At 39.3% G+C, this 141,981-nt stretch overlaps 6 protein-coding genes across 12 annotated transcripts in view; 4 read left to right on the top strand and 2 right to left on the bottom strand.

Annotated features, from left to right (window-relative positions):
* Positions 1-52,100, top strand: part of SMURF2 (SMAD specific E3 ubiquitin protein ligase 2) — a 65,531-nt gene extending 13,431 nt beyond the window's left edge. Inside the window, exons 2-19 of the mRNA XM_059828397.1 lie at positions 15,080-15,118; positions 16,759-16,867; positions 25,158-25,291; positions 26,485-26,550; positions 30,423-30,507; positions 31,805-31,888; positions 33,266-33,468; positions 33,644-33,728; positions 36,493-36,651; positions 40,878-41,088; positions 42,599-42,702; positions 44,242-44,356; positions 44,788-44,966; positions 45,423-45,560; positions 45,790-45,910; positions 47,358-47,559; positions 49,426-49,501; positions 49,803-52,100. Of these exons, the coding sequence (XP_059684380.1) occupies positions 15,080-15,118; positions 16,759-16,867; positions 25,158-25,291; positions 26,485-26,550; positions 30,423-30,507; positions 31,805-31,888; positions 33,266-33,468; positions 33,644-33,728; positions 36,493-36,651; positions 40,878-41,088; positions 42,599-42,702; positions 44,242-44,356; positions 44,788-44,966; positions 45,423-45,560; positions 45,790-45,910; positions 47,358-47,559; positions 49,426-49,501; positions 49,803-49,902 (2,210 nt within the window). The 3' untranslated portion in view covers positions 49,903-52,100. The remainder of the gene's footprint in view (positions 1-15,079; positions 15,119-16,758; positions 16,868-25,157; positions 25,292-26,484; positions 26,551-30,422; positions 30,508-31,804; positions 31,889-33,265; positions 33,469-33,643; positions 33,729-36,492; positions 36,652-40,877; positions 41,089-42,598; positions 42,703-44,241; positions 44,357-44,787; positions 44,967-45,422; positions 45,561-45,789; positions 45,911-47,357; positions 47,560-49,425; positions 49,502-49,802) is intronic.
* Positions 52,101-55,707: 3,607 nt separating this feature from the next.
* On the bottom strand, positions 55,708-72,735 carry CEP95 (centrosomal protein 95). The gene is made up of 22 exons (XM_059828147.1): positions 72,714-72,735; positions 70,840-70,968; positions 69,736-69,843; positions 68,735-68,848; positions 67,342-67,450; positions 66,768-66,877; positions 66,031-66,165; positions 65,554-65,768; positions 65,081-65,150; positions 64,365-64,411; positions 63,034-63,155; positions 62,582-62,714; positions 62,289-62,403; positions 61,289-61,467; positions 60,919-61,011; positions 59,880-60,030; positions 58,577-58,737; positions 57,998-58,072; positions 57,333-57,485; positions 56,132-56,278; positions 55,967-56,038; positions 55,708-55,894 (listed from the first exon to the last, which is right to left on the bottom strand). The coding sequence occupies exons 1-22, from the start codon at positions 72,733-72,735 to the stop codon at positions 55,718-55,720; spliced, it is 2,637 nt and encodes an 878-aa protein (XP_059684130.1). The 3' UTR covers positions 55,708-55,717.
* A 3,828-nt stretch (positions 72,736-76,563) lies between these two features.
* On the top strand, positions 76,564-83,717 carry DDX5 (DEAD-box helicase 5). 2 transcript variants are annotated; one of them, XM_059828137.1, is made up of 13 exons: positions 76,564-76,664; positions 78,182-78,347; positions 78,483-78,579; positions 78,665-78,798; positions 78,920-78,985; positions 79,424-79,565; positions 79,644-79,804; positions 79,978-80,150; positions 80,351-80,461; positions 80,687-80,748; positions 80,827-80,886; positions 82,136-82,360; positions 82,955-83,717. In XM_059828137.1, the coding sequence occupies exons 1-13, from the start codon at positions 76,657-76,659 to the stop codon at positions 83,335-83,337; spliced, it is 1,788 nt and encodes a 595-aa protein (XP_059684120.1). In that variant the 5' UTR covers positions 76,564-76,656; the 3' UTR covers positions 83,338-83,717. The 2 variants fall into 2 exon arrangements, with proteins under 2 accessions (XP_059684120.1, XP_059684119.1); XM_059828136.1 differs by having other exon boundaries at positions 76,564-76,688.
* A 2,794-nt stretch (positions 83,718-86,511) lies between these two features.
* Positions 86,512-94,187, top strand: POLG2 (DNA polymerase gamma 2, accessory subunit). Its single transcript, XM_009822271.2, has 9 exons — positions 86,512-87,058; positions 87,482-87,608; positions 87,757-87,862; positions 88,251-88,424; positions 89,464-89,604; positions 90,466-90,546; positions 91,152-91,252; positions 92,174-92,289; positions 94,162-94,187. Exons 1-9 carry the CDS (start codon positions 86,512-86,514, stop codon positions 94,185-94,187), a joined length of 1,419 nt encoding a protein of 472 aa, XP_009820573.2.
* Positions 94,188-94,445: 258 nt separating this feature from the next.
* MILR1 (mast cell immunoglobulin like receptor 1) lies at positions 94,446-98,724 on the bottom strand. Its single transcript, XM_009822270.2, has 7 exons — positions 98,691-98,724; positions 98,557-98,601; positions 97,415-97,702; positions 96,801-97,085; positions 96,165-96,278; positions 95,619-95,708; positions 94,446-94,528 (listed from the first exon to the last, which is right to left on the bottom strand). The coding sequence occupies exons 1-7, from the start codon at positions 98,722-98,724 to the stop codon at positions 94,446-94,448; spliced, it is 939 nt and encodes a 312-aa protein (XP_009820572.2).
* A 6,911-nt stretch (positions 98,725-105,635) lies between these two features.
* Positions 105,636-140,958, top strand: PECAM1 (platelet and endothelial cell adhesion molecule 1). 6 transcript variants are annotated; one of them, XM_059828240.1, is made up of 16 exons: positions 105,636-105,675; positions 108,825-108,851; positions 110,693-110,986; positions 111,955-112,254; positions 112,341-112,610; positions 113,000-113,260; positions 114,264-114,545; positions 118,123-118,404; positions 118,816-118,923; positions 119,778-119,805; positions 120,275-120,345; positions 121,036-121,092; positions 123,474-123,542; positions 128,657-128,713; positions 135,469-135,491; positions 140,883-140,958. In XM_059828240.1, exons 1-16 carry the CDS (start codon positions 105,636-105,638, stop codon positions 140,910-140,912), a joined length of 2,199 nt encoding a protein of 732 aa, XP_059684223.1. In that variant the 3' UTR covers positions 140,913-140,958. The 6 variants fall into 6 exon arrangements, with proteins under 6 accessions (XP_059684223.1, XP_009805700.1, XP_059684225.1 ...); XM_009807398.2 differs by lacking the exon at positions 105,636-105,675 and adding an exon at positions 108,448-108,684; XM_059828242.1 differs by lacking the exons at positions 105,636-105,675; positions 123,474-123,542 and adding an exon at positions 108,448-108,684.
* Positions 140,959-141,981: the final 1,023 nt, after the last annotated feature.

Here is a 141,981-nt window from a genome sequence, read left to right as displayed (position 1 = left end):
TAGGGTGGTGTGGAACCTCCTCACAGTAAATGGGCTTTGCAAGTTGATCGCAGTTTCTGACTGGCCTTCCAGGTCAGTCCCAGGTGGAAGAGTCCAGGTGTGCTTCCTCGACTGCTCGGCACGAATTAACAAAGCCAGATTTGAATGCTAGAGATGAGTAAGTAACTCCACAGCCCCCTGAAAATGGAAAAGGTGAGGGGAATGTAAATACTCTGTATTTTTTGTTAGTGGAGTGGACGCATTCTCATATTGTTGTTGATTATACTGAGTTTTAAAAAACTTGGAAAAGTAAAAGTATCAAAAGAGCATCTACTGTGTGGGGGTGTGTTTCTGTGAACACAGTGAGCTTTTTAAAGAGCCGTAGGAGTTCTGGGCAGTGCATAAAACCTGAGAAGAGTGAGTCTACTTTTTTGCATTCGTAGAACTGATTTATGTAATCTAGAATGTAAAGACTTAAGTTCTGGTAGATTTTGTTTAGGAGTAAGAATGACATACACAAATTGTTTTTTCATATGTTTCCCAGATTGTCTGTAGGTAGGTTTAAAAAAACCAACAAACAAACCCCACATATTTTCTCTGTTGCCCCTACCCTTTTAAGCTGCTGTCCAGACAAATATTTATAAACAGAAATTAATGCAGTTTCTTTTGCGTACACAAAGCCCTGGGGAAAATGAGGAAATGTTTTAGTGTGTGTGAGGTGTTTAATACTTTGTTTTGCTCTGATTTATCTTTCAAAGAGCTGTGGAGGCCTGCCTAAAAAACTAGAATAACTCCCTGTGAGCTTATATTACCTTTGTTTAAAATAGTCAAACCTCTACTGCTGAAACTCAGGAATTCATGGACAGAATGACTAGAACAGCAAATATGACTTTAAAAAAAATGTGGTTATTGGATAAACTGGTATGAGCCCAGCTGCTGTGGAGAAATTGATTTTGCTGTTGCTTTAAATCTATGATGTGTTGGTATTTTGGCAGAGTAAGAAAAACAAGGATATTAGAAAGTAATTTACTGCACTGGGATTAGTAAAGAGTGTTCTGTTTCTATGACTGGGGCAGAACAGGATGGTTTAGATGTGTCTGATAAACAGGACGAGGTCTAGTCTGACAGCTGGCAACAATAGGTTTTGCTCAAAGTCAGGTGTACTAAATTAGCAAATCTATTACAAGGATACAGGAGAAATCTCACAGAAGACAGCCTTGTAGGCAGAAGTGTTGCCAAATGGGAAATGATTCATCGTCTCTGAATGGGATGAGCACTGAGCAGAAGCAGTTTAAACCTCAGACTGCTTTGGCTCATAAACCACCAAATATGCGATTAACACTTTATCTTCTCCAATCCTGTGTGTTTTATTGTCTCCTGAACAGCAGTCTGTATTTAGGGTCAAAAACTACGAGACTCGCTTGCTTGTTCTAATTTATCTTTTGTAAGTTTGAATGTGTTCAGGTACTTTTTTGACTTTAGCTAAATCACAAAACGTTTGTCTGCATCCTAAAAGCACTCCCATCTTGTGTTGGCAATATCACCTTTTAGTGAGGACTGTTACGTGTCTGGAATGCAAGCACGACACGAGTGACGCTGGCAGAACTTGGTGAACTGACTTAGTATAGTTTATGTGCTTATATGTAGTGAAAATACATGCTTAGCTGGAGATGTAGCTTAATGTAGCATGCCAGTTCCAAGGCGGTCACTGCATTTTAATTTTTAGTATTGTAAAAACCTGTGTCTATTTAACATTGACAATACCATTTGTAGTCTACAATGCACAAAGATAAACAGGAAATATGTTCGAGAATTCTTAAATTTAGTTAATAATCCATGCAGAAAGGAGATACAGTTTTAAAGCTAGTTGAAGGAATGTAAAAGGGGAAAAGGCTTGTGCCCTCCTTGTTCCTTCATTGTTCATATAGCTGATCAGAGTTTTAGCATGTCTCTGGTCTTGTTTTATTTAATATAAATCGTCATATTGGCTCTAAGATACATAGATGATAGAGAAACAAAAGGAATTAGGTCATTGGAAGGTGTTTAGTATTAAATAACTGATATGGAAGAAGATAGTTGTGAGAGGAAAAATTATTTTACTTGGTAAATTAATATATTGTTTAGCAAATAATTATATTGGGGGGAGCGAGGCTGGGATAGCACTCAGCAGTTGAGATATCCAAGGAGCAGCGTGCCTAGGAAATGAATGTGAAGATTCCTCTGGAGAACTGGGTCTGGCACCCTTGTTCTTACCTTGCATGTGTGACCATATAAGAAATGGTAGAAATCAGGAGAGTGATATTTAGTATAATATTTTGTGAGTGGAACTGCCAGAGGCTGAGGGTTTCTAGAGTGAAAGGCACCAGAGTAAATGAGGGCTTTCCATTTCTGTGTCCCCTTCGCATCCACTCAGACTTTCTGAAGCTCGTAACTGCTGTCTGAGATCAATGCGAATACCTGTCTGCTCATTAGGTTTGAAAGCTGTTCTGCCTTTGTAGATGCCCGGCAATAAAATATCCTCTAGCTTCTTGGAAATACCTTCTTGGATTTCTATTCATCTGCTATACTGCTAAGAATGTTGATTCATGGTGTTAAACTTTTTACATTAATGTAAAATCAGCTTTCTACTCCTCCTCCTTTCAGTTTCACCTGCTTCCCATTATGTTTTGTACTCTTCTTTCTCTACAGCTTATTATCTTCTACCATGTGCTCCTCTTTCTCAAAAAAATTCTTGTATTTTCACCACTGAAACATTGCATCTTCCCAAAATATTTCTGAAATTGTAGTTTGAATTGCATGGTAAGCATTTTGGGGCAAGATTCTTTATTTTCATATACTGGTGACCTATTTAATCTGAATCACTTGGCGGTCTGTTTCTTTAAAATCCCTTTTATATTATTTCTTACAGTAGTATATAAATTGTATGGCTTTGACTAAATAATTTAAGCAACTTGTGTAAAAACAAAGCAAAACATTAAAAACAGGGCTTTAATATAAGTTGCTTTACATTTGTTGAAATAAATAGGATTGCTCATCTCTGTTTAACAACAGCAGCTTCTTAAATTGTTTGGATTTGATTTGTAGAACACATCTGTTTACACAGAGAAACTAAACTGATCTGTTCATATTAAAGGACTACAATAATTTAACTAAATCAGTTTATAAATTGTGTAGTCTATTGATATAACTATCTCCTGCAGATGAGGCTTCATGGTTATCCGATGGGGGAAAAAGACTGGAGTGAGGTACACAAGAATTTTAACAATGTATGAATGGGTGACTTCTTGCTTTTCCATATGCACTTTATTTAAGCTGGTGTATTCCCCACTTATATGTTATTGCATTTCTGTAGGTCAAGGCAGAATTACGTAGTCAGAGGCATAAGCTCAGTAACCAGGTAAAGGTGTATATATGTAGTCCACACATCTTTCTGCTGAACTTTTTTTTTGGGGGGAGTGGCCAAACTGTGAATTCCAGAGAGAGAGAGGCAGTTTCCAGAGTTGAAAGCACTCCACTAAAACCAATTTTCCCCAAGCATTAAATATAGGGACATTGTGCTTAAATATTTCAACTGCATTAAAGGAGGAGGATGCAGGATCCACATATTATCAGGGAGACAGATCAGAATCCATGTCTGAAGTTGTGGATATTGGTCACAATGCAGGAGGATGTAAAGAGTGCATCACTCATCTGTATTGCCTTGTATAACAGGATTTCAGTACATCAGGTGTAGTGGTGAACCAAAATTGTGCTGAACTAGAAGTTTTGATTTGTAAAATACATAAGGCAGATCCTTAATTAGTGATTTTTTACTAGTCACAGTATTGAAATCATGATCCTCATGAACCATTCAACATAAAATCATTCCCTAATAAATAAAATTTATAAAAAATTACTAAAATATTTCAAGTTATGTCTTTGAAATGCCGGAATTGACTTTTTTCCCCTCCTAACCAAAGTTGTCACCTTAGCTGTTGTCATGTTTTAGGAATTGTTTCTTATAAAGCAGCTGATAATCCTTTTGTTAGTGTTGATAAAATTAATATTTATGGCATTTTGCTGGAGAGTGGCATGAGAATTACTCATGATGCGCATGCTTTTGGTGTCTTCCTTCCCTCCCCCCCGCCCCCTTTTTTTTTTTTGGTGGTTCTTTTCCTTTCGCCTCTTCCGAGAAAAGCCCCAGCAGTAGCACTATTCCCCTAGGATCATGTCTGTAGCGGAGACAGAATTTGGAGACTTCCTGTTTAAATCCAGTGTGTGGCTGTGTCCCGACAGGGATGGCAGCGGTCCTGCAGTCTGGAAAGCTGCTGGTATCTACAATTCCTGATACCCAGGAGTCTGGGTTAGTTGTAGGTGCCTCTTGTCTGAAGCCCTTTTCAAAATTCAGGGCATTTTTGTCTGGTTGGTAATTAGATCATGAATTTCTTTTGTTGTTGCCTCTACTATAGATCATTCAGAGGGTGGAGAGTTTTACTGCAGTGAAACAAATCCGAGGGCTCTGCTTCTTGTTAGCGTGTTTTTCCCCCAGCACATTTTCAGAGGTGCATGAAATACATCAGACAGAACAGAGCTATAATTTGTTTCTTGTGTTAGCTTTTCCCCCCCCACCCCTCTTCCTATCAAAACAAGCTGACAAATATATAGGCAAATTTCCGTGTTACCTTTTTTATTTACCCAATCCTCAGAGGAAGAATCTTGTGCTCTCTAAGTATTTTGCAACTTGATAATTTTGGACTAATCACTTCTGTGTAAATTGAGTTTTCGTTAAAAACTAGCTGCTGGGATTTCAAACAAGTCTTTAAGGATTGAGGTAAGATTTTAGCACAATGATTCTTAAGAGTTTGAGATAGAAGTACCCCCTTTTCTTTGCCTGAGCTCTTAAATACTATTTTATTTCTGTATTTCTAGGATAATTAAGTTAATGCTCGTAATAGTTTACTTCACTCACACTTGCACGTAATAATCACCTCTGCAGGTTTGCGTTTAGTTAATCTTGGTAATGTTACATTAAATTAAAAGGGTTTTTTTAATAGGAATTATGTTTTTAATACTGCAGGAAGATAAAATAATAAAAAATAATTGATAGGCTCATACAGCAAATATAACAGCAAAGCTGGTGCATTAACTTATCTTTAATGGATTTCTGTTTCCCACTCTGATTTTGTTCACTGGAATACAATTTTGTACTTGCTACGAACCTGAGAAACAGGAGAGAGAACTTTGAAATTGGTCTGAAAATTGATCTTTGCTGACTTTCTTTTTAAGTATTCCAATAGCTATTAATTTAAAGCTATGTTGTTTCCCCCTTGCCCCAACTGACCAGCATAGTATTCAGTCTTTGTAAGTGGTGTATTTATGATGACTTCATGGTACAGTAGTGTTTTTTCAGATGTTGAAAAATGGATGAGATGTGAGGGTTAGGCCATTTTGGAGTAGGGTGGAGAAGTGAAGTGGAATTTCTAGTGTATGAAAGTTATGCATTAGAAACATCCTGGCTGGTCTGAGAGGCTCCATCCCCACTGAACCAGGAAATGCAAATATTCGCAATAGCCTTTGTTTTCTTAAAGTTTCCCACGTGTTACTTCTGCTTCTTTCGTACTGTTTGAGGTTGTGACCGAAGCCCTAGCGTACACAGAGCCCTGATGGGGATGGTTTAATCCGGTATCATTCAAATTTAATTTGCATGTTTGGTATATAGCTAAAAAAAGGCAAAACAAAAACAAGTTAAGGTTTTGCATCTACATATTCAGTTTCACTGGTTCAAACATGAATCTCCTTAAAAGAGACTTGTAAACCTTCACGGTAAGATTTGAAATGCTTGGGGAGGGTTGCTGCCTTCATTGCAAAAGTGCCAGCATAATTTCTTTCCTTTACCTCCTGACAGGCGTATCAAATAAACTGGACACATGAATAGAGCGGGTGACGTGTGTGGCAGTAAGCCCATCACTGAATGGTCCTAGGAAATGTGAATGCATTAGCTGCTTGAAGGAAGAATTCAATGGTGTAGGGGGTTTTGTGTTTTGCTTTACTTTTGGCTTGGAGTGGAATAAGGGAGGAGAAGTGGAAAAGGAAGCCTTTTGTTTACAGTAAAACAATACTGTGAAGTAGACATCATGATGTTAAAACAGGAGTCTAAACATGGCAAATCTAGGCAGACTCCATCTGGCCGTGTCCACAAGTCATTCAGACATCTCCGGCACAGACTGCTGGAGTCTTGAGTCGCTGTCGTGTCATCCTCCCTTACGGGAATTTAAAATAGCCTTGGAGACTCTGTCCCAGAATTTTATTATTGCATGAGATGAATGATTGATAGGCTTAACTGTTTATATTCAGTGATGCAATGTATCTGTATTAATGATTCTTCCATGACAAATGCGTGATGTTTTCATTTTGAATTTTAATCTCCATGAGTTATATTACATGCAAGTAATATGGGTCTAGAATTCTAAATCCAGTCAAAGCACAACCTACTCTTACAGGCAGAATTTAATACAGTGAATCTGTTGGAAAGAAACATGTACTGTTACTATGTTAGTTTCTGGCATACATTGCAGTGATTTAAAGTAGGACATTTTTCACTTCTAGATAATCCATATTGCTGTTTGGTGTTTGAATGCAGGTTATTGTGCTTTTGTTGGTTTAGTCCCAGAGGAATAATTCTGATTTGTTGAGACACAGATTTCTAACTGACAATGCTGATAAGCAGGTGCATCTGATCCTTTGAAATGGGTTTCATTTTACATGCAGTATATTAAAGATTTAGCATCTGGCTTGTGTTTAAGTTGAACTTGTAGAAATGTGTTTATTGGACAATTTAGAATTTTAACAATTATTAAAGGAAATTCTTGTTAAAAGTACTTTTCTACTACTAAGGTTATCCCAATACGTATTTTAAAAGAGTTTATTTTAAAGCTGTCTTGTCTACCTTGTGTTTGGCTATCAGCCCAGCAATAATGTTTTTATATGTCACTTAGAACTAGTGTTGAATTTTCGGTTTTTTTTCAGCCTGACAGGTTAGTATTTAATAGCACTTTAAAAATTCATCAGAACTTCTGAATCCTTCTAATGCATATTCCTAGTAAGACAGTTAGAGTTGGGACATGATTCTAAATTTGCATTAGATTTAAACTAGGTTTATAATTCCGAAAGAGAATTGGAAGGTACTTTCCTACCAGTAGGAACTGTAAGTGTATGTGGTAAGATAGCTGTGCCTGTTGAAGAAGTTCCCATCCCTTCCAAGCTGTCCTGGCTCCCATAGCTCTGGGGGTGGAAGGGATCATGTTGTGCATTTCCTAATTCACATCAGAAAAAGATCTCTAGATGAAACAGCCGCTGATGGTGGTTTGAGGTTTACCTGGCTGCTCCAGAAGGCAGTGCTCACACTGCTCTGTCCTGCTGCAGAGCCATGGGTCTAGTGGGTGGTGGAGAGTGTTTACGTTTAATCTAATCCAGTGGAGTATGTCTGAAATCAGCATCAGTTTGTCCGGTGTCCTTGGGTGAACTGGGCTTCCCTGTGCATGTCATATGGCACCTTCATCTCGGTGTGTGCTGCCTCTATACTGGTCCCAGAAAAGAAGAGGCGTGGGGGTGACCAGTGACCCTTTCAGCTCACGCACATCTCGGGGGATGGAGTTTTAATCTGGGTAGCACTGAAATTCGAATAAGGTGGTTTAATTATTTTCCCCAATGCTTTAAGAGGGGCATGCCAGCCTCTGTGTTTGTACATGTTTTGTACTAACTCTAGTTTAGAGCTCGTTAGGTTATTCTAAATTTCTAGTGCTTTGTGAGACTTGGAAAGAGCAGCTGTCAAGAAGTAAAATAGAGCAGCCTGAAAGCAGTTGTGTGTACGCCTGCAAGAGAAATGCTTGTTTCGATGTTTTGATTCTGTGCTTCTCAGTGTGCTTTGGGAAATAGAAAATAAAACTCTATCCAAATGTTTAAGGTTAAGATTGCATCTCTGAAAACCTGAAGGGTGTTAGGTTGTTATTTTAGTATCCTGATGGCAAAAATACGCTTTTTAATTTTTTTTTTCTTTTTTTAAAATAAATATCTAGAACTGCAAAACAGAGAGGAGGGAAAACTAGCAGTCTGCATTAAAATGAAAATATTGGAGGGTGTATTTTGTCTTTAGAGCTGAAAAACTCACTGGCGTGAAGTGCACTTTTACAGTGCAACTTGCAGTTGCCATCAGAAAGGTAGTCCGGCTAATCCTTCCTCCTTTGCAGCCATGTGCTTCTGCCACTTCATTTGCATTAGATCTATGGATGGTGGATGGCGTGACTGCAGGATAAGTTAACGCAGCTCTTGGAGCCAATGGCAAACTAATCCGTCTCCCCAGAAGGTTAATTTTCTGTTAAGCCAGTTCAGCTTCCTGATCTACCTTGCACCCGTATGATTGCTAGACCTGATTTGAGGGAGGAACAGCTGCAGCCCTCTTTATTGTTAGGTGCAATATGAAACCTTCCAGCTCCTGTTGATCAGTGATCATGTTCCAATAATGGTCAGCTGCTGCATTCTTACCCATTTCATGTTTCAATATCTTCTTTACTCAAAACCCCTGCGCACCTGTAAAACATGTATTTGTTAGGTTTACCTATCCTTGTGTGTCCCTTCTTGATGATAATTGATTGCAGTCTTATAAGATGCATGGATTTGATTAACTGAGAGTAAATTCTTAGTTTATGATCATGTTCTGTCACTTAAGTTTGTTCATCTGCAGAAAAAACACCTTTCAAAGGAAATGAAAATTGAAAGGAAATGAAAGCTAAAAAATCCCCAACCCTCAGAGAGATTAATTGTAAAATAAAATTTAATGTGAGTAGTTGGGATAAACAATTTTATTTCAAAACCTTAATTGAGAAGGTTATTACTTCAACAGCTGTATTTGCAAAACTGTATGGCGTTACTTACAGCTCTTTGTTCCATGAATAGTTGAAGACCTCCTGTTTTATATCTTCCTATGTGGGAATTTAGGCAGGTCCAAGAGGGAGTGCAAGCAGAAAAATACAAGTTTCTCAGTAGTGTGCCAACAATAGAAGAAAACGGTAGGAATTTGTTAGAAACGTTTAAAGTATCGAGCTATCCTGCTGGAACCTGTGCATGGTGTGCTGTTTGTCCGTCGTTTTTCTAAAATAAATAAGTTTATGAAGAGTTTTATTCAACGTGGAGAAAAGTACGTTGTGTCAGCCATAGGTTCAAAACACCCCAAACAATTTCTGGGTCCCAGGGGCAGCCATCGGAAGGCGAGGAGGGGGGTGTGTGCGCACGCATTCATTTGTCTCCCTCCCTCTCCCTCCCCCAAGCAGGCTCATTCCAATCAGCAGTGTAATTGGAATGCAACCACAGTCTGGAGGAGGAAGGGGAATTTTTGGCAAGGAGAGACAGAGCAGTTGGGAGCTTTATTCAGATTAAAGCATAGACGACCATTCATTATCAGTACAACACACATTAGCAACAGCATAGCATTGTGTTTCTACAGCTGGGACTTATTTTAGTGATTGTATTGCACTGTGTATTACATGCAAACAACTGGGATCTGATCACAAAAAGCAATGTTAATGGCTTTCATTAAAAGATGGTGTTTCTGTAGGGGGAAGAAAGACTTGTCTTCAAAATGAACCACTGTGGTAAAAATTGATAGGCAGCCTGTCCTTCTCTTTGCTATCCCATGTGTTACATATGTTCTGGAACAAGCACTTTTTCTGGGAGAAAAACCCTTGGGGAAAGAAAAATCCCAACAGGAATTACAATGTTAAAACTGTTGGTTGGATTCAGAAGGCTGAACTAGTTCTTCCATGGTGATGACACGTGAAAAGCCAGAAGATTAGTGAACATAATCTTAGCTTTGGCCTCAGTCCTTTTCTTCCCCCTCTAAACTCGGGGCTGTCTGTGGACACAGTATTGGTTGCTTATGGATGTCTGACATGAGATGGGGGGTGTTTTCTTACGAAGTCACGTACCGAGTTTTGAATGTGTTGATTATGTGTTTCCTTCTGCTTCTTCAGCTGGTGGGCTCACTTCCATGGACACTTATGATTACTTTTTATTTTCTTACCTGTCTTCCCATATCTTTCACTGATAGTATTGATTTCTCTCCAATACACACATTTAAAAATTATTTACTTAAGAAGATAGCTTAAGCAATATTATTTTTAATATAGAAATTTTAAAACCAATATATTTCTATCATGATCATCTACAGCTGTAGCCCAGAGGTACTTATACCTCATGTTGCTGGGTACAAACACATTTAAAGCTTGTAATCTGTCATAAATCAAGAGACACATTATAACAGATAGATGAGAGTGTACAAACATACAGGTAACATAAACGTACCTGTGAGGTAAAGTAGTATTATTCCTGTTTTACAGGTATGAAGGAATGTGGTGAACAAATTGGCTATAAACAGTTTGATAGAGGTTGGAAATACCTGTGAGGGTTGAATACAAGATCACTACCCTTAAATATCCAAGTTCCTTAAATTGAAATAACATTTTCTTTCTTAATGTTGCCTTCCTCAACACTCTTCTAGATCTGTTATCCAACCACTGAAGGTGAATAGGATCATTGAAGACTCTTAGATCTTATCTAAGATGTGGTGATTCTGTGAAATCTTGTAGATCTCCACCACTTTTTACTTGTCTTCGTTGCAAGCTTCCTACAATGGCACTCTCCCTTCCATTTCATGTTTTTCATGTTCTTCTTCCTTTAAGTATGGAGACCTTGTGTTATAGATATACTTACTATTCTGAAATAAACAACTTTTAAATACTTTTATAAAATAGTGGTAATGTATAACATAGGATACCTTCCATAACAACAGTTTGATGTCATAAAAAGTCTGATCTTTCTGTAAAAATGATTCCAAAGTAAAAAGCAGTCGTAACAAGAGTTCTTCAGTAGCTAGCAAAAAAGAGCAAGAAGAGCTCAGAAAATGGGAGAAATCTCTATATTTCTGTAAAATTCGCATTTTCAATAATCATGGTTCCTTTCAAATTTTTTGTGGGTTCAACCAATTATTTCATCCCTCTCTATAATTGCGTGTAAATTTTAATAGCTAACATATAAATGAGATTACAGGAGTTTGGGGATATTAAATATTTTGCATTTACTTGCAATAGTTAAATTATTTTTCAGTAAACCATTCTTTGTAGGTCACTGGAGTAATAAATCAGAAAAAGGAAATTGGCAAACGTGATTCATTTAATTTCTATTTTTGAGTATTTGAGAACTATGTGTAGCAAAGCAGTCATGGAAGGAGACTAGGTAGCTTATAATATTATGCTCTTTCCATGTTTCTGTGAACTAACCTGAGTAGCATATGTTAGAGTGAGATCATAAGGCATGATTAAAAGATATTTAATGAACATATAGTATGTAAAACTGATGTGCATGTTTGTCTTGGCACGTATATATTGTTCCTTCATATTGGAATATTAACGTTCTCTTTTCTGTAGACTACCCAGGAAGTCTGTAATAAATACAAAACATAGCAATCCACTGACTCATTGGTACTTTGTAATAAATACTTTATCTACATATGTGTACTAGAAGCCATTAATGCACTTACGGTACAATGCTTCCCCCCCCCCCTTTTTTCCCTCCAACCCAATGTCACTATATACAGGCATTGGTTTGTCTTCTAGTTTCTGAAGACCTTCAGTGCAAGTTTAAATAGTTTAACTTTTTTTTATTTAAAAATAATTTTAATAAAGAATGTTTTAAAACAAGCATGTACAAATAACCTTCTTCAGTGCCCTTGTGCTGCCTCAAGAGGATCTATTACTGGTGCGACTGCGTAGATCTGATAACGATGTGGGTTTGCATCCAGAACCATCAGCATTTTAACTTGGCTTTATCGTGAAAAATAAATCTCGCCATGGTTCTTTCTGTTTTTTGAATATTTGGCTCAAATTTGACATAGGATAGAGGTCTCAAAGATAATTAAGTCCCATGAGTTTTATGAGAATCGTTGCCTGGATGAAGAGGAGACCCTAGCAGTGACCTGAAGTGAGAGGAAAAAGCTGCAGTGAGAGATCCCGTGTTGCGAGACCACTGGAGAGTCTGCGTGGGAGAGTGTCTGTGTAAATGCCCTACCAGTGGGAAAAGCCTCAGCTATGGCTTTCAGTCAACCATAAAACATAAATCCATAGGAAACCCAACTTCCTTAGTTTTTATTCTCAAGGAACTATTAATCAGTTGGTTATCAGAATATTCAGAATAGGTTTTAATACAGTGTTGAAACTGTTAGAAAAGTGGAGCATAAACTCTGGTACTTTTCCCACCAGTGGGAAAAGTTTTGTCCAAAAAAAGTCCTGAGATAGATTAGAGCTCTGTGCATGGAAAAAGATTGTTTCACTTAGAATTGAGCTGATGCTCCTGGGACCTGGGCTTTTTCACCTAGAAATACCTGGCAGAGAGGGTGTTGTTAATGGAAGATTTTTCAGCGTCTCTCCTGTTTTGTTAACCTGACAAAGCCAGAGTGGGTTGACATCTGACTTCCCTTAAATGTGGTTACTAGAGAGGGAAATCTTGAGCCAAAAATATTAGTCTGTTCACTCATGGCTAATTGCTGGGGAAACGGTTATTAGTCTGTATGTTGTGCATGTGCCCAATTTTATAAAAATGAGACTTTGGTTAAATTGCGCTGGCAGGCCTGCTTAATATTTTGAAAAGTAGTGTTTATAATTAGTTAAGCTTGCAATTTGTCTCTCAAAAGATTAGTAGTCAAACCTCTTTTATTTTGGACCTTATACAATTTCAGTAACATACTGTATGGCTTACTGCTATAGATGAATTTTGACTTAACTATTGGATTTAAAGCCTTCAGCTTCACTTGACACTTCCTGTTGCTTCTAATGGGTGGAACTGTGCAAATCTTTTTGAGATATTTAAAAAAGTGGCCATCGATATAAGCATCTATTTTACTTGGCATTTTTCACTGCTAGATGAAAGATGGCTGGTGAGCAGTAACCTCTTTTAGTTCTTGGGCGAATGGTGTCTTCACAACTCGGGCTGAGGATATTCTTGGTGTAATAAAATCTTAAGGCACTGCAGAAGCATTTTTCTAAGTTTGTCTTATTATCTGTTTCTTTAAACGTCTTTTAAGTTGTTATCAGTTGTATGGATAGAGTAGACTTTAAATTGCTAGGCACATGGAAGTCTTTAGTAACTGTGGATTTTTATTACACTATCCTAAGGACTTTATTTGAATGTTTTGTGGAGTAGACGGTGATGTGACAGTCTGTTCCTATACGTGCTTGAACTCCGGATATCAGAAATACCTAAATGTTTGGCTCTCTATTAGTATTTTACTACTGTTGGCTGTTTACAGTGGAATTATTGGGTGAAAATCACTTAAATAGAGCTCTGCTGTAGGATTACCATTATGTCTTTAAATGGAGAGAAATGATTTGTATTTTACCTGATGATAATCTTTTAAAAAAACCCAACTATTAACAACCTGGAACCAGGTAAATTTTTTTTTTAACAGTGTTGGTACCCCTTGCATCAAACTAATATGCTGAAACTTTCCTGGGAGCTTATACATACCTTTCCTATGGCACATGTCAATGTGCAGGGGATTGTTTTATGACTACCTGTGGTCATTAATAGGTGTACCCTTCTGTTTTATGGAGGACCAAAACTCCTTAGACTCGAGTAGAGTTTTAGCTAGATTTTACAGTGCTGAATTCCCATGGAAAGCATTTTCACTAAAATCAACATCTTTATGAATATAAAAATCGGGGAAACATTAATTCCATTGATTTAGAATAATATGTAACTTTGACTGTGCTAGCATGCACAACTATTCAGGGTGGTGCTCCCCTGCCCTGACCATGGAAATCTGCGTGAGAGTGCTCGTGGACTACCTCCGCTTACTTTTATTTGGGCAGATACGGTGAAAGAAATCGGAGAATCAGTAGCCCTGCAGGACCAGTTTGAGGATATTCTATGGGGGAAAGCATGACCAATTTTGTTCGGTTTTAGGTGGTGTCTGCGGGATGTGATTATTGGAGGCACTTTTCTGTCTTTGCATTTCCTGGTAGTAATAAATATTGGCGATCTCATGGAAAAAATACCCAAGGGAATCATATACCACAGAGTCTTCTGCAACATTGATTCCAACCAAATACCTCTTTCCCCCTCCCCTTCTTTCTTTTTTGTACTAGCTGCGGGAATTCATGCTTTCACTCAATACCCAAGAATCCTTTTGTGTTATCAGTAAAGATTTTAATGTTTCACAGGGGAATCTAATATTTCCTGCTTACTAAACCTGTGATAATAGATAATCATATGTAATTAAACAGTGGTGCATTTTGTGAGGAGAAGTCTTCTGTGTGTACCTTGGCATCTTTATATGAAAGTTGTCCCCTTTGACCTTTTATTTATTTACTTATTTTATTTACTCTGCTCTCATATGAGATTGTTTTCGCCTTGGTATTTTTAGTTGATAAATGCAAATGTTTCTCCCTTTTAATTTAAACAAAAAAGCCTGAAACAATTACCAGCTTCTACAAATAAAACATATCTTTGGAGCCATCAAAACACTGGTGTTAGAAGTTAGTCTACTCCACCCAAATGTTTTTCAGGCAAAAACTTTTATTTAATTTCCACGCAGAATAACAGAAGCCTAGACTGCCTAATGCACTATTTCTTATGGTCAAGGAAGCTTTCGTTGGTCTGTAGAACTGAACATAAGACCCTGCTTGTGAAACACCACTAATTTTACTGGCACAATTGTTGGTGCCACCGTATGGTGATCTAGTTAGAAATGGTCCAGTTCCCTCACTAGGTAAACATGGAGTTGGCAAAATCATTGAGGAAAAAAAAAATGCATGTGAAACTATTGCCTGAGGAAAGAACTATCATATCACTTCCACTGTAATCTACCTAAAGGTAAATTGCCAAAACATGACACTTCTGGCTCAGCTTTCAGGAATTATTTTACATGACAATATAAATTATGTAGGAGCACAGTTCGTTTATGTTCATTCATTTTATTCTGAGCAGGATTTTCTGGAATGCTGGACAGGTAAAGTAACTTTTTTTTTAGGTTGGGAATCAGTAACTTAATTTTGTATTTCTGTTTTTCTTACAGTACTGTGTGCAAAAAACTTGGTGAAAAAGGATTTTTTCCGTAAGTATCTGTTAAAGTTTTACATGTTTATAGATGGGATAAATATTATGCAGGTTCTTTACATCAGTGTTTGCACATGTATTAAGATACTTGCATTAAAGGGGCTGGGGGCTTTGTTTTCACACCGTTTTATTTCAGGGCTTCTAATTTTTTCTTGGGTGATACTCGTCACAGATACATAATAATAATTAAAACACTGACACACTCTGTTTTTGATGGGAGTGGGAAACAAATTTACTCTCTCAGGCAAATTACAAGTTTTTCAATTAGTGCGACGTATTTATTAAAATGTTTTTCATATAAGAACTTTTGGTCCAGCAGACAGATGTACATCTTAATTATTAATAATAATGTCATAATACTTACCTACTCTGAAATTATATTTTAATTAATTTTAATAATGTTTTGAAAGAAGTGCTAAGAGGTGGATGAAGGAGGCAGAAAGGAATGTTATTGGCTGCGTAGGCATGCACGCACAGATCACCTGCCTGCCACCTCCCGGATGGGAGCAGGAAGAAGTCAAAAGATCAGACCTGAGCTTTGAAAAGAACTTGAAGAAGGGATGATGCAGAATTATGTTGTAATTTGTGATACTTCTAAAACTTGCTCTACATCCGGGTTTTTGTATAGATTGCAAGTTTTCAGGTGTCTAACAGTTTAATAATGCCTAAAAACTCCTCCCAAGATTTGAAAGCTGTGATGCACTTCTGTATGGAAGCACAAGTCTCACAGGGTCCCGTTCCTCCCCTTCCCCATGTCCTTTGCCTTTATCCCCACATGCTTTGTCTGACGCTTGTCTTGAGCCACTCTGCTGCTTGCTTGGCTCCGTTCTGAGTCACCTGAGGAAGCGGGACTGGTACAAAAGTTGCGCTACAGAAAACATGAATAATGTTTCACCACCTTAGTTCCTTCAGCTGACTCACTGAGCACTCAGATGAGGGGAGGAATTAGTATGAGGGGAAAAAGGGATAGGACTGCATGACTTTAGGGGCATTAGTGGTGGGACCGTCCCTTTTGGTGTCAGTTAATAGGTCGGTTAGAATAGCAGTTGAGTAGAGCTAATTGTAGGCTGCACTGGTCCTGCTTCTTTCAGCTGTGTAGCCTGGCACCATCTTTGTACTGATTTTTGTTGATCAGCTGAGCCTATATTGAGTGTTCTTGAGGTACTGAGCTAGCAGAAAATGAAGTAGAAAGCTAGCAGAAAACAAAGTGGAGGACAAAAGCGAGAATAATCTGCTGTAGGTGGTTTCCTGTAATACCAATAACAACCGAAATCATGGTTATAATTAATCTTAAAAATAGGAAGAATGTAAATCTGTTTTCTCTGCCTTTTGCTGAATTCTTTATGTTTAGAATTTACTCAGTCCTGAATTAGGAAGATTAAAGTGTTCAAATTTTTTTTCCCCCCAAACTGTTTGACTTACACAACTTTTTCTTGGTCTGTATCAGTGAAATAAATGGCTAATTTAGCTATTTCCTGTGCTTAATATGTCATGTTATTCCCAATCATTAAATATGGCTCTCATTTATGGGAAAAAAGGCAACTTCAAATATAGTACTAAAAAAGAAATGTGCAATGATATAGGACTTTAAAGCATCCTGATCCATTTGCTAGGTTTTTTTTCTTTTCCTCCTCTTAGGACTTCCTGATCCATTTGCTAAGGTTGTGGTGGACGGATCTGGCCAATGCCATTCTACAGATACTGTGAAGAATACACTTGATCCAAAATGGAATCAGCATTATGACCTGTAGGTGGTAACAGTGATAACCAAAGGTTTGAAGTGAAATCCTCTAAAGTACCCAGACATTGTCAGATGTTCATAATACTGTCCTATTTACAGCTTGGAAAATATCCCAGAGTTTATTAGTTTGCATAAAAAATACATGTGTCAAAATACCACTTTCTCATTTCCCTCAAAATATAAACACTATATTTGGTTTTCTAGTGATGATGTCTGCCACATGCTTTACATGTACTATAGCATTGTTTTATTGTAATATTTTAATGTTAACACTTCTGTAAAATGAAGCAAATAATTGACAATATTTCCTTCAAACTGCTCTTCTCTTCAGGCTATTTTTGTCTGTTGCAGTGCTAAAGTGTTTTTTCTTCTGTGTGCCCCTTGTTAAGTTTTCTCTCCTTTATGTCATTTTCTGTCCCAAATATTCTTCTCATTATAAATAGTTATGTTATCATCGCTTGAGCATCTTTTAGTGCTTTTGAGCAATATAATCGGTATGGCATGCATAGGTCATGTTTTTCCTCTGTCTTTTTAAAGCATAGAATATTCTGTAGAATATAAGTTGTTACAGCTTTTTTTTTTTATATATAGGTTTCTCTGTGCTTGTGCATGCTTTATTTTCCCTGTCTTTTATCCTTTTATTCTTTTTCCTTGGGATGGAAGATGAGGAAGAGAAGCAAACAGTTTTGCCTCATTGTATTCTCCTTTCTTTCTAAGGCATTGTTCTGATCTCTAACTTTTTTTTCCCCATGGCTCCATTCCCTATCTATATTATTAGAAATTGTTTGAGCATATTTACATTAGCTTTGGACGTCATCAAACCTAGAGCAAATCAAGTATTAGTACACAGAGAATTTCTTGCCCCCTTTTTCCCAGTGAAGAAAAGCAGCTTGATAGGTCTTTCAGCAGAATGTGGAAGGCCTGGTTTAAAGTGATGTCTTGACCTACTCTTTACTTGAATATCCAAGACTAAATATGTGAAGTCATTGTTCATAATGTTTTAGTGCAGTATACAAAACATTTCCATTGCTGCTTAACAAAATATCATTGGCAGTTTAGTGAAATAATAGCACTTTCACTGAGGACAGTTATAGTATTGTAGCTTTATTATTCAAACTTAGTCCAAGCTTAGAATTGTGCATGTGAGGCTGTAATTCACATTCATTAGAAAAATGGATATAAACCAAGTTTAAGTTCATGTAGAAGGAGTGGCTCTTTTTCATATTTAAAGAATACTAAGTTAATTTGATTTTTTTATGTTGTTAAACCTATCAAAATGTTGATTTGTATAGAATGCAGATTTCGGTCCTCTGCCCTTCTGTGCCCTCTCCAAGATTGACCATCTGTTTGTGAAGATCTAGCTTGAGCATTTTTTTTTCAACCGCAATTAACACTCCATGCAGTGTCCTAATGGTGAAATTCGAGAGTAGATTGCACTGATCATGCAGCTTGCAACCACCAAAAATGGAAGGCCCCCTTTCTTTCCTGTTTCACCCCCTTTCCCAGTTTACTGCCCGTGTTCATGCTGCTTCCCTTGCACTGGCTCTGTCTGGCTTCGGCATAAATGGATTCAATTCACTTAACCCACAGGAAGGTAGCTGGATAGGGGAAAAAAAAAAGTGTGTAATTCTTTGTCGATCAAATGAGTTCCATTGGGCCAGTAACGGTGTGCCTGCATTAGCGTGTTAGCTTGCATCAGCAGTGAGCTTTTGTAGGGAGTCTCTCGATCATCCCCACTTGCTGCGTTTTGCCTTCCTTCGAGAAGTGGTCTTACAGTGCATGAGCCCCGCTGCATTGGGTGAAGGTGAACCACAAGGTGCATCCCCTGAGTACCACCGATGGATGCTCTCCTGCTGACAGGAACTGGAGTTGTCAGGATCAGACTAGAGCTAAAGAAAAAGCCCTGAAATGCAAGCACAGACTTTTACATTTTTTTATCTAGGTGGGTCCATCAATAGGTGTTAATTCATAGCTTTACAGGGATTAAAAGAGAGTAAGGTGGAAAGTGCTGCCAGCATGACTGAGTGTAAAGCCTTCCTGTAACTAGGGAAGGAATACTCTTGAAGAAGGAAGGGTGGGCCATCATTTGGCATTTATCTGCTACTAAATTCTGTGTTGAAAATGTCAACAACTCCCTGCCTCTTCCCCAGTATCTGCCAGTCCTGTCTTGGTGTTTGAAGTGCTGTGGTGACAATGCGAATAAGCAGTTGACAGGAATGGGTTATAAGGGATGGTAAGTGCTCCATGGGCTAATAACTTGGAGACTTGGTTCCCTTCTGGAGAAAAGAAGGAGCAGAGGACATGGGAAGTGAGGGAGGATGTTGATATGCAAGGAAAGTAATGGAAAAAAAATAGTAAGATCTTTAGAAAAATATGCTTTCTGGTTATAATTTTCAAGGAAGGATGAAGAGAAGGTATTTTTATGTTGCTTTATAGAACAAGTCATGGTTGTATTTGGATACTGTAGTTGTCTTAGCTTTGAAGCAAGACTGTGATTGCAGTCCACAACATATAATAAAAAGCAGAGGTAAAACGGGGTTTATGGCAGAATATTTTGCTCGGGCAGATTTGGGGCATCTCTTGCTGGATTGTCCTAAGGAATTTAGACCTGCGTGAAATATTTTTTGGTTTTTTTTTCTTTTTTTGGAAGAAGATCCCTAAAAAAACCCCTAGGTTTTGTTTAGTTAGGATCTTATTTTCAACATAAATTACTTGTCCTGTAGGGAAAACTACTTTGCTAGATTCTGGCAGTTGAATTACCTGATGACGGAAGTATACACAGCATTTCTAAAACAAAGTAAAATCTAGTGTTACATTTGTAATTTGAAAATAATCCCCTCTCTCTCAAAATTTTCTTCATAATCATATAACTCCTTTTATTGTCTTGCCTGTTATTCCTTGCTCTATGGAAATTTATTTCCATTTATTAAACATGAGTCACCTAGTCTTCAATTCCTATTTAAAACATCAGTAAAAGATTAGATCTCTTTGATACAACAACTTACTGCCTGGCTTTTATCTTAAGGTAACTTTTAACTGTAATATACCTGGTGTCAGGTCTCAGCTTTTCATCTGCACCAGATAGTAAAGTAATTAACTTTTACTTTTGGGAAAAAAAAAAAGAAAAATAGTAGGAATGGTAACCATCCTACTGCTTAGCACCTGATGGCAAACCTCATAGATAACAGAACTTAATCTTTCTTCTCATCCTTTGAAAATAATAGGGTTTTTAAACTTCCTAATGTTTACCCTAACAACACGCCATCGCATGGGAACACTAGTCTCTGCCTTATGACACTTCCACTGTTACAGGAAATGCTTTGCACACCAAGCATAACAGATGGAGTCTCGGTGGCAGCTTGCCTGCTGCTGCCACCACGCAGCGTTGGAAATCAACCAGAGGAAGGTGCAGTTATGTAGAATTTTTAAGAAGAAAAATCCTGCTTTTTTTCCTACATGAAGATTTTTGTTGGTTTTTAAATTACTGTAATAGGCTTATGTGCAGTAAAACTGTCTCTTGGCTGTGTTGGGTTGATTGAAGTGTCCCCAGCCTGGGATTTGTGTAACAGGTTAACACTGCTGCTAATTAACAGTCTCATTTATCATGTGATGGCATATGCAAATGGCACAGTAAGATGCATCTGTTGTGATATATTTATGCAATAATGTCTGAATTAAGTTGCTAATTCCAAGGGAATTTTGTGGCTTGCTAACCTGATTCAGCATAATAGATATTCAGTTGTATAAGATTTTTTTTTTTAAAAGACTTCTGCAGTGTTATAAAGAACAAAAAAGGTTTTGCTTTTGCCTTACGTGGTTCTTAATTCAGATCCTAGTGTGAAAGGAAGCAGTTGAATTAGTTAGTTGCTTAGATTCCTCAGCCTAGATGGGTGTGTGTAGCGGGGCAGGGGGGGAATCTGGGAGGCTTTCCAGAAAGAAATTGCCAAATAGTTGCTGTCTGGATGCAGTTTAATGTCAGTGAAATACCATGCTTGCCCTGGACGTATTCCCCTTCCTTATTTTCAGTCTTGTTTGTGTTTTTCCTATTGTTCAGGCCTGTCCTCAAAGCTTTGAATAACCAGACTTAACACATTTACAGACCTTCTCACATTCAAAGCATTTAAACAGTACCTAAACCAGCAGTTCTGAAACTGAACAAATCCCCTTTTTCTCTTCCTTCCCCTTTCTTCCATTCTGTGATAGCCTAGATCTCTCCTACAGCCTTCCCACGCTCACCTGTGCCCTCTAGACTACTCCAGCCCTCCCCAGCAGCCTCTGCCCTTAAGGCATAGCAAGTCATATGGTCTATTTATCTCTAAAAGATATTTATACCATGATCTCCACCAAAACCTAGTCCTGGTCCCATCTTTACTCTGTGCCCTTCAAATCTGGACCCTCAGGCTCTGGTATGGACTCCTTTGTTATGCCTTTCAGATGTAACTTCACCCAACTTCTACAACTCCTCTTCCCAAAATCTCCTCACTGCAGGTTCTAGTGCTGTTTGGTGCCTTCACATTCACAAGCCCCTGTGCTGCTCCGGCAGAATCGCCTTTCTTCTCCAACTCTACTTTGCCTAGTTATTGCTAATGATCCTGGATTTTTCTTGGGGAGAGAAGGCAACAGCTCTGCTTAGTGCTGGTTTAGACAATCCCATCCTAGATTAGACTCCTAAAGAGCAATCGAGCACCTCCTTGCAACAGCTTTGCCTTCTTGACATGGTTGTTTAGACCAGTTTGCATTTAGGGTGAAAGTATTGCTGGGTCGTGTTTGGTCCATATTGGCAGATCTGGCCATTCCAGCTCAAGCACATCAAGAGTACAAGTCTTTGCTGAACTTCTTAGCTGGGTCTGCCAGGAACATCTGGAGTAGAAGCCCACGTTGCTTGCTGTTTGCTTGGTGTGGCTGCTTTTACAGTGTCTTGTAGGCTCAGCTCTACAGGCTGGGTCAGTCAGTGCCACGTGTCTATGGTGTGTTCCAGCCAAAGCTGCAGCTTCTGGCTGGTTCTCTTCTGACCATCCCAGAGGCTCAAATACCCTTCAGTTGCTACCAGAGATGAGAGCAATGTCAGGGTGAAGGAAGAGAGGAGAAAAAATTGGGATGATATTTTTCATTATGTCTTTTCGCACCCTCTTCTCCCCCGATCTGAAACCAGCTGATATCTCAAAGCATAATGCTGCCATTATATTAAAAAAATTTCAGAAATGGGAAAATGGGGAAACGAACGAAGTCATTTGTCCAGGTCATAAAAAGAGTCTGTGTGACAGCATGGATTAGAAATAGGGAATTCCTGGCTTCCAAGCCTGAGTTCATACCTCTTGATGTTGCATTTTTCTCTTTTTCTGGAGGGAGTACATCTGGCTTGTGATCAGGAGGAGGTGTGTTTTTTCAGGAATTTTTTTTTTTTCCTCCACTTTCTTCATTCTGCTTTTCTCTACCAAGCTGAACTCTTCAGGGAAAGTGTATATAATGCTATGGGGATGAAAAGTCACTTGATACCAAACCTTCCTGAGTGGTATATTGGCTCAGAAGGAAATACCACCTTGGCAAAGATAATTTTATTTAGACAAAGTAACAATTGTCCCTGTGTTTTAGAATTTGATTAAAATATTTTGGGGGTTTCTAGTATGACATGTACTTGATTTTTGTTTAGAAATGGAAGTGCTAAGAGTAGGCATTTTTCTTAAAATTTCCCAACACGCAGTTCTTATCCAGAGCCCCAATTTTACAGATTCAGGAAATATGGGAATTAACAAAGTGTATATGGAAATTGAATTTCTAGGTTTCCACTTCACTAATACTAATCCTGTTATCTCTGTTGAAGGTACTGAAGCTGTGAAATAAATATTGCTGATAGGGTAGAGTTTAAAAAAAAAAAAAAGCTACAAGAACTTTAATTATGAGGAGGAAGAGAGAGGCATCCAGTAAAATGGGGGGTGTGTGTGTGTGTTTGTTGTTTCTGGGTGTTTTTTTCTTAAACTTACTTTTTTTTGAACATTCCTTTTTAATAACAAATAAAATTCCTAGCTCAGGCTTTTATGTTGGAACTTTATTGCCAGATGATGTAAAACAAATGTAACTTATCCACCAAATGAATTGAAAATGTCAACTTGTCCTACCGTCACTCTCTAAATGCAACCATGTATTTTCATGCCTGAAATTACGCAGAAATATAGATGAAACATTTTGCTATAAAGCCAACTAGCAGTTACTGAACTATTTCTTTTCTTCCTTTGGAGAAAAAAAGAAGACATTTTTATTTGGAAAATGCAGCTTGTCTGACTTCCTTTAAATGTGTGAATCAGCCAGGTTTTGTGGTGCAAAAATCAGAGTAGGTTATAGTAGTAATATAGAAGTCCTCACCTGTTTGGTATGGATGGCTTAATGTCTGCATCTCAACCATGAGAACCTCACCCTGAAATGTTACAGTAATTCTTGGAAACTGTGTTGTATATTCAGCTGTTCTACATATTATACAAACTGTTCTGTTATGAAATTGTGTTTAACCATATACCTCTGACTTTTTTAAAGCAACAAGGAAAACTGGAAAATTCAAGACAGGTCATGATAAGTCTTTATTTTTAAGTGCACCTAACCTTTTCTCATAAGAATTTATTTTAAGTACATGAAACATTGTAGACTGCAACTGTGCACGTGAATACCCATCTTCATCTCTCGTTTCTTTATGCAAAATTGGCATTGTCAAGGTTGTAAGGCCAAAAATCTGACCTATATTATGCAATCGGTTTACTATTCAAAAAACTTTTGGGGTTTTTTTGTGTGAAGTTTGTTTTGTTTGGTGGGTTTTTGTTGGTGTGGTTTTTTTTTTTTTTTAAATGTGCACTGGTTATTTTAAACCATGCTCGTGGGTATGTGCCTACAGTTAGGCTTTTCTGTCTTCTACTTCTTGGGTCAGTCCCTGTCTGCAGGTGGGAAAAAGAAGTTGTCAAAGTTCTGCTTTTTGAAAAGGAAAAACGGGAGGAAGTGTTAATTGAGAACTTAGCTGATCACAGCTGCAATTTTAAGCCATGACAGTTAGTTTAATTGTTTGGTTTGCCAACCTTGACAGTATCATTTCTATCTTTATGAAAATATTAAGATGTTTTAAAGCTGATAAAGTCTCAGTCAATGGGGGACATGTATTTAGACTGGTTGAATTTGTTTGATCAGTTTTCCTTCAAAAACAAACAAAAAGGCACTTGGAACTAAACTGCAGAAGGCCAGAATTTGTGGTCTGGAAAGGGATAACTAGAAGCAGTTCTTGGGATCTAAGCCATAGTTACAAATTCATTTTCCTCAGCTTGAAATAACTATAATAATTCAGTATTGGCAATAGCTGATTTATCTTAGGTGTTTTGAAATTGTCCTCTGAAAGTTTTGAAAACAAAAAATAGCTCACAAAGTAATTGCTTCTGAAGAACAAAGCTTCAAACAAAAAAGCAAAAATAAAATAGCCTGTAGTGTCCAGGTTTCCCCAAGTCGGTGAAATGCAGATTTAGGTTTTGCAAAGCATTTCCACAGTAATGCTGCGAGGAGGCAGTCCGCCTGCAGGTGGGCAGGAGGGGAATGTGGCACATCTCAACTAAAATACTGTATGAACTTTTTGTAATGGGTCACATTCATAATATTAATGTATGTTATAAACAGAGCCTTTCTGAAGCTTTCTTAATAGTGAATTAGCTTCCCAAAGATTTGTTAACTGCAGATGTGTAACTAGGTTTGCCTTATATTTTCCCTGAGTGCTCGGAAGAGCTCTAAGCAAGGGTGACTTGCATTGCTGGTGGTTGGAAGAGTAGCCTGAAAAGCAGCAGCGGATGAAGTGCTGCAAAAGGATGCTAAACTGATCGTTTCTGTCCTGGCATTTGAACCGCTCTGCCTGCTAGTGCTGCTTACAAACACATGCTGCTATGAGCATTGCCATCCTCTTTGGTTAGGCTGGGCATAGGCATGAATCTAAGCATGTTTGTAGCTGCTTGAAGAGATGTGGTCACCGGGCCAGCCCACAGCCTGGTCGTGTTACTGTTTTAAACAGATTTCGGTAGACTTTGGGTTCACATGAATGCCTTCGTCCAGAATCAGGATTTTAGATGAGTTTGTATTCAAGTAAACTCCTTCATAAGACATGCTTTCATTAAAGTGTACATCTTCTCTGAAGATGACTTACTCTCTCTTGCCGATACAGTGTGTGTTAAACTTTTAATGTAATGGTTGATAATCTTTTTCCTCAAGGTGATTTCTGGAACATCTTCAAAGTATTCAGTAAGTGCCATTCACAATACTGTTTTTCCACATTTTTCAGATATATTGGGAAGTCAGATTCAATAACAATCAGTGTGTGGAATCACAAGAAAATTCATAAAAAGCAGGGAGCTGGTTTTCTGGGTTGTGTGAGACTTCTTTCAAACGCAATCAACCGCCTTAAAGACACTGGTTGTAAGTAAGCTAAAGACTAGAGTTTCTTCTCTTTCAGACCAAACTTTCATGCATAGACTTTTGAAGAGTGACAGTTGATTGTGTTTTTGTTGATTTTTGTAAAGCCTGTATATTCCAATTAGTTTGGTAGTTTGTAATGGTGTTTTTTGGCTGAGGATAGCACGAGTAGGTTAGAGAATGTAACTTACCTTTGGCATTTCAACTCCTTTGCCCCGTTACCATAGACAGTGGTAACTTCAGAGCTGCAGTCTGGTTGTGAATTGTCAAGACTGAACTTACTGTGTTGGAAAGGAAGACAGGTTCTAACTACCTTCAAATCATCTTTTTTACTACCTTCAAAAATGCAAGTCTTAAGGGGTAAATGAAAGGGTAAATCTGTCTTGAAACCAAATTTGTAGTTTAAAAATTAATGGGCCTTCAAAATTAAATACTAAATTTTGTCGTAAGATACGAAGTTCTTCATAATACTTCGAGCAATTCTTATTTACTTTTTCAAAAGTTAATTAACATGTAAGAGGCTGTTTTACCATTATCTTAATGGGTGCCATTTACTTCTGAACAAAATTTGGCGCACAGTTTGTGATGGAAAAGTAGTTCTTGGCTGTACAGATAATTTAAAGAAGAAAAAAGTGACATGCTGGTAGAGAAGTGTTGTGATTTTACCTTCAATAACAGGTTCTTTGGCAATAAAGGCATAACTGAAGTTCTCATTTTTAAATACTTGTCACTAGATCAGTGCTTCAGTACGTTGTGCTTTGCTCAGTTTTACGAAGTTCTACCTATTTAGTGCAGAACACGTGGACTGCTGCAGGTTAGCTCTGTGCTGTACTAATGAGTGTTGAACTGGGAGTGCATTACAACCATGGCTGGTCTTCACGAGGGAAGAGAGTTCAAAATACTTCTTACCATCACTTTAGACATCCAATCTAGGATAATGTCACTTCCTATTCATCAAAAGAGCTTTGTGAAGTAGGAATAATGTTAAAGCAGAAGTACTCTAGTCTTGTTTTTGGATTTAAAATTATGAAAAATGAAGTCTTGGCTGAATATTTTTAGTTTTGCTTCCCTTCCCCCATCTCTTGAAGTCTTAACTATCTTACACTAGGCTGAATTTTGTTCTGATGGTACTTCGATGTGCCTTTCAAAGGCAGCAAAATATTGTATGACTTACGCTTTGTGTCCTTGTTTTGTAGATCAGAGATTGGATCTGTGCAAGCTTGGGCCAAATGACAATGATACTGTTAGAGGACAGATAGTAGGTAAGTAAAGGTTTTTATCTTTTTGTTGTCTTGGAGCTTAACAGTAGCTATAGAAATAACCTTCCGAGATGTCAGTTTTCTGTATGGAATTTTTTTTTTCAAAGTCAGTGTCTAGTGCCAGAGCCATTTGGACCTCAAGCTAGAAGTGTGTATGTAGAGAATTAAAAAAAACCCCACTAAACAACAAAACAGAACACCCAAACCACCCCAGAAAAACCCAAAACACGCCCCCCCCCCTCCCCCAAATATTATTATAAATGTTGGGACAGATAAGACCATAGATAATATAAAATTTATTTAGAAAGTTTTTAATTTCACTGTAAAGAATGGTGACAGTTTGAGCCTGAACTCCCTGTGAAAAACTGGCTACAAATTTCTTGGCCATTGAGAGTTCCAGCAAAGCTGTGCTTCCTGCAGGTTTTGCAAAAGGGTAAAGCATCTTGCTGTAACAGGCGTGAGTTGCCATCTGGGATGACTTGATCAATTCGGTTTTGTGTTTTCACGGGTTATTAACAAGTCTGTCACCAATCCTGGTAACTGTGTTTTGTCATTCTGCTGACTCATAAACCTTAAATAACTTAAGAATTAAAAAGAAGCTGGAAAATTGAAAATCAAGTATCCACAAACAACTTGATAAACACTCTCTTTTTGGTGCACTGTAAGTTGTTTCAGAAGGCAAGGTTTCTAGTAGGTCACTTAAGTCAAAAAAAAAAAAAAAAGGTGGTCAGGATAAGGAGGTCTTTATTTTTTATGGCACGATGTTAATGAGACTATTTGGACAAGGGGAAAGAAAAGTGAATTTGCATGCTTGCTCAGTTTTATGTTCAATTCCTAGTTCAAATAATATCCAAGCAGCATTCTTGTTTTGTCAGCCAGGGAAAACTATTGAAATATCAGTCAGCAAATAAGGGCCTCAGTGCATTTGTTTGCTTTCCTCAAAGCGCTCTGTTGAATAATACCTATGCCTTTACCGCCCTTTATGTTGCTTTAACCATCTGTCTAGCATCTGATCTGCAAGTGTTTGCACAGTATTAAGATAAGAGTGAGGTGGCACAGGAGAGTCAAATGATGGTAGAAATGTGGAGTCGTAAGTGCGTGGCCGACACTTCAGACCATTTATGAATATTAAATTTTTCATGTGAGCTTGCACAGAAGAGTAGAGGATAAAACAGTCATTTTTCCAGGGTGTCTTATGTTGTCAGTTTGGTTTGCTTTTTGGTTTTGCTCCAGTACACTGGTCCCCGATCATCCGTGCTGTATGCATGCGATTTTGTTTGTGGGCCTCTTTTTAAGAGGAAGCTGAGCTCAGCTGACAGGAGAGCTTGTTCAGGGTCTGCTTCAGGCAGCAGAGATCCACTCAGCCCACAGCAGTCCTTCAGACATGACACTAGCAGGGACTGTACCCCCACACCGTGCCGTGCTCTCATGCTGCCCTCCAGAGTATGCTCCTTGTCATCATAACTTGAGAATGCTAGCATTAATTAAACAAGCAAAAACAAACCCAAAACCCCATCCCAAAGCAGAAAGGTCTCAAGGCTGTTGGGATGCCAGATGGGAAGCCTGGGGCAAATACCATGCGGTGTGGGCATGGCAAATACACTTCAGAGAGAACTAGTTGTCAGAGATAACTAGTCAGCAGTGTGGGCATAAACTAGACTGACCAGTTGGCTTAACCTGATACGATAATGAAAACTGGTATAGCCAAAGCAGCATTAACTCTTTTGGCATGCTGCTGGGGCTGTCCTTAATTAGCAGGAGCTGCTGGATCGTGCCTTGAACATAGAAGAAACACAGCTTGTCATGCTAGAGCAGAGACTGAGAACAAATCTGTATGTTCTGCTTTGCACTGTTAAAAGGTCAGGGTTCCTCAGTCACAGCTGTGTTATAATTTAATGCATCCTTGGTAAGATTCCAGAGACTCCTGTCTTTTTTTTTTTTTTTTACTTGAAATTGTCATTATTAATCTCCTTGTATTTTAACCTTTCTTCACTAATGCAATTTTGTTGAATGGGTGAATGAGCCTGAGTAAAACTAGGTAATTCCACTGCAGTAGTTACCTGGTGGAGTAATCTTGATTAAAAATAAGATGGTAGAATAAGTTGTAAATATATTCTCAGTCCTTCTAATGATAAACTGGCTTAAATTAGGAGGCTATGCAAGATTGGAAAACAATATTAAAATGTAATTGATACCTTCAGCAGATGATAACCTTACAAATCAAGTGCACAGTGGGTTTGCCTTTATAATTTGGGATAGGGAGCAAGGGGATCATCTTTATCTTAAATACATGGGGTTATCTTCAAAGGGGGGAAGAAAAGGGGACGCTTGTGAGTAGTGGATGCAAAGGGCACCTGAACTGTGTCTTAATCTTGCAGCTCTCTTCTGTGCCACCATTTTATTTCTGATGTGGCGGTGCAGAAAAAATGAGTCCTTACTCATTACAAAATGAAGCCGTGCACAAATTTTGGTCCTCACATAGGCAAAAAGGAGGTAATTGCCTTTGTTTAGTTTCATTTTTGTCTGTGTGTATTGCTTGCCAAACCTTGCCTAGATGCAACAATGTGAACTTGTAATGTGTGGGTTTGTTGCAGAATAAATAGATCATCTATGATTTTGTTTTGGTTGAAATTAACTTTAAGGCGTCTTTCGCTGTAAGAAGTTGCTTTGCAACGTTAGTGTTCATGGAAGACTAGGAGTTAATAATGATTAGGAATAAAGCAGGCAGGTACTGCAGGGTTCCCTGGGCTGGTCTGTTGAAGGGCCAAAATTCTAAGCTTCAAAACCTGTTGTTGTTGCTGAAAACTTGGACTCTCTGGCAAAAACTGCCAGTACTACTACATCTTTTTGTAACTTCATGATGTTGACAAAAGTTTGGCTGTGTCTAGATTAAGGTCTGTAAGTTCATTTCACTTCATAGAACTTGAAGACAATTGTCCAGAGGTACAGTAGTGCCACCTCAAGAAATGTGTGCCACAGCACGTATCTAGCTTTTTAAGTAATCATTTTATTGTTAAAGGCAAAACAAAACATCAAAAAAACCCCCAACCCCACAGGAACACAAGTGTCATAAATTATCAGATTGGACACTTACAAATTATGATACTGGGAACAAAAGCTGCCCAAAAAATCTTTGTTTTCATAATTGTAGTACAAAAGCTTCAGGCATAAATATCCATTACAATGAAACATGTAAAACAAAAATTAAATAAAAAAAAAAGTTATACAGTTTTGCTGAGGGCTGTAAGGGCTTTTCAGGGTGCTGAGCACTGCCTTGTGAGAGAGTTGCATTTAACTTCTTACCACTGGTGTTTGAAAGCAGCCAATAAACCAAACGGGTAGCACTTCCAGCAGTTAAGTTTTACCTGGTTTTGTGTGTGTACCTATGTGTGTTGAATCCCGCGCACACACAAAATACATAAGGAGGAGTCAAAAACATACAGGATTTTCTTATTTCAGGTCTTTATTAGCAGTTCTCCCATAACCGCGCAAGCCTGGCGCTAGCACTGTCCCGCTTGCTCTCCCAGCCCTGTGTGAGGTTAGCCACCCTGCCGCCACCAGACGGGCCACGCAGCTCCACTGTGTCAGACTCTGTCTCACATGGAGAAAAGTTAATGACAGCTTCAGTGTTAACTACTTCTTCTGCCTTAACTTGTATTTGTATTCTTCAAGCTAGCTTTTTTGAAGTAATATGTAGAGTGTTATATGTATGAAAACATATACTGTTTCTGTATAACTTTCTTTTATTTGTGGGGAGGAAAAAATATCCAGAACATTCAGCTTAGTCCTCCAAGTTGTACCATTTCTCTTTCAAATATAACTGTAATTTGCATTCAGATGTCATATCTTCAATAATTCTTTTATTATCTTAATAGTAAGTCTTCAGTCCAGAGACCGAATAGGCACAGGAGGACAAGTTGTGGATTGCAGTCGGTTATTTGATAATGATTTACCAGATGGGTAAGCTGACATAACTGTGATGTAAATACATATATGGCTCATACAACAGACTTTTGCAGTAATGAGAAGTCGGTGTACAAATAGGTTAATTTATTTTTATTTTCGCATTCGAATTTAGAAGCAGGAGATAAGCCAGCCAGGCTACACAGAATAGATAATAGTTTGACGCTTGTCTTGTTTCTTCTTGGAAAATGGGAGGTGGCATATGTGAGTAAATACATTAAAAAATATACTTATCTAAGAAAACATAAGTCATTCAAATTTTAAAACTGATAATATAATGTTAAATCACAACCAGCAAACTGACTTCATCCCTATAGTAGTTTTGTAGCAAAGTAGTGAACGTGCGGGCCTGGCTGTCTTCTGCAGCACTGTGCAGAAGTATACATTGTTATGAAAATGGATCGCTTTTTCTTCCACGTAAATCATAGTGAAGAAAACGTGACTGGAAAAGGTAATGGAGCCTGAGTTCTTGCTGTATTTACCTGCCAAAGGCTGGGTTTAGGATTTTGATTTGTCCCTGTGAGAGTCAATGACATCATTAACACCTAAAACAGTTTTGCGAATACAGAAAAATGCTCTGTTTTAGGTTCTGGTGCTGTCATCAACTTTTTCAGAGCAAACACAGACCTTCTGAACATGATTCTTGGCAGGTAAAGACAGGAGAAACTGATTTTTCAGATGATGAATTTTAAAACGTATATTATCATCTAAGTCCTAAATAGCATTCTTTTGTTAATTTGGAGTCTTCAGAAGTCGCAAACATTTTTGAAAATGCTTTTCATTTTTCACTTCAAAATATTCCTTGTATAAATATTGCTTACTTAATTGTGTAACTGCAAAGCTATCTGTATAGCCTCATGTATTTTTGGAGTGCAAAAGTAATAATAATTAAAAAGTCATGTTATATGAAGGTGACTTTTTTAATGAAAGCAAGTAGTGCTTGAAGAATCTATGAAAGCACTTACTAGGATCAGTGGTCAAAAAAAGTTAAATACATTATTAAACATGACATTTTAAAGAAGTTTCTTTACATGGCTGTTTGGAGTTAATTAGAATTCAAATAATTATTGAACATGAAGGTGTGATATTGTTAATGATATGCCTGCTTCCAAGGGAAGAATATGTAAAATCAATTTTGAGTTGAACTTTCAGTTGTTTCCTGTTACCTTGTTCAGCTAACATGATTCATAATAGTGTAAGTCTTCCTGAGTTGGCATTTATGCTGGAAACATTTTGTGCCCTGGTTTCCTGGAAATACCACTCATTGCCTTATCTCTCAATGTCTGAATTCTAGGTGGGAGGAGCGGAGAACTGCTTCTGGAAGGATCCAGTATTTAAATCATATTACACGAACAACTCAGTGGGAGCGACCAACACGGTAAGAAATTATTTAAGAGACTGTGCATATCATGAGGTTTGCTTACTGACCAGGGGTGCTGAGCACAAGCACTTCTAAGTGGTTCTGACAGGGGATATTCAGCATTCCTCCAAGTCACTCTACAAACACTGTATGCTTTTCTTCTCTAACATCTTACTCCTTCAGTCTGCCTAATATTCAACTCAGAAGAATCATTCTGACTAGATCATTTTCCTCCCCTAATACTAGCATCTTTGTTTTCTTGTAGAGCTGCTACGATAGAACTCTATAAATACAGCCATAACAATGTGCAGACATCGTAAGAGATGGAGAAAAGAGATCATGAATAGCTGACAGACATTGTCTATGAACATGCTATGACCATGTAATCCAGAACTTTTAAAGCTGATCATTACAGAGCATGTTTTGAAATCATTACAATCACCTTTTCTAATAACCGTAGATGTGTGTTGTGAAGCTGTTCCTCAAACCAGTTTTGCTGTTACCTGAATTGTAGACAGTATCAGTGCATATTTTTCAGACTGTTCTCCAGACAGTCTGTGCCTGCAGACTGTCTCTTCCATCCTCAATAAATACTATTCCAGTCTCTGTATGGATATATTTGACTTAAAATAATCTGTACTGTTAGCACTGCCAGCTCCGATATATATTTGTGGTTTTCAAGTGAGTGAAGGTACTGAAAAACTTTTTAATTTATCTATCTGTATTTTTCCTGGTATGTTAGAATACCTATTCTAAGCTCTAGATACATTTACAGTAGAAAAACAAATGTGAAATATATAATTTGTTTCAGGGATTTCCTGCATCCTTATCAATCCCCCTTTAGCCCATTTTAAATCCTTTTGAAAGCAGCATTGAGATACGAAACCACATAATTCAATGTTTCCTCTTGCAGTTAAGCTCTCAAGAGCTGTTTTTTATCTTACTTAGCTCCTTTTCACCATCCTTGCCTAACAGCCTTCCTTAAAAATTAAAAGGACTAACAAGGCCTGATCACCTCCTTAGCCATATGAAGACAAGTTAAGAAAGTTTGGGCTGTATGCTACTCATTGAAAAAAAAAAAAAAAAAAAAAAAAATTTGCTCTCAGCACTGTTTAAGGTAGGAACTGCTCATGTGAGCATTTGGTATGATCTTGATCCTGCAGCATCATATACTGAGTGTCAGGTCAGACCCTAAGACAGGTGAGGAGGTTTACTAATTACTCTGGGATGACCCCAGTGAGTGCAGAACAGAAGCTTTCTGCCCATTGTCAAGTCAACTGCTCAGTTCTGCCATCCGCAAAGATTTCCCGAGAGCCCCTAGATGAAGCTTCCGTAAAGCGCGTTGCGTAGCCCTGCGTCCAGTCACCAATGCAATCTTTATGTATTTCCCCACAGGCCAGCATCTGAATACTCTAGTCCAGGCAGACCACTGAGCTGTTTCGTGGATGAGAACACTCCAATTACAGGAACGAACGGTGCGACCTGCGGGCAGTCGTCGGATCCCCGGCTGGCAGAGAGGAGAGTCAGGTCACAGAGGCACAGAAACTACATGAGCAGGACACACTTGCACACTCCTCCCGATTTACCTGAAGGATACGGTATGCAAATTAAAATTTTTTAACTGTAGGTCTCTCAAGAAACTGGGAAAATGGGTTTTGTCTTCTCCTCGTATGTAAGATCCTTTTGATTCCTTAATTTGGGGAAATGGGTCTTTGTGAGTTTTTGTATTGCATTTTTTGTTCTTACAGTTATTAATTTATGTTGATTTCACAGAGCAAAGGACGACTCAGCAAGGTCAGGTCTATTTTCTGCATACTCAGACTGGTGTCAGCACGTGGCACGATCCAAGAGTACCCAGGTAAGAAACGATGGAAGTATCCTTAAGGTGTCAAAACAGTTCAAGCAGTACTCTCAGCAGTTTTCTCTGTCTAACATTATATTTCTGACTCCTGGCCCCTAATATATAATTTTAACAAGTCATTCATCAAAATAAATTAGTCTCTCTTCCTCAGTTCTTCAAATTGTTATTTTAATGCAAAGATGGAGAATCAAGAAATAAGTTACAGTTTTGTTTTGAAAACAGGTGTTAACTAATTCTAGATCTTGCATATGAATTATAGCAAGTCCAGGTTTTAATACTGTGCAAAATAATGAAACAAAAAGTGGGATATGAGCACTTCCAAAAATTTAGATTTATTGAGATACTTCAGTGAAAACTGGGTTGGTTTTGGTTTTTAATTCAGGCTCTGAAAGTTAAAAAGACCTGAGAAATTGGCAGCATATATTTATGAAGAACAAACTTCGTGACAAATAGGCTGGACAAATGTGATGATTTTTGATGGACGAGCAGACAAAGGGGAAAACCTAGAAAATCTAGTGGATGCCCCTTGTATGTTTAGAAACACTATTTGTAGTGAACTACCATCTCATCATGGAGTTAGCTTAAATTTACTTGTCTGTGAGAATTATTGTCCCATGTTCAGACTACCAAACGTAATTTGCTCAACAAATGGGAAACTGGGTACATTTTGAAGAAACTCATTGTGGAGACACTGGGTTGTTTCAGCTTCCAGGCTTTTTATGGTGAGCTGTGTTTGAAGTGCCAGGGTGTTGGGTTTTTGTAAATAAAGGGGTGAAAAAAAGTTTTTTCCATTTGAGTATAGGAGCAAACATCTAAAAATGCACAAGCTTTTTTACAGCAGGTTTCCTGTTACAGAGCAGGAATGAATATTTATTTTCTTTATAATGCTCTGACACAGATATTCCTAGACCAATCATATATGCTTTCAAGCATCTCATTAGCAGCATATAAATGGGAAGGAATCTGGGGGTGAGGGGCAAATGGGTAGAGAAGCTGAGAGAGACTGACCTGTGAGTAAAATACTCAAACTGCTGTTTCTGCTGCAGCTATCTCAACATTTAGGAGAAAATAAATCTGAATTGTCCTTCTAGTTTAGTGTCCTTATTAACATGATACATGTACATGTTGTACATGGTTGTACACATGATTATTTCTGATGTCTTTGAAAGGAAAGAAGGATAATAGAGAAATTCTTGTTAGCTTCTGATTGTTCTTTAAAAAAACAAGAAATCCTGTTGAAAATAATTGCCTCCTAAAGTCTGTGGATGGTGTTGTAAAATAGTGTGTGTAGTCTGAAATTGGCAGTCAGTATTGGCATTTATGAGAACTGTAGCAACTTTGTCAGTTGCTGCTGGTGTTCATTCCAATGGAAATGGATTTTGGATATCCCGGGAAGGATAAAGTGCCTCATGGCCATAACTTCACTGCGTTTTCAAATTATTCTTTTGTTTTTATTACTACTTTTTTGTTACAAGATTATCCTTTGCTTTGATGCATTATCTGTATGCTTCAGAGTGGGATACAGCTGGCAGTTGTGCATTACGAAGTCTTTGCTCCCATGACTTATGTCTTATACAAAACTAGAAACAAGACCTCTCTAAAAAAAATTATATTGAGATCTAATCCTTAAGTTTGCAGTGTAACAGTTTTGTACAAAATCTAAGTTAGCACTGCTCGTAGGTGTGGCAACAGAAACTGCACGAGTGTCTCTGAGAACAGAAATTGGCTGTTTGCATGAGGATAGAGTTTATGTCATTTCTAAGGAATATTGTATTTTTATGCTGATATGCTGCAGTCATTTAGTTAATAAAAATAAGCCCTACAGTTCAGCAGCGGTGTGTATATGGGCAATATCAGCAGAAGTTGAATCCAGAGCCTTGTATTTCTATTAGCGGCTTCTCAGGCTTTTGAGTCCCTGCAGATGTCATCTTTTTAGCCATTCTGCCCCTCGGCTCTTTCCTTCCTTCTACTCACATCATACTGGGAGATCTGAAGACTTGCACCTTTAAAAAGAGCTGCACCTGACAGTGAGGGATCTGAGGTGTGAATTATATACGTGAAAAATCATAAGCATACTTTTTTGAAGACTAGTATTTGTTTTCAGCGAACCTCTGGAATGAATTTACATCTTCCTAATTTCAGCAGAATTTTCTTGAGACCCATTAAGTTATCTCTGCATTGCTCAGTGCAGAGCTGAGTCATTGTTCATGTAATACTTAATTTGAAATACTTTATTAGAGAGCTGTTTGCTTCCCACTAGCACTTGGGGTTTTGGGACAAAACCGCCTGTGGCATACGCACATATCCCATGCGTAATTCTTCATGGAAAGTATAACTCTTCAGAAATATAGTTTTGTTTTGTAGGAGTTTTTAAAGTGTGATTCAGAGTTCCTTACATGACTAATGTTGTTTTAAAAATGTTTTCTGTCAGACTTGGTGTAGAACTGCAATTCCATTTTGGCAAATGTGGCAACAGTCTTTATTTTTCTTTTAAGCCTGTATTAATTTAACATCTGAACTTAGTTTGTAAAAATGAAGGTTATTTGATAAGAATTTTTTTCCCCAGGGCATGTGTTCTGGGGTGTGTGTTTTTTTTCTTTGGTGGGCTTGCACCTTGGGAGTAGAGATTCCAGCTGAACAGATCAAGTTTCTGAAACAATACATTTTCTCAGACTTCATGGAATTGTTCTGTTACATTTACGCTTGTTTGGCTCAGAGGCCAAATGCTGAGGTATTTTTCATTTTATATTTGTTTTCACAGGGATCTTAGCAACATCAATTGTGAAGAGCTTGGTCCACTGCCTCCTGGATGGGAGATCCGAAATACAGCAACAGGCAGAGTTTATTTTGTTGACCATAACAACAGGACAACACAGTTTACAGATCCACGGCTATCTGCTAACTTGCATTTAGTCTTAAAGTAAGTTTCCGGCACGTGTTGAGTGTAATAGAGGAAAGAAAGTGACTCTTGAGGGGTGCTAGATTTTATATCAAGATGTATTCTGCCATTCAGTAGTATTTAAAGTATAGTAGCGGTGTTCTTTAACACACTACCAACTTACCCTGTTACATAGCAAAGAAGACAGGTTTGATTGTTCTTGAAAAAAAGAAATCTCTAGCAGCGTTTAGGCAGGAATGTGGCTATTGTGATGCCGGGAGTTGGGGGCAGGGGGAAGCCAGTGCTGTCCGGTGGAAAAGATTGGCCCATAGAATATTTTCGAAGAGAAAGAGAGACACTTTCTTTCCTTTTCTTTATACGTTGTACTAATTTCAGTAATGGAGAACCTGTTTTAAAATACGAAGTTGCATTCAGTAGCCGGTGGTGTAAAATACCGATGAGGATGAGTTAGGCAAGAGTACACAAGTGCCCAACTATTCTCCTGGAATAAAGGAGAAATAATTCAGCTCCTACCTTCAGTTTTAGAGTAAGACTAGTTGAGATGCTCTCAAAATAAGACCCCAATAATTTAAGTCAGATTTTTTTACAAAAAGAATAAAATAGGAACTGTATTTTTTCTGCCTTAGTGTTTTGATACCACAATTTCATATTGCACGTTTTAAAAGAGAAGGGAAAACTCAGAAGAATTCTCTCGTTTTTATTCCCTACGCACTCATTTCACAGTGAGGGATTTTCTACTAAAAACGGAAACGAAAAAGCAAACAAACATTTCTTTTTTTTGTGTAGACGTGGCTATCAGTTTGTCCAAGCTATTTGGGAATTTGACTCTATTGTTTCTCCTACTAACACCTTTTAATACTCTTGGGAAACACCTGTAAAGTATTGAGTAGGTGTTAAGTGGAAGAAACAATGAAGAGTTGGTTAGATAGAAGGCCATGCAGCCCTGGGCAAGGAGTAAGTAGGAGGAATAGTCCTTTTAAGGAAGTGAATCATTGGGAAGAAAAGCTGAAGGAAAGAATAATGGGAACAAGGACTGAAAAGATAAAACCGAGGAATGGGAAGTAATATCCAGGAGGCTCAACATAATCTTTTGTGTAATACATAGAAGCTGGCTAGCCTTTGCCCAATATACATTTGAACTTAACACCCCAAGAGGGAGAAGAGTCTAGTGACAAATAGGTATTTTGTTTAGAGAAATCATTGGTTATATACATGTATATCACATAACTTTAGTAAGCTCCCATCATTCTTTTTTTTAATTTAAAACAAAGAAATCACTACTAATTTTAGCAGAATTTAGGTTGTTAGTTTCAAATGAACATGATTTTGAAAAAAAACTTACCAGTGGAGGAGCATGTTTGCATTTGGTGCACAGAAAAGTTCATTAAATTAATTCAGATTTAGATATTTTACCTGAAGAAAAACTTTAGAAAAACTCTTAGCTACAGCAGTGCAATTCTTAAACTGTAGAAAATTCAGTCACCTGGACTATATTTGAAAAATTGTACTTCACAGGTAGGTTTATTTTAAATAGCAGTGGGGTCATAGTGTTTAGTTCTACATATATTGTGGAGGACAAATACATAGCTAGCTTTTCATCTGGAAAATCCAATCTGGCTTTCAAGTTCCAGAATCACAGAACCATTTTGCTTTTCTTTAACCTTAAAGTACTACTACAGTGTGCTTAAGTTTTTCATTTGTACATCTGTCTTTCATTAGGGAAGGATTTCAGAAATTCAACCAACAGTGTCATCAGCAAAGTCTGCTGCCTGATAAATCTTTTCTGGTGTTTATTCTTTTATTGCACCAAACAAGATATGTGAAAGCTTCCTCCCTCCGTCCCCCCTTAAACCCACCTCCTTATTTGTTCTTTTTTTAAACAAAAAAAAAGTAGTTTGCCTTAGGCCTGTCATTTTGTAAACTATCTGAGAAATAAGTTTAGTATTTGGGTGGGATGGGTGTGATAGTTTTAGGTTCAAAGGCATAATAAAAAATTTACTCTCAGTGATACTGACTTTTCTGTCAAGCTGAGTAAAGCAGTTTGTTCTTCCAGTGATGACATTATAAGTTACGAAAATAATCAAACTTGTTACCCCAGTTCTGTTTTAAAATATTGGCCAAGAGTTCGCGATAGGTTTTTATAGTTATGGCACTTGAAAAGTACTTAGCTATATCCTTAAAGTAGTGCACAGCATCAAGTGCAGTCATTCAGCTGTGAAAACATACTGAGAAATTAGATTTAATTACTTTAAGCACTGCAGATTGTTTAGCTAATACTGCTGTGATTATTTTTAGTCTAATATGGAGGACGGCATTTTATTTTTCTCCTCCTAGTACTGCCCTATTTTATATCTTAAGTTCATGCTCATTTTAGAGATTACATTTTCTTCAAGACTGACATTGACGAGCTTTGTGTTTGGGGGCCTGTGTCTTTTGTACTATTAAAGGTAGTATGAACGTGTGCTCACTTTAGTATATAATGATGACCTTTTCTTGTAGGCATATACAGGGAATATTTTCACATGCTCGTCCTTATGGAATTAGAAAGTTCAGAAGACAGAGCAATGATTTTGCTTTAATTTGTATTTCAAGTAAATACAGTTTAAGTGAGATTCATATTTAAAACTAATCACAAGCGAAACGAAAGTATCGTGTATGTAGCACAAATGACATAGAGCCATATTCTGGAACCACATCGCGTGTGTGTCTAAATTCTTGTAATGAGTTGGTTTCTCAGGAATTACTTAAAATAACTGTAGTTTATTGGAAGACCAATGTGATCAGCTTGAGAATAAAGTTGAAAAAAACAACAGAGGCAAACAACAAAACACAGTGAAACTAACAAAATTGATTAAGCTAACATCTGAAGTTCTGCAGCCTAGGGCACAGCAACAAAGTAGAATTTCTGTGCGTTATTCCCTCCTTAAGAGCCCAGGAGTAAAGAGGTATTACTATTAATATGAAGCTTTGAGTTATTGCTGAAGTGATCTACAATGTGTGCCGTTGCAGGGGTTTCTGAACGTTAGGCTTGTAAGAGTACTGATAAAGATTTCCTGGTCACCTGGTGTTAGTTTCCCTTGAGGGTGGTTTGTGCAAAATTACTTTAAATAGAAGGTTTGCAAGTAATAGAATAGCTGTCAGGACCACAAGGCAAACTGGGAACACCCCCACCCCTTTTTTAATTGCCAATTCTGAATGTTCCTGTGGTGAAAGCCTGCTGGCAGTGAATTTTGGTCAGCCAGGAGAGCCTTCTCATAGACCTTGTTTCAAAACAGACAACCGGCTGAAATTTTAAAATATATTAAAACTGTGTTTGGTTCCACCTAATATTTTTTTGGCCTTTGATGTAGAAAAACCCCAATTTATTTACATTCCATTGGAAAACATTCTGAATTATAACCTTTCTTATTTATCCAGTAAATTTAGGGTATTCTCACCTGTTCCCTACAAAGATACTCTTCTCATGGCTTAGGTAAAATATAACTTTTATCCTCTGTTGTTTGGAAACACCATACTAAAAAGCTGTAAAAATATCCACTTACGCTGTACAAGAAATGACACAAGAGAGGACATCTCTGCAACACAATTAATTTACTTTTCCTAGTAAGAAGTTAGATTTACAAAATCTCTTAGAATTGCTAGTAAAAATACTTGTTTATCCGTGCCAGTTAGTTACATGTGAACTCCCACATTCCTGTGGTCCAGACTAGGCCAGGTACAAGGGACAAGGTCCTTGCCAAGCTGCCAGTACAAACATCTTTTTGTAAGCTTACTCTTTTTCAGACAAGCCATTTAAAACAGACTATGGTATTGACTGTAGATTAGAGGCATAGTGTTTGGCAGATCCCTGAATTTTAAAATGGAGGAAGGCAAAACACGCAAAGGAAATATGGAAACGGTATCTGAGAAATTCAGTGTCAGCAGCTTAGTAGTAAAATTGTATGGATAATACCTTATTATATAGTGCTATAACCTTTTACATACTTTGTAGAGAAGTACTAATAGAAATAGCAAACCCTAAAAACTAGTGACAGTTGCCAAGAAAGACAGAAGCATATGTCTTTAGTCAGCATAAACTCTCTCTGAATTTATGTTTTACTGGACCTGGACATTTTTACCATAATCACAGTAATAATCATAGTAAATTGAAAGTAGTTTAGTTGCTAAGACTTAACCTTTAAGAAACATCTGAAGAAAATAGGGGACGTATGACTTGAATATCTGCAAACAGCTGTGTTTGTTTCTAGCCGCCAGAATCAACTTAAAGATCAGCAACACCAGCAGCAGCAGCAGGTAGTGTCCCTGTGTCAGCTTCCAGATGAGGCAGAGTGTCTGACTGTGCCAAGGTACAAGCGAGACCTAGTGCAGAAACTCAAGATCCTGAGGCAAGAGCTGTCACAGCAGCAACCTCAAGCTGGCCATTGTCGTATTGAGGTCTCCAGGGAAGAGATTTTTGAGGTAACTTGAGAATTTGACCCATTTCTTAACATTGAGGGAAGGGGAGGAGGGTTGTTCATAACTGTCTAACGAAGTCATTCAGTTAGATGAAATCTTGGAAGTCCAGAGGTAAAGCTGGAATTTCACGGGTGGCAAATGGGAAGAGGAGGCATTTCAAGGGGATGATAAGAACAGTTGTGTACCTAAAGTAGATGTATTTACCCTGTAGAGAAGAAGAAAAACGAGGAGAGCTTTCTCTGTGGCTGGAGTTGTACAGACTGTGTCAGGGACTGAGGAAGGAGTCCCAAGCACTTCATGTGTTTGAAGATACTGTCTCACTTCCTTGAAAATAAGAACACTAATGTCTGTTATAGAGGCAATGTTACAAATTGAAAAGCAAGCAATTATTAATTATTTTTGACCTATTGTAACTTAAGTAAAATGACTATTGAATAGCATTCATCTTTGGAGTTTGGATTACTTAGCATCTATCTCAGTTATGGTTGATTTTTTTAATTTTTTTTTTCCCCAGAATCAGACCAATTTTATGAATCGTCTAGGTTTCTGAATGACCAGAGATGCCCACAGTGGGATATCTGCATTTTATTTTGTGACATTATTCAGCAGAATAATTCTGCTGGATTGATTAAACAGTTATAATTCATTGGAGAACAGTCTGTCTTCTTGAGAACTTTGTCACCCCATCCCACCCATCCCTGTTGCATTTTTACCCCACCCACAAACTTGATAGCCCCATTGTGTTGTCATAGTTTTTCCCAGCCAAAAAAGATTTGCGTTCGTCTTCCCTTTGGAGACAATCAAATCAGTTCATCATCAACTCAAAAAGAAAGGGAGGAAAGGCTGCTGTACAGCAGTGAAAATTACTTTGTTCTTGTTATGAAAACTGAATATGTTGGGTCTCAGACACACCTACCTCTTCTGTTCTGCAAAGCCAAAGATTGGGGCACTTATACCAGCCATAAATAAAAACTAGAGTTTTTTGGTATAATTCCTTCTTAAAAATTAGCATTTGTTTTGCCTCTTTCAGCTTTCTTTTTGTGTTTTCTTGGTAAAGTCTTACCAATAGAGGAATAATTCTGTAGATTTAGTGGACTGGCATTTATGCTTCTTGAAAGTTTGCACCTGTGTTATACCCAGAGCAGAAGCTCCACTGTTGGCTTTTCAGACTGTAAAAATTGTGAGCCTTTATGCAAAACAAAAGGAGTTTACTGACACAGATTTTAATTTTTTGTAAGTTATGTGGGAATGAGAGAGAGAATGTTCTGATCGCTGTACACCTTTGGAAATTTAACAGAAGGTGGTTCTTCTCACGGATCTCTTTTATTTGACAAGTGTTATCACATTTGTAGAAAACTAAGTAACAGTCTGTGATTTGAGAAACTGGTTACTAGCTAGGAAAATAATATCCCCTTCAGACACGGAGTCTGAGGCTCCCTTAATTTCTAATAAACAGTAGTAGCTTCTTGTCTGTGAATAGCAGTTAATAAAAGAAAGTGTTACGTGTTTACAGGAATCCTACAGGCAAGTCATGAAGATGAGGCCAAAAGACCTGTGGAAACGATTGATGATAAAATTTCGTGGGGAGGAAGGCCTTGATTATGGAGGTGTTGCCAGGTAAACACCCCATCCTCTGTCTCTTCCCCCGCACCCCAACCCCACCAACTACACCTGTGCTTTGAATCCTAAACCAGCCTTGTATCAGCTCTGTTTCTTTATGTAATTCTTATTTATATTTATTTCTGTAACAGATTGTATGTCAGAAAACTATATATATTTTTTCAGATAGTCTTTTAGAGGAAAAACTTCATCAAAAAAGAACTACTTTATTGCAAATAAATCAAAATGCATGTTAGAGATGCCATCAGACGTCTATCATATGTGCAAGACAGGCTTTTGGTATCTATTGAAATGACCGTATTTTCCTTTGGTCAGTAAAGCTTGGGTACCTGAGAATTTATACCACTAAATGCTCAGCTTTGTGGCAGAACTTTGATCAAAAATATGCTTTATTGCAAATTGTCACTACTGTTAGAAGCAAAATGTTAAAAACTAGCAGTTAGTAGGCAGCTAAAGTCTGTCGGGAGTCTATGAGGTTCTTTTTCACTTGCTTATAAAAAGTGACATTTATGGATTATATGAAGATACTCTTCACATGTTAGAACAGTGTTAGGAATCGTATTGGCCAATTGCACAGGTGCTGGTTTACTTCACTGAAAATAGTCCCCACCTTTGGCCTGTGGATCTACTCTCTCTAAATGAGCGTTGGCTCATTTGGGAGTGTTCATTGTTGGCACTGCATTCCATTTTTTTATCGTTAGCATTCATTTCAAAGTACAGACGATGCTCCCAAACAGCCCATCTTCTGCATCTGTAGTTGGTGCACAGCAAGTAACCTCTGGGACCTGGGCTGTTACGCTGCGTGGGTCTTCGTGAGTTTGCAAATGGCCAATAGTTTTCACTTCATCCATCCTACATATTTTAACGTGCTAATTAGCATAACTAGGAAAACAGTCTTGTTGAATCAATTACTACTAATTGTTTGATGATGATAATAATGTTTAAAACAAAGAAGTTACAGATGTGATTGTGCACTATTTTCCCAAGTATCTGCTAGTATTTTTCGGCACGGGTTTTGTTTCTGGTCTGTATGCCGTGGAGCCTTTGCCATCTTCCATACATGAACACAGAAGGACCAAGCTAGAAAGTGTTACAGTTTTCCCAGTTCTTAGACTACTATTTACTGATTTGTGAACATGTCATTAAAACTTTAATTAAATATGTCCATTACCTGAAGATGGTTTATATTAAAAGCTTTGGCTCTAACATCTCTGTAGTATAGTCAATAGAATACATAGTGTCCTGTCTTAGTGTGTAAAAGATGGAGGAGTATCACAGTCAGAAACTCTCTTGGAAATAATTAACCTCAAGAAAAATCTTGGAAAGCTGAGAAATAAGTCAGCTGTCAGGGGCTGTGTAGTTACTGAGCCAGTAAAAATAATTCTGATTTCAGCCTTATCTAAGCATGTTCAGAGATAACTTTCTTCACATTTATGTTTAACAGTAAGATTAAAAAACCCGTACTATTTTGAAAAGATTATCCTTGTAGGAATGCATTTGTCTAAAGTACACAATAAATTATTTTATTTTCTTCAGGGAGTGGCTCTACCTGTTGTCACATGAAATGTTGAATCCATATTATGGTCTCTTCCAATATTCCCGCGATGATATCTATACACTGCAAATCAACCCAGACTCTGCAGTCAACCCGGTATGACTGGTAACATGAGTTCTGTAAATGATCATTTTGTGACTAGAAATTAAATACATCTGGAGAGCGTTCTAGACTTAGGAACCTAATTCTCACATTAGTATTGCTAGAGACAGAATTTGTGCAATAATATGATAATTTCTTTTTAGTACTGATCAAAGAAACTTCTGAAATGTGTTCTTAATTTTCTGTAAGATGTCGATTTATGTTTCCTTTGGGAGAAATTAAGTTTATTTTGATTCTTAGTAGTAAGACTTCTGGACTGGAAGCAATATACTCAATGTGCTGTGTAAAAAACCAAACAAAACAAAATCTCTGGATATGTTTTTTTTCTTTTCTTTCCTTTGTATTGAAATTTTATTTCATATTCAGCAGATATAACCTGGAGGTCTTATTTAGCTGAATGGCTTAATCTCTTCTTTCAATTCTAGGAACACTTATCATATTTCCATTTTGTCGGACGGATAATGGGAATGGCTGTGTTTCATGGACACTATATTGATGGGGGCTTCACGTTGCCTTTCTATAAGCAGTTGCTAGGGAAGCCAATTACTTTGGATGATATGGAATTGGTTGACCCTGATCTTCATAACAGCTTAGTCTGGATACTGTATGTACTGTGTATTGTATCTCACAATGTTAGAATTCTCTCTCGGTTAACGTGTGATAATGTTCCTAAATCCAGTTGAAAGAAATCCCCTGCTCAGGCAGTTTTAAGAATCATCTTTCTTGCACAATTCAGCTTCCTTAAAGGCTTAGCATGCTCAGATTTGGGGGGTGCAGGGGGATAAATGATTACTGAGCTGTGAAGTGCTCAGTTAATAAATTTTAATTTATTAATTTTGCCTATTATTAACAGTAACACGTTATTAAAATGTAACATTGAAACTCTGAGAATGGTTTTAAAATATAACATAGTAAAAATGTATGTTTGCCTTTTGCTTCCAAGCAGTAATTTGAAATGCTATTGAAAAACTAAATTGTGATGTCTGTCAGATGTATTGTGGCTGTAGTATACTTGCAGAATATGTTTTCACTGAGTCAGTTGCTTATTTCTTTCCGCCAGTGAGAATGATATCACAGGAGTCTTGGACCATACGTTTTGTGTAGAACACAATGCATATGGGGAAATTATTCAACATGAACTGAAACCCAATGGCAAAAGCATCCCCGTGACAGAGGAAAACAAAAAGGAATATGTCAGGTACATCAACATCTATTCCAGAGTTTTTTTATTTCCCATGTTGGGGAAGAACTTTTACTTATTTGAAGTAATTGACACTGTTATGTTGTTGTTTTCTTTCTAAGTGGTAGTGCAATGCTGGTGTTGTGTGTATATTCCGGTCAGTGAGGCCATTTTTTTTGCCGGATAAATTGCAGGTTTATTGTATTTGAATACATCTTTCACAAAACCAATTTGCACTTGCTTGCAGACTTTATGTAAACTGGCGATTTTTACGAGGAATTGAAGCTCAGTTTCTGGCTCTACAGAAGGGGTTTAATGAAGTAATCCCACAACATCTGCTGAAGACATTTGATGAGAAAGAGTTAGAGGTCAGTCCACTAATGTTACGTTATGTCGTCAAGTGTAACAATAAAAGCCTGAGGCATTCTTCTGAGACCGAGTAACATGCAAAGTCATGTCCCTAGTGCTTTAGGGGTTTGCAGGTGCGCTGTTACAAGAAATACAGTTAGCACAGGAGGTTACCAGGTCACACAGTCACTGAGACTGCGTGTGCCTTCCACTGAGAGCTGTGAGAGTGTTTCTCAAGGCGACATTTCGTAGCAGCTGCAGAAGTGGTAGGAGACCCTCTCCTGTACCTGAAAACCCACCTGAACCTACAGAGAAGTAACTGCAGTCACCTCAGATTGTTTGAGTGCTACTCCAGCAGAGGTGGTGGCACATATTTCTCACGGTGCAGTTTCACGGTATTAAATTCAGTGCTGCCAGGAAAATAGTCTGTCACTCCCTTCCACCTTCCAGCACTTGCTCCCAGCCCTCCCAGTGCGCTGCGCTGACTTTGGTGTCAGGCAGCTATGTGGTTTTGCAGAGCTGAGTTATGCCAGACTAAACGGGCCCTGTAAATACAGCATAAGGAAAGGTGCTCTCTGGTGCTGTCACCGACAAATGTGCTACAAAATGTCAAGATCGGCATCCAAACAATATCCTCGCAAGGCAAATTCCATAGATCCCAAGCTTGTTTTAAAACTGAAATCTAATATACAGTCTGTTAGCTGTGGAGCTGAGGTTTTTGCCATATAATATGGCCACAAGGTAAATTATTCATGCTTTTTTCTGTTCACTGTACTAGAATGTCAGCGATTGCTCTTCTTTTGTCCTGAATATTCTCATTGAACAGCCGTGAGCCAGCCATACTGTTAACCCAGAATTATTTTGCAGATGAAGAATAAGAAAGGGGAAGGTCCAATGTTATTAATCACTAGAAAATGTCTTCATAATCACGTGCCTGTTGAGCTTGAACTCATCCATTGTGGATCTCCATTTTAGAAGTGCCAAAAGCTCTTTGTCCGGAGACAAGTCTGATTTGTATCACATCTGTGTTATGACAAGAACAGGATTACTTTTGAGGGTCCAGAGTTGGACCAGCCAAACTATACCCTCAGCTACACTCCAGAAAGAACTGTTGAGTTCAAATGTGAATTACGCATGCACTTCCACACATGGGTACAATCTGTGCTTCTGTTATTTAATTGACAGGTCAAGACACTTTCATATAAGCTTATGAAATGGTTGATTTTACTTTTTTTTTCAATTCGAACTGAGGCCATGTAAAAAAATGAATTGTGTACAAAGGTAAGATGAAAAAAAAAAAAGAAAAGTTATATTTCTGCATTGCTTAAGATTAGTGAGAGGTTATAATTAGCCTTCGGTATAAAATCTGTCGATTTTTCAATATCGGTTATTCATTATTTGGCTAGCTCCAAAACCGTGTTTATATTGATCAATGATGAAATATTTAATTAGATTTTAAATTTACAGCTCATCATTTGTGGACTGGGAAAAATTGATGTTAATGACTGGAAGGCAAATACTAGGTTAAAACACTGTACCCCAGACAGCAACATTGTGAAATGGTTCTGGAAAGCTGTGGAGTTTTTTGATGAAGAGAGGAGAGCGCGACTTCTCCAGTTCGTGACTGGCTCATCCAGAGTGCCTCTGCAGGGCTTCAAGGCATTACAAGGTAACGATTTTCCAGAAGGAACTGCAAATGCCTGTTCTCGGAGGAAGCAGTAGGACACATCACAGGAATATTAGCTGAAAATGAGGCTGGTTGGCTGCAAGGCGACTTTTTACGAGCGATTTTTAATGGTCTGATGAGTAGCAATTACAAATAGTCTTTTTTGTGTGTTTGTTTATTACCTTGATATTCAGCTGTAAATGGCTCTTTTGTTTCAGTTATGCACTTCCTTCTCTGGCAAGTTCTCATCAGCAGAGATCTTAGTGGAGCTCTCCTTATGTTTTTTCTGGAAGCCTGCTTTTTAATTTCTGTCTGTTACAAGCCCTCATCACCTGTACAGCTCTGGGACCAAAAACACCAACATGCAGTGTTCTTGCAGTTCTGACAGCAGGGGCAGTTCGTAATGCTGACTGCTTTTATTGTAAGAGTAACATAATCTCAGGCAGCCCAGGCGTCCGAAACCATCACCTTAATTACCGACCTGTCTTCTGAACTGCAGTCGAAGCTCCAGGTCTGCTGCAGCAGCTCTGGCTGCAACCCATGCTGCTCTGTTGACATAGTAGTTATCATATTTTACCCTCTCACAAGAGGAGAGAAAACTGCTTGGAGGAAACATTGAGCATAAACCATTTTAACAGGTAGAAGATTCCAACAGAACACAAATACTGTGGTAACAACTGCCCCATACAAAAGCCAGTTGCTCTAGAAATATATTTCTTCATTATCCCTTCGTTATCAGATAGAAGCTCTTGTTTTCTTTTTCCTCTGTTCTTGAGCTCTAAAACGTTCAGGTGCATTTGAATGTCAGGAATATTGAGTTTTTAAGACCCTAGTGACTTTAAGCAAGCAGCGTATGGTACTTGAAGTGGTAAGTGTTTAAATAACATTTGCAGAGGGCGGAAGGACTTGTTTAGGCAAACTGTGTAACTGTTAACCACCTCAGAACAGTCACAAGTAATTATTAACCCTACTATTGATGTGTACACTGTTAATGTAGTGGAGTGAGCTGTTTGGAGAATGGTGATGGAAGTAATACCAGTTGAACTTCATCTGTGCTGCAAGTTTTAGTATGACTATACTAGTAAAAGAAGCATTTCTGTGAGCAAACGAGGCCTGCGTTCCTACAGATTTGAACATGAAGGTTGTCAGGTTTTAGACGGAGTTGTACTAACAGAGCACAACAAGCTCACATTCTTACTTGACAGCAAAGAGTCCCCATGAGAAGGACTGACCCTGTGGGTTATATTCTTTGACGTCTGCCTACTCAGGCAAGAATTCCAGTTTTATTAAGGTTAGGGCATTTGTAACCTCTTCTGTCCTCTGTGAAATCTTCAAGGTACACTAAGTCTAAAAGACCGCTGTGCTGCAGTCTTTTTTTCTTTAGCAGAGAGATTAGGGAGATCTCTGTATAGTCAGATTAATTTAACAGAGTTATAAGAAGTTGGTATTGTGACTCTTCTATCAAATTTGGATGGAATTGGCCACTACTTAAGGGCAGTTGTAAAATGGGGACAGATACAGCTGCGTAAGTTTTGTTCTCTAGGAAGGGTGAGAGCAGTTACATTAAAAACTGTTAGAATTATATAGTGCACTGTGTAAAAAAAACAGGTATCTTACTCTTCCTTATCAATGCTTTGTTCTTGTTTATCTTTCAATGGTGTAAACAACTGCATAGTTATCGTGTGTGGGTGGAGGGGAGGAATCTGTCCGATAGGCACTGTGAGTTTAAGTTTTTTCCTGTTTATGATTTCAACTGTCTTTGTGCATAGCTACTTTTTTGTGGTTTTAGTTACTTTGTTGTTGCAGTGCAACAAAGAAATTTTATGTTATGCAATACAGTAGTAGTAGAGGTCTTTTCTGGATTTTCAGGTGCTGCAGGCCCACGACTATTTACAATACACCAGATTGATGCCAGCACTAATAATTTGCCGAAAGCTCATACCTGGTAAGACTTCTTTAGCTCTCTGTTGTGATATACAGATTAGGACCAATTTGCTGTCTCTATATTTTCAGCAGTCCTTTCTTTTCCTTTTTCCCCCCTCCTTTTCTGACATGATAAATGCTATCTGTTACAGAGTAGTAAAGGTGTGAAAACTAGAGATTGCTTTTATTTATATGAAGTTCTGTTGGCTTGCTAAGTATTGCTTTGTCATTGTTTCAAGTATGTTAAATGAAGCGTAAGAGAGCTTCACAAGGTGATGCTTGAAGTTGCAGGCGGTTGAAACTTCTCTGCCTTCTATCCACAGCTTTAACAGAATAGACATTCCTCCTTACGAAAGCTATGACAAGCTATACGAGAAGCTGCTAACTGCCATTGAAGAAACGTGTGGGTTTGCTGTGGAATGACCCTTCACAGGCTTACCTGAGACTCTATTTATACTCCTGTCAGCCAGAAAGCCCTTCCCTCAGCCAAGACTCAAGAAATGCTTGAAATACAGGAAACTTTCCCTTTTCTACACTAGGACACTGGGAGGGAAAGGACAACTTTGGAATTTTTTTTATATTTTTTTTTATTTCAAGAAAATAGGTTCTGTGGTTCCTGCCATAGGATCATTCAGCTGCTATTAAAAAACTAATATCTTGAACATACAGAATGCTGACTTTTCCTACATTTCAACAGTTAAGCAGTATTCTATACGTAAAGACTACTACTATTTTTGTAAAAGGTAATCTATTGTATTTGCCTACCTGATTTCTATTCTCAGATACCAAGACACAACTTCAGCAGTCGGTACAAGTCACGTTTCAGCCTGTTTTAAATGTATGATACTGAACAGCATCTATACCTGCTATTTTTGGAAAAAGTATTTTGGATTATTCTAACTTTGCATAAAATTGGCTGAAAGAATCATTAATCTTTTTAATTAAAGCCACTTACATGTTAACTGCATTTTCTTATAGTAAAACATTATATTCTGCAATGTAAATTCAACTTAAATGTTACCACAGGGGGCTTTTTTATATTTTTCAAGCATGAATTACAAATACGATGTTTCGGGGTCCTATTTATATCACTTGTCAGATTCCTTAAACAAAATTTCTAGTGTGAGTGGCACATACTGTATTTGGTACAGTACTTGTGTTAACATGTGGAATAGACCTTTTTTTAATGAATAGTAGACATTGTGATTTTTTTAAAACAGCATTTTTCTAACAAGTCTGTCAAGAGTATTTTTTGTTGCTTTTGACTTTAAACACTGCATTTTTCAACTTTAAGCATGCTGATGAGGTGATATTTGACAGCAGAAGCCTGTCAGCAGTTCGTTTCAGAACCCATCCTGTCCAGTCAACCAAAGTTTGTTTGAATGCAGCCAAATCACATTATATATTTGTTGATGCTAAAGATTTATCAGGTAAAACATGTTGTAATCTTTTGTCTAGCTGCTCATGACATGTGGGTTTAAGTTACAGCTAAGGAAAAATGGTGTATTAACTGAAATATGTGTAATGTGCTTGGAAAATGAGGTTTTAAGAGCACATAATTTATTGATTGTAGGGATGGAAGTAAGTATATATATGAATTATAACATGGGTTGATCTCTTCAAAGGGGAATAAAATGCACTACCAGTAGAGGGAACTGAACTTTGAAGTTAGTTTGGGAATTCTCAGTTAAGATCTGTATGATCTGCTCGTGGTGTGTAGATGAATCAGTCTGCTTAAGAGATGGTGGCATTTTCCTCTCAGCGCAGTGAATATTTGGAAAAAGTAGGCTTTTTTTTCCAATTTTTTAACTTAGGTTACAATTAATTATCAAATCTGCACTATTTTTACACTGCCAATGAGAAGAAAGTCAAGGGTATTGAAAATGCTAAAAGAATGGGATGTAAACAGCTGTTCCATTTTTGCCGTGTAAGTCCCCCGGTGAACTAGCTAATTTTCTGTCTGTTCTGTGGAGTTTAAACTTAACTTTGTTCTGCCAAATCTGACTGCCACAGTGAGTAAACTACTACTGGATGTTGTGTATTAGAATAGTGGGCAATGGACTGCTTTTGTAGAATTGTGGTAAGAATCTGGTGAGCCAAATCCACATGTTCATTTGATTATTTTTTTTGTACAGCTGTTGCTGGAAGGTTTGTTCTAAGAGACTTGCTTCCTGTTCTGGGCTGGCTGCGGAGATGAGGCTACTTAGGGATGTAAACATAAAGCCAAGAAACTTGCTTTGACAGCCAGGTTTGAAATAGATCAGACCCTTTTTTTCTTCATTTCAAGGGACTATTGCACTCATGTAAAATGGCTGGTACCTTTGCATCTACAGTTGGGATCCCTAATTCACGGCTTTCAGGCAATACTGTTACCAGAGAAGCTACCACTACATCTGTCGAGGTTGCCTGGGAGAGCTAAGTAGGCTGTTGCCCAGTGTGTTTCTTACTCAGTTCTGCTGCCTGTGGTTGGGACCACTGCTTTAGACACTCCCAAAGACCTCTTCTCACCCCTGCGAGTTCTGAGGTATGATGTGAATTACTATTTACAGAGACTTTACAGAGACAGGTTCTTTCGACCGCTGTTCACAGGATAGATACTCCAGTGTTGTATAAGTGATTGATTTTTTTTCCGCCCCCCCCCCCCCCCTTCTCTTCCCCCCCCGGCCTCTTGCTCAGGCTATGGCTGCAGCCTCCCTGGTCATGAAACGTGAAAAATTTAAAGTCCAATTTGATCCAGCTTTTGGGAGAAGTCAGGACTCTGCCAGGTGATTCAGAGGGGAAGGTATGCTGCTGCTCCTCCCTTTGTACCAGACAGCTCTCCTCAGCACCATTTAAAGACTGTCTCTGTAGTGTCTCCTGACCACATCTTCTATACCCACCTCCCAGGAACCTTCTCCCTGTCAGCCTACTTAGGCTGGTAGATTTTGGAATGCATAGTTATGACCACCCTTATGTCATAAAAGCTTTTTTGAGGAGGGAGGAGATGAGCTCTGCAGAATACACATTCTAGATCAGCTGATAAATACCATTCATTCTCACAGCAGCCTTAGCAGTACATCTGTTTGTTCTACCAAACATTTTGGTATGGCATAGAGAATTTTTTAACTGCCACAGATAAATATTGTAAGTTTAATATATTATAGGCAAAACTAGACATAGACAAATCTACATTTGACTTTCCATAGCTGACAGATGAGGATGAATATACCAAGTATTTTGAGTGCCTTTCTACCTTCGTAATGACTGAGAGCTTTAACTAAAGCACCTCATCACCTAGTCAGATGTTTATCTGAAAATGTTAAAGGGTTGATTCCTTTGCAAAATTTTGTTTCAAGATCATGTCAGCTACTTTCCCCTCAAAAAGGTGCTAAGCCTAATATTGCATTTTAACCTTGGACTTTCACCCCATGATTAATGTGAATATTTATTTCAATGTGTCCCTCTTACTGGGTTTTACTTTATCCAGTCTTTAGTTGTTTTAGAGAGATGTCACATCATGGTTTTATGCTGTTGCTTTTCATTATGAATGTTTAATTATGAACAGTGACTTTTGTAGATTTCAAATATACAGTACACAGTTGAGTTTCAGAGGATTTAATTTCTCGGTGTAAAGAGTTTTGTAATGGTGCTTTGTACAGTATGTATTCTAATTTTTTTTTGCACATAGTTTCAGTTTCCCTAAACTGATTTATTTGTACCAAATCTTTGTGTTGTACTAAAGTCCAGAGCACACAAGCCGTTTTTAAATTCTTGTTCTACAACACTACATCTGTATTGAACTTCTGGTGCGTTTAAACTGGCTGCATTGATGGAAGTAAAAGCTTTGCTTCTATATCATAAGTATGCATCATACAGCTTAATGTAGCATGCTCCAATTGCTTCAGATTTTAAACAGCACCACATAGTTAACAGGTGCCATTCGTTGTACTTTACACTATGTAGTAGGTTTCTGGCTCTGCCACATCCTCAGAGCTTTGTCTGTAGTTGTAATTAGTTTATACAAGTGTAATTACTCCTCCACAAACTGACAGTTTAGTTTATAATTTCCATTGTATTTATTACAGAGTGTTTTAGCATTGGTATCATTGTATTTTCACCCAGCTGTTACATGAGCTTTAACAAAAAAAAATCTGTATAAAATGGTTTTTAAGTACTTAATGTATGTACCCATGCAGAAGTTGAGCAATAAATTGTATGCTGTTTGCACTGTCACAGCATCAATGGTTTTAAAAGTTCTAAGTTTTTTTTAATTAAATATTTACTTCAAATTGTAACAATATCATTTTTAAGTAACTCAACTTTGTTTCAGGAGAAAATACTTAAAATTTGATGTCTTTCTACACACTGTTACCTACAATAATGTTCTGGTCAAATGCTAAATGTTCTAGTCAAACAAAAAAGGTCTTACTTTTGGCTTTCATGTAATGGTGTACATGTGTCTTGGCATTGGTGAACAGATGTCTCCTCTCAGAATTCAGCAAAGCTAAACCATCTTCCTTAAGGGAAGAAGAAAAAAGGTAAATACTTGTTAAATTTGATCAACCTAGCTGGTAAATATTGCCCCTTAGATAAAGGCTTCAAATTAGCCTGGCTTATAACCATTTCCAGGGAATTGCTGTTAAAGTTTCTGGTTTTGTGGAGGTTTCTTGTTGTTGTGTGGTTTTTGTGTTTTGGTTTTTTTTAGGTGAGGTATATCATGCTCTAACTGCCAGCTGTTTTGTTTAGTCTGTAAAAGCAGCATCTCCAGCTGGCGAGGGCTTTTTTTTTCTGCTTAGCTCTTTTTTCTTCCCAATGCATGAGTCTTAATTCACTGAGTGTGTTGTCAATTCCGTAACAGACACCATCTCATAGCATGCTTTAAATATTGTATATACAATGCAATTAATTCCAGTATGTTTATATCGCTTCTCACTCATGCAATTTTAAGCAAGAACTCTTCTACTGGAGCCTGCTTAAAATTACACTTCAGTTCATCCTCATTACCATGACGAACTATTTAAAAATTGCCATTTTGTCAAGCAGAGGAGAATATATCAGTAATGAGCTTCACTAATTATCAGCTTGGTTTTATGTAATTTGTTTTCAGTTTAAGTATTCATCCCTCTGTGTTTGCACCTTACAGGGCCCATAATGCATGCCTGTGACACTTGAACTTTCTACCAAACAATGTAGAATCATCATGTGCTATAAACAATACAAAGACAGGTGTAGTGCCTATTGTCAGCCCCTACTTGGCCTAGATGCAGACCTAAAGCTGAATGTTGGAATTTTTAATCACTCTTTACTCTAGCTTCATACTGACAGAACTAGAACTAATCTGCTTCTCCCTACAAAACCTAGCCCTTGCAAAACTTTTATCCAAATAATCTGCTTCTAAGAGCAACATGGTAAACTACTTATATAACATTACTATGACTCCCTTTTGAAATAGATCAATCGAAACAAAACTTTGCTTGTTTACATGTGGGCTTACATAGTTTTGAAAACCCTGTGTGAAATCCAACAATTGAAACACCTACAGAGCATACACCTATTAGTATACTCCTGTTGCAAATAATTAGGTTTCAGTTCTTGCAGAAGCTCATATTTTACTGCTTTGGAAAAATCAGTTTGAAATAGAAAACAGTGAAAATTCTTCTAATACCCTTGTAGCATGGGAAGGAGTACTTTGGTATTGCTAGCTTGTTGATGGCAAAGCATATAAAGCTGCAAACATAGTATTGTATAGAGTAAGTAGCCCTCCCTTGCCGAACACTAAAATTACTGATTTTTATGTCAGGTTTATTGCAGGTACTTGTCTTTTCACCGGAAGCTTGAACCACTGATGTTCTTCTGCTTGTTCTTTGTAAGCTTTCCACTCCAGTAATTTCTGGCTAAGGGTGTTAGTGCAGCTTTTCAACTCCACCAACAACAGAACCAGCACAGGCTTAGCATTCAACTGTGCCACTAAGATAACTTCACCAAAGCACACTGACTTCATCCCACTTCCTTTGTGTGGAGCTCAACATTATCTCAGCCTTGCTAAGAAGGTAGAAAGTAGTTTAAAAACTTTATTGGTGATCATAAAAAGTGCTGTAGAGATCCCAGGTATCAACAGCTACACCTCTTGTCTGTCACTTTGACATGTCAGATAGTTCAGAGAAAAACAGCCACACACCATCCTCCTGTTACAGCAGCTCTCAAAAGACACTCATCATATTGTAGCCAGAGAGAACTGCAGTGATATTTACTGTAAGTCTCACAAGAAACGGCTTTTGCTATACTGAAAGGAAGCCATCTGAAGTCTAGATTTCAGTCTGTCTGCTTCTAATTCTTGAAAAAAGGTGTCATCATCACTTTGCATTATTGCTGCTTGCAGTTGCTGTATTTCCTTTTCCATCCTTGATCTCAATTCTCTTTTTGTTTTCTGTAGCATCTAAAGGAAATACAGACATTAGCCACAGCACGTAAAAAGAAAAGACATTTACACAAAATTAAAAATACTTACTTGTGTTTGTGCTTTCTCTCTGGTTTGGATTTCTTGGCGTTCTTGAGATAAAGCTTCTGCTAGCATGGAAAACTAAGCATAACATGTGTTTGAGTTGAACCAATTAAAGAAAGGAAAGACTTCTAGTGTAAAAAATGTAAGTCTTTGATGCAGATTAAGCTTTACCTGATCTTTGTAATAGTTCTCCATAGACTCCAACTCATTTTGATGCTCTCTCCTTTGCTCAGCACGCTTCTCTTGAGCGTATGCTCTCAGGTCCTTCAGTCTTTCCTTCTGAATTTCTAAGCCTTCTTCAAATAAGTTTTTAAATATCTGCCAGCAATTAAAAAAAGCAAACCTAAAACTTTCCCAGAAACCTTTAAGTATACATTTACATTTTTCAGCTGCTTTATCTCCTGATGAGAGGGTGATCACATGAAGATAGATCATTGCCCATGAAGAAGTACATTTATGTATCTAGTAATGGTACAGATACAGCTGAGCTGTATTTGTATACTCATTTAGCTGAAATTCTGATAGATAAAATAAATTTTTCATGTCAGTTTAGTCATATGACTGAGAAAGCAGCTAGAACAGCAAGTGTACATTATATTTTTAACATCACTGCAGACAACCCGACAACACTAGCCAGAGTCTTTGAATGTGCACTGTGATTTACAGCCCACCCTGCGTTCTGTCATCTAACTTCAGGACCTTCATCCAGATTTCCAACAGCAGGAAATCCAGCCTGTGCTCAGGCTTTCCATTTATACAAAAGAACACATACCAGCTACAGTTCTCAAATCATTAATGGTGGATTATGCACTAAACCTCTAGGCTTTTATTTTAAAAGGTGAGAATTGTGTATCTACTCTTGCAATAACTCTACTTGCTTTCCTTAGCTCTGATGTCCAGCCCTAATTGGAGATTATATCTGTCCAAAAGTCCACTTTGTTTAACAAACATAACTGAATAACAAAGCTGTCTTTTTGATCAGTTTCCTTAACTGAAGATTTAGATTGTTTTCTTTGGATAGTAACTATAGGAACAACTTCTTAATCCTACTGTTTCTGAAAACTCATTTCCCCAATTTCTCATGTTACCAGCCCTGTTTTCCCATACTGGTACTTCACCCTTTCTCTCCTTCTCTTAACCCCGTAAAGCATGGTTTGCCCTAAACTGCATCAGTGTTTCCAAAGAAGGAACCTTTTCATCTGTGGCCTTGACTGACCAACCATTTAATCCTGGCTCCTATGCTCTGTTCACTTAACTTACTCTCTGTCTACTTGTACCATTATTTAAACTACCAGACTATGGGTCCTCAGCAGTGGGGTCCAAACAAAAAAGAATTGTTCCACACTTGCAGAGCAAGGCATCTTGTACTTACCCTTTCTTCCCGTGTCCTAGCCCGCATCATCTTGGCACGCAACTGAACCCGGTAATCTTCATAATATTTCTTGGCTCGAGCAATTTGCTGGCGTTTCTCTCTTACTTTATTCTGAGCCCATTTCTGTCGGCAGATACGTTGCTTAAATTCTTGCTAAATGGAGAACAGTAGCTGTAAGACCACCAAGCTTTCAATAGATATGGCTGCAGGCAAAGCTTTGTTAATCATTGCTAAATAAATAGCTTCCTTTACTAAGGGCCTTCTCCCTACCCCAATTTTACACTGCATTTATGGTTTAAAGCTTTAGTCACCACTGATTTAGCAAAGTGGTGCCATCAAGAGCACTATCTAAATCAAGGGGTAAGCATTACCATGGTAGCTGGTGTTTTCAACAGCAACACCAGGAGCCTGAAATTTCTCCTCCTTGCACATTCTTAGAATTTGCACTTTTAAAGCAACAGTGCAGTGTAATAATAATATTCCATTCCCATGACCTCAGCAGCCACACAGCAAAGAGATTACATGGCATTTGAAACCACAGCTAGTCATGAGGCATAAAATTGTCGTAAGATAAAAAGCCAGTTTCATGACCAGGGAATATGCATTCTAGCTAGCTCAACATGAACTTTTTATATTGTGTAACAACTACCATTCAAAGAACATACCAGTCTCTTGTTATGGTCTTGATCTTTTTTAATAATTCCAACAAGCAGCTCATGCTTCTTCAGGGCTTGTTGAACCTGGAGGTTTAAAAAAAAAAGCTGTTTACGTCCATCTTTCTGCAGGACAGGCAGTTGTGTGTAGGAGTTTTAAGCATTGCTCCTCTGCTGTGTTCTGTTTTTTATGTTAAGAGTTACAAAAGTTGATTAACTTACGTGTGGTATCTCGTAGCTAACTTTGAAAGACTGTTCAGAACTAGCACTCCAACCTACAAAATGGTTTTAAAAAAGCAATAGCAGTCCTAGGTAAACTAGTATAAAAAAATGAACGTTATAGTCAAGTGGCTGATAAAAAGTTGAACCCACATGTCTAGATATGTACATCCCTATTTAACTAACCAAGCTCATATATACATCCTTTCATATTGTGCTTTGGATGTGCATGTACCCTATCTATGCTGCATACAAAAAGTCAGGATGATTTTATTATTATTTTTATTATGCAATACAAAGTGATGCCTGCTAACTACCCTGTCAGAGGTACTATCCCTCTGATACTTAGAAGGTAGGAATAAGAATGCTCACTTCATTTTGGAGTTTTGGTCGAGTTCTGCCAGAAGCTGCCTTAAGTTGTTCAGTATGTGCACGCTGCTGCTGCCACATTTTATTCATAGTACGGTGGGAAATATGCAGGTGGGGAAACTCTTCCAGTAGCTGAAATAGGAGGTCATCATCTCTTACTTTCACTACAAGGTAAAGACAGATGTAAGCAATAAATTCCTGGAGAATACATTTAGTGGTAAATTCTTCCAGACAGTGTCAGCCTAGGTTATGAAATATTTTAGATTGAACACTATATACAACTACCATGCTGTTGTTACGATGTCAAGCTAAACCCAGCAGGACATAACATCATTCTGTCAGTACAGCAGCGGAGAAAGTAATCCCAAGTTTTTGCTGGATTTTTTTTTTTTCTGCTGAAGAATTGCGTTTATAGTTCAGGCATTGTTTCCCTCCCACTACCACATCCAATTAAGACAGGTATCCCCTTCTTTGTTCAAATGCTTCTGACCATTGTGTTTTCTTTCTCACTGGCTACAGCAACTTAAAATAATGCTAATACAGCAGCAGTAGTGATAGATCCAGGTCAAATAAATGGGTGGAAAATAAACCAGTTTACAACCAGCTCATTCCCATTACATCTTTGATCCTTCTGGCAGGAAAAAGTGATGGGGAGATGAAACAAATGTGTATTAACCAAGTATATGCCCTTTAAACACAGAAAAAAATAAAAATTCAGCTATGTAGGGGATTATACCATGATCTTATACGTAAGCATGCACAATGCCATTTATCAAAACTGAGCCTGGGATTTGCATGTTGGCTGTTCTTGGAGCATCACTTGTTCAGGAAAACCAGTGGCAGTGTTAACACCACCACGGCAGGGTCTTGAAAGGAAGATGATAGCCATTGACAGATTCTGCTCTATTACCTGGACATGGCTCAGCACCAGCCCACTCAAGCTAAAGGCCCAATATTAAATCTGATACATGCTCAGGAAAAAATAAAAAGGAAAAAAAAAAGAGACTGAGCTCAGACTACAGTGGAGCAAGCATAGGAGTAGCACTAATGGAAACAAGCCTTGAAAATAATCCAAGGGATTTTAAGGAGGTAGCAAATGGGTCGCAGTTTTGATTGTGCATTGGTGGTTTACGTTTACTTAAAGCATTATCTTCCCTAACAAAAATCCAGACATATAGAGGTCATAAGAAGGGGAAAATGCTACAGCTGACTGGTATATGTTGGACTGATGCCTTTATTCTTGGAGTTCAACACATGCTTTCAAAAGATGCCAGTTTTCCACCAAGTATAGTTTTGCAGTTCTTACTTGGAGCTGCTTTCTTTGGCTTCACAGTCCCTCGTTTTGGAATCCACTGGCTGTATTTGGGATTCTGAGGTGTGGTTTTTCTAGAATAAACTTTCACTGGCTGAGGCATTTTTGGAGGTTCTTTAAAGATGTTTTCTTTGTATTCTTGTTCCTTAGGAGCAGATGTAAAACAGATGGAGAACAGGTATGAGAAGGGAAAGACTGATAGATCACATTGTTTGGATATCAGAACTTAAATGTCTTTGAAACTTCAGAATGCGAATTTGGACATACTGAATTGGATTCTCCAGAAGGCCACAATTTACCAAATGCAGGTCAGGGTTCAAATAAAGGTTAAATCTCACTATTGCGTAACCTCAGCTATTTTTCAGCCCTTAACACTACTGCAGCAGCCTATGCACTGATTCTGTAAGGGTGGTGAAAAGGGCCAGTGCAGCCTACATTATTATGACATTGGTACGATAGAGCTTTTCAGCTTAGGTTCTTTGCTGTTCCAGTAGTAGGTAAGAAAGTAGCAAAAAGCCCTTTGCCATATCTGTAATATTAGAGAATCATCCTTGCACAAACCCAGCTTTTAGAGTAGTTAAAAAAGACTATGACAATATTAAGCACATTGCCTACAGTGTACAGGGGCTACAACCTTATTAACCTAGCTCTTGGGGATGTGTGCGTGTGAAAAAGTGCCCATCTGTGGAGAAGTTTAGGCCAGTCTATCTAGTATCTACTTGCTCACTTAGCTTTAATTCTTTAAATCTGTGTCATGAAGTTACCGCTTCATGTCAAAAGCATAGTGGTTAAGTTACCCATATACAGGGAAGTGCTGCAACTTCTAAAACTACTTCTCCCTCGGTTCTACCTATCTCAGGAAAAGCTGTCCTTCTGTTTACTACCTTAGTCTTATACAGCACTGTAACTATGACACTGGAAGTCAAGGAGATTTTGTACCTAAAAGACATATCCAGTGTCTGGACAGATCATCTAGACAAATTTAAACCAAAAAGCAAAACACAACCAACAATCATCATAGTGCATCACATACCATTTCCTTGATGACTTTTCTGAGCTTGGAAAGTCTAAGCCTCTCCCTAGCTTCATAAATTCTTAGTTCATCTTCATAAGCTTTAGCAACCATCTAGAAAATAAAAATAAGAGGACTTTTCAGAGAAAATAATCAGTCCATATGACCACCTCATTAACTTGTTTGCTGTATGGGTCAAAGTAGCTTCTTCCACTTTAAAGTCTCTTTTTTGAAAATTTGGGGTTTAAGTCTTTTCCCCAGCAGCCCACAGCTGAAACAGTACAAAATTACTAAAGCAGGCGTACAAAATTAACTAAAGTAGGCCAGATACCCCCATTAAGTAGGAGCGTTCAGTTTTAATGATTTTAGTCTAACTGTTGGGAAGACTTACCTTAGCTTTTCTTGTTCTTTCAGCCCTTTCTTTTTGCAACGGGCTGCATATTTTCCTTATTTGGCCTGTTCCATTACTGCAAAGCTTGTCTTTGAACTCAGAAAAGAGTTGATGCTGAGATGAGGGTGAGGATGGAGAAAGGGATCGTGGCCTGCTCAGGTACCTTAGATGTGGTGTGTCTGTAAGGAAAGGCAATTCATTGAGTATCTAACTTGAAACAAACAAAAAAAACCAACTCCAGCCAAATGTAAGGTAAAAAAGCCCCCAAAAACCCATGCAGCGTAAGAGTCAAAAAGTTTAGCACAAATTAAGTCATAAAAAGCTAAAGCCTTAGCCTTTGCCTTTAGAATTATCCCTGTCCCAAATCACAGATTTTGGGGCTTCTATAATAGCAAAGGTGCCAGGAAACATTCAAGATGGGAAAGGAAAAAGCAGCAGAGACAACTGAAGGTAGCTCAAGGTGAGAGACTGTCTATACGTCAGGGTCACGAACAGCTCCCTTTTGCAACATAACGTTGTGCACATGGATTAGATCAAGCTATATGATAGTTTTATAGCCTGGTGTATGTACAAGGTGGTTATTTAATCATATTGCTGCCACCACCACATACACTGCACAATATGTTTGTAAGATACCTAGATGTACATGCTGTGTTCGGCACAGAAGAATCAGTAGTGAAGTGTATTGTGAATAGGCCCTTATTTTAGAATCACAGTCATATCAATGAGCTTGTGTTCTGTCCCTCCCCCCCTTTTCTGTACATTTTTTACTGCAGCTGTGTTTGCCTTGTATTTTTAGTAAAGTTTTACCATAGCTATTTAAGTGTTAAATGGGAATGTAATTGTACTTCTGTTACTGTTGCTCAGGTTTGGAAGTGAACTAACAATACAAAACTTTGAACTACTCATAGTTAGTTACTATGTATCAGGTTTACATGAGAAGGAATTTTTTTTTATATTCCTTTCCATCCTAATATTTAACTGGCGTAAGAATTGTTACCTCGTTCAGCTTTCCTTCGGCGATAATCCATGACGCTGTCACTGTGCTGAGACAGGCTGTCTTCATCTGTCAACTCTTCTTCCCTGGTATGCCCACCCAAAGCTCTCTTTAACATCTATTGGATAGATTTTTTGGGGGGGTCAGGTTCAATCATTCAAAATTTAGAACTGTCTGAAGTCAAGTGTTAGTTGCAGGTATCCTTTTCATCAATATTTTATTTATATTCTGGTTCTCTCCACTATCATTACCAAGGCTAGCTTGCTCAGATACAACAAAGAATAGATTTCACTTACTAAATCTAGCTCATTTAACCTGTGAGAGAGTTTTTCTGACACTTTATGAAGTTCTTGCTCAGATAGCTTTTCCTTTGTTGTTCCGTGGGAAAGAGACTCTTCAAGTGAATCTGTGGTAGAATTTTCGTATCTGCTAAAACAGAAAACAGAGAGATTTCATTTTTATTCTGAAAACTTGAAGATAAGCATTACTTTGTACAATTCCAGTTAATTTCTTCTATGAGCACATTTCTGTAGGATTAAGTAGAAGCTGAACGTGTAAATGCCTATAACTATATTTAAGAAAATGCATATATATGAGGAGAAACAGGAAATCTCTCTGTTAAAATTAATCCTTCACTGTCATGCAGCCAAGGAGAAAGATATTTTTAAGGGGGGAGCAGGGGGTGGGCTGGGTGGCCATTTATATATGAAAGGGCTAGCTTGGCTCAGTACCAAAAAACTGAACTTGCCTTTTCTTTCTAGGCAGATATCTAGATTCAGGTTTTGGAGTTTGTGTTACTTGTTCAGCACGTAGTGAGAGTTTTTCACATAAAAAGGAAGCAGATGCAGAAGTCCCATATACCCAAGGAACCTAGGAAAATTAGTAAATTAAGATTTTATTAAGATCTTCACAGTAAGGCTCAGAAATACCATAGATCATGGGAGTAGAGAGATCCTACAACAGCTTTTATATGAGAACCATCTCAAACCCTTTAATTTTATATATATATATATATATATAAAAAAATAAATAAAAAGTACTTACATGTCCAGGTCCCTGACTAAAGATAGTGTGCTTTAGAGAATTAGATGTTTAAAGAAATGGACTAGCAAAAATATAGAAGATCAGTTCAAGAATCATCTACAGCTAAACCACTGAATCAGAAAAACAAGGTCTAGGTTAAGTTATGAGTATCCCTACATACTACCTCATTAGCCTGGGACTAATGCCAAGTAATGCGAGTAAGCTGAACCTCACTCAGTATAGACTAAGCAAACTAAAAGAACACACTTATGTCCTTGTGCCATTTAGTTACACTGGTTTAGTACTGCCTGGTAACTTACCTGTTTGAACAGGAGTAATTCAGGGTTAGCATGCATATACTTGCAAATGCACCAGTGGAAAATGAGTTTTAAACAGACAATGTAGAAGTAACAGCTGTTGAAACTATTGGAACAAATGAAGTCTGTGAGTACCTCTTGTGGTTGCAGAAGGCAAAAAAAGTGTTTTCCAGAGCAAGGAACTTCCTACACAGACATGTTTCTACAAGCACGGAATGGCATCTGCTGATCAATTTGTGGGTTTTTTGCATTATTCAGTTTTTGAAAAACAAAGGACAATGCAAGGAAATAAAATGAAACAGTATAGCCAGGCAGTTCAGTGATCTTTAGGAAGGGAGCAAAGACTGAATTTTATTGGAGTCCAAACAACCCCAGAAAACCAAAATTCTTACTTATTTAGAATACTGATACACTTCAGAGAAAGGACATGACTGTACTTGAGTTTTATACATCTTTGATTAAAATCAAGATAACTAGTAACTGGTTGGTTGTTAGAACTCTATAGGTACTAGCTCTTACACTTCTTGGAGCAAACACCTCCAGAAAGAACTGACATGACTTATAAACTGTACATAGCCATAGTCTAACAACATTGCATCACTGATTGTATATTGAAGAAAGCAAGCCAAAAGCAGGTTTGAAGAAAGCCCAGAAGTACCACAAGATCTCAGGAGAATTCAGCAGAAATCCAAAAATTTTGACTGAACTTCCACAAATAAAGTAAAGATGCAACATCTACCTTCGCCACTTTGTCCTCACCATCATTTGATACCACCTTGTCTCCCACTGCAGAAGCAAATGACAGGTAAGTGTTAGTTGATGGTATAGTCTGCACTGTGCCTAGTAATGTGGAAAAACAAGTAAAAGAAGATGTGATCCATGGCCTTTGGAACCAAATTATTCAAAGAGAACAGAATGACAAAGCAACTGTAGTTACACAGTGAAGTTGTGACCTTCATTTTGGTAATTTCTCAAGTTCTGAATGTTCAGTGTCATAGGAATGCTATGGAAACTAGAAAGGTAAGCAGTGTTTCCCAAGCAACAGAGAAAATAAGCACTGAAAACTAGCTTCTAAACCTTTTCTACAATAGTAGTTAATGGCTTTTTCCTAGAGTTGAATCTGGCTTGTTTGGTCTATGTTTCTCTGCTCAGAATAAGCTCAGCCATGGGAGTTATCTGCTAGAAGAGATTTCTGTAGTATAAGCACATCTTAACTGGATTAACTAAGAAAAGAGTTGAACTGGGGACACAGATTATTTTTCTCCAGCACAGGAAACAACTTAAAAGTAACCTATTTTTGTTTCTCTATAAAACAGAGATAGAAATATGAACTTGTAGCTGAATTAAAAAAATGCACTAGTAGTTTCAAAACCATGTTTCTTGTAGTGCCAAAAAAAATAAATGCAACATTTGACACTTAAGAGTTACTCTACAGGAAGCAAAATTCTCTCTCACCAGGGGTTTTCCTTGATAGAGGAAGACTACCAGAAACATCTTCAGATTTTTGTGTAAGTGACTTTTCAAGCTGAAATAAAAAGCAACATGTTTTCTATAAATTCACAGGAGAGTGTTGACAGGAAGGTCATACATTAGGTTTGTCTGTATATGGAAATCAATGCTGATTTTATAGATAAATAAAAATACACTATAATTATTTTGTTTACCTTATTGTAAACTGTGCAGTAATATTGATTATGGACATGTGTACGTATATGTGTATAAAATAAACACACCCCTCAAATTAACTTCCTGGGCTCTCAGTGAAGAATGAATCCACAATCCAAAATTCTTTGAACTGAAGATAAAATCTGACACATTCAGAAGTGTTCTACTCCCATTCTGCAAGTATACTAGAAGGTTTTAAAATGAAAGCAGTACTGATTACTAAATTAAAAAAAAAAAAAATCAAAGGAGAGGTTTTTACTTACAGTAGAAATTCTGACTCCTTCACTGTTAGCTAAAGTTGCTGACTGGCTGTCTGAGCTCTGATAATCTCTCCATCCAGGATAATGAGGTCTGGCTTCCGAAGGCTGAAATGGTGGTAGCAAAGGAATAGCTTGCTGTATAGGCTCCCCAAGTTTTGTAGCACTGGCACACGAATTCTCTTTTTGAGGTTCAGTAGTATGAACAGACTCCATTAATCCTTAAGAGACAAATACAAAGCACTTGAAGTTTAAGTGTTATCTGTGAAAGCAGAATGTTAGTTTTGTATTTTCTCCATACATATTAGATAGAAGTATCTACGTATCTAATGTTAGCTACCATCTTTGCTGGATTGCATAGAACAGTACTGTAACATTTTTATGCCTTACGACATTACTTTTCTTCTCCTCTACACTACCCTAGTACCCGACACCCCTTAGTCAAAATCAGGTAGATTAGATATCAGAAGAAAGAACACTCACCATCTTCCTTTTCCTTTACAATGGCCCTTTCAGTTTCAGAGAACTGTCTAGGTAATGTTGCAATAGCCTCTGAGTTTTTAGATTCTTCCACCCCCTTGTCCTTTTCTGCTGGTAACAATTCAGGCAAATGGAATTCTAGAAATGGTGTTTGAAAAAGGGTGAATTAATAGTATTTCTTTACACCTCTACTTGGAGATATTTATCACAATAAGAATAGGAATATTCTTATAGGAAAATAGGAATGGACTCCATTTAAGTAGTCTGCACGTTATTTGTTCCAGAGCCACCCATAATGTTTTTCAGTGGCACACACTCCTAACAAGTCTTCTTTAAGAATGACCTTACTAGTCATTTTACAGTCTTAAATAATACGTTTTACACTGCAATAAATTAAATAAATTAAAGGCTTCAGAAATTTCTTATTCTATTTAACAAAATAAAATCCCTTTGTAGGGAGAACTGAATTAGAAGACAAACAACAAACCTTTATCCAAATAATGTAGCTCAGGAGTCATGAAAAACAGTGTCTGGAATACTCTTTAAGAAATCTACATTTTAACTTCAGCAAGATCAACTACAGATACGTTTGCTTATTGTGGGTTGGGGTTTTTTTGTAAAATAAGAGTTTAAAATGAAGTATTTGTCTGAAAGAAGTAACTTTAAAAAAAGAAACAACAAAAAAAAGCCTAGAAATTTTACTACAGAGTAGTCTTAAAATTTTTTTCACCCAAACTCACCTTCCTCTCTCTTTGAAAATGAATAAGCAGTATCTCCAAGTCTAATTAATTCACCAGTAGATTCTGATCCATCTACATCACAAGATGGAACAAAAAATTCTGATTGGGACCTAAAAGGAACATAAAGCCATAAAATATTTACTCCAACAATCTTTGCCCCTTCAGTCCACAAGATGGAGCTGCAGAAGAGTGCTGGCCGTTACAGCATAGGACATGAGACCAGCTTCTACAACACAAACCAATGTAGAAGTCTGAAGATAAATTGAATGCAGTTTAACTAAAACACAATCATTTAAAACTGAGACAAAGTTTTCAATTTGTTTCATTCCACATGTAAAGTAAACTTAAGGGAAACAAAATGCCATCAGCACTCTTCAAGAGCACAAATGTTCTGGATCTAATTTTAGCCCTCTTGCTGCCCGACTAAAGGAGAAAGTTACCTCACATTCCATTTGATGTATGTAATCAGTGTATTTCCTACTTGCATACTATTAAAAACCTACTAGTTTCTCTACAGATACACAAAAATGATAGTCAACCACTATGTCAATGCAAACATTCTAATTGTTCTTACCCTTCAACTGATGAGACTATTGAAGGTTGCGTAAGTTGACCAGCATTGATTTCCAGCTGCTCTTGAGATGCAATTTGAATTCCATTATTGGATAGCACATTTGCCTCATCTGTTAATAATCAAGAAGCAATTATTTTCAGGAAAACTACCTCTACCTATTAACTAACAGGTATTATTGCCAGAATCATCAAAATAGCTTAAGTGTAATATCATCATTATAATGTTTTATCTAAAATGATGACATGTAATGCCCCCCCGGGGCGGGGGGGGGGGGCAACTTTTATTGTAAGTTTTGAACAGTGATAGAACTACCATATACCCTATTGTTTCAATTATAAATAACCCCCTTTTTCCTCCAAAGAATTAAATCCTGTACTTGTAACTAGAAAATTGGAGCCACTAACACCTATTGGGTAGCAGCACTGGCAGTCTGAGAGAAGGGAAAAGCAGAAGCCCAGGCACTGAAAATTGCCACTGTCCTCTTTCTGCCATTCACAGTGAAACGGGACAGGAGGCAATTGCCTCAGCCACCAAATGCTCTCCCCTTTACCCACAGCGTGCAACAGTCAGTGATGACAGTTCTTATCAGCTTTAGGACAGAAGACCAGTACTCAGGCTGCAGTAACAATGAAGCCTCTGAAGGGCTGAGTAGCTTCTCTTCCCCTGTTAAGCATTTTCCTCAAAACAGGCCCTGCTATGGATCTGCTCCCAAGACCCACTACACAGGAAAGCTTAAGTCATCCCGTTTGTCTCCTAGGAAGTAAAAGCGATCTTTGCTCATTGTTCCAACTGAAGTCAACATTTCCCTCCCTGAATCCTAACCATAAATCATTTGACTTACAAGTTGGAAAGCAACACACTGACAGAGGATGAATTGTCTGGAATAGTTTTCTGCCACAGGAATGAAGCAGAACAATTATGTTCTCCAATTCTTGCCTTTTAACAAGTTTTGGGGAAAATAAATTATCTATTTTATCATTACTGTTTATGAAAATATGGAATGTAAATGCTCAGTTTGCCCACTGAAATTTCCTCCCCCCGTGGTCAGTTTCAGTCTTTCTCCTCTTCCACATTGTCAAGGTTATAAGGCAAAAACACCAAATAAATCTTTGCTACATTGGAAACACCTTGCGTATCCCAAAACAAGGTTTCACAAAGCTTACATCTTCCAATGGATATCATTCCTTATAGCTGCTAGTGAGGAGAACAGCAAAGAAACAGTTTTTACCTATTATGGGAGCTGTATTCCATCCATGAACACCAAGAACTACAGCCATGATAACCTAATCCCTCAGCAAGCTAACTTGACAGCCGACAAACAGAAAAAGTAAGCTGTCCATAATATAGTAGTAGCAGAACATAATACCTTAAACTAGGACATCTGTCTACTCACCTCCACTCTGAGAAGAAGATTCACTGACTTCTTCTGTAAGATACTCTAACAAACCATCAAATATTTCGAGGAGGTTTCTGATAGATTCCCTTTCTCCTTTCACAATGTTCTCACCTTAAGAGAAGGTACTGCCACATATTAATAATCAATAGTTCACAGAAGAAAAATTCTCAAAAGCAGGAGTTTTCTGGAGAAGAGTGCTTGGAAATTCTTGTAAAGGTGTCAGCTCAAAAGACAACTGGTCACTCACTTATGCTATGTATGTAAGCTTAAGGTATCTTGAAAGTTTCCTAAAGTTCTAATTTTCAGTTCTAATAAGTGAAAGTTTATTGATGCTATAGCTGCTTCCACAAAAAAAAAAAAATCAGGGTATTTCCAGGGATAGTTGGTATTTAATATTTTCTTATACATACTAGCTACAGCATGAACCAAGTCTATGGAATGGCAGGCAGGATTACAGAAACAAGCCATACTGTACAGGTACCAAATTAGAAAGAGATACTCTGTATTAAGCAAGCAGTTTTCATTCTTTGCAGGCTATGTTATGTGAGACTATACATACGAATGCTCAATGAAAGCTATTATCTGTGTACAAAGGACAGACATAACATGGTTCAAGTCTACTCACCAACTTTTTAAAATGCAGTAACAAGTTTGAAATTCAAGGCTCATGTTTTAAAACTCAGCCTCCAGAAAGGAGGCAGTAACAGACCTCAGGTAACACTTTAGCAGACAAGTGAAATATGACTGATGGTTAACTTTAACATTTCTTACAGGCCTGTGTCATACAAGACAGCTCTTATTTATTCTCTGTTTGCTGTTTAAATTTATAACCTGATGTCCAAGGCAAGGGTTCAGTGTTTTGATGATGTTCACTACAGGAAAAAGACCTTTCATGTAAGTATGAAGTATGCTTTATAACATATGGTTCTTATAAAATGCTCAAATCAAACCACACAGATATTCAGCTGGTGTTTGTCCACATTAAAATGAGTACTTACCAGTGATGTGCGACAAGCTGACCTGCAAATAGTCCAATGCCAGGGAATCTATTACTGCTTGTACATTATGCGCATCATCCTCTTGGCTTCTAGGAGTAGCTATGAAATCTATTTAAAATAAATAATAGATCTTAGGCTATCTAAACGGATAGCGTATTGCAGATGTTTTGACTAAACTACTTTAACTTTCACTTACAAGTTAGTATTTTTTCAATACCTTGTGTACTTGGTGAAAAGCTCAAATATCATATGGTCATATGAAATCTTTTCTAAATACTGAGTACAAACTTAGAACACCCCCTGGAAGATGTGAGGATTTTATCAGCTGAAACATTAAATTCAAGAATTCAAGAAAAATACTAAAGTATTTTTCCTCCTTCACTCCCAGCACACACATATAGTTCAGATCGTCAAACTGGAATTGCAGTTTGTGTCAAGGTCTCTTCTTCCCCTGTCAGAGACTAGTTGGACTGCAATGTATGCTACTTTATTGGGAGCGACATTATTTTTAGTACTTGGTTTATGTTTAACAAGACTTCTGCCTCCAATAGCTGCCAGTTACCTCAGTGCTATTAAAATCTTCTGCAAGTAGGAGTCTTGACACTTCCCAAACGCAGTAGTTTACCATAAAGCAAACAAATACATAATTGTATAGGCCTTGCTTAATTGTTGTCATTGAAGTCAAATGGAGTCGGGTTAAACCACAGCTTAGCTCCTAGCAGACTATAAGTATTAAGCATTTTACAAGAATAGGCTTCAGTATTAACACTTCTTTAAGAGAAATGAGCCAATTCACACCCTTCAGAGATATTGTGCATATGTGTGGCTTTCAAGGCCTAACTTACAACAGAAACAGTTTCGCTGTAGCTATACTAGTGAACTCCCCTCATAGCTGCCATTCATACTAGTCAAAAAACAAAAAAAAAATTGGCCAATATTACTTAAATCTTCTTAAAGAATGACAGTCTTATGTGTTTGTCTTTGGAAGGACACAAATACTTTAAAAACCCTGCATCTGTAGTAAGTTTTGCAAACTTGAATTTGTTCATTACAAAACATACAGAGGAAAAAAAAAAAAGCAGGTTTAGAAATTATCGTTCCCACCTGGTACTTTTTCTCCTAAGATTGACTCATAAAGATGAACAAACACATCAGCACCACATTCTGAGAGATGCTTTATGTGCTGATTTATGTGACAGCTCCTTAAAAGATCATTGGCGACATCAACCCAATCTATTAAGAAGTGAAACATATTAATGTCAGAACTGAAAGACACAGAAATAAAGACATGGTTAATTACAGTGGAAGATAGAACCTGTTCAAGTGTCTTTGACTCTGCCATAGGTGGTCAATCCCAGCCATGCTATCCCAATCATCAAAAATATTGAACACGTTGTATGCTTTCTGCTCCATGCCTTGTTTTCTTCAGATAGAATCATAGAATTATTTAGGTTGGAAAATACTTTTAAGATCATCAAATCCAACCGTAAACCTAACACTGCCAAGTCCCACTAAACCATGTCCCTAAGCGCTACATCTACAAGACAAGTAGATGGTGACCTCAAGGGTCGGTGACTCCACCACTTCCCTGGGCAGCCTGTTCCAATGCTTGATAACCCTTTTGGTGAAGAAATTTTTCTTAATATCCAATCTAAACCTCCCCTGTGCAACTTGAGGCTGTTTCCTCTCGTCCTATCACTTGCTATTTGGGAAAAGAGATGGACACTCACCTCGCTACAACCTCCTTTAAGGAAACTTTTCCTTTCAGATGGAAACATGGACAGAGAGCGAGGAATGATACATGCCAGTATCTTGCTCAAGTACAGAGTCATAGCACAACTGGACTTCAGAGGTGAAGGGTACTGAAGCAGGCTGGGCAGATTACTTTTTTCCTTCCACATAACGGAAAGCAAATTTTGGTCTGGCCGCATATCCAGGAATTCTAAACCTTGAAGGACCTAACAAAATAAGCTTTGATATGTCTTTTTGCAAGAATCGAATTAGTTTGCTGTTTAGGGATTACAGGAATGTGGAGCTGGTCCCACCAACTTCATGCCATGTTGAGCACAATGACATGTGTGCATAAACAGCTTGATTTTCCCAAAACTTTGAGCCCTGAATTCAAAGTACTTTGAAGTACATGTATCCTCTATAGTCTTCCTTGTCACCCAATTCAAGTATCAACTTGGAAGAACAAGTGCTTTCATCTCTGTTAATCTGGGATCGCTTAAGGTTGAATTTTCCCCTTGCATGTTGCTTTTGCAAACAAAACAGTATTTTAACAAGTATTATAATGGATTTTAGATTACTACAGAAGGAATAAGTCATCTTTGGAAGGAAAAACTATACAATTACTACAAAAGAAAGTAATTTGTACAGTTTTTACTCTTCCCTACACAGGGAGTATTCCTTTTCCATCGCTCTACTCTTCACTCAGTTCCATAAATCACTTTACCCTAACATTTTAATAATTTCAGGTGTGTGAAAGGTTAAAGTAGCATCTCCGACATTCCAGACTGACATGTCTTTAGAAGGCTTCAGTTACTGTTTATCTCCAGCTCCATCAATTTAAAAGTGTCACAGGGCAGGGGCAAACGCAAGAGAGGGGAAGGGGAGGTTAACATAAAGACCTTAAAAAGCCACAATACAAGAAGAGACGGCTTTAAGGAAAAGTAGGTCTGAATAAAGTGGCCGGTGTCAGCGATGCGAGCAGCAGGTGGATGGCAAGGTAGAGGCGAGGCAAAAGGCAGCTCTCCATCTCGCCTCCCCCGCCCCTGCAGGGCACGAAGGCCGGCTGCGCCTCCGGCACTCGCACCCGCCGCACCGCAAGGCCTCGCATGACGGTGGGGACACGCCACGACCTCGCCCCAGCGGCGGGCAGGGCACGACGACGCGCGGAGAGCCAACGAATTCACGAGGGAGAGGCGCCCGCGGCCCGGAGAGGGGCGATCTCCTGGCGAGCCCCCGGCCGCCCCTACCTCTCTCCTCAGCGCTGCCCATGGCGCGGCGCCTCACGCACCAACGGACGGCGGGAACAGCCCCGCCCCGGGGAATTTAAATAGACCCTCTCGGCGTCCTCCACGCTGATTGGGCAGGCTGCGCCGGAAGGGGCGGGGCTGTTCCGCCTGCCTGTGCCGCGGGACAGCGGCATCCGCCAGCGTGACTGTTGTGGGTTGTGGGAGAGCCGGTCGCCATGGAAACGGGGGGGGGGAAGAAGGGGAAGAGCCTGTGCCTCAAAGCCACGCCGCAGCGCGAGTCACGTGGTTTTCCCCTCCCCCGCTTCCTGGTGCAGGCACCGCGCGCCTGTCACGTGAAGGGGCGCCCTTCGGTGTGGGCGCCGCAGCCCGGCCTGCCCCCCCGCATCAGCCGCGCAGTGAGGGCCCCGCCCGCCTCCCCGCCGGGCCGGGCCGCCGGCCTGTGTCGCCTCCCTTTGCCCGCCACCCGGGCCCAGTGGGCTGAGCCCCCCCGGGCAGGACCGGGGCCTGGCCAGGGAACGTTTCGGCCGCGGAGCGCGGCCGGCGGTGTAAAATGGCGGCGCGATAAGCCCCGGGCTGTAAGGCGGCGGCGGGGGTTTGCCCGGGGTGGTTCCGCCTTCGTCACTCTGAAAGGGAGGCGGTTGTTGGCGTTTTCACAAGCACAATGAGGTGGGGAGAGGGCTGGCCTCGGGCGGGCAGAGCCGGGGAAAGTTCTAGAACTTAACCTTGCAGGCCTGGCCTGGAGGTGTTTGCCGAGAGGCGCAGAGGGTGTTTACATTAACGGGGTCGTGCAGATGGAGAGCATGGGTCAAGACGTGGGTTTGCTTGGGAAACGTGGGGTAACGTTACGGCTTGTGTGTGTGATAGGAGTGTTAGAACCTTTATTAAGAGCAGCTTTTGCCTAGGTAAACTTACTGTACCATTAGCTGCTAGCGTACAGGGTTTTGGAGACACTGGATGGTGAAAATGTATTCTCTTCCTTACTGAGCAACAGTATTCCATGCTCCTTAGGAATTCTGGAATTTCCATGTTGCATCGAGTCACAAATAGATAGGGCGCCACTAGAAAGAATGGTGCCCCTTATCCTTAAACTCCTGCAGCATGACAGAAGCAGCTGAGATCTCAGTTATGATTATAATAACAATGACTGGCAGGAAGTAAACATGAGTGACAATGTTAGCTTTAACAGTCTACAGATGTAATTTGTAGATATATAATCCAAATGCATGTACTCCTTTAATAAAAACAAAAGAGCTTTTGTGCATATAAGCAAATGCATATCAGTACTCCTGAAATCAATACTAGAACATGGATTTCAGTTTGAGATGTACACAGCTCTGCAAAGCTGTGTTGATTTGCTTTGCATATGTTGGCTCAAAGTAAGAAGAGAACACAGGAAAATCAATGATGTTTAATTTAAAGGGGTGGAACACAAAAATGAGGAAGTTTTTTCTAAGATGAAATCAAAAGGACTGACTTGCAGACTAAATGCGTGCAGGTGAGACAGAGACAAGGTTTTGTGTTAGTTTACTCTTTTCAATTCTTTAAAACCTTAGCAAGGTTAAACAGCAAAGTAACAGGAATCACTAAGTTATATACAAAAAAAAATCAAAATAATCTGTGTTAAGCTAAATGTAATAGGGAAGAACAAGAAAAGATCGGACAATTTGCTGTTTTCACAGCCTTTGCAAAAACTTTTTTCAGACTCATCAGAATCAGGAAGTCTATAGGGTCAGTAGGTATAGGGTGTTAAAAGGACTATTTTGTGAGAAAAAAAATAAACAAGCTATATTAAATGAGTAACTCCTACTGAAAAGGAATGGGGAGGATCCCCTATTAGCAATTTGCAGGGGATAGTGTTAAGAAACGTAGCCAAATCAAAGAACAAATTAAGAATAAGTGATTGATCAAGGTGGTATTCCAGATGGCTGAGAGGGGAACAGCTGTGGCTATTCATAAGCAAAGATAAGACTAACTTACCCGTTACTTCTGAGGAGGAGGTCATGGAAACATCTAGTACTATTCTTTGAAAACCTCGCTCCATTCTTAGCAATAATTAAAAAAAAAAGGAAAAAAATCATTAGGAAATAATACACAACAGATCAAAAACATCTTTATGCCTTCATTATGTAAATCTGTCTGGGGCCCAGATCTTGAATACTGTGTGCATTTCTTGTCAATAAAGAGAAAATGGCAAGGATAATCACAAGTGTGGAATTGCTTTTAAAGGAGAAAGATAGAGTGCAGCTTTGTTTTACAAAGGAGGTGACTTAGAAGATATTAATGTCCACAAAGGGTATAAATAACTAGAAAATTATTACTCACCATTTCTAGTAACTCATTTTGTATGATGCCCCGTGTTCATACGAGGCAATGTGTTGAAAATTAAAGGAAATGGTTTTCAGCTAGTGTACAATTAAACTGTGAAACACATTGTCACGGTATCTTGGAAGCTAAGAGCATAAATAGAACAAAAATGGGAAGAAATGGCCATCAAATACAGTTACGTTATTTTTGTCTCAGAAAAGCCTTAAAGCACGGATTGCTAGAAGGTGGGAGGATATAAACGGAGAGTGTTGTTACGACACTTCTCCTTCCTTATGTTGTTTTCATTTGCGTTGGCCACTGCTTGAAGCAGGTGGTTTGGCAATATGGCTGCTTATATTTATGCTTCAAGCTTCACCTTTTTGTGTGTGTGCTTGAAGCCTCAGGTAGCAAGACATTCAAGTTATTCCTCAAGCTAGCAAAGCAGGGCAGATAAGCAACACGGTACCCACTTCAGGTATTTGATGTTTATTATACATGTGCTTTCTAAAGAGCCCTTGTCCTTCAGTGCACTGGTGCATTTCTTGTGACCTTTGAATTGCTTTACTAGCCCTGTTGTGGAATTTGTAAAGATAAAAATAGTAACTGTTTCTAATCACATGTATTTAATATTTATAAAAGTGCCCAGGCAATGGGCAGCAGTCTAAAAGCACTGCTCGAAGTAGCATTTAATAATCTTATCTGCTACGATTATGTGTGTCGAACCTGTTAACATTGTGAGGGTCTGCATCTAACTCCTTTAGTCTTTCGAAAATCCCAGGTAGGTGGGTGGCTGTATCTACCATTCCTTCAAGTTATTAGTTAAAACGTGGCAACTCCACTTGAGCCTGTAGGAGCAGGAGGCTTTTCACAAACAGTTCACGCAACTGTAAGTATCTGTGAGGCTTTGAGCTCGGGGAACTTCGCTGGAGGCAGCTGGGCTCAACTCGCTGCCCTGCCAGCGGCCGTGCAGCCCCGGCGAGGCCCAAACTGAAGCACGCTGCCTCACCGCTACTCCTGTGCACCAGCTGGGAGCCTCCGGACAAACCAGGAGACCGACAGGCATCAGGCTGCGCTTATCAAGGCTGGGTGGGGGGAAAAAATCCCCGTTCCCGTCAGGCCAAGGCCGATTCGCGGCCCCCGGGCGTACAGAGGGAGACGCCTCAGCCCCGGGGCCGAGTCGGCGCCGCCAGGCCGCTGCTTGCCGCCTGCCAGCGGCTCTGCGCAGGCGCGGCCGCTCGCGCCCTTCCTTGCGTGGGCGGGGCGGGGCGGGGGGGAGCTCGGGCCCCTCCGGGCGGGGTGCTGCGGGCAGTGACGGCAGCGGAGGCCACGCCCCAAGGAGGCGGGGAACTTCCGCCCGCGAGCGCAGAAGCCGGTCAGTCGGCCGAGCCGCGGTCACGCCCACACGGGAGGGGGCGGGGATTCCGGCCAGTTCGGGCCGTTTACATAACAGAAGGGGCGGGTTCTGCGCCTGCGTCACTAGCCGGTTCCCAGCAGCCCCGCGGCCCCCCTTATATAACCGGCATCCGGGCGGTGAGGCGCTCTACATTCAGTGGCCCCCACCAACGGCGTCGGATCCTCTCCTGCCTTTCGCCACCCACTTTAAGTGACCGGGATCGTCTCGCCCACCGCCACCATCACCATGCCCGGGTATTCCAGCGACAGGGATAGAGGGTGAGTCCGGGGGCCCGGCCGGCGCTAGCCGCCGCCAGCGTCCGGACTCTTAGACCGACTGTGGGGTTCCGGTGGTTGTTTTTCAGCCGTTTAAAATGGCGGCGAGTCGCGGGGGTTGGGCCCTGGAGCCCTTCTCCTCACCTCTTGCCGTCTCGAGGACTCCGGAGCTTCGCGAGGGGAGGCCGGGGGAGGGGAACTGGCTTTAGGAGCTCTTACCGAGGGCGGCCACTGGGCGTGGGCGGCTGCATAATCCGCGATGGGGCCGGGTCCGTCCGCCTCAGCGCAGCCACCGCTTGTGGGGGGCGCGCGTGGGTTTTTGTGGGGAAAAGGTACTCGCCCCCCCCCCCCCCCTCCGGGGACGTACCCCCGAGTACGGATGGTCCACGTAGAGCTGGATTCTCCCCTCCCCCCGTCAGTGGGGTGGGCTGGGGAGCGGCGGGCTGGCTGGAGGTTTGTGGGTCAGTGGGTTGGCCGGGCGCTTCGCCGATGCCGAAGCCTTGGGGAGCTCTCGGTAGGGCGGTTCCCTTTTCCTCCCTTCCCCCTCGCAAGGGACGGCGGCTCTAGCTGTTGCTGGCAGAAGCCGGCCGGCTCCCGCTTTGTGTTGTGTAAGCGGATGTTAATGGCCGGCCCCGCCATGCGGTGACTGAGGGGAAATCAAAATGCCGGCTGCTGCCTTTGTTCCTCCTCCTCCTCCCCCCGCCCAGCTCAGACTCTAAAATGGCAGCGGCTGGAAAATGTGGCGTAGACAGAAATGAGAGACAAAGGAAACAGCGCTGGCAGGAAGCAGCGGCCGCTCAGCCAGGTCCCCTCTGGGAGCGCTGTGTTGTGCTGGGAAGGATCGTTCCCAGCGCTTGCCCGGCCAAAATTGGGGAGCAATCGGGGCGGGGGAGGGACCCCCACGCTCGGATGCAGTTTAGCGGTCCTCAGCGCACAGCTTAGCGTTGCTTCGAGCTGCGCCTCAGGGCTGCCAGGACAGGCTTTCGAGATGAGCCTTTTCTGAACGGAGGGACCTAACCTAAAATGCACGGCCTCGTAAAACATCGTTATTGAGAGAAGTCTTACCTTTTGGGAAACAAGAAAACGGTTTACAGGAAAGTTACCCAAGATTTTGTAACTGCCCCTGCCCATTTTCTGCAGGCTGACATACAATGGGAGTGTCAGTTGGGTGGGAAACCATTTTGATCATGTGGTAATACAAAGGTTTTAATGTCCTTACTTTGCCTATGTTGTAACTTGCTAATAGGCCTCTCAATTTCATTTTATGGAAACTGCAAAGGTATGTGTTACTCTAGCTTCTGAGTATGAGTTGTAGCTAGGCAGATTGTGGCATCTGCTACTTAAGTATGTTTTTTGAAATTTCAGTATCCTATAGGTGGAGTTTCTAAATCTGAATTGTAAAGTTACAAGATGGACTGCAAAGATAGAGGTTAAGTTGTATAAGAAGAGGACCAAAACATTTCTCTTGGATTCTATGTTATGATCATCTTCTCTAGGTTTGGAGCCCCCCGTTTTGGAGGAAGTAGAGGTGGACCTCTCTCTGGGAAGAAATTTGGAAACCCTGGGGAAAAACTTACAAAAAAGAAATGGAATTTAGATGAGCTGCCCAAATTTGAGAAGAACTTCTATCAAGAACATCCTGATGTAGTTAGACGTACTGTGGTATGTACCCTATCCAACTCATGCAAAAGTAAACAAATAAGTACAAACATGCTGAGGGTCATGGGGCCCAACAGGTAACATAAAAGATAACTGGTGTCAAAGCTTATTTCCAATAATTGGATTTTTGCCTTGCAGCAAGAAGTTGAACAGTACAGATCAAGCAAAGAAGTCACAGTTAGGGGCCATAACTGTCCAAAACCGATTATAAACTTCTATGAAGCTAACTTTCCTGGTAAGTGAAGACTAGCATACTGTTTGTTCTTCCAGGCTTGATTAAGACAAAGTCCAAGTTAATAAGTTTCAATTTTCTCTTCAAGCAAATGTTATGGAAGTAATTCAGAGGCAGAACTTCACTGAACCAACTGCTATTCAAGCACAAGGTTGGCCTGTTGCATTGAGTGGATTGGATATGGTTGGAGTGGCACAGACTGGATCAGGGAAAACGCTGTCTGTAAGTCTTGACTGTAGCCTGGAGTACTGCTGGATTTCAGCAGTGAAAGTATGGCCTGGCTTAGTGGAGGCTGAACATTTCTGGGAAGAGGTTGTAATGAGACTTTCTTTCTTCCAAACAGTACTTGTTGCCTGCTATTGTGCATATAAATCATCAGCCATTCCTGGAGCGAGGAGATGGACCTATTGTGAGTATTCCTAAATGAAAAAGGGGGTCTTAATTTCTAGAGAATGTGATTTTTCTACAGTCCCAACTGTCCATGCTCGTACAAATGCATACCTGTATTGTGTTTCTGTGCATGGCTAAAGTGGTTCTGTGTTTTGGTAGTCTCCCAAGAACATTCCATAGCCTCTGATTGGATTGTCCTTAAAATTGTACAGAACAGGCCTAGATGTCCCATTTTGGAAACTGCTATCCCCTGGAAGCTAGTGACTTTTCAGATATGTTGCCACACAGCATAGGTCAGTGTTTGGTCGTAATTGAGATGCTAGGTAATTTAGTTTGCTGGTTGGGCTGCTTAAATGCACTTTAGTCATTCTGGCACTGAAGTAATATATGACAACCTTTTGATTTAAAACTAGTGTCAGACAGATATTGAACTAAAAGGTGGGTATCTTATTTCTAGTGTCTTGTGCTGGCACCAACTCGTGAACTGGCTCAACAAGTGCAGCAAGTAGCTGCTGAGTATAGCAGAGCATGCCGTTTGAAGTCTACATGTATTTATGGAGGTGCTCCGAAGGGACCACAAATTCGTGACTTAGAAAGAGGTATGGATAACCCTTGATGCATGTCTGTATGAGGTGATGTGAAAACTACTTCACCTGACTTTACCGCTTGGTTTTTAGGTGTGGAAATCTGCATTGCAACACCTGGAAGACTTATAGACTTCTTAGAAGCTGGAAAGACCAATCTCAGGAGGTGTACTTACCTTGTCCTTGATGAAGCTGACAGGATGCTTGACATGGGATTTGAACCTCAGATCAGAAAAATTGTGGATCAGATAAGAGTGAGTATAAATGGTTCATGCATTTATCACTATTGCAGAAGCAAATGCCATTATGCTCATTAAAGTAAGGGTAGCACAATTAACTTATTTGGCTTGTCTGGCTAGATAGTTTTTTTTGTTGTTGGACATTTGACTATATGTTGAGCTTGTACTGACCTAGTCTCCTTTTCCAGCCTGACAGGCAAACTCTGATGTGGAGTGCCACATGGCCAAAGGAAGTAAGGCAGCTGGCTGAAGACTTTTTGAAAGAGTATGTACACATCAACATCGGTGCATTGGAACTAAGTGCAAACCACAATATTCTTCAGATTGTGGATGTGTGTCATGATGTAGAGAAAGATGACAAGTAAGTAGTCAGTGGGATCAAAGCATTCAGTATGTTTTTTAATGGTTAGTTTTAGTGATGAACTGTGAAATGAATGTCTTGATGGATTTTTTGACACCAGTCTGAGACCACTAAAGAAAGTAAAAAATCAGGCTGTTCAAACTAAAAACTTGCGCAGTACAAATCAATCCCAGCTCTTAACAGTCATCTCTTCATAATAGGCTTATTCGTTTGATGGAAGAAATAATGAGTGAGAAGGAAAATAAAACAATTGTTTTTGTGGAAACCAAAAGACGGTGTGATGATCTTACCAGAAAAATGAGGAGAGATGGGTGAGTCTAATAGCTGGAACTTCAGTGAGCCATGCCGATAGTCTGAGCATGCTCTTGATTCTTCTGCTTAACTATAGTGTCCAAACTGTCAAATACAGTGACACCAGGTGTCAGTTAAAATGCCAAAACTAACTCCAAAGCTGTTTGGCATTTGCCAGTAGCCCTGTCTGACTAACGAAACTACTCAAGAAATGGTCTCAGGTCAATGAAGTTCTGTATTTTCAGGTGGCCAGCAATGGGTATTCATGGTGATAAAAGTCAGCAGGAGCGGGACTGGGTTCTAAATGGTGAGTATTTCAGCAATTTCTACGAGTGTATCATGTGTGTTACTTAATGAAGAAACTGACAAGTTGCCTGTGTTACAGAATTCAAACATGGAAAAGCACCAATCCTGATTGCTACAGATGTTGCATCCAGAGGTCTAGGTTAGTACAACTCGTAATGCCAGTTGCCCAAAGCTATTTAAAGAAAGTCTATTGCTTTCTTTAACCTCTGCATTTTTCTAAGTTTTCTTCACATAAAGGTGCAGTCTTTGTGGCAAGGCCTAGGCATGACAATCGGAGGACTCGAGGGGGATGGAGGACTAGTGGAAGTGATCGGCTGGCTGCTTCCAGTCAAATAGAGAGGTGAAAGCTGAGAGCATTGTGTGCCAGTAATCTTCAAAAGGCAAAGATCATCCTTTAAACTACTACCCCATAAACTGTTCTCTCATGAAATAAGCAGTTTCATTCACAGTTCACTTTGCCCTGGTATTTCTCTTCTCTCCATGCTTTGCATGATTTGCCATGGTGCAGTACTGTTAGTTTTGTGCATACTGTCTGCTGTGATCTGTGGGTCTTTGAATTTCAGTGAGTTTGCTGAAATGTCGAAGAAAATAATTACAAACTTCAATGTTCAATGAAATTTTTTTCAACCATGAAATGGAGAGAGCAGCTTTAAAATGTACTAAGCCTTGTACAAATTGGTGAGTACTGGCACATGAAATCTGAGAAAAAGCCCACCTCTCACTTTAGCAAGTGGGGCAGGAAAGCAATGGCTTTTCAAATGCCTTTGAAAGTCGAAGTTCCTCCACCTATACATAGTCGTCATGTCGAGACCTGCCAGAGAGAGACACATTCTCAAGTGAACCCTGGCTTCTTGGAAGCGCTTGCCTAGACGAGACACAGTGCATAAAAACAACTTGGTGACTTTGGGGGGACAGGTATGTTTTTCTTGCAGCTGCGGTTCAAAGGTCTTGGCAAGACGAGCAGTGTGGCCCCTTTTTTTTGAGCTTCTAATGAGTGTGTATGTGAAGGACCTTGTATGTTTTTACTCTAAGGTCCTCAAATGAGCACATGAAGAGGCTGCTGTGAGCTTTAGTGGCCCTACTGCAAGAAGCATTCAGATGTCACTTGATGATTTGTAAAGGGGACTCTTGAGTTGGGAATGACAAGCAAATGCATACTCCTTTATGGTAAGGTTTTGGATCACAGGGTGGGTGATGAGACGGGAACAGACGGAGTGTGCATAACTTTCTCTTCCACAATACTCATGCAGAAATGGATAATTCTAACACTGTTCTTTGCAGCCATTATTTCCTTTAAAGTGCTATTGTCTAATGTTTATCTTCGATTTGGCTGTTGTGGTGTGCAAAACTTTGTACCTTGCTTTTTGCCACACTGCAACACTTTACAGATGTGGAAGATGTGAAATTTGTCATCAATTATGACTACCCTAACTCCTCAGAGGACTATATCCACCGAATTGGACGAACTGCCCGCAGTACCAAAACAGGCACAGCATACACATTCTTTACTCCTAACAATATTAAGCAAGTAAATGACCTCATCTCTGTGCTTCGGGAGGCTAATCAAGCCATCAACCCCAAATTGCTTCAGTTGATTGAAGACAGAGGTTCAGGTAAGTACTGTTCTCTACCACAGTGCATAGCTTTCTTCTCGGAACAAAATGGAAACTCAGATTCCACCTCCAACCTCTCTCCAAAATGGATGTGGATGGTGGTTTAGCTACCAGTTATGGTGACCTGAAAAGGTATTTATTAACACCAATAATAAAAAACACCCCCTCCGCTGAATGCTCCCCACTCATGTTGTGGCACACATATGGCTAGTGCTGGCCATAGATGCACTTCTATTTGTGCTGAAATAAAACACTTGAGGGCTCAGTTTTGTGGCCTTCTCTCACATGGCTAGGAAAGGTGGATGTAAGTGTCCTGTTGGCAAGACAAAAGTGTCTTTTTACCTTGATGCTGCCACTTGCGTTACAGGGTAGAGCCTATGACTCTTGTCATAGGTTAGATGGCTTTCTCTATCAAAATAGTTTTTGTTGAACAGGAGTCCAGTTAGCAGCTGGAAAGCTTTTATAGTAGGTTTGCCTTGCTGGGACAGAGAAGGAAAGATTTTATTTTTTTTCTCTTATTAGCGGAACTCATTTGGTGGTATGTAAAATGCAGCTTTTATGAGATACATAACTATTTCTTGTCTTTTTTAATAGGTCGTTCCCGAGGTGATCGACGTGACAGATATTCTGCGGGCAAAAGGGGTGGATTTAGTAGTTTTAGAGAGAGGGAGAACTTTGAGAGAAACTATGGTGCACTAGGAAAGAGAGACTTTGGAGCAAAAACTCAGAATGGGGCCTACAGTGCCCAAAGTTTCAGTAATGGAACTCCTTTTGGAAATGGCTTTGCAGCTGCAGGCATGCAAGCTGGCTTCAGGGCCGGTAACCCTGCAGGAGCGTACCAGAATGGCTATGATCAGCAGTATGGAAGTAATATTGCAAATATGCACAATGGCATGAACCAACAGCAGTATGCATATCCTGCCACTGGTGCTGCTCCTATGATAGGTTACCCAATGCCGACAAGTTATTCTCAATAACTTAGTGTATTTAAATGTCTCAGTTTTTCATAATTGCTCTTTATATTGTGTGTTATCAAAACAGGATAGTTATTTAAGAAATGGGAAATGCAGAAATGACTGCAGTGCAGCAGTAATTATGGTGCACTTTTTCGCTATTTAAGTTGAATATTTCTCTACATTCCTGAAACAATTTTTAGTTTTTTGTACTAGAAAATGCAGACAGTGTTTTCAAAGTAAATGTACAGTGATTTGAAATACAGTAACAGAAGGCAGTGCATGGCCTTCCAATAAAGATATTTGAAGACCGAATTTTCTTTCAGATGGCAATTTTCTCAACATGTGCACAACTTTACATTAATGGAATGTCAAATGTTTTTATATTAAATTCTAGAAAGGTTTCTCAACTGTGTCTGATTAAACATTTAAGCTTATACAAAACCCAGCCTTGCCTTGATTGGGCTAGATTGCTTAGCATGGCAGGCTCTGCTTCGATGGGGAAGAAAATTAAAGCTGGCTTCTAAGTAACTGTTGGAAACAGTGCTCTTCCTTGTCTCACTAGCGTAGGCCAGTTTTTGGAAAAGATCCACTGGAGTAATGGTATAGCTAAAAGTCTTGCTAACCAAAACTCTGCAGTGGTGTTGCTCATGAGCTGCTACGAGCGTAGGAAGCTTCTGCAGCACCATAACTGTCGCCTTCACACGAGCATATGTGCAGACTAGGCTTGAGTGTAATGTATCTACAGCTGTCAGGCCTTGCGAGTTAGCATGCAGGCTTACTATGAGCTTCAGAGAAATGGGAAGATCTTAGTATTAAAACTTCAAATTATACTTAAACTGGTATTGAGCAGTGATTTCTTTATGGAAGTGGGGGGAGGGAAGGGGGCTGTTGATCCATGAATGTGCTTCATAGATTATTTTTTCCAAGACTTGTAGTACATGCAAATGACTCCCTAATCTCAAAGCATTGCCCATGCTGAGCAAAGCAACACTATTTCCTTGATGAGGAGCATAGCAGAAATAATACTTGAAAGCATTAAGTACTTTAACCCTGGGATCAAGTACCGTATATTAAAATTCCAGTTAACATTGACTTTCAGTTCCTTCCTCTCACTTGTTTATCAGTAACAATGATGAGTTTCAAGTTTAGCAATGTTTAACTACAACTTAATCTGTTGGGAAGAATCAAGATTCTTATGTAGGTTACCCTGAACCGAAGTCAGACTTTCTTTTACACTTCAGATGTTCTTGCTGGTCTCTGCTTAGCTCTTGGTGGTTTTCCTCTGAGGCTCAGCTTGTGATGTTCTTAACCACAGCCTAATCTGCCTCTTAACTATGTATTTCTGCCTTTTCTGTTGAGTTCTATTGGGTGACAGTACTTTCATGATCATTCACTGTTGCTATGAGAACTTCAGCAGGAGTCCTGAAATACTACCACACTTGCGTCTAGAACTGCAGTTGGCAATGTGGAAAGTCTTTTTAATTGGCTTTGCAACATTCCCCTTGCCCAGTGCCATCGGTGTTGGAGACAAGGAAGTAGATCGTTATTTATCTTTAAGATACGACATGTTAATTGCTAAGTTTCCAGGTCAGTTGCCTGAAACAAACTGCGTGGAAAGCTTGTTTTTGTTTAAAAACTTCATACTGAAAAAGGTAGATGTAGAAAACTAGCTTGTGAATTAAAATTGGTAGACTGGGGTCTTTAACAGTGGATGCAAAGAACAAATAGCCTCTTTCTCCCTTAAGAGGGGAGATGGCACCAGCCAGATTTGTTAAAGTGAAACCCAGGGAAGTGTTTGCAAGTCATACTGCTTGAAAATGCTTTGGAAACTTAACTGGGAGATCGTGGGAAGAAATGCACCTTGTGACTTCGGTATGGGTTTTTCAAGGTTGTAGATTCTCCGTGGACTTAAGTGTAATTATGTGGCCAAATCAGCTGCCTTTAGAAGCTGAAGTAATTTTAAACTTGGACTCAAAAGTTCTGTCTTGCTTTTAGACATGTGGTGTGCATTACTGGAGTGCTATTTCTGAGGGGTCTGATTATTTAAATGGTAGACACAACTCTGGAAAACAGGACCACGCCTTGAATTTTTTCACCTTGCAGCGGTTCCAAATGACCATCATCAAGGGGAAGTGTTCCTTGAGGGGGAAGGGTCTTGCTCAGCGTAGGGTGGGTACTCCTTTTAGCATTTGCATGTAAAATGATGACAAACGAGCTCTGCTAAATAGCTTTGACAGTATTATTGGAGATACTCTGGTAGAATTGAGCTGATGGCAAATCCGCTTTAGAAATAAAATTGTAACTGGCAGTACTCTTGCACCTAGGAGTAGCAACTCCTCCAGCTGACCCAGTGGCCTACTAACGCCTCGTCTTCCCAATGCTGCCTGTCCCCTGGCCCGTGGGACTGGGTTGTGCAGCGGAGACCCCGTGCTGAGATCATTCCAACTCACGGGGGCTTAGCACTCATGAATTTGTCATGACAGCCAGCTCGCAGAATGGTTCCTCCTCCCTTAAGCTCCACCTTCTGGCACCGGTACAAAACGGTGATTAAGCACGTATGGAAATTTCCACTGCAGCCGCGAACTTGAGCAGAGTTGGCGAGCGGGGGTGCGTCGGCCCGCCCTGCTCGCAGGAGGCTCTGCTTTCTGCTTGGAAAGCCTTAGCGTTGCTTCAGCCCATACTGCTCTGATGAGGCCCGTGTGGGCTTTCCCCCCAGAAATCTCCCTGTGCAGCTCTAAAGAGCTTTGTGTCCCCCGGACCGGGAAGCGCCGGGCCGCCTTCCCCCCCTCAGCCCACACACTAGTGCCGGGGAGCTCCGGGCTGCCGTGTCCGAAAGGGGGGGGGCCACACGCTGCCTCCTGACCCATGCCGCCTCGGCCGCGGGAAGGCCGGGGTCCTGGCTGCCGTGGCCGGGCCGAAGGACGCCAAATACCGGCAGCAGCTGAGGGCGCGCCGCGCCTCAGGCGAGCGGCGGCCCCCGGAGAGGGGAGGCGGGAAGCGGGAAGGGGCAGCGCCCTGACGGGGCGGCCCGACGGCGGAGTGCCAACGCGCATGCGCAGCCGTCGTGTCCCCGCTCGCTCCTGACAGGCCACGCGCTAGCTCCGCTTCCTGTGCGCGCGGGATGTGGCGCATGCGCAGTGCCCGCACCGTCGGCGTTCCCCCCCCTCGCCATGAGGGCGGAGGGAAGCGAAGAAGATGGCGCTGGGCTGCCGCCAAGGGGGCCGGTGGTGCGGCTGCGCTCCCTTGGGGCGGCCCGTGCTGAGGCGGCGGTCGCCCTTCGCGCGGGTCGCGGAAGGGGAGGAGGCCGGGCCCCTGGCGCGGCCCTACGGGGCGGCGGCCGGCGGCGATGAGGCGGCGCGCGGGGAGGAGCTGCTCGAGCTGTGCTGGCGGCGGCACTTCCTGCGGGGCGGCGCGGAGCCGCGGCCGGCGCTGCCCTGGCGCGCCTACCTCAGCGGCTGCCACCCGGGCTTCGGGCCGCTGGGCGTGGCGCTGCGGGGCAACCTGGCGGCTCAGTGGTGGGACTCGGCGCTGGCTTTCCGGGAGCAGGTGTTCGCCGTGGATTCCCCGCTCCACGGCCCGCCCGCCGCCGGCGCTCCGCGGCCCGGGCAGGGTCTCCGGCTGCTGCACTCGGAGACGCTGCGCGAAGCCCTCCAGGGAAGGGGCTGTAGGCAGGAGCCGGGCGGTCCGTCTCTGGAGGAAGTGCTAGGGAGCGCGGGGATGCTGCGTGAGAGCCTCCTTCCCGGTAGGTCCCTCGTCCGTCACCGCAGGGGTGAGGGGGCTCTCCGGGCAGCCTGGACGCCTGCTCGCGTTTTTCTTGCTGGGAGTGAAGCAGCTGCGTTTAAGGGAATTTTCCAGTTGTGTTAGTGCGCTGGGAAAGCTGTGAGTTTGTGTCCTTTTCAAGGACCCGAGCAGCATTGAATGCCGAAGTGCGCATCGGATGCTTTCCCTTGTAATGAGGGGAAAGGCACGTTAAAATCACAGTTGCCAAAGTTCCCGGAGTAATCTGGCTACAGACTGCTGAGCTAATCTCTGCAAAACATTAATGCTAGTGGGACTGCACATGTAAACAGCATGTGTATCATATGTGCTGCATTCACTCTCAGTAGAATTAAAAATTTAAAATTTTTCCGGTGGCTACTAAAATTAGTGATTTGTGTCTTGACAGGTGCTTTGGCGCAATATGTTAGCTGCTTAGAATTGGTGAACAAAAGACTGCCGTGTGGCCTCGCTCAAATCGGAGTGTGCTTTCACTCTATTCCAAAAAGCGAACAACACAACAAAAATCTTAGAAGGTAGAGTAAGAGAGGGGTTAATCCCTTTTCATGCTTAAACCAACTGTTTGCACTTGTTTCACTTTTGGATTATTTTTGAATGCTGTCTCTTGCTTTTTCCCTGTTATTTTTGAAGGAGTTAACTTGCTGACCTTGCTATTGTTTAAAGAATAGGCGAAAGGACCACGTCTTTGCTTACATGGTTTAGCTCTCCCAGAACTGCAGGACAGTGGCTCGATTACTGGTTACGCCAGAGACTCCAATGGTGGAGAAAGGTAATGGCAGCGTACCCATGGGAAATCTTGGCCTGCTCTTTTACCTCTCAGAGTGAGGGGGGAATAGACATCCTGATCGGTTTCATGGCGTCACATTGCTTGCCTATTCTTGTCACTAAAATACATGTATTTCTTGTGAGAAACCAAAAAACCTACTTTTCATGACAAGTAGTTGAGTAGTTTACAACATGACTTGCAGAAAGGCAAAGGTTTTGTGTTTGTAATTGATTTAAGATCAAAATGCTGTAAAACAACAAAGAGATTTGGGCTGTAATTCATAAAAACCTCTTGCTGAAAATCACAGACTTCAGCTTGCATGGCAGACTTGATTTTTGTAGTTAATACAGCATGCACAGTAGCGATCACCTCTTGTATCTTTAATTTTCAGTTTGCAGTTGGCCCATCTAACTTCAGCAGCAGTGACTTTCAGGATGAAGAAGGAAGAAGAGGATTTAATTTACATTACAGCTTTCCTTGGGGAACAGAAACAATAGAAACATTGAAGAACCTTGGTGATACTGAACTGTTACAGATGTATCCAGGGGATAGTTCAAAATTACTTGTAAGCTTTACTATATTAAAAATCTTTTTTGATAAAGATAACAACGTGTGAGAGAAACAGTTTCTTTGCTGGTCCAGTTGCTTAGCATGTGACTATCTTTTTATTCTTTTGTTGTAAAAGCAGTACAATTGATACTCTGCAGTCAGACCTTCGTTTCCAAAAGCAGATAAAATACTGTGGGTTGGATTTTTTGCAAGGAGTTAGTTCTTTGAAATTAGAAATGAGCTGTATTGACATGACAGCTGTTGTCAGTTACATAGCCTTTACCTGTATCTGTGAGTAGATGTCAAGACAAACTCAGGCAGTGTTTTGCAGTGTTAAGTTCACATCAAAAAGAACCTGTAAATGTGTTTTCTTTCTGTACCTTGTCCCGTTCCATAGATGTAGAATTATATGTGGGCTAATGGATTATAAATACTGCAAATGGCTTTATAAGAAGTTACCACACTCAGAAGGGAGAAGGCACCAGAGGGAAACATTTCCACTGAATATATTGGAGAGGGCTAAACTTCTAGCAAATGGCAATGTTTGAACAGCTAAAACGAGAGTAACTTGGTATCATACCAGTAAATCGCAACCGTCTCCTTCTCGTGGCAGTCCTGTCTGTCTTTCCTGGTTTTGCAGCTTATTTCTACACAGAAGGCAGAAGACTGTAATGTAACCTACAAAACTGTGGGTTACGTAGCGATTTCTCAGAATATGGGAACAGATCCTTGTGGTCACTTGGAAGTAATCTACAAACCTCCAAAAGAAAATGCGGAGTTTCAAGTGTATTGGCCATAGATTTAAATTTATGATCAGAGAGGCAGGAGAAGAAAATAATCCCATCCTGCTCTGATCTTCTGCTTTCCCCAGTCTTACAATCTTATCTAGTTACTGTTACACTTTTAAGATTGCTGGTAACTTTTTAAAATGTATGTCTGATTGTATTTTAAATGTAATAAGGGTGCTTGAGCTCAATGCCTCACTATAAAGTAAACAAAAGACCCTTTGGGACAGTATTTGAGGTATCGCTTTGTGGGTTTTTTTTTCTCTTCAGGGCCGAGATGGAAGGAAGAATGTTATTCCTCATGTTCTGTCTGTGAGTGGAAATCTGGACCAAGGAGCATTAGCATATCTCTTTGATTCTCTACAGCTAGCTGAGAATCCATTAACAAAAAAGAAAAATTCACAGAGAAAGGTAACTTTCTGTAGAAAGTGTAAGGAAGAATGGATGATGGAAGGCAGGGGCAGGTCTAAGTACAAAACCCACAGACAATGTGGTAAATTCAAGCATGGAAATATCTCCCTTCTCCACATCTCCAGCCACTGTTCCCTTCCCCAAAAGGTGCAGACAGAACGCTTTTCACTGGTAGCGATAGGCTGGCCTCATGGGACTGCCTTTTCACCCACATATGCAATTTTTCTCTCATTCTAAGGTCATCTTTCCCGTTTTACCTTCTTTCTCTGTGATGAGAAGGTAGGTTCTTGCCGTGCTAGTGATGAAGAAGTTGAGAGGAATAGGAATGTAGCTGCTGTGCCTGGGAAAGGGGAGTTTGTCTCTTCTAGTAGCATTTGAAGGTTGCTGAGAAGAGTAGAAAAAGTGGGTCATGGGTGGTAGTGGGGAATTTCCCCAAGCACCATCCTTATTCCCACTTCTACCCTGGTTTTCTGGAGTTAGAGTGCTAGCTTTCAGACAGCACTTGTTAATCAAACAGCCGTTTGGTCTTGAAGAACAGGCAGTAGATGGGATGGTAACTGTCTGCTTGGCTGTCTCTGGTCACTTTGGCTCCATTAAAGATGACGGAGCTCTGCTAACAAAACTTCAACTCTCTTCTGGGGCTCAGCCGAAAGGGAATACTTTCTGCCATGCTAACCTAGCTGGCATGCGTGCTAGTTACATGAAATACAGCTTGCTTCTAATTCAGGATTTTGTGTTACGAGATAATTTTGCATGTTTAGAACCTTAATTTCAGTGAAAAAACCGTAATATTTCCTAGGTCTGTTTAGAATTTCACACTATATACATTTAGTAATACGTTGCTTTCTGTAAAATTATTAGGTACTTAAGCTTCACCCTTGTTTAGCACCTCTTAAAGTGGCCTTGGATGTAGGAAAAGGTCCAACAACAGAGCTGAGACAGGTATGTTGTAAGAAAGTATTTTAATTTTGAGCATTGACTTTCCATGTAACCTTCTGTCACAGTTCAGACACTGTTTACATTGGGGAAAATCATACTGCTACTTTGATTCTGGGAGATTCATGCTTGTACAGATTTCACAGTGCTTCAACTATGCAGCTTGTGAGTCACAGCCGAAGGAGTACACTGCAGGCAGTGGGTAGTAGATGCCTTCCTTGCGTTAACGCGCTGCTTTTAGTACTATTAATTACAACTAGAGTTGATATTTGTTCCATGCCAAATTAAGGAAGATAAATAACACAATCCCTCTCAGTTTCTTAATCTTTCAGAATTATTTTAACGCATCTTCAGAAGGATTTTTAAAAAGTTTTTAAGTCGGTCATTAAACCAGTCACCACAGAAAGGAGGAAACTTACATTGTCATGTTTTTAAATAGAAATGGAGATTTAATTGCCAAGCTGCTTTCTACTTTGAGATTATTTCAGCCAGAAAATTAACACTGGCTAGGAATGCTAATACCACACATACAGGAGTTTTAATGGTTTCTTTGTGTAGGATTTCAAACCCTCAAAGCCTGTCTGTTAACTTTTGTTTTTAAATAAACACAGGTTTGTCAAGGATTGTTCAATGAACTGTCAGAAAATAGAATTTCTGTATGGCCCGGTTATCTTGAAACCATGCAGGTATCTCTGGAACAGCTTTATACAAAGTAAGGAGAAACAGTCTTTTGTAAGTTAAACTATGAAGGTGAAAGATGACTTTCTGTGGACTAGCGAAAATATGCCTGTTTTCAGTAAGAAGTCATCGAGTGCAGTAGCCACATGACTGAAGGCATGTATCCCGAACTATAAACTTGGATTCAGTTAGTTTTATTACGAAGAGCAATGTCAGTTCATTTTTAAAATTAAGTGAAGTATAAGCCTTTCACATGTTATTGTTGTTTCTCTGGAACTGTGAAATGCCTTTTAGAGACTCTCCTATTGAAAATAAATTTCTTAAGTCATAAGCTTGCAGAACTGTTTCCCACCCTCAACCCCATTTTTGCATCTGGACTGGTTCTGTGTTTCATTCTGAAGTACTATTGCAAATAGCACGCTGTGTCTAGTCTTGAACTTAAAAGTTCTTCAAGTCTGGAATGATTACCATGAGTGTATGTGATGGAATTATTTGTGCAGTTGAAAACAGCTATTCCAGTTGAGGGCTTTATATATGATGTGAGTGAATTTTCAGGAGTGAATTTTGAGCGTATCGTTGCTTATGTCAATGGACCTTGAGCATATTGGTGAATATTTTTTCTCCCCAGAGAAAATAAATACGACTATTTGTTCATGTGCAGTAGTCTTCAAAGTCTGGCTATTAAATAGGAGAAGATAGATATATTCTGCTTCTACAAAAATACTCATGTAATAGGTCACTGAATAACATTATTTTTGTGTACTAAAGTAACTAAATAATGTAAAGAAATGTAATCGGGAAAGCAAGCAATGGCAACAAGAAAACTGGTATCTTCACACTGGACTTAGTGCAGTATAGCAAAAATAAAGATTTACAGCTTATGGTCATTTGTACATAACTTATCTGAATTTTTTGTACACCAAAAGCAGTAACAGCTGTGCTCTTTTCTTTGCAGGTACGATGAGATGAGTGTTCTTTTCACGGTCTTGGTAACTGATGCCACTCTAGAGAATGGAGTGGTCCAGCTGAGAAGCAGAGACACCACCATGAAGGAAATGATGCACGTTTCTAGGTTGAAGGACTTTTTAACTAAGTATGTAACATCAGCCAAAAACATGTGAACTTAAATTTGTTGAATAAAAGGAATTTCTTAAACACCTGTGCCTGAACATGCTTCTACAGTGTCATGGACTCAGTGGTTTCTCTGCAAATAGTTCTGCTAAAACTTGGTGGTGCATCTGTTTTCTGTCAAATCTAGACCATTTAGGTCTTCCAGGTTACCTTGAAAAGAGGGAAGAGACAAACTTGTCCCTTGTTAGCAGGGCTAACCCTATTCTCTTTCATGTCTTCTGTTTTACTATCTTAACCTAAAAATTCATCTTTCATCTGTGTCTTGCTGGTCTCTGCTGGAAAATGGTATTTTATATAAAAGACTTCCGAGTCTTAAATGTTTTAATAACATCAGTAAGTATCTTTCTACTACCTGTTTGTAGGAATGTATTTTAATCACATCGCCTCAGTTCTTCAGTATTTAAGCTACTTCATCGTGCACTCGATAAACATAAAAATCAGAAATACATTATTGAGTAACAGAGGAAATAGAAGAAATAAATTGTAAACAGTTTTTGACAAGCATTTTTGTGGACAAAAATGTCTGTACATAGAAAATGGTGGAAAAAGACTAGTGTGTGAACATATTCATCCTATACCTAAGTGTTGTAGTCAAAATCAGATACAAGAGTTTGTATAGATAAGAAATTGAGTGATTCTGGGCTTCTGTAGATTTACGATGCGTGTACAGCTGGTTAAGTCCTGTATTAAAGTGCGATAAGCTGTATGCAGCAAGGCATGCAGCCACGGATAGTCATCAATGTCATGAAACACAAGAACTTGCCTTAAAAATTTCTTCTATTAATGTGGTGCTTATTTAACTATAAATGGGTTATTTGTAACGGCTATACACTAAAGAATATTAATTGATGCATAGTGTAATTATGGTAGACATAATGCAAGGTTAGCATAGTGTGGCTGTGTGACTTACTGAACTTAAGGAATTCTACGTAAGCTGGCTATGGAATGCCATGAAAACAACCCAGAAACATCTAAGAAACAGCCTATAGCAGGATGCAGAATTTGTTTTGGAGTTAAATGTCCCAAAAGTTAATTTTAGCATCCTATCCCTACTCTTGAGAGCTGAAGTAATGTTGAACTGAGAAATTGCCATCCTTGCTGCTAGGAAACAGCAGGTATAGGGGACAAATATAGATCCTCTAGCCTGTGCCTAAGAGGACAGCCCAGCTGGGATATTTATTTTTTTTAATACTTGACCAAAGCCTTTTGATTATCTTATGTTTGCATACAACCCAGTTTCTACTTCAGGAGAATCGTTAAATGTACTGGAACTTGGGTCTGGGTGAAAGCTTTACATCATTTATGCCTTTCTCTTTATTTATCAGTTGCGTATAATGCCAGACTACATATTGTGTCCAGCAGGATCTTACCTGACAGTGATTGCATTGTTTTGTTTCGCTTTGGTTTTTATGGTGCTATTTGGGCAATAAGCTGCTTTTTGTCTAATGGGATTGCTGTTTGGGTCTTTGTTAATTCCAATTTTTATCTGTTCTGCTTTTTCTCTTAAACTGAAGTCCCTAGAGATTATGGCTTGGGGATTTTGCTTGCTAGTAGAGACGAAGCTATATTGTCTGTCTACTAAGTAATTAGGCCAGGAAACTAGTATCTAAACATCATCTCTTTCTGTGCAGGCTTGGTGGTACTTATCAAATCTGAGGACTGAAAGATTCTTTAAAAATACGTGATTAAGTTAATCGCAAAAGAGATCTTACCTTGTATTCAATCTCTGATGAGGACCTTTGAATAGACTGTAGCACATGCCCTCTTTTCTGCTAAAAACCAGAATACCATAATTCATAATTCCTTTTTTTGGTATGGATACACAGCAGAAGAATTAATATACCATTCGTAACTTGGTCACTAATAACATCTCCTTGGTTTCATAATGAGGCTGTTGAATTTTGGGTCATAGTATGGTGATAGCCGCTTTATTTGTGTTTTTTGTTTGCTTTTTTCCCCTCAAAAAAGTCTTAATGTTATTTTAATTTCTCCATAGTAAGTAAGCTGTTTCAGTATGTAACTGTTACTATCTAAACCTGGCCTCCCCCCAGCAAAATCCTCCAAAAACATATTTGTGCACATCAGATGTTCCAATATTATAGCTTGAGGTTTTTACCTTTTTCATCTTCTCTTCTAATAACAGAAAAGTTGACGTATTCTTCTTCTGGTTTAGCAGGCTCTGGATTAAAGATGATGAACAGCAGTTAATACAAGAGACTGACCGGTTTGGGGTTTGTTTGTTTTGTTGGTTTTTTTTTTTAATAATCTTGAAACAAAGCAGCAAGATTCCATATTGAATCTGCCATGTTTTCTGTAGCGTTCATGGGCCTTACCAGAGCTATTGTCGCTGTCCTTGCAGGCTATGTGGGTAGAACACTGATTGATACCTGGCATGAGCAGCTGCACAGAGCACTGAGCTAAAACAGCAGAGCAGCTAGAGTTCTACCTGTCTAGTATATGAACAGGAAGGCAGATTTGTTTGGAGAGAGTAATTCCCTTTTTGATATTTAGAAACAGGAAACATAATGCTTTTGCTGTTGGTTTGTTTTGGGGGTTTCTTTTTCCCTTGAAAATATTGACATTCAAGTATAAGGCAAATGTAGAAAACTACAAGTTAATAGCATCGTGGCTTTCATGTCTTCATTATTGTGTATTTTCTGCAATTGAAGTTGTACAACATCTTAACATAGGTCAGTTGCTTTGTTGCCTAGTGTTACTTCATAATTTTAGTTTGAACTGACTTGAGTTTTGTCAAAGTTAAGAAACATGGAATAAAGAACTATTGTGTACTGAACAATTTTGAACAGAATGCAGAAGCTGTGTAAGTTTTATCTTGCTACAACTTACACATAGCCCGCTTTTGTCTTAGTAAATGGGCACTGCACCTTTGAGTTACTTACTTTCAATTTTCTTTTTCTCTCTAATGGCTATTTCAATTCTCACCATGAGTTGCCAAATGCAATTCTTCATTTTACTTCTGTTTACAGTAGATTTTTGTATAGAACTTCATTTAACCAGTTGCAGGTTTGGCTGCGTGGCTGACAGGTAGTGCCAAATGTGGATCTTGAGGGACTTCAAATAATGCCTCTGCCAGGCATGGTCAGTAGGAGTATTAGCTTACCTACTGACTGGTAGTAGGTGTCTCCTTCCACTGTTTTGCAGTACCTGAAGAAATTTGCCCATACTAGCTCCAAATAGTGTAATAGCATTCTTCAACCAAACTCCCACAAGTAAATTTCATGATTGCATGGGGAGTAACATGAACTTACCAATCTCTGTGTATATGACGTAGTTTTCAGACTTGTCTGTATTCATTGCGGAAGTAAGACCAGTTGAGGACCTAGTAGACTTAGATTTTCCTGCAAATTGTAAAAGAAAAACAAACACATGCCTATATACATATATCAGTTTTTCTTAGAGGGAAATAAAAAGATCCATGATATTTTTTGAATACTTGGAGATCTCAGATAATATTATTTTCATGATAAATATTAGTCCTTAACCAAGGGCATTTTTAATAGAATTTCCTTTCTTTACTAAGAACAATGAGGTCCAATTCCTTCCAACATTTACGTGCATTAAATTAGATGTTGCTTTGCTTCCTCCATCCCAGATCTGCCATCTAAAACATAGCTCTGAGGTTTTGCTTTGTCAATGGCTTGTTAAGTTGGCTATGCTGGTTAAGAGGAGACTTGACAATATCCTAAAATACCAAGAGCATAACTCTACTTGTAACATGATGTTTACACACTAAAATATATTGACAACATAAATGAGCACCTCTGGAAAATGAAACTGACATTCAAATAACTCACTTGCTTTATATGAAGGAATTATGAAAAATGGAATTGCCAGAGCAAATCCTATTATGAATAGTAGCAGGATCAGCCCAAGAGAAATTATCAAGGCCTGAGAATGGCTTCTCTCTTCTGCCAAGAAGAAAAAAAAAAAAGGTGTTTATGCAATGAAATGTTGTTTCATATTCTAAGTATTTTCTGTAAATTAAAATCAAGACTTTGGATTTCTTTCAGCTTTTGGATTAACCGTGGTTAACGTAACTACTCAGGAGAGTCCCAAGTGCACGCTGCCACAGCAGAAGGAAGGGAGCTTGCTGGTGCCAGTAGACTCCCTCTTTCACAGGACCAGAGAGAAAAATGAAACTAAACTCTCCCCAGGTGAGAGCAGGGTCCCAAGGTGGATCAGGGGTCTTTTGTAAAAGTGACTTTTACAGTCATCCTTCATGGTCACTTCAACGTCTATTACTATCTAGGCTGCATGGAATTTTATCTTTTTGCATTAATTTTAAAACATCAAATTATTTTTTTTGTTGTAAAAATTATATTTTGAACATTACATTGCAGGAACAAAATTTCTGGCTAAAAAACTCGCATTGTTACAACATACTGAATTTTGTGTTTATTGACAGTGTAAAATGTTTCACCCATGCCTACCTGCTAATGTAAAGTTGAAACTGTTGCTGTATTTTGTATTATTGCGAAAGCTATTTTCAGCTCTGCATTTATAGGTTCCAAAGTCACTAGAGGAATTGATAAACAGAGAAATCACAGCTGCTTCCCTCTTCTGCATCTTCACTGGGGGAGAGATGCTTTGTCTTCCTTTGAAGAATGTGTATGTGATAGGAAGGGAACCGTTCTCTGAGAGACAAGACAGGGTCACATTCTGGCCTTTCTTTGCTTGAGAGGTGGGTGAGCTCAGCACTGGTTTGGAAATTGGCTCTGTAAAAGGAAAACTGAAAAGACTGCATCACTGGGTACAGGACAAGCTCCAAAGCAAGACTCGGAGTTAAGCAGTAACACTGGCAAATGAAATGGGCATCAAGGATGGAGGGCTCAGTGAGCCAGATTAGAATAGCACTGCTGACTCCTGAGGAAATAATAGCCATTTGCAGTAAAGTTCAGCTCCGCAATCAAGACAGGCGCACACTGCAGTCCAAAACAGGACCTGCCACAAACAAAACCCTGACTCCTGCTGCTGCAGATACGTAGCCATGCCTGACGCAATGTGCCTCTAAAAATGTGCTGAGGAGGTATATAGCAAGACATACCTACAAGGGTGAAGTTGAGACTGTTGCTGTATTTGCCGCCACTGGAGACGTTATTCTCAGCTTTGCATTTGTATTCACTCACATCACTGGCAGAGTTGATAGTCAAGTTAAATAAACCAGGGGTCAAGTCTGGCCTATTTAAAGTGGATACCTTCTGACTGCATTTAAACAATGTGTATCTGACAGGTGGAGATCCAGAGTCTGAGTAGCAGGAGAGGGTCACGTTCTGGTTCATCACTACATTCGAAGTCCCCTGAACAGGTATGAGCCTGGGATTGGACAGCATCTCTGGAAAGAAGAAACTTCTGAGTGAGTTCACTGCACCTATCATCCAAGAAACTCTCAGATTTTCCCCAAAATGTGTTGAGGACCAGGGTACACTTATTTCTGTTGAAACAGGGGGGTTTATTTTTTTCCGCCTCTGGTAGCAGGCATCACAGCTTTGTATTTTTCAAAATCAGTATGCAGCATCAAACACTTGATGAAAAATGCGTGTCTTCATAAAAAAGAGAGCATATACACACAAAGCCAACAGATGTATCCAGATGAACCAACAAAAATACTTTTGAACTACAGCCTCAATGAAAATAATAGAGGTATAAAAGATAAATATAAATATTACGGGGTGATAATTGTAGGAGAAATTAACCTTATATGTTAGTTGAGAGGTAGCATGGGAACCTGAAAGTAAAAGCAGTGTTTTGTTTGTGGCCGTATGTAAACAGGTAGACTTAACCTTGCGTAAGTAGATTGAACTTTTGAATAGTAGCAGCTGGAGCCTTGATGGTCTATCAAATCAGATTGCTTTTATGAGATCATGCAAATAAATTTGTAAGAAAAACTTGTAATGCCCTTTCATAGAAAATGGTAATAAACTAGTCATAACTAAGATAAATTATGACACTTCTAGAGGGGAAAAAATATGTTTTAACAACTTAAAGCAGTTTTGACTGTACATACAAGTCAGCAAGGTCAGCAAAGCGACAGTTAACTTTCTATACAAAGTTGTAAACTGCCTCACTGCACAGACAGGGGTGAAAGATTTAATTTTACATTAAAGTTTTGGACATTTTTAAATCCCTCCCCCATTTTTTAACAGTTTATTTCAGCACATATCCCAAAACTAACAAAAGAGAACCTACCTTTGCCATTTGCAGTAGTTTTCTGAATCTGCTGAGACATTTGAACTAAGAGAAGAAAAGAAAGCTTTCAGACAAGAAACAATGGTTCTTGCTTAGAAGATTTGTAATATGTAAGAAGTATGTCTTTGGCTTACGGTAGGAAAACAGTAGAATTGTGAGAAAAAACATTTTCTTCATACTGAGCAAGACAGCTGGTGGAGTTACACTAATGAGATCTTTGAGGAGTGGCTCTAGGAGTTGAGGAAGTCCTAAATATGGAAACAGTGCTGATCTTTACTGACGTTTGTGTAAAGACTTTTGCCGTATTCCGCTTACATTTAGCCTACGGCAGACAGAGCAGTGGGCAGAAGAAAACGCTGTGGAGTCAGGAAGAGCAGTTTGGGATACGCCTAAATGTTACATAGGGTAGTTCTAAGATGTAGTTGACATAATCGGCAGTCTTCCATGTGAGAGAGCTGTGCGGTAGAACCATGCGGCCGTGCCCTATACAAGACTACATCATTTTTCTAGCACTGTTCTTACAAGAGAATGAGCTTGCTGATTTATATCAAAAACAGCCACACATTTGCTAGAGATAATGCAAGCGATAGTATGGCTAAGACTAAGGGAGTATCTGGTACTGGGTTTTTTTTAGCAGCAATATAATTTTTTTAAATTTGTCCAGAAAAAAAGAGTATCAAATCTATAGACATTTTAAGATGCTAATAAATATTTATAGCTAGCCGGCTTGTTAAGGAAATATTTTTGTCAAACTTCAAATATGAATATGTGAGGAAGTGAGATCTTGTACTAGAAGGTACAAATCTCATCACGAACTTGAGTTCAACACCACTGCAGAAACAATTTTGATGACTAGTTTGATCCTCTAATCAGTAATACAAAGCTAGATCATTACTGTTACAGCAAGTAGATGTTCTTTACTTGTCATCCTCTGGGCAAAGTAAGTGTAATCTTCAGCTATACATGGGCAATGCCTTCTGAAGAACTCCAGGCCCTGTTGTACGTGAAGGGTAACTACTTATACGGAGAATGCCTTAGAAGTGGTGTTGTGATCCTTGCCTTATTTCTTTGTCTCAGTTTTTGGGGGTAACAAAACAAGGCCCTACGAGTCTGTCCTCTCCTCCTGTGTAGTACAGAACCCCCCCCCAAGCCTGATTTGTTGCAGCATTGTAAAGTTCCCTCACAGAATTTTGTGTGCAACTTCCTTCCTCCTTGGTTTGTTGTTTTAATTTTTTTTTTTTAATTTTTTTTGAAGACAACCTCCACCCTGCCCTCACAAATGTTTCTTATGTGGAAATGCTGACAACTAACCACAAGACTGGCATATTTTTTTGCAGCTGGCAGGAAGCATGTATAAAAATGCAGCTGTCAGGTGAACAACTGGGAGGGTTTGTGCGTTTTCCTGTCGTGGGAGCCTGTTCGTTGCCAGAAAACCACAAAGAAGTCCTTAAGACGCTCGCGGCCAGCTGACGGCGGCGGAGAGGTGTCCCGAAAGCTGAGGCGGAGCCCGGCGCCACACCCTCCCGCCGGGCGGGGGGCGCGGCCGGCCCGGGGCAGCCGCCGGGAGGCTCTGAGGGGCTGTGGCGCGAAGCCCGCGCGCAGCCGCCCGCCGCCTCCGTCGGTCCCGCCGGCGGCTTCGGGGCCCTCGCGGCGCTCCACTCGTGCCTGCGGGCGGTGAGGCGGCCTGGACGGCCCTCCCTTCCCCCTGAGGCGCGGGCAGGGCGGCCTGGCCCGGTGTGTGAAGGCGGGAGGGGCTGTGGGCTGCCGTCCGCCTCCCATACAGCTGACGGCTGGCTGTGGAGAGCGCCTGGAGCCCTTAAGCCGCCGGGCGCCTCTTACTCCTCCTGCCCTGTGAAGCCCCTGAGGGGCGGGCTGACATCGCTCACCCGGAACTGAACGCTTTACTTTTTCTAAGCTGATTAATTTTGTGTGTGTGTGTGTAATGGCAAATAGTTACTGTGGGCAGTGAATCTGTCTGTACCTTTTACAAAAGAGAAGTTTAGTTGTCACCAGGGTCTCTCACGTGCAGCAGCTTTAGCTGGTGTGTGTGCAGAGCTTGGTTGCTCCCTCAGGATGCGTGGCCTGGGTACCCAGGGAAGACAAGTGCTGGTTCAGAGCACTGGTTTCTGTTTGGGAAGTGAGGAGAGCTCTTCCAGAACTGTTTATGCCTTTCTTGGCTGGTCTGGACTCCACCAAGCAGCCCTGCTCTCTCTCTTACCTTGGGTGGAGAACTTGTAGGTCAGCGCATCTATGCCCTCAATGTTTGTTTTGGGTTTTGTTTTGTTTGTTTTGTTTTGTTTTCCTTTAAATTTGTGTTTAGGGGCTGAAGTAGGAGGGAATATGTTTTCCTTGGCATGTCCCATTCATCTCAACTGGAAGAACTGCGTTGCATTAACTGTCCAATACTTACGCCTAGCTGTTTCATCTTCTCAAATATCTGTTTACTTTTCAACTTTTATAATTGCTTTGCAAAGCATTAATAGAGACACTTCCTATGCAAACAGATTTTTGAACCGTTATGACAGGATTTGGTAGCTGAGGCTTACTGGTGACGTTTGTATAAAAGCCAGACTGCAATTGCTCGATCACCACTAGGGGAGTAATAACATGTACTGGTTAGACAATGAGACTTCAGGTGAGGTTCATCGTGTAAATGATTAAGTTATGTTGATATAAAGAAGCTTCCAGGAAAATTTACTTGACTACTCAGTCCTATAGGGCAAGGAAGGGCTGGATGTACTACAATTTTGTTAAAGCATAATCCGACGGACTATGTGTACTCATGGGAGTTGTGCGTGCCAATGATGCATTATTTTTCTCAAGCACTACTCTTGGAATAATGCTTTTCATTTCTGCTGGTTTATGTGAATATAATTGAGATGAGTATTCAACAGATCTGAAGGTGGATAGCATCTTTATGCCAGCTTTGTAAAAGGTTTTAAGGTAGTATTTTTTCCACATGTGCTGGAAGTGTCCCAAATTTAAGAGAATGAGCTTCATTAAATCCTGTAGCATCAGTCTGAGACAAAATGTTACTGTCTTATTTTGCCTTTCAGCAAGGAGAACAGCATCCATATTGTCCATATGGCATCCAGTTGGCCATATTGTCAATGTGAGACAGGGAAAGAAGGCAAAATTAGCCCTTGGCGTTACCTTTCCGTGAGGTTTTGAATGCTGACTTTAACGTTGAATACTAACTAGCTCATTAACCTCTTGAAGAGTGTCCTGGATAGTAGTAAACACAGTTTACTTCTATGTTGATTGGTGTTTTGGCAGAGTTGGCTATTGGCTTTGGACTAATACGATGTTGATCAGTTCAGCATGTATACATAGAGTTCTACAGCATCAGTAAGATATTGTGCGAGCTTGGAGTTCCCTTTTTATTAGATTTACAAGTTTCCTGCCTGGAATTAATGTGATTCTATATGTAGGAAGAACTGAATAAATTTAACAAAAAGTAATGAACAGAAGTCATCCAGCCAAAACAAGTAAGTTAAAAAGTCTGAAAGGTAGATATGTATCACTTGGTGCTGTGACAATATTCTGCCTCAGGCAAGCAGGTGGAAGAGAATAAAAGTCAAACCGAGCTTTCATTCACAGTGTCAATTCCTTGACTTGAGAATGAAAATAGTATGAGAGCATTCTGTAGTAAGGCTGTGAAGGCTTCACACCGTATCTGTCCTATTATAGGCTTCCAGGGAAAGTTGCATGTTTCAGCAGAATTATAAAAGTCATTCCCAGTCCCAGTTTCTCATCCTGAGAGGTCCTCCATTCTGGAAGAGCATCTGCTACTGTAGATGTCTGCAGAAGGCTTTGCTAGAAATCACCATATACTGACAGTTTTGTCTGGTGATGAATTAAATTAAGCACTTCTGTTTTGTCTGCGAAAAGGTTTTACTGATATAGCTAGATCATCACTGAATACCGTATTTTTACACTCCTACTCAAAATGGCTGCGGTGGCAAGTCTGGTGTTTATTTTAACTACTTGGTATTTGACTGTGAGAAGATTGTTTTTCTAGAGGACAAGTAAGAGTAGAAGAGGAAGGGATCTCTTCTATATGCATATTTAAGATATCTTTAAATTTCTTGCAGCGATCCTCAGGTTCTGAATGAGAATTTTAATGTAGTGAATGGTTTTCAATGAACTGCAGGTTGCAAGGAACATGTCAGCAGGTGAAGGGAACTTTTGGGTACCCAGTTTGATTAACATAGCAGCTCCCAGATCCCCCAAAGGTGAAATATTTTTAAATGGTATATCTTCCCCCTGACTCCTCTACCCCTTCCACCCAAAAAAAAGTAAAAAGAGAAAAAATTTTGATGAGACACGTGGGCTACTAATGCATTTCTCTTGGGATAAATTCTGACATCACTGTCTGAAAAGTCTTTCAGACAAATGTGTTCAGGAATTGCTATGAGAAACTACGGGTTGAAAAATAACAAGTACGCTCTTAATCAACCTTCTTTACAAACTCGTAGATGCAATTTTAACAGCTCTTCCTAACCTCTGATGAATTTTTTTTTTTTTAAACTTTGAATACTTAATGCACTAAATTAAAAAAGGGGGGGGGGGGGGGGGGGGAGAAGAAACCTGCCAGGACTATGTCTGTTTTCCAGCCCTTTTCAGACTTTTGGTTGTATACTCTGAGGAGTATCTGCCCCTTGGTGCATCCTAACCAGAAGTTATCAGTAGCAGCAATGGCTGTGTGTGAACACCTGCTGCAGGTCAGGAAGCAGATAAATTCTTCCTCTCGGTTTGTGTAAAGTCTGCTGAAAGATTTTCTGTCAACTTGGATCAGCTTGTTAAGTAACTACCAACTGAATTTTACTTATGAAACTGATGTGGAATAAAGCTTGGAGAATCATCAAGCAATACAAAAACAATGGGAATGTACAGAGAAGGAAAAATATTTGCAGAATTAATCCCTGCTCCAGCCAGAAGGTTCTGACCTTTTCTCTGGCACTGTCCATACTCTGTGATGAATATTATTGTAGAGCTTGAGGCTGGTTTTCTGCTGGATCCAGGAATGCTGGATGTTAAGCAAAACAAGTGCAAATTCTGGTATGTTGCCAGATAAGCACGCTGTGCAATAGTGACACAGTCTGCAATGTCTGTTTCTAATCTCAGGAACTTGTTAACCCAGTAGAAGACAGCAGTTAAAAATGTCCTCAAGGTGTAGAATCAGTCCCTTACGTATGTGAGAGAAAGTTTGCGAGGTGGTATGAGACCACCGCGATCATAATGTAAACCAACAAAGATTTCATACCTCTGAAAGAAAGAATTTCTCTCCTTTTGTATGCATGAATTTCTAAGGTACCTGGAAGGCTGTGCTACATGAAATACAAGTCACAAATTGAGATTCCTTGTGTTCTTTTCAGTGTGACACCATATCAGTAAGGAAGCGTAAAGCCAAATAGTAATAATTAGCTCCTGTTGTATTCAAAAGAAAAATTTCAGTGTGAAAGCCTCAGTGATATTCTCTCATTATCACCTTCCTGCTTCCTTCAGTTGCGTTTCTGGATCTAATTTATATTGCCATTTGGAGGAGGTGTTGGATATCAGGACTCATAATTGCGGAAGGGAACCACACTGTGCTTTGCTGCAGTGGCCATCTCCCAGTAGATGGTGCCATTGTGAAATGCAATTTATTCTGAGAAGCACAGGCTTTCGGCAATCTAGGGTTTCTGTAAATTATAGAACTTCTAGACTTCTGAAAAAAAAAAAAAGTTCATTTCTGTAATGTTCTTTGTAAATATTCAAAAATCCAGGGATAAAATTAATTTTTTATTCTTCTTGAGGGAGGTATAAAGAGACACTTTTAAAATAAAGACAAATGATGCAGGTGCCCTACATTCAAGAGAAGACAATATACCCCAAAAATATATGTAGAACAAACTCGGTTCATTCCCAGTTCCCCAGGGATTTGTCTAGACTTGTGAAAACAGCAGCGTTTGTTATAATTCTATTATCTATGAGTATACTGAAACAGGAAGTGATAATTAAGCAAAATAGTTCACAGTTGTAAGGAGCCAAAACAATTAAACAATTATATGTGTCAGGGATTGGGGGATTAGAAATCAGAGCTGCTTTTCTATTGATTTAGTTATTGGAAAGCTTGTGTTGGCTTCAGTACAGACAGACACAGATCTCTGAATTTTAATAAATTTTAAAATAAAATTTAGAAAATCCCAAATATTTGTAGATACACCTCTATAGCAATTAACTGCTTTTAAAATCAGTGAACTTATACAAGAAATTATGTGGAGCTTCCATTATCAGGGGAAAGATTTGATGACCCCGGAATGTGTTAAGAGAAATGTTTTGTCAGTAAATCAGTGAGATAGATAGAACTTGAAGGCAACACGTGCAGAGACTTCATCTTTTCTGAAGAAAGTGGAACTCCCATCAGGAACTGAGCATTTGAGACCAGAAGACAAAGTTTAGGGGCCCCAGAAGATTCGCTGGAATCAGCATGTGCTCTGTGAGGAAGTAAGATGTCAGTCCTAAAGATCGGCACTGCAGTTAGCTCTTTACTGTCATGCCAGCCGGCTGGAGAGCAAATGAAAACAAACAGCTGAAATGTGGTGTGAACTCCTAGCTTCCTTTCCTGTCGTAAGGGACTGGCTGAAAACATTGTATTTCCAGAGGGAAACATTTGAAAATCTTATTCAGCATTTTGCCCTTAGGAAAATAGGCTTTGCCTCTGATTTTAGGCAAAGGTCTGTTCAGATTACAGAGCTGATGGTTTTTAGGAAATGTCGTATGTAAGCAAGTAGCAGGGGGCCCAGCCAGCAGAAACAGGAATTGTGATTTCCTACATGAGCACAGCTTTAATGTTTAAGGGTCCGATTCATTGAGCAGTAGATTGAATGTAATGATTCCCATAGGTTTCAAAGGGCATTGCATCAGATTATAATGACTATTCTGTCTGCCTCAGAAGGTGTGTTGCATTTTTGAGGTCAATCCTACTTTCCCCAGAAATATAATAGGGACTGAATAGAGTTCTTTATATGATGTATATTAGAATAACTTTGATCTTACGTATTTCAGAAAAACATATTTTAAGAGATTACAGTAAGATGACTGTTAGGAAAATATGCAGCTGTATTACTGGCACAGGTACTTTTAAATTTAAATTCTCTGAGTCTCTCTGATTTCCAGTTTAACAATGGAAGACTGTCTCAAGCCATTCTTTTGTGTTTGAAATGCTTTTCTCCCAAGTTTAATGATATTTTGGCTTAAATTCCTGCAGTTGAATTTACTTCTTGGATTATGGTCAATACCAGCTAGATTTTCCTCTCCAGGGCAATGTTGAGGATTTATCAAGAATATGATAGTGTAATCACCCTGTGAGATCTCATGGAACATCCTTCACTTTGGAGTGACATCTCACAACAGCCTCAGGTTTTGGCACCATTAAACCTTACTCCTGACCTAGTTCATCCTAAAAGCTGGCCTTTCCACCTCAGTCTGAAACTAGCCTGGTTCTTAACCGTATTGGCTCACCCTGAAGGTTATTGGCCCACACCCACTTTCTCCTTCCCTTGCTGTGCCTAAGAGGAGAGCCTTTGTCCCCCCCGTGGGAAAGACTGGTGTGGTTTTGCTGAGCTTTGTATGTTCTGCTGAATTCTTTCATGGGGGAAGGGGGAAATCTCCTTCCTTCCTATTTTTTGTTATCAATAGCAAAAGTTGATCTACCTTTGTTCTCCACCTGCCATGTATCCTCCTCCTCTTTTCCTTTACCTGGCTCTGGAGACCATTGTTGGCAACCAGCCAAACCATCAGTCCTGTGTTGGTGGTGTATTTCAAACAGACTGGATTAAGCAGAACAAATACTATTGCTAGTTAACCAGCTTACTTCTTAGTCATTAACTGCTATGACTATTGTGCCATTCTGTATTCCCTCCCTGCAAAATGGCTAGATAGGTGCTTGTTCATATTGCCAATACATTGTTAAACAGATGAGTATTTCCCTCCTATTTCCTTTTGCAAAATGCCACACTTAGGTGTGTAATACAAGCATAAAAGTACACTTAGAGCTTTAAACTATTGTTTTTTGGGGAAAAATAGAGTTTTCATTAACCCCAGGAGGAAAAAAAAAGGGGGTTCATATAAACAGTGAAGCTTGTGAGAACTGTAGGTCTTATTTATAGACTTCTGTGAATGTATTTAGTACTGTTTTAAGCAGTGTTTTAACAAGCCTAGAAAATGTAACTGGAAGTAAAGGAAAGCATTGGCTCTTTCTACAAAGGAAAGAAACTAAGGGATTAAGAGTTGAGCACTCGATTTCCAAGAATACTTAAATCACTACTTAGGGAGTTCTGGGACACACAACTTAGGAAACACTTTTTGAAGGGCATGATTTCAACTCAATTTATCAAGCCAGTAGACTGAGTCAGTGTTAGGGCTCAAAGGGAATGACTTAAGTCTGACTTAAAAGTGGACTGATAAACTGGGAAAGGAATATCCTGAACAACTGAAAGGTACTGAACATTGAATTCCTAAAAGTTACAGAGTAAATTTTTTCTGGAAAAATGAAATTGATGCTTTAATCTGCCACTTCTGCAATGTCAGATTATTTAAGATTAAAAGCGCATTCATACAAAAAATTATAGTACCAAAGTAAGAAAAGTAGAAGAGGAGCGATAGGGACAGGACAGTATCTCTGTAATCCTCTTGCTTTCCTCGTTCTGCCCATCTCTCCCATTCCCTCTCCATTTAAATATCAAGCAACTGGTCACGGTAATGAGATTTTGGATAATGATTACATCTTACTTTTTTTCAAAACTAGTCTTCAGAACAATTCCACCTAAATCAAAGCTGATGGCTACTGATTTACTTGCATTTACGCTTTCTTCAGGCTTTTTACTTTCTTCAGGCTTTCATCCATAATCAGAAAAAAACCCCTCCATTTTGTTAAAGGAAGTTGAGTAACTCAAGTGTTCTGAATTTTGTATCAGCTTCTTACTGTATCTCACGCAGACATTTATACCAGTGGAAATTGAGGGCAAAATGCTGAAGTAGAATGTTTTCCAACTCCTCTTCCTCTGATCACATTTGCTTGATTTCTGCTTTCAGTGTTTTGGATGCAGAATTAATCATCCCTGATTTCAGGCTGGCTGTCATATTTTCAGGCTACTTAAATCATTGCAAAAAAATAAACAACCCGGAAAAGGTCAGCAGAGCTCTCAGGGATGCCTGAATTCGAACAGTGTCAAGCTAGTAGCAGATTTAACTGTTGCTCCAGCGTATTCTCTATTTCAGATTATGCCAGTGCTGCTTCAGATTTCTGCTGAGAAGTGAAACTCCAACCAGTTCTTTTCTTGTGGGGTTTAAGTTTTATGATTGTGTATGTTTTGCACTGTCCTAACTACATAAAATAAAATCTTGTGTAGTTCCATGTTTTTGATATATGACTGTGGTATGAGAGGTCCGCTTGTCAATATTCTAGTCTAACACAACAGTAGTTACGGTTTCTGAGATAATTTGAATTTATTGTGCACCCTACAGTAAAGCTGTTCTTTGCCACAGCAAAGATGAGACACCTAGAAATGGAAGTAAAAGGGAAAAATTAGTAATTACGTACATGTGAATACTCTGAAAGAGCTCTCCATGTCAGGATGAAGGGAAGTATTTGCTCAAGGATCTGCTGAGGTCAAATAGTGAAGGTAATTTGTGTTTGTAAATGGTTAATCGTGACTTAAAAATACCCGTATTGACAGGAACTGCAGGATAAATGTCATTGGAACTTCTTGTTTTTTTAATACACCTTAAGAAATTAAACAAAGCAAATGCATTTGGTGGCGCCCTCAGGAAAAGTCCAGTCACTTCCTGAACAGTAATCTGTCTGTGAGCAGCAGATAGATTCTCATTGTTTGCCATTTCCAGTTTCCAGTAATGGGAACGATTACTTGATCTAGCCAGTTTCTGTTGAAGATCTGGGAAAACTTACAAATTTTAATGGCAAAATTTGATCTGTTTCCATAAAACAACAACAGAAAAAAACATAACCTGTTTTTGGTACCTGGAGCCATCACGTCTGATGATGAATATTGTTTTATTTTGGAATTAAGTGTCTGTTCTTCAGGAACGAGATGTATCTTGCTCTTCTGGTGATTTTCTTGCAGTGTAAGTTTGATAACTAAATAGCTGGGTGGGTACATGTGTTTCTGGTTTGTTTGGGGTTTGTTGAGGCTTTTTACTGTTTCTCATGACTGTCTCTCAATCTGTAAGCTTTGAAAATAACATTCCTTTTCATTTTTTTCCAGGTTCAGAACTTTTCGCTCAGGAGAGAGGTAGGTAATGATAGGTTTTTTTCATACACAAATTTAAAATAAATAATTTAACTAATTCCTCAGTTGTTGGTGTGCATCCATAACAGAGTTTATCTGGATTTGCTGTACTATAGCTCAGTACAAAATTTGGCCATGAAAAAAAAAAAGGTATTACTTGGTGATGTTTCTTGGTATAGTGTTTAAATGAGAGAGGTGCTGCTCATACTTTAATAAATGTTTTGGTAAAATCTTTCCTAGAGTAATTTGCTTTACTGAGGCATACAAGAGAAGAGATGGGAGAGGAAATTTAATTACTAGCATTTTGTTTTGGTCTTTAAAAACCTCTCATGCCCACAAGCAAGGAGGTGGGGTAAAATTATAGAATATAAGTTAAGGTCACTCTCCCTTCCTCTTTTTCTTGCAAAAGAGAAGATTATGTCTGAGCAGAGCACAGAACTTGTGTTCTGAAAGGAATGCATTTACTTTTTACGTTATCAGCCTGCTGACTTCCAGCACGTATACTCTGTATACTTCCTTTTTTCCATTGCTAGGGAGAAATTATTGCTTCTTACTGTCATGTAGTCTATTCACATGCAAAAGTTCACAATTTTTGCATTGGTTTTATGCCCAAAACTCTCTCTAGCAAGGACAATTTATAAATAGCTGATAAGTGTACATGGCAAGGGACCTCTTTAGATGCAGGAAAGTTTTCCTGTTCTAGTAGCAAATTTCTAATACAAATCCTGGCCAAAATGGGCATACCCAAAAGCTGTAAGTTCTAAAGGGAGGGAAAGTGAATGAACTCATAAATCTTTCTGTATACTTGTTCATCTAGCTGTGTGAATAAAAATATTAATTATACCAGGATTCTAATAATTATAAAATTTTAAGCTACAAATTATTTATCATTGCTGGGGTTATAAACACAGAAGCACTATATATATAAAAATGCTATTATAAACTTCATTTCTTAAAGTGCTTATCAATTTTTAATTTTTTTAATAGGAATATTGTATTCAGTATATTTTTTTCAGGGGCTAACATATCTAAATTAATTGAAAGCATTGCTTCTAATATGATTCTATATTTGAATTAATCAGTGTATGATTGCTAAGGACTCTTGAGAGTATGATTGCTAGACTGCCACCAATGTAAAGTTAGGCATGTACATGTTTGCTTGCAGAAATTGAACTTGAATATCTTCTGTTAATGCTCTAGTTATCCTAAACTAGAGATACAAGATTATCCCAAGCTTGTGAGTTACATGTTTAAAGTGGAATTTGCTGAATGACATAACCCTAACCTTACTTTCAGGTAAAAAATACTGGGATAACTCCAGGGATTTCTGCTAATTGAGGATGAATTGGCTTGGGGTTTAATACAACTCTAAACAGGGTTTTACTGTCATTTTTCCGTTTATTCAGACAAGTATAAATACAAATTTTGCTTACCTCGCAGATCTCCTGCCAATTAGAGTTGAAGACAACAAACCATGAGAAATAAGGAAAACCAAGAAGTAGCTGCAAACCTATTCCAGTATCCTCTGTGTCTTCTAGGGAATTTAGTAGCTTTGGCCATGAGCATGGTCAAATCAATGATTTTCTCAGTACCCCAAGGCAAAGACTGAGCAGATGGATGGTGTGTGCTGTGACAATCAGTAGTTGCCTCTAGTATATCAGTGCAGTGGAAGGTAAAGCTGCTGCCACCGTCAACTTCTGTGAGATCTGACTACAAAAATTGTAACACCTGCTACTAGGGTACAATGAATTAATTTTTGTGATTAAAATGTAGCAGCTTGAGATAACAGTATTATGTTGAACTAATTGGAAATAAATATAACTTTTTTTATTTTTTCCATCAAGTATTTACTTTCAACACAGTTGAAATCAAGGTTCAGCCATCTGTCAAAGTAAAGAATGGAGCTCCTATGTCAATTGTCTGCCATGCTGATATTAGCAAAAGTACCGATTTCCAGCTGAAGCATAACTTTACAATTTTTAAGGATGGCAAGCTTGTGTTCATGACTGTATCAGACAAAGGAGATGCACAATATGAAATATCTATGGCTAGATCTTCAGATACAGGAGACTATGAATGTACTGTGGAAGCAGGCGGAAAGACAAAATCTAGTAACTCCTTACATGTTTGGGTAACAGGTGAGTATTCCTTCAAACACGGCAGTTTTCTAAGATACAAAAAGAGAACAACCTTCCAGGTGAAGTAATAATAGTCAGTGTTAAATAGGATATCTTGCAATGTGTTTTTTATCTACAGACATCACAGTACTTTACAAGAGTTTAGTACTAAATCCTCGTATTAAGGCGCAGAAATGAAATCACGATCCCAAGGCTACATGGCAGATCAGTGATAGTCAGGAACATAACTGGGCCTCCTGTGCCACCATCCCCTCTGTCCTGAGCCTCTGTTCCCTAGGCTAGAGAAAGTATTTTATGTGAAAGCTTGTGCCTATAGATCATAAAAATGATGGGGGGCGGGTAGATTACTGGAAAAGCTGGAAATAATGTATAGAGATTCTCACCTTGTGACAGCCGTTGCCAAAGCTGGTATCAACTGTGGACTACTTTTGTAGACAATGTTATATCAGTCTTGTTCTTTCATCTCTTATGAGTACAGGGGCCATCTCCATCTATACTCTTTCTAGCCATGTGTTCTTTACTGCAAGTGACATTTTTCCCCTTGGAAAAGCAACTTGGAAAGAATTTGTTCAGCATTAAATAGTTACAGGGTTGTGCAGGGCCCGTAATTTTTCTTCAGAGGCCTGCATCTCTAGGTACAGAAGTTGGGATGGCATTTAGTTTCTTTGCTTGCTCATTTCTGAGTGGCAGTAGGAAACACTGAGGAGGAAGCGGTCTTACCTTCAAAACAGCAAGTTTCATACTTCACACATTGCATCAAGATTGTATTACCCTCTCGAAGGACATTCTGTTCTTTTGAAGGTGCCTTGGCATGCACCCACACATCAAAGGAACCGTCTTCAAAAGCTCAGTTCTTGCAGATTATTTGCATCTCTTCATTAGCTTAAATCACTACCATAGTCATCAGAGATAGTGTTTATTTCAGGGTTATGTAATGTTCTATTTCTTCTATTGTCTTCTCTTCCAAGGAATGACCAAGCCAATCCTGACTGCTGAGAAAAAAGAAGTTTTAGAGGGTGAAGTTGTGAAATTACGTTGTGAGCTGCCAGAAGAAGTACCTCCTTTACATTTCTTTTTCCGGAAGATAAAGATGAATTCAACACCTAAAGAAAAACTTGTATTTGAACCATACAGAAATTTTTCTGTAGTGGAGTTTTCTGTTGAAGAGGGAGATAATATTTTACAATTTGATTGCTTTGGTAGGAGAAGTGTAAAACTTGAATTTGAAAGCTCAGAACACAGCAACAAAACACTTGTTACAGTCAGAGGTAAGTTGCTTAGCTTTTCTTTTTACATTTCTTTGCTTGCTATAATTAAAAAGTTGGGTCATGAGTTTATATGTATTCTCTTGCAGAACCATTTATAAAGCCTACTCTGAATGTCAAGCCGTCAAGTAATATTACAGAAGGAGACAGAATACAGTTCGAATGCTCAACTGTGGTAGCCCGTATGCGTGACATTGAAATCATACTCCAGAAAAACAAAACAATACTGAACAGTGTACGAGATGAGAAAGTTTTGAAATACTCTGTAGTAGCTACTCTAGAGGACAGTGGTGAATACCTGTGTAAGGTGGAGCAAGGGAGAGCTTCTAAAACCACCAAACTGAATGTTGTTGTGTCAGGTAACACCTCTGTTCATCTTAGATTTTACTCAATGGATTAATATTTAAATTTAAATTTGGTAGAACTCAGGATCCAAGTGTGACCTCCAGATCCAAGTGTAAATTTTCCCTAAGTTAAAAGCGATTTAGATTTAGATTTCGGTTTCTGATTTTTGCCTGCCATTAATACTTTCCAACTAAAACAATACTTTCAAATAACACATATGAGAAGTGGTTTCAAGTGATTGCTAAGCTTCTGTTTTCCCTGAAAATATAATTATATTTAAATAGCAATTGTTTTTTCCTCTGATGTAGATTTTCAGTATGTCCTTCATTCTGTATACTTTGGGATAGGTAGACGTATTCTTTTAGGCTCAGTTTGAATTAATTAATTCTCTTTTGTCTTGCAGAGTTATTCCCCAAGCCAATATTGGCTGCTTCTATGAGTAAGCTGGATGAAAATAAAGAATTAACTTTGACTTGCAGCATTAGTGGTTTTCGGAAAGCTAACTTCTCTATATTACGGAAAAATTCAAATGGAGACATCTGGTTGAAAAATTCGACAAACTTAACAATGAGAGTTAATGTGAATGATACTGGATCCTATATCTGTAAAGCTGAATTAAAAGGAATAGTCAAGGAGAGCAAACCTGTAAGGATAAATGTTTATGGTGAGTTGATACAGAGGCTTAGAACCACATGGCGGTGGGGGGAAAAAACCAAAACCGTAAGCTTATAAATAAGCACATCTTTTTACAGAATCAGTCTCTAGCCCATGAACCAGCAGGGTGTCTATTAGTTCTTGCAATATTAATTTCTGTGAGATGTGCTTGTCATCTTTAGCTGTAGAGGATTTGGCCTATCGTGATCTAATCAAGTCAGACTTTTCCAGGGCTGGCCCTAGGAGAAGGGAGTTAGCATGTCTTCCTTCTGTTCCCGTGATTCTGCTAGGTGCCAAATAAACTCTCATTCATTACCATTCGCAGGAGCTGGGAATGTTCTGCAAACCTTTCACTCATCAGTTTGATCTGAAACTCTGTCAGTGTCTGCCTTGAATCCCTTCCCCTGACCCTCCAGGCAGAAAGCCATGAGAGCCAGATGTCATCTGGATAGCTCTACTCCAGAAAAGCCAAGTTTTTTGCTATCAATACAACCCCCTCACCAGCATACTAATTATAAACACCCTAGTTTCCTTCCCTCTCACGGAACAAGCACAGTCGGTTCTCAAGTCTGTAAAGGGGGATTAACTGGGTTGTGACTCACTGTGCTGCAGAAACAGAGGTCCCTGATTAGGTGCTGCAGGATCCATCTCAGGTAATACATGCAATGGTACTTGCATATATTTTTGCTCTACAGACTTACTCCTTGGATCAGAACTAGTTCTGGAGTTTGGATGATCCACAGCTGTGTCACTGATCCTTTTTTTGTTTGCCTTTACATTCTCCTTGTATGCTATTTTATTCAAAGTCACGTATGTTTTATTATCTACAGTTTTGTTTTATTCAAGTCACCCCTTGCTCCCATTCTATCAATGAGGAAGAGCTTCCCAATATAGGCTGTGTGTGCATACTAGCTAAATATTGTATATTTATAGGTTTTATATAAAATAATATTGTATCTTTCGGCCTTAAGCAGTGTAATTTGCAACATTTTTTTCTTTTATTCCCCTTTTAGCTCCAGTCTCCAAGCCAACTCTTTCTGTTGTCGGTGGTTTACCAGAGGTGGTGTTAGGGAAGCCTCTACAGTTAATCTGTCGTTCAGTGATGGGAACACCGCCAATAACATTCACATTCTACAAAGGAAATGAAGTTAAGAAAATAGTAATTAATGACACATATGCTACTTTCTTGGATGAAAATATTAGACAAAATGACAAAAGAGGATACAAATGTGATGCTAGAAATAACCACTCCAGTGGTATAAAAACTAGCAATATTCTAAACATCACAGTAATAGGTAAGTCTATTTAATTCTTCTTGTCTAATGTCATATTTTGATTTTTGAAATTGTAGCAGCATATGGTGGACTAAGCAAAATGGATGTGAAATGTTTATAAATTTTGCTCACTTGAATTAAAAATAGTTGGACATCTGTATCACAGATTATTTGTCACTAAAGTAAAAATCCTAATAGTAATCTGAATCAAGTTAACTACAATTGAGTTTATTTTAATGTCAAAACCAGATCTGGCTTGCAATCTTATAGAAGCTGTTTTAGTAGAAATTAATGATTAAAAATTTCAGGATCAGATCCATTTTCTTCATGTTTAATTTTCATAGGACTGGATTAAAGGTATACATAATGATATTAGAGTTAGTCTATGATTTTACTCACTAAAATAATTGAGCTAGCTAGATTCCTGGTAAAAGACATAAATCCACACTTGTAATAATCCCTCTAAATACCTCTGTTATTAGCTGCAATTTTCAGAGGCACTGACGTTATGTTCAACACCAGAATCTGGAGTTGCTAAGTAGTTCTGAAAGTCAGTCTATTATTATGCCTTATTAGCAACTAGGAGTTACTGTATATGAGCAAAGTCTCTGATCTACAAATATGTGTGAAGTAGAAAGGGAAAATTCCTCTGCCCATGAGGGAAGTTGGTAGTTGAAGCTTTAAAAAGGAGATGAATTGAAAGTCCACAGAAGAAAGGATGAGGTCAGATATACGCTGGGAATCGGAACAGTACTCCAGGAAGGGTAATGCAAGTGAAAAAGCTGTGATTTGCAAGTGTGCTGTTGGCCGATATGAAGAGAAACCGAAGCAAATAATAATTCTGTAGTAGGCCACATAAGACCAATGTCAGGACTGGTAACTCTTAAAACGTGTGCATGTGGTTTTCCCTGTCATTACGCATGTAAGACAGCATCTTGTCTTGGTAGGGTTTTTTAACCAGTATACCATGTTTCTGTAGATTTTTTTGGTGTACTCAGAGCAGATGGTAGTGAGGTTTCATGTGACAGTTCCTGGTTTAGATCTTAGTGGTTCAAAGGTTTGGCTCAAGAAACTTCTGTCACTGATTTAGGTATGTTCTGTCCCCATCACAAGCAGTTCCCTCTGTGTCCAAAGAACTTATTTGTTAACAATAGGTTTTGCTATAGGGCTTAAGGAAGTTTCTTGGATATCCTGTACCCAAGATACAGATTGTACCTTGAATTTAATTTGACAATCTAGGATAAATAATTGTAGAGAACAGAGTAGCTGTTTGAGGTGGCATACTGAAGCCTTCTGCACTAGATGAAGGTCCCTAACAGTTGCAGGCTTCATGTTGAAAGATACTGTCTTGTTGGGGTTCATCTTTAATAGTGAATCAGGTAAGCAGAAATAATAGTCTCCTACCCAAGTGGAAATAAAGCACTGATTGTGGCTGCTGCTCCTGGAGGACCTGAGAATATTCTTAATCTGCAAAAGGAACCAACTAATTGTAGGTATTGACCTTTTATTAAAGGAAATAATAATTTGCCTGCAATATCTTCAGAACGTTTGTCTGCTCAGTAGTGTCATCTCTACCTTACTTGGTTCAGAGTTGGTCAGTTTCGTCAGTCTAATGTCAAAAAATGTGACTATTTTGGTAGTGGTTCAGCAATATGCGATGAAAGATAAGTAGAGCTGTGTATCCTATGCATGTTGTTGACACCTTTGTCAACGTCATTTGACCAGATAGTAACCACATACAGCCATTGGGGAAAAAAATAGAGTTCTTTGGGACTGTAAGTAAGGGAATTGGTGATGGAGAATGCAGTTACAGAGCCATTTTAACCCATATCCTTGGCTCCTTGCTACTTTTCTTGAATATATCAGCAGTAGTTTAGATTTACCTAACCTGATTACAGCAAAGTAGACCAGGACCAGAGCAGAAGTCTATTCCCGACCTATTGAAAAGAAGAGAGTATCTCTCTCTACCAAGGAGTTTTGAGTTTTGTGTCCCGTCTTGAACCCAAATTATCTTGGTTTTAATAAGATAAATTTGTAGTTAACAGGCTGGTTTCTCTCTGAGTTTTGACACTGAGTTGTATATGACTAGAACAGATACATCCAGAATTGTTGCATTTCTTCTGAGTCAGTTGGATTATTGCATAGTTGAAGGACATGCCCTCCACTCTCTGAGCCCCCAAACAGGTCTTTCAATACAGTATTTGCATTTGCCTAGACTATAGAAGTAGGACTGTACCTTAAGTTCATCAGTTCCACCTTGATATGCTTTGCTAACACTAGAGAGAAGCTGAATAATAAAACTCTGAAAGGATTTATACAGTGAGATTTGAAGTCAAGGTAATTTGAAATAGCAAATAACATAAACAAATACAAAGCGTAATTTAGTCCGTTAACAAGGGGGTATTTCTTTGCTGGAACCAGTGTATCCCAGCTGTTAGAGCAGTGGTTCAGGATATATTGTGAGACTGTTTGGAAGTTCTGAATAGAAAGTCACATTTTGGAGTCTGGTGAGCCAATATTCTGCAGTCCACCACTCCTGAGGTGGAGGCTTTGAATTCTCTGTATTCTGTCCTGTCTGTCTGTACCAGATGTTTTATAGAGCAATCCTCTCTACCATGGGATCAGTCATAGTAACCCATGTCTTATATCTAGATCTGCTTTCTGCTTCCTATCTAATACAAATACAGCTTTCATGACTAGCATCTTTTCGTATCAGATTTGGTTTCCTCCTGCTTCTGTACCAGTGTTGCCTCCTTTACATTTGCCTTGTGTTATCCATGACCCTGCCCCAGACAAATTTATAAATTTTCCAGAGAAATTTTGTTTATTGATTTTAGCAAAACATTTTGTGAAGCTACTAACATTCTACATGCCTTGCATCACAGAATGTACGTACATTTTTTTTCCCTGTGTAATTATAAGTGCTGATGCTCATCTGCTCCTACACTAGCTCTGTATATGCTAATATACTTAATTTGTAAAACAGCAAACCTAAACCCTGTATTTTGGCTATGCATATTCTTACAACTTGTTCAAATGCAAATTAACTTCTCTCATTGTGTTTGCTATATTCTGTAACCATTAAAATGTGGGACTTGCTTCTGTCTTTGAAGAACTTGATCCATTATCTGCTGATATTCACTATTGTATATTAAATGTTACAAGAAAGATATACAGTTAGCATAAAATAGCTTAACTCTACATAACTATGAAAGCATAGCTACATAAATTGAACTGTGATTATTTACACTATCGAACTGCTGAGTGTATTATGTCTGTAAATTAAATAATTTGTAGGTTGGGGCCTGAGGGGCATCCAAAGGAGTTTAAGAAAAGAGGCTGACTGACTTCTGTGGAATGGACATAGTTTCCTCCTGTGTCTGCTTTGGTTCTTTATAGTGCCCTCTCTATTTCTGGGTGTATGAAAATACTTACTAGAGGATGCTGTCTCGCAGAGACTGTTCAGAAAGATTAATACTATGCATTCAGTCTCTGTTTAACTAAGCATTAAAGCAAGTATTTCTATAATACAATATTTTATCATCAAAGTTATTTCTAATAGTGCTAATATTTATTTTCTTTGTGCCTTCCTCTGTAGTACCTATCAAGAATGCCAGCTTGGGCAGTATTCCATATGGAGAAGTGGAAGATGGCAGGGAAACTGCTTTTCTCTGCTCTGTGAAAGAAGGATCTTGGCCAATCCACTTCAGGATTTTTAGAAAAACTGATCGTGAAGTTCTTCTATTTGAAAAAAGTGAAAATGCAGACAGAGTCATGTGGCGCAAGGAAGCAATGAACAGGCAGGACACAGGGACATATTACTGCATAGCTTCTAATCGAGCTAATGTGGATGTGAAAAGCCGTCCAATAACCATCAGTGGTAAGCTAACTTTTATGATAAGCTGCATTCTATGTCATCATGACAGGTGAGGTCATGTTATCTGGGATGTTACTAAGTATAACTCCCTTACTTGTTTTTGTTCCACCACTGTCAGAAGTTAAACAGAGAGATCCATTTATAAACAGAGATTGTTTAACTTACATAGGAAGGTTTAAGGGATGTTCAAAAGCCAAAGGAGCCAGCTGCAAGCTAAAAGCAACCCGTTGCTGTACTGAATTTTCGGTCACAAGGGAGAGGCTCACTAGCGAACTTTGCATGCAAGTCTCCTTAAAGTTCTTCCCCAGTATGTAAGAAGGGCAATTTGTAGTAAAATGAAAGGTCAGGAACTGCAGAAGTTGGTAATGATGACCTGTCACTGCACTCTCTTAAACATGTCTTTCTTGTTTCCAGTCATCTTAGCGGCGTGGCAGAAAGGAGTCATTGCTGCATTTGTCCTAATACCTATTGCAGGAGCAGTAACTCTCACTTTATGGTGGTTTTTGTGTAAGAAGAAAAAGGGTAATGATGGTTCCCTTCTATTTGTTTGGTGACAAATGCATGACAGTTAAACTTGGAGTTGTTTCAGAAGCAAAGGCTTGTGGGGGTGAGGCTTCAGGAGATGACTAAATAGAGTTTTAAAAAATTAAAAATCTACTTAAAAATGCTGGGTGGGCCAAATTAAGCTGCAGGTGTGCTGAAGCTTTCCAAGTATATTGGGCAGAATGGGAGCATCTAACTAATGGTGCTGGCGAGGCACTAATGAAGTAAAGGTTATTTGAGATAGGCCGGAATTGCACTGTTCTGATGCAGTTCTAGGTCTGGAATTCAGTCCTGTGCAATGTAGAGGCAGACAGGGCCTGAGAAGTTTTTTGATCCCTTATAGAGCTATGACAATTTGATTTGGGATCCCAGCTCAGGTGTAATTAAGGTACTTCTGTAGTCCTCATGAAACAAATTTAATATTATGAGGTTGTGGGGTTGGTTTTTTTTCTCCCCACAATTTCGCTTTGGGATTGGTATTTTATCATTAAAGTATTCTTTGAGATCTTGTTCTTTCAGAAAATAAGTAAATCTGGTTTATCCTGTGATATGCAGTACATTGCAAAATATTTGGGAAAATTTCGAGTATCTGGATGTTCCTGACTGCTTAAACTGGCCAGGCTAAAGTCTGGGGTTTGGGATCTTAGGTTCTCTGTGAAAGAGACGTTTAAGGGACCTGGGTGATAAACAGGATGTAAGACACCAGGTAATTAATTTTGTGATAGCCAGAAATTATTCTGACTTGGGTAGATAATCGCTATATTTTTGTTTTGATTTTTCTTTTAAATTCTTATGCAATCTATTAATAGATGCTTTTATTTTTCTCTGCCAAGCTAAAGGACCATCCATGGAGATGTCTAGGTAAGATGGCTTGCTTTATGGTAATGGTGAAGTATTTCTGTTCAAAGGGCTGCAGGCCTTCCACCATATGAATATAGTTTATTATGGCACACACCTGCAGACAATAGATGGTTGTGCTTCATGTACCACCTGCTAACACAAAAACAGGATGAGGAAATACTCTAAAAATAGAAAAAAAAAGGCCAGCTAAGAGAAATAGAAGAATGTCAGGCCTGCATTTGAATGCATTTACATATGGAATTAAAAATACAGAGGTCTTAAAGAAAAGTAGTGCAAGAGGGAACATTTTTGACCTTAAAGTTTGTTTGTGCTTCTCTTAAAGACAAAGGCAAAATTTTCATTAACTTCAATAGTTAAGAATGTGTCGTAGTCCGCATAGACGATGACAGATCTTTGCATATCATCACGTTGTTGTTTTTATTGACTGGTTTTGGATAATTACATCAACTTTTATTGGCTTGCTTTTCAGTTCTGCCTTGGCTACAAACTTGACAAGTGAAAAACTGACAAGACAGCACAATGATGGAGACTACTATTCAGGTAGAATATTTTGCTGTAAGACTATCAGTGAGTTGGCTTAATTAAACATTTATTTAAAGTTTTGGACTTACATAGTTGTTGTTTGGATAGGGCCCAGTGTTTTGGGAATACACAGGAATACCAATAACATTATCCCAAGTATCTTCTATCATTTTGTCTTTGTACAGTTTTTTTATGAGCATGTCTTATACAAAGATTGGTTTATAAGTCTGCTCAGACACTTCTACCAGGCAATCAGTTAACAATATTACAGATGAAGAAATCATGGTAAAAGAAAATTACTTTCTGTTTTTGATAGTTTTGACACAGCTGCAAGAAAATTATTTCAGAGAGGAAATTGGAGTGGTGGCACATGGTCCCGTGATGTGGCCACAGCGTAGCGATGTTAACTTGCCATGACTGGGCACCTTTCATTCCAGGATCTCAATGCACTTAACAAAGACATGTGGACACGTTGTTTAGAGCACCTGATACAAACTAAGTTACCCCTTGGGTGGTTTTTAGCTGATCATTTAAAAAGCCACATTCTTCCCACCTGTGTTATATGAATGTCTTAGGCATGAATCTAGAAGTAGAATTTCTCATATGTAAATAAACATTATGACAATAGGAGTTGCAGCTGTGTAACTAATTTATTTGATTGGCTATAATAAATATTTTGCCAGCTCAACTTTTCCTTTAATATTTTAGGATCAGGTTACATTGAAGATAGTGAAAATCACATGAAATCAACAGATGAGAGTAAAGGTAATTTCATACTTTAACAATAGATTTAAAAATTATTCTATGATTGAAATTTGTGATGTTTTCTAATGATAGTAGTCAGGATTTGATAGGTCCAGTCCTTTCCTTTTTCTCTTTGACAGTGGGGAAGATTCTTTCTCTTGTTGAGCTTAGTTCTTTTCCATTATATGCAAAATGAGAATGATATTTACCATTTACCAACTGCATTATGAAGTGTAATTAGTTGTGCTGTATTCCAGGCTAGCTAATGAAGGATGGTATAAAAATAAAACTTGGACTCAAAATTTTAAGTTCTGTACAACAAATATTTAGAACTTTTTAAAAAAAATATTTTCTGCAGACTTCTGCTTCTTTTACTTCTCTGTCCTTTCTTCATTTCTACAGATCTTGAAATATTTAAGCATTAAACCTAAAAATAATCTGCTATGAATTCTGAATAAAATAACCTGCCAAATACCTTGAGACACCATGTGGGCTATATATATATGTATTCATTAAAACGTCATCAAGTACTGCATCATCTAGCACATTGTATTATTCTAGATTGGTGTTTTTAAGATATTTAGTTGAAGAATAGTACTTAAATATGTGGGTATTGCCATCTGAAAGCATACTTTGTCCCATGTATTTATGTTTTATATTGATGTGAAAGTATTCGCATGGATTAGATGCAATTTCTGATGGCTTATAGTACATTTTGACTTGGTTGCCTATTGGACCATGAGTTGAAAGATAGAAAGGCATCTAGTGTAACGAAAGATCAAAGTTAAGCTAAAATTAATCCAGAGCATGGAACTAGATGCCTGCATAAGCTTGTGTGCAACATAGGTGACAGGAATTTCTAATCGATAATTCTTTGATGCAATTCTGAGTGTGCAGGGCAGCATTGTACCACAGAACTAAGAGAAAGGTGCTGCAGTAAGTTAATTTCACAGGAAGACTGGGAAACAACCTTTGGAAACTCTAGCTCAGTGACTCCTGTTTTTTCCATTGTGTCCTACCTGTTTCAGGTGAATTGGGCTCTGGTCCAATGATCAGCATGTGTGCTGGAAATAAATGGGTTCAGTCCTTACCTACTGCAGATTGGGCAGCTTCATTAAAACCAACCAGGCTATTGCAGATCTCTCTACTAGATGTGAAAAACAAGTCTATTATTCATATACCTCTAAAAATAACAGTATCTATTCTGCATTTGTGTGACAATAGCTTTTACTTCAGCAAGCAAAAGGAAGGAGCTTATAGTTGGTGCATGGAAGTTATTCCATTATGGCCTGAATAAGTCAAATTAGAACTAGAGAGACATTCTCATGCAAAACAAACATACAGACAGCAGAAACATAGGAACATAAGGCAGTATTGATCATTCAGAATCACTGCTATTGTAGGAAGCATGTAATTTAAACTTTGTTATTAACTAATATGCCACCTTAAACACTGTTTTTCGTTTTGTTCAGCCTTTTTTTTTTTTTTTCTTCTCTCACCAATGCTATTGGAAGGCTGCTCAAAACTTTGCTGTACTAATCTTTAGATCTTTTTCTGTTCTAAAAAATCCACAAGTGGTTCTGCAGGATTCCAGACTGTATGACTGTTGTGGTTCCTTCCAACTTTTACAGAAATCTAGTAGAAAACCATCTCCACCCTAAGGAAAAGACAGAGTAGAAAGCAACAGTTGTTTCTTGTGTCTGTTGTAGCCAGTACTTGTCAGACAGTAGTCTCAGTAAATCAGGTGTCTAATTGTTGTCAGGCTTTCTGTGGGCATTGTAGCAGAGAAGCATTTTGAGGAGGAAGATGGATTACCATTGTAGATGTTCTAAGGAGAGCTTGAAGGGCAACACAAAAGGGCTGAAATTGCTTATTGGTAAAGCAGAAATTGAGAGTAGGAGAGGTGATGAGGGAGGCTGTGAAAGACTTAGGGAAGGCTTTAAATGTAAGGAAAGTGGAGAATGGGAAGTGTCCTGCCATAGCAGCCATAGAAAAGGAGGAAAAAGTAATGGCAGGGAGAGAAATAGAAGAGCGAAGAACTGGAGCTGGAGCAGGAATATGGGATAATCTCGGATAATTCCCTACTCCATTTGTGTTGTGCCACTTTTGAAGGTGTTAAATTGAAAGGAAGAGGTTTAGGCACAATTTGCACATCCCACAGTTTCAGAAATCTGGCTTGAGTTGGTCTACTGCCTTTCAGATTGGGATGACCCTTAGGAATGGGTTGGCCTTACAACTCTTAACAGAGTAACTCACATCTGCCATAAGTAGGGCCTGATCCTGCACCTATCAAAGTCAATGAGGACTTGTCCACTAATTTCAGTGGTAGCAGGATCAGGTCCACACCTCAAATGAAGCATGCAGTCCTACACAGAAACATCTTCTTGATATTTTTGGGGCAGGACCTGACCTTGAGAGTGCTGAGGTGGAGTACACTGAAGTTGAAGTATCAACGCTTGATCCTCACAGAGGTAATAAACTGTCTGGCCTCTATGGTTATGTTTTGGGAGCAACTCTGGGCATGTTGCTACTCCCTGACACTGGTCTGATATCGGCACCTGTGAATGTAAGAGCAGGTTGTGTTTTGTGTGCACGACAGTTTCATGCCAGTAGCGCTCCTTAATCTAGATGATGCTGTGGCAACCATGCTGTTGTTCATTGCAGCCCTTCTTCCCTGGGATCCTCTCATGCACTTGCCCTTCCCATCCACATGAGGTCTGTGCAGAGCAGGGCTCCCAGCTGGAGCTGTGGCACTGAGCAGAAGGCAGCCTGCTGTGAATCTTCATGCTATAGAGTCCCAATTCACTGACAGACATTTGAGGTTAGCCACAGGGTAGAATAATGGAGAGAACAGAAAGCAGTGGAATTTCCTCCTTTAAAAAGGAACTGCTTGAAGGTTCAAAGCTGTAATTCACTTGTGATAGAGAGGGAAGAGACACCAGCAGAGATTTAGTCTCTCAGTCTGGAGAGGCCTGGAGACCATCCTGGATTTTGTGGCATGTTAAACAGAGAAGTGAGAATATTGATGCCTAGATAACTTTGGCCTCCTACTTGTAGTTCTATGGTAACAGTAACCAGACCTCATTGCAAGAGGGTAAGGTGCATGTCTCTGCAACCTTGAAGGAAAAATATCCACTGAAATTTATTTCCAACACCCAAATGGACACTTCAATCATTCTATGTCACCTGGAGAACTGTGATATCATTATGCTCTTGTGTTGAAAGTTGTTAAATCTTTCAGAAATTTACAAAAATTTTCAAGTAGCTAAGAGTGAATAAAACCCACGAGAGATGTTTATGCTATGGTCTAGCTTCTTTGCTTTAGCTGAATGAGAAGCAGCCTGAGGAAGAAATGGATACATTTGATTTTTCCTGGTAGGAAGGACCACTCACGCACTTCAGAGACCAAAGGCATGATTGTTTAGTTAGTAATACAGATGTTTGGGCAAAAGTGCTCACTCTTCAAGCTTGGCAGCAAAGCTCTCCCAAACAGGCAGTCCTCCTATTCTTTCTGTGTTTTCACTTGCTGGTATCATTCATCACGGAGTTTTCCCTGTGTTCTAAGCATGCTATTTATCCACCTCTGCTAAATTCTGCACTGAGATACTGTAGCTGTTGTACCCTTTTTCAGAATAGGGCTAATACTTAATTGTTCCAATTGTTTCTGAGCATGCACTACACAATACAATGGTATAGAATGGTAAAGATATGCTAGTGTATGATTATTTAAATTAAAAGCCCTATTGAATGCAAGATCAGCATCTCTAAAAATAGCCTTTTCATCCCATTCCTGATATATAACACTTCCAGTATACCAGACTGAGTAATAAGGTAGTATCTGTGCTATTTAGACTGAACCCCATTAAACTGCAAACTGCAAAATAATCTTTAAAAGAGTGTGTAAATGAGATCAGATTATTTTAACTGAATGCTGTCTCATGTTACAGACCAATGTATGACAATGTATGACAATGTATGACAATGTATGACATTGATTCTATAAGACTGAACTATGCTTCAAATATATTGAGATATGATAGCTCCCTAATCTATTTCTTTTGTTGCACCCAGGACATTCACCCAGTCAATTCTTAGCAAATGCATGCTTTGGTTACATAAATGGCAACAGCACTGCAAGTTATTTAATCTGTTAATCTTTCAGAGTATCTTGAGCATGCTACTTAAATGGAAGGAGTTGTATGAAACCAAGTTGCAAGATTCTTTCAGCTCTGTGCTGCCTATCACAATGAGAACAGGATGAGATTTATTCTTGGGAAAAGAGAAGCAAAGCCAAGTTTCTTTATATATCCTTGTAATAATCATGTACACCCACAAAAATAATTCAGCCATAGGACTGCCACGGATATTTCTGTCACGTTGATGTTGTTGTACAAGTTTTGTTTCAAAACATAATATTCTTTCATGTCTCTCTGTGGGTTATGACCAATCCTTCTTAGGGAACAGACCTTTCAGATTATCACCTAGCTCCAAATCCCTATCGCATCTCTTTTGATTCCGCCTATTTTCTGAATGAAGACAAAGTATGTCACGCTTACCTTTTCTCTGGGCATGCATATCTCATACAGCAGGCTGCATGTAGAGTCCGATTCCTTCTGCCTTTTGAGGAACTCCAGATTTCTTTGATCTCTCAGGACTAACTTCAAATTAATTTATCTTCCCAATCATTAGTTCTTCCTGCCGCTGTTGTCAGTGTCAATACTAATGTTCATCTCGGGATCCGAATAATCCTATTTTGTGTATTGTGAAAGACTACTGAAATAAATACTGCAGTATCTACGCTATAACAGTAGCCTTTGTGTCAGTTTTGGGAATCAGGACTAATTGAATGCAACCTCAAAACAAGTTTACATAATTGTAGAAGGATGTACATCTTGTCTTTGACAGTAAAGAACCACTTACAATTGAAGACAGTGGTTTCAGCCTGATTTTGCAGCCATGTCTGCACTAGCTGGTCATTTCTAAAATACTTTTAAACACAGTATAATGGTGAATAGGTTAGTGCATCAAGAACTTCACGTATACTATGCTTCTGTGTGAGGAGCAAAAAACAGGGTTCATTACAGTGTTACTGATAGCGGTAAGCTTTCCAGAAACAAAGCTTCACTGCTTTATTTTGAAACTTCCATGTGGGAATAACTTGATACCTACTTTTTGAAGTAGGGGTGAAGAGGCTAGACAAATATGAGGTAGAGGTGGAGCTACACAGTCCAGCTCTTATTTAGGGTAGTCATAGTGGAATGTTAATTTGATATTTAAAGAGGTGGTAGTTCTAGAGAATGATTAAATTGAATACTTATGGAGATCATATGTTTGACAAAAATATAGTGCTTATCTTTTCTAAAGCTTAGTTGTGCAAAAAGATGACAAAGTGATTGTTAATCTGAGCAAAACCAAAGGCCAGTGCTAAAGAAAGATCAGGAAATATCCCTAAAGTGAGAAGGGAGAAAACACTAATCACAGCTGAGTAAGAACATCCTCCTTCTTTTACTTTTATAGCTGGTTAGTTATCTGCAGGGTGGCAACATTATAAAGTTAGTGGGAACAAAATGTCAAATCATCCAAGTAATTTCTCCTAGTACATTTTTTCGGTGCTGAGATGGCTTTTGGAAGATTAACAAAGAAAATAACATGGGCAGTGGCATTATATCACAATTTAATGAAAAGGGTCTGAAAAAAAAAAAGCAAGCTAAGGAAATGCCTCCCACCAAGTCTTTCCACAGACTCAACAGGAGTAGATTTAGGACTGTAATCTGCTAAAAAAAAACGTGTTCCAAATGAAATGAGCTACCTCTCATTAAAATTCTGAGAAGATTACTTCTTACTTCACTGGAAATTGAATTGATCATTTAAGCAGTAGTCCATAAGCATATGAAATGTGCTTCAAGATCTTCAGACTATTTTGCAAAGAAAGTTCATGCCAAAACTGCAAGTGTGAAAGCTGTGATTAGGCACTCAGTGAAGTGTAACTCCTACTGTTGTTGAAATTAATAGCAGTTTTGCAACTCAATTCTGTTGTGTTAGCTCCCAACATTTAAAGGATGCTTAACAGAATTTTAAAAAATTAAATTAGATTTGGGAAATTAGAACGTGGTGCCAGAGACACTTAGGTTCTTCAGAGTGATGCAGAACAGTAACAGTCCTGATTCTGAGTCTGGCTGCAGATCAATATGTCTGAATTCTTTAATTATTTTCTTTTTATAGCTAAAGTACAGGACTTTGTATCCAGAAATGTGATTTTTCTTTCCAGTTTCTTGCAGAGAGGGAACAACCATTTTTTATTTGTTTTTAACTTTAAGTAGAAAAATCTAACTTCTTGGTTTATTGAAGATCCACAGAAATTGGAGATGATATTGGTAGAATACTGACGTTCTCTAAAAGACTCAGTTTAACTGAAATGAATGAATGTTTCTAAAATGCTTTGAGATCTTTGAACAGCAAGCTCCTAGACCCTGCCTGCATAGGCCTTTATACCAAATGAAGAAGGTGGTTTTAAATGCACAGAATTCTGGAGCACTTTGCTTTACTATGGTTACCCAGGGATTCTTAACATACAGCCATGCAAAAAATCAAGGAAATTGTTCTCATTTTCTACTAGCCAGAGCTCTGTTTACACTGACTGCAGAGAAACAGAGTTCTTGTTATTTTCAGACTTTTAGACAAGGATTTGCCCTTTCTCTACTGGGGTGTGTCTGTAGTTTGGTATCAAAACTCTGTGGATAGGTTTTCACAGATGCCAGACAGAAAGCAAAAAGCTCTTCATTTTTACCTATCATCTGATATAAGAGCAGAGGTTTATAGGGTCTTATTTGTAAACCTAAGGGGCTGAAAAATGTGTGTCTAAGACTAACATTGCATTTGTATCCCAGCTGTGTCCTTGAAGGCACAAATCTTCTCTGTCTGCTTTTTCTCCTTACTTTCTGTCTTTCCACCTGCTATGTCCACCTGATCTCAGTGCACTAATGGAAGAGTCCACCACGCTGAGGTACTGAGAGGAGACCTTTCCCGGATAGCACCTAAATAGAAGCTGTGCAGTGTGAAATCTGCAAATATTCTTCTGAGACATTTCACAAAGAACAGCAAATTAGATTATTTTTGTGCCCGTAAGATTTAATCAGGTTAGTTGCCAAAAGGGGGTGTAGTTAGTCTTCCAAATGACAGATCTCCTCAGGTCTAGGATCCCCAAATCCTTAGAACAAATTGAAGAAGCTCTTCAAAGTGATCCAGAGAAACCCTTCCCTAGTGGTAGATGTCTCTGTAAAATTAAAGCAGTATCAATTTAAGTTGAGAAGATTATTAAAACGTTAAAGTCAAATTTAGAAAGGGAAGCCTATTTTCATCGTCATTTTTATATAAAGGGAGAGACATCTCCCTCTCAGAACCTTACAGTCTGGGTTTGGGGGAGGGGGTGCAGTTGCTTTTTCATACAGACTCCACAGGCTCATTGCTGCTTATGTAACTATTTCCTCTGAAAGTAAAACAGTGTGTTCTGTTTGTTTAAGGAGCTTTTTCATAAGGCAAACAGAAAAAAGAAACTAAATTGATTCTGTGCCAATACATTTTCCAGCTCCTGTACAGAAGGGGACTGAAACAGTTTATAGTGAAATCAGAAAAGCTAATAATGGTAAGTAAGCTAGTGAAAAATTAAACACATAAAGGAAGCATTTGTGTAGAGATTAGGGATAAATTTGTGACTGAATAGTTTAGAAGATAAATGCCATAAAAAGAGATCCAAGTCACATAGGAACATACCAAAGGGCAGCTATGAAATCACAGGTGTTGATAAATTGTATAACACCTTCATGGTTTCTCATAAACCAATGATATTTAATGCAGTGAGACTGATATTTGTAACGCCTACTTCATCAGACATTTGCACTGTATCTGCTAAGTAGTTGGGCCGTACATCTAGATCTGAATCTGGAGCTGAACGTGCCCTGTTAGGGATTAGGATGCTATGTTGTGTTATCTCAAACTGCTAATGAAGTTTAACTGCTAACACTTTTCCTCTTAGTTGAGCAAGTTTGCCATGTGTTATAAAATATTATACTGGTTTTGGATATAACCCCAGCAAATATCTATAAAGCCTCCAACAACAAATTCTAAAAACCTTTAAATCAATATAATACCTTCAGTAGGCTGGGTTGTTTTTCTTAAGCACCATCAAAAATCGTCTCAGATTGTATGTGCCAGCCGCTCTACCCTTCCACCTCCTGTAACACAGACTTTTTTGTGTGGGCATTAGCAGCTTACTGGCAATTAATATATATAAATTTTCTGTGAGTAATGTGTTCAGAGACAGTAGGTTAAAAGCGTTTCTTCGTAGTTTGTCAAAGACTAAATCAGAAAGGATTTCCTTTCTTCTCTTTGTGTTGGGAAGTCTAGATTTGTAAATATTAGGGCTGTAAATTGTTCAGGTTTTGTCCCCATCCATGTTACCAAGCGGCTTTGTTGTGTGCCATTTTTAATTTTTGATCGTTGTGTTTTAATTTGCTATTTTTTCTATTTTATAAGGGATTTCCCACCTGCTCCAACACAGTATTCTGTTTCTAGGGAATCTTTCATGTGAAGGTCTCCAAGTACTTTAGAAAACATTACTTAATTTTCCCTTGTGAGGACTTATAAGGCAATTTTTATCTCCATTTTACAGCTGAATAAACAGAGAGATTAGGTCATTTGTTTAAGGCAATGTGTTTAGAGAGTGACAACACTGGGAACAGAATTTCAGAATCCTGACTCCTGGCTTGGTGCTGAGTCTATATGTTGTACTCATTTTTCACAGCTTTGCAGTGAAAAGTCCTTTACGCTAAAGAACAGGGCTAGGCACTTCATGTAGGATCACCTGGCAGCATCATGAGAAAAAAACAGCTCATTTTAGGATTGAACCCAAGGGCCACTAATGTTCTGAAACGTTTTCCAGTGAGTGTGAATTGGACCTGTAACAAGCTGCAAAAGCTGATTGTGTAACACCTCGCTTGCTTTCTGCCAAGGTGTGAATCTGATTATTACATCTTTCACCATTCCTATTTTTGACATAACGGAAAGCGTTGTCTACTAGAAGGATGTTTTGTGAGTTGTAGTATAAACTCAAGGTTGGTACAGCAGAGCTATAATTCAAAGCACTTATAAGACTGTACTTGCCATGAAGTGGGAACTGCAATAAAATGAGATATGATTGAAAGACTGAGCTGAATTAGCCAGATGATATGCAAACGCCCCTTTAATCTTGCAGTCCACCTGCTCTTTTATGCATAACATTCTACAGTTTCAGTTATTCTTGGAAACATAGTAACAGTTTATTGTTTTAATCACGTCTGTTTTTCCTGACTGATACACAGGAAAAGTGTTTCAATTAGATAAGCAGTGCATCACATAACTATGCAGTTGCTTTGGATAGCTATGTTACAGTCTATTTAAACGTAACATTTACTTTGATTTTTGATAGGCTGTGTGCTTGCAAGGTGGCAAAGTATAAATGCAGTGGAGGATCCCTAGGAAATAGATCTATCTTCTTAAGTACTTCAATATAAGTCTATTAAAGGTCAATTGTGAAAGATGTTGAACATTACTAGTGGGTGCAGAAGTTGGTTTACCATTATGATCTTCACTATGTTTGAATATTCTTTGAGATTTTCAAGCAAATGACCAAGAGTACAACCCTACTTCAGGAAGTTAATGGTTCAGAAAAATGTGTCCTCTGGGGAAATTACATGAATTTGGGAATTGATGTTTGACAGATTTAACACTGAAGACCTATGTAACATTTTATTATTATTTGTTTGTAGGTAACTATTGTGGTTTGGGTTTGTTTAATTAGAACTGAGTACTTCATAAGCAATTTTGTCTTTTCAAGGAGTTGTCTGTGCATTCCAGAAACTGTCCACTAGAGAGGAAGCTGAAGAGTAGTTGTTATGTCTCATGCAATTCTTTGTGACTGAGCTAAAATATTTTTCCTCTTCATTTTTCTGATGGCTCTCACTGCTGTCCCCAGTAAGGCAGATGCCATGTCGCAACCAACTTCTCTTGCATTTTGAGTTCTAGATCTATTGCTTGTCCTTATCCCAAATCATGAATCCATAATGTAGATAATGCTCTGACCTTTTCCAAGCCCCAGGCCTTTGGCAGTGTGCTGAGCATCTGCCATTAGTCCTTTTCTTTTTATTTTCCTGGTATTGCCTATGTTACCTCCTGTTACTATTGTTTTGGTGTCTCCATCACACTAAGGTAAGACTTCCCATCCTATCTGCTGTGGTGCTTTCTTTATTCTGACTGCCAGGCCTAAAGAGGTGTTACATTAAAGAGAGACAGAAACAAACTGTCAAACGCACATTTCAAATCCCAGAAGACCTGCATGTGGTTAACTACAGTTAACCCGTTAACAGTAGGAAAAGCAGGTCATTTGCAAAATTCAAGTCTAGTCAGGTGTATTTTGATTGAAAGTCAAGTAATAGTACTGTAAATAGATAGTGTTGGTCTCTTTAGTTGGACACTAGATTTCCTCTGATATAATGAGAGTTTTAAGGAGAATGCTGATCACTAGCATTGTCCCTGAAAGCAACTCAAAGAGATGAAGTTGTCCTTGCATTGTTATTGAAAAGTTAGTTTAATTCAGAGGAAGGAGATTTAGTGTTCAGGGAGTTCACCCGGGTGTTGATTTAAAACGTTTTCTAGAGCAATAGGCTGTTACTTTAGTATTATACATAAAATATCTAAAGCTTCAAGCTTACATCCAAATCGGAATTTGGGGAATGGTTACAATTAGTACCAGTCAGGTCAATAACACCTTTGTCTAAAAGTCCTTCACGCCTATCAGGATGAACTGATTTCCTTAAAATACTGCTTTCTCTGGTTGCTCTATGAAAAGACCAAGTATGTTAGGAGTCAGGAATATCCAGGCCAGTCCCAGAGCTGTTGCTTTTTGTTCAGAAGGAGCTGAGACAGTCCGAAACATAGGCAAAACAGGCAATTGTCTAAATCAACAGACTGCCAAGAATGATAAAATGACTGTGGCTCTGCTGCCTACTTTGCCTGTACTGGAGTCCCAACAGGCCAGGCTGGCAGCTGATGCTCTTTCTGAGGGAGGGGTCAGGATGTGTCAGATAATAAGTTCAGCTGGGTGGGTGGAGGCTCTTTTAGATGCATGATTTACTTCCATCACACCTTTCATCCTCCCAAGAGGCAGTAGGGGTAGGAAATCCAAGCATCTCCAAACTGGTTCTTTGCCTCAGCTCCACCCCTTCCCTCAATATTGATCCCAGTTCTTGGGGTAGCACAGTTCTGTTCTTATTGCTGAGAAGACTAGAACCAACTCCAGTTCACAGATCTCCTTACAATTTTTCAGGGCACTTCTTGTGGAAGACAGCATATTAGTACATTCTTGTTCCTTCAGTGAATTCTGCCTTTGCTCTGTACCAGATCCAAAGCTCACAGAAGCCAGGGATAGGCTTTTGATCTTGATGTGCGCTGAATTGAACTCACGGTGGCTTACTGCAAGATAACTATTCCTAATTTCTTATTAGGAAAATGAAAATCTAGTGAACAAAATGCAGAGCCAGCCTTTATGCTGCTAAGTCTGGAAAAATGAATTGGTCATTTGGAAGCAACTGCAGTGGCGAGACAGGAAATTCTAAAAATCCTATTGCAACCAACAATGTACTATGGAAAAATAAATATATCCCAGTGGAAAGAGGCATGAGAAATCCCCATTGCATTCAGTGGTTTGGAACAAACTATTAGAAATCAGTTCTAGCAATCAGGAAATCTGCTCAAATACTTTCCTGCTACTGAGCCTCAGGCTTAACACCTCTGTACTTAGCCAGAATTTCCCACTGAACACCTTTTCCAGCATAGAGAAAACTCACAGGGTCTGGGGATTCATTATGTTATTCAAAACTCAGGCCTTATGAGCACATGCTAGTTTCATGCAGTCTGAAATCATGCAAATAACCTGTCTCTTCTCCAAAATAAAAACTCTTTGGATGTTTGGTTTCAAGACATGTTCTAGACCAAAGCTTGGATCTGTGAGACAGTGATTCCAGAGCCAAATGCTTACAACAGCTTCAGCCAAAAATTAGGCAAAGCCAGATGGTTTCAGTAAGACACAAATATGCAGGGAGCTTCTGACCTTGCTTGAACCTAAAATGCAAAGCTGAATTGCATGTGTGCCCCTGTGTAAGATCTGTTCCCAAGCTGCCTGCCAAGATTCTCTGTTAGAAACTACTGCTCCAATAAAAGGCTTGGCAGAATGTAGTATGTGTCTGCAGTTCAGCACCTTCAGTTGATAATCTAGCATCTTAGCTTTCACCGGTGTTGGAGATGATGGGTTTGAGATGGATTGTGAATTGCAACTGTTCAGGCATATATTATCTTCTCCATAACCTCTAGCAATGAGAAAGGGCAGAGCAGGTGAGGATGACAGCATCTTAAATTCCTGCCATTAATGTATTCCTTTGTAAAAATGTGTTCTTTGAACTTAAAACCCCACCAACTAAAAGCAATAGCAAGAGTTTAAATCCATCAGAAATGCATAAAAACACCTACCTTTATTAGACTTGGGAGTCTTTTAGAAATCACCATCACCAGACCTTCAGCTCTGATTCCTTTCACAAAATATGCAGCTTCTTGTTTGTCCTGCTATGGAAGCTTGACCAGTTTTTCTGTATATGACTAGAATCCAGCATATCTCATTTCCCTGGTTTTGTTAGTAAGGGAAAGCCAGGTGTCATTTGAAAATCTCTCTGTTCTCTTTCATCACAGTAAGATCAGTGTGTTTCAAGTAAAAAACACTTCGTATTTTTAACAGGAATGAAATAAAATGATTGTGACAAGATTGACCTAGCAAAGACTCAGCAAAAGCACCGTATCATTGTGCTTTCATTAGAGGGTACATGCAGGCTTACCTGATTGGTACCTTTTAGAAAACCTATAGACTTCCAGCAGAACTTTCAAAGGACACAGATTATGACATACTCCTGGTAGAGATATGATACTTAGCTAGAAAGCTACCCTATTTTGAATCTGGGTGACAGATAACAAGAAGGCGGGATATCTGTTATTGTAACCTAGTAGCTTTGGGGTAGCAAACATCCCATTGTTTGAAGTTTGGAATTTATACAAAATTTCTCATTTCCTCCTTCCTGTAAGCACAATACGTTGTCACAGTGGACTAAACTACAGCTCGTTAATACTTCACTTCATAAACCTTACATACAGTTTTGTCCACTTAAAGTCAAGCTTTGATGTAGCACAGGGTCAGCAGTGTTTTTGTTCACTTCTGTCAGCTTTCAGGACACAAAAAGCTTTTATGTGGTTCCCATGTAACTTTTTATTTTGTTTCTTATCAAACGGGCTAAACATACAGGGATCAGTCTTGCCAAACATTGAGATGAATTGTATACTGAAATTAAGTGTATGCACTGGTATAAGGTGCTGTAGTCACCTCGGGTTTTAATCCTTTTCCTAGGCTAAAAGTTCTGGGTAGTCTTGGAGAAAACTCATAGTGTACAGTGCCAGTGACATTCAGGTAGTCTCTCTGTGTTCCGGAAATTGCCACCTGATTGTATAATGTGTTCATGATTCTGCTTCACTGAAAGCAGCACCACAATCCTAATGTAATAAAAATGTAGATGGTAGAAACTGTACAAGCTTAACTGCACCACAAATATACATGGATGTAATCATAAAGGAGAGAGAAAAAGAGACTTTAGCATTATCTGCAAAGTTAGATTCTCCTGTGTGAATCACCCTTTCAGAGGGAGAAGAAACGTTTATCTTTTAGTATTTGAAGGTATTCTGTGAAACTTCTTAATAGCTAAATCCACTTTTAAAAAAAAAACCCTAAGATCTCATCTTGAAGTTCACTGATCCTAAACAGAAAGAGCGCGCTGGCTCTCAGACTTTCATTGGGAACAAGCATCTTTTTATTAATAAAATTTCAGGTGTCTTTGCAGGATCTTATTTGGCTCTGAAAATTGTATCCTATACCGGATTTCTGCAGTATGTTATTTTCCTGGCAAGGAATTGGAAGAGGAAGTATAATGCTCATGAGAACTTGCCTCTAAAAGGAAGACTCTTTTTTGTCCAGTAACAGCTTGTGCCCTCAGTAGAGGCTTCTGCTCTAAACCAGAATCAGGAAAACTGTCAAACATGTACTGTTCAACATGGTCTTTGAAATGTCTGGTCCCACCCATATACTTGAATTAAGCTAGTGCTTGGAACCTTCTTAGGACCAGAGTGTGAGCCTTAGTTGTAGGTAGCAATTCTACATATTTATAAGGCAAACAAAAAAAGTTAGATTAAACACAGAAGTCTATTTTCTGGAACATAGAACTCATCACTCTGCAATGTGTGTTTTCATAATTTATACATTTTATTTTTCAGATTCTGTGGAAAACAGGCATTCTGTAAGTATACATTTTATGTAAGCAGTTAAATATAGGGAAATTGGATTGAGATTATTGTGTATCTAGTAAGATAGCGTTCAAGTATTGCTACATTTTAATTGTTTATTTATTGTTCAGGACCTTTACTGGACAGCTACTGGGCAATCCGTTCATATATATATTCTTACTAATCAGGCTTTCAGTACTACATTTATAGAATGCTCAGCTTTAAAAGTCCATGCAACAGACTGGTATTTGGTAGTGCTGGTATAGGAGGTAGGTGACAAATACTGATCTTCCAAGAATTTGTGTTGAACACCTGCACAGCTTTGGATATGTGCCACAAATATTCATGCTGTCAGAATGGCACAAGGTTGGGGATGGTTGCTGCTTGCTTCAGGTTCCTGATGGAACTGAGGCACTCAAGATTTGCATATGAAAACCTGCTAAGCTGGTTAATGTATCACTGGGGACAGAGCTGTTGTTCCAGTTCCATCTATAAAATCCATAGGGTGTTTAGTGCCAGTGAATCTCCTCGGGGTGTGCCTGCTCATATGCACACACATATATTCCGTGATTGGAATATCCAGAGAAGTGAGGTCCTTCCTAAGATGTGAAATGAAGAGTTAAACTACGAAGGAATGGCTGATCTGTGACTGTTTCCTTCTGGATTCATTTTCATCCACTGGTATAGCAAGTGGGATGACTCTAAGAGCTGGTGGTGAAAACTGAGACCTTATAAGAAATTTTAAAGGCAAGCAATTTTTTACCTCAGAGTACGTAGATATGTCACAGTTATCCTGCTCTAACCAAGAGGTGTGAGGATAGTACCACAGAATCACTAAGGTTGGAAAAGACCTGTAAGATCAAGTCCAACCATCAACCCAGCCCCACCATGCCCACTAAACCATGTCCCACAGTGCCACGTCCACATGTTCCTTGAACGCCTCCAGTGATGGTGACTCCACCACCTCCCTGGGCAGCCTGTTCCAATGCTTCACCACTCTCGCAGTAAAGAAATTTTTCCTAATATCCAGCCTAAACCTCCCCTGGTGCAACTTGAGGCCGTTTCCTCTTGTCCTGTTGCTAGTCACTTGGGAGAAGAGACCAACACCCACCTCACCACAAGCCCCTTTCAGGTAGTTGTAGAGAGTGATAAGGTCTCCCCTCAGCCTCCTCTTCTCCAGATGGAACACCCCCAGCTTCCTCAGCCGCTCCTCATCAGACTTGTGCTCCAGACCCCTCACCAGCTCCGTCGCCCTTCTCTGGACACGCTCCAGCACCTCAATGTCCTCCTTGTAGTGAGGGACCCAAAATTGAACACAATATTCAAACACAGCATATACCATCCATATATGGAGGATCTCAGCTAAAGAATTCTGTGAAGGTTCTGTAAGCGGTGAATACCTTTATAGGGCTAAGTAGCCAATGAAAAAATAGGGATTTTTTTATTTTTTAAAGAATGAATGTCTTGAATGAGCTGTTATTCTAATCTTAAGAGATCTAAGAGGCAGGGAACATACATTGCAGGAGTACTTTTATGAATGTTAGATAAGCTATCTAATCCAACCTCAAACCAGGCAGACAGGGTGTTTTTTCTGCCATCCACTTTGTGACTTTGGAACTTGTACTTGAAAAAAAGAGACAGAGAAAGACTCATAAATAAGAATCACAATAGCACAGTCTACGTCAGCTTATGGCATCCATTTGAGTTTTGAAAGGCTCCATCAGCACTCACATCCCCATGGGATAAAAAAGCAGCCCATTGTATTATTTACAGACACTGGCAGTGCGCTGAAGGTCACAGATTGTGTTACAATAAACAGACATATATTAACAGGCCAGTAGGGTTTATAGTATCATTGTCTCTCTTAGTTTAAAGGTTTGTTTTTATTCTTTTCTCTTAATTTTCTAAAAATAAATTGAGCTGAACCCTCCTCTGGGTTACACCAGGCACTCCTTGGAGAATCATGCAGAAGAAAGTTTGTCCCTGTCCGACGCAAAAGGGTCAAGAGTGGCTGTGATAGACATCTGGTGTAAGCTCATGGAGGAGTTTTTGTCCCGCCCCCATCATTTATAATGGACATTGGATGAAAGGCTAAAGTTTTATGAAGATTTTTTTGTTTTCTTTTCCTGTGGCCAAAATTGAGTAAAAAAATCTCTCCATGGAAGTATAATGAGGCTGCTTCAGTGAAAATACACTGATGACCCCATGTGAATCACTTTCATCATAATTAGTTGGGCTATTAAATCTTGCTAAACCAGATAATCTATGAAGTAATGTTAGATTCAAGGGCGAAAAGTGTCAGCTGAGAGCAGTGTTTTCTGTGTGTTGTCTGTACAAACTCCTGTTAACAGTAGGAGAGTAATAAAACTAGTTACTTTGTAAAACTAATCCCATTTTCAGAAACACCCGAAAGAAAAGTCAGCTTTATAACACTTGCACATCTTACTTGAGTTTTCCTAGTAGCCTTACTCAGTTCACATCTGTGACATTGTCCCCTCCTTAGATACTGTTCATGTACTTAACATAGTAACTATTTCTTTTTTGAATTATTAGTGCTTCAAAGGACATAGCAAAAAACCAGGTCCCCCATCTTCTGCTTCTTAAATTCCCACTTCTATTCCCAATAAAGCCTGTGACAAAAAGCAGCACCATCCCTCTTTTGAACTCTCCAGCTAAGTTACCTAAAGTTGGACTGGACAGATAAATTTCTTTATAGATTTTTCCATCCCCCCTATTTGCCTCTGAGCACTTTTCGGGCAACATAGATGAGTACAGAAGAGGCAGGGAGCTACTAAAGCACTTTCTATCATCATTTTCTTGCAACTGTTTTTTTTCTGTAGCTCATTTTCACACAATGCTGAACTGTGATGTACCTCAGAGGTTTGGTCCAAATGAGGAGTTGTTGATCCTACTCATGAAAAGGAAAATGCTCCTTATAAAGTGATCAAGTGGCTTAAACTTCCTCCCCAGCTGTTCTGCTTCTTTATAGCCAAATGAAGTATTTGGCTCAGAGACGAAGTTGCTTTCGATCTGCTACTCTCTTAATTTGTGAGTGAAAGGACACCTTCAGGAGCTAGGCTGGTCAGCTGGCATCTTAATCACATGAAATGCCAGATGGATTACTTAGCTATAGTGACCTGTCAAAAAACTTGTAGAATCTGACTCTGTTTAGGAAGTAATACGTATTCCAGAAGTGTGGGACAAAGGGCACCAAAGCAGAGAGCTAAGAGCTATGTTTTCAGAGACAGGAGGACATGCAACCTTTTTCTTTCAGTAATGATGGTGGAGATTCGACATCAGATCACTCTCTAAACTCAAATAACTATGTGGGTTCCACCCCTCAGATAAACTCTGTTAATTGACTCAGTTCTGCATTGATCTTCCAGAAGTCACAGGCAAATCAGAGTAGTGCACTGTGGAAAAGAAAGATGAAGCAAATAATTTTAATGAGTGCTAGCCCTGCTGTTGTGCATTTGCCCCTACATAGTTTCTGTCAGAATAAATGTAATCCAGCATGGATATTTAGGAATTTTGCTTCATCTTCACTAAGAGACCATTACAAAATTGAGCTCAGGGCTTTAGTAAACACTGTGTACTGACAATAAGTGTTGTGTTACACAGAAGCATTGAAAGCGTTTGTATTCTGTCAAGAAAGGTGGTGCGTTAGAAAAACAATCAGTTAAGGTTTGAATTATTTGAATTGTATGAAGGCTCAGTTGCAGTACAGGTTCTGACTGATTTGCAGTCCAGAGTACCTTGAACCTGAATGTCTTGGACTTTTAGGCCATTTAGAAATGAACCTGAAATTTTGGGTTGGGGGTTGCTTCCCTTTTTCTCCTCTGTTTCAGAAATTTGTATCTTAAATGCCATCCATAGGAAGTATTTGCAAAAGAAATGAATTACTTAGAGAGGAACTGGGAGGAGGTTTCCTTCCTGAAATCAGAGCTGGCAATCTTTCTAAGTTATTTAATGGTCCCAGTTTCTGAAAACATATTGAAGGAAATATCTTAACAATGAGATAGCCACTTCGCCAAATACTAATTGGTATTGTGTCAAATTTACCTCAGCAGTACATTCTGACTTCATATCTCCTCCTCCCCTATTACCTCTTAGATGTGTGTGTTTGTTTGTTTGTTCAATTCTGTCCTAGGGGTACATGAGGACTGGCAGCCTCAGTCAGGACATAGTGTACTTTTAGCTGCCTCAACCTCAGAATGTACCCTCTGAGACAGAAACCTGTACAATTTAAATCTATTCGGAGGAATTTCTGTGTTTTTTTCAGCTACTTTCTCATCTTACTCAAGTGATCCCGAAAGTATTTTATAAATTCTCAGTGGTAAAGGAATCGCTTCACATTGCCAGCACAACATAGCCAGCTCCGAAGGGGGACCTGGTGTGTGTTTAACTGTGCACAGTAACGTGGCAGGGTAGTTTCAGACAGGAAATGAAGATGAAGGATGTGTCCATTTAAAATTGGGGGGGATTTCAGGCAGTCAGGATATGAAAAACAAGGTGATACTCTGAAATAAACATTGAATTATAAACCAGGAATTCCTGCCTCTGACTCATGGGGCAAATCCTTTGGGGGTAAGTCCACGAAAGGAATTAGGCGCCTCGGTGCTGACAGACTAAACTATTAGGTTAGAGGCCACCGCGTACTCTTAGCAGATATTTGTTGGAGGAAGAATTGCTTTGGCAACTGGTGTCAGGAAAGACTTGACGGTTGTGAATCCTCAGTGGGCAGAATTATTTCTGTCATATAATGTAAAGACAATGAAGTTTGGAATCTCTCTTTGCCCTTTCCCATTGGCTAGCACAGAGGACTTCTCTATCTGCACACCACCTTTTGTGGGTCTCAGTGCCAGGTTTCTATGTCCCTGCTGTGTACTGAATAGCTAGCCTATTCAAAGGAGCAGATTCTTGTAGAAACATGGTGTCTAAAAGTTGAACGCTGCACTGCTCACTGTTGAGATGCCCAAGTGCTTCTTAGGAAAAGGTTTTCGTTCTTGTGGGACTGAAGATGGGGGCCCAGTTGTGGCAGCTGAGCATCTACTAGTAAATAAGGGATGTGACTTTCAGATTTGTTGAATGCCAGCAGTTCCCATAAGTATCCAACTTTTATCAGTAAGAGCCCAGTTGCAGATGTTGGTGATTAACAGTATTGCAGTCTAGCCTGTAATTGTTAACTTAAATCTCCCACTGTCTTATTTCCTTTTTTATCTGATGAAGATAATACTAATATCTCCCCAGGGAACTGTGAGTATTTATTAGCTCACTTGTACAGTGCTGTAAGGAATATGTTACTATATTTAAAGTTTTTGTATTGATCAAAAAGAATAGGAGAGGGCAGGGGGACATTTATGCTCATACCTTTTTTTTTTCTGTTTTGGTCTTGTTGCCAACAGAGAATACAAGGGCATCCTGATGCTACTTAGAACAGTCATCTCAAAGATCAGCTGGGAGAAGAAAACAAGACAAGATGGAAGATGTTGCAAATGTTTCAAAAGCTCTGCAGCACTTATTTATGAGTTTGCCAGGCTCTTCTTTTCAAAGTTTATTTCCTCAGGGGGAACAATAGAGATGTTCCTAAAGCATTTAATGGAAAAAATTACAAATAAAAATTCTCATAGGAAAGTGGCTCTAGAAACCGCTGACCTAGGTTCCCATCTTTAATTTCTCCTGCTAATGCAATTTTGCCTTTCTAGCCTCCAATTCATCATGCTCTGAGGAAATAAAAGGGGAAGCTACAGCTGAGGAAGTACATTTCTACAGTGCAGTAACTACTGTGATGCTAGTAGGATGTAGAAATACCTAAGCTTGCCTTAAACTAGCTAACTTGGTTATCAGTAACACTCTACTGTGGCAGAACAGAGCTCAGCACAGCTTGGCCAGCCATGTATGTACTTTGACATGATCTTGCAGCTTGTGCTGAACTCCCTGTGCTGCAGCAGCTGGACTGCTACCAGTCTTGGAGCCAGCTAATTTATAGCTCACTTGGATGCTACACTGCAATGAGGGCCTGACAGAAGAACAAGCTCTGGGCTCTCTAAAAACTTGAATAACTGTTTAGAGATTCAGTACTTTACTAAGTGCTTCTATTGGTAGAGGCACAAATACTCTTTATTCTTCGCTAAATTGCTTTTCCCCTTTAAAAGTTCTGATGCTTGTTGGTTAGTTTGGTGTGATGGTTCTTCAAGGAATGATTGCCCATCACAGTTATTTTGGATGATGCCAAATATAGGTCTTGAGTGGGTGGATATACTACACCCAGGTCAGTGAGTCTGTACCTGAAAATCCTGTTATGTATAATCCTTATTCCTTTGATTTTAGGAGAGATTTGAAGTCGTACTTGTGTCCAGTTTGTCCAGTATGGAACTCCATACCTATCCTTTTTCTCTATAGTATGATAAACCACTAACATGGATCTGGTTTGGACCTGGGTCTAATCTTTGCAGCCCATGTTTTTCTCGGTTGCATTCGTTTAAAAAAATAACACAAAACAAA

The sequence above is a fragment of the Gavia stellata genome, chromosome 22 (assembly GCF_030936135.1).
Source record: "Gavia stellata isolate bGavSte3 chromosome 22, bGavSte3.hap2, whole genome shotgun sequence".
In the NCBI taxonomy this organism is placed as follows: domain Eukaryota; kingdom Metazoa; phylum Chordata; class Aves; order Gaviiformes; family Gaviidae; genus Gavia; species Gavia stellata.
Note: the sequence above shows the minus strand (reverse complement) of the source record. Positions and strands in the feature narration are given on the sequence as shown.

Excerpts from the sequence above, each read along its gene's own strand:
- CEP95 (XM_059828147.1), bottom strand. The coding sequence starts at position 72,735 with ATGGGCAGCGCTGAGGAGAGAG. Across the intron at positions 65,151-65,553 it reads AAGGAGTCAGAATTTCTACT|CTTGAAAAGTCACTTACACA; the intron begins GTAAGTAAAAAC and ends TTTTTATTTCAG. Across the intron at positions 61,012-61,288 it reads AAAGAACAAGAAAAGCTAAG|ATGGTTGCTAAAGCTTATGA; the intron begins GTAAGTCTTCCC and ends TTTATTTTCTAG.
- DDX5 (XM_059828136.1), top strand. The coding sequence starts at position 76,657 with ATGCCCGGGTATTCCAGCGACAGGGATAGAGG. Across the intron at positions 78,580-78,664 it reads CTATGAAGCTAACTTTCCTG|CAAATGTTATGGAAGTAATT; the intron begins GTAAGTGAAGAC and ends TTTCTCTTCAAG. Across the intron at positions 80,462-80,686 it reads AGAAAAATGAGGAGAGATGG|GTGGCCAGCAATGGGTATTC; the intron begins GTGAGTCTAATA and ends CTGTATTTTCAG.
- POLG2 (XM_009822271.2), top strand. The coding sequence starts at position 86,512 with ATGGCGCTGGGCTGCCGCCAAGGGGGCCGGTGGTGCGGCTGCGCTCCC. Across the intron at positions 87,609-87,756 it reads CACAACAAAAATCTTAGAAG|AATAGGCGAAAGGACCACGT; the intron begins GTAGAGTAAGAG and ends TATTGTTTAAAG. Across the intron at positions 88,425-89,463 it reads GGGATAGTTCAAAATTACTT|GGCCGAGATGGAAGGAAGAA; the intron begins GTAAGCTTTACT and ends TTTTCTCTTCAG.
- MILR1 (XM_009822270.2), bottom strand. The coding sequence starts at position 98,724 with ATGTTTTTTCTCACAATTCTACTGTTTTCCTACC. Across the intron at positions 96,279-96,800 it reads TTTCAACTTTACATTAGCAG|AAGAGAGAAGCCATTCTCAG; the intron begins GTAGGCATGGGT and ends TCTTCTTGGCAG. Across the intron at positions 94,529-95,618 it reads CGTCATATACACAGAGATTG|AGCCTGCTAAACCAGAAGAA; the intron begins GTAAGTTCATGT and ends TCTTTAATCCAG.
- PECAM1 (XM_059828240.1), top strand. The coding sequence starts at position 105,636 with ATGACTGTTAGGAAAATATGCAGCTGTATTACTGGCACAG. Across the intron at positions 108,852-110,692 it reads ACTTTTCGCTCAGGAGAGAG|TATTTACTTTCAACACAGTT; the intron begins GTAGGTAATGAT and ends TTTTCCATCAAG. Across the intron at positions 121,093-123,473 it reads ATCAACAGATGAGAGTAAAG|GACCTGACCTTGAGAGTGCT; the intron begins GTAATTTCATAC and ends TTTTTGGGGCAG.